Source organism: Asterias rubens, chromosome 19 (genome assembly GCF_902459465.1).
Source record: "Asterias rubens chromosome 19, eAstRub1.3, whole genome shotgun sequence".
Classification (NCBI taxonomy): Eukaryota; Metazoa; Echinodermata; class Asteroidea; order Forcipulatida; family Asteriidae; genus Asterias; species Asterias rubens.
Window position 1 is genome coordinate 9,564,662 of NC_047080.1, and position 108,260 is coordinate 9,672,921.

At 37.7% G+C, this 108,260-nt stretch overlaps 7 protein-coding genes across 9 annotated transcripts; 3 read left to right on the forward strand and 4 right to left on the reverse strand.

The window, feature by feature from the left end:
• Nucleotides 1-2,303: 2,303 nt before the first annotated feature.
• Nucleotides 2,304-4,773, reverse strand: LOC117302929 (cystatin-A-like). Its single transcript, XM_033786918.1, has 4 exons — nucleotides 4,651-4,773; nucleotides 3,920-3,990; nucleotides 3,434-3,535; nucleotides 2,304-2,566 (listed from the first exon to the last, which is right to left on the reverse strand). Exons 1-4 carry the CDS (start codon nucleotides 4,715-4,717, stop codon nucleotides 2,444-2,446), a joined length of 363 nt encoding a protein of 120 aa, XP_033642809.1. The 5' UTR covers nucleotides 4,718-4,773; the 3' UTR covers nucleotides 2,304-2,443.
• A 3,361-nt stretch (nucleotides 4,774-8,134) lies between these two features.
• On the reverse strand, nucleotides 8,135-11,463 carry LOC117302930 (nucleoprotein TPR-like). The gene is made up of 4 exons (XM_033786919.1): nucleotides 11,248-11,463; nucleotides 10,818-10,874; nucleotides 9,617-10,423; nucleotides 8,135-8,532 (listed from the first exon to the last, which is right to left on the reverse strand). Exons 2-4 carry the CDS (start codon nucleotides 10,819-10,821, stop codon nucleotides 8,282-8,284), a joined length of 1,062 nt encoding a protein of 353 aa, XP_033642810.1. The 5' UTR covers nucleotides 10,822-10,874; nucleotides 11,248-11,463; the 3' UTR covers nucleotides 8,135-8,281.
• A 1,493-nt stretch (nucleotides 11,464-12,956) lies between these two features.
• On the reverse strand, nucleotides 12,957-18,638 carry LOC117303243 (abasic site processing protein HMCES-like). The gene is made up of 7 exons (XM_033787392.1): nucleotides 18,427-18,638; nucleotides 17,883-18,116; nucleotides 16,766-16,987; nucleotides 16,078-16,306; nucleotides 15,034-15,180; nucleotides 13,904-14,013; nucleotides 12,957-13,580 (listed from the first exon to the last, which is right to left on the reverse strand). Exons 1-7 carry the CDS (start codon nucleotides 18,444-18,446, stop codon nucleotides 13,310-13,312), a joined length of 1,233 nt encoding a protein of 410 aa, XP_033643283.1. The 5' UTR covers nucleotides 18,447-18,638; the 3' UTR covers nucleotides 12,957-13,309.
• A 1,141-nt stretch (nucleotides 18,639-19,779) lies between these two features.
• On the forward strand, nucleotides 19,780-62,301 carry LOC117303131 (serine/threonine-protein kinase N2-like). Of its 2 annotated transcripts, none has more exons than XM_033787232.1 (19): nucleotides 19,780-20,175; nucleotides 21,972-22,296; nucleotides 40,542-40,871; nucleotides 43,994-44,160; nucleotides 44,441-44,581; nucleotides 45,695-45,920; nucleotides 46,778-46,887; nucleotides 47,439-47,582; nucleotides 48,324-48,399; nucleotides 49,132-49,415; nucleotides 53,373-53,521; nucleotides 55,270-55,431; nucleotides 56,109-56,285; nucleotides 56,962-57,024; nucleotides 57,313-57,532; nucleotides 59,646-59,753; nucleotides 60,211-60,291; nucleotides 60,861-60,920; nucleotides 61,103-62,301. In XM_033787232.1, exons 1-19 carry the CDS (start codon nucleotides 20,146-20,148, stop codon nucleotides 61,247-61,249), a joined length of 3,000 nt encoding a protein of 999 aa, XP_033643123.1. In that variant the 5' UTR covers nucleotides 19,780-20,145; the 3' UTR covers nucleotides 61,250-62,301. The 2 variants fall into 2 exon arrangements, with proteins under 2 accessions (XP_033643123.1, XP_033643124.1); XM_033787233.1 differs by having other exon boundaries at nucleotides 53,403-53,521.
• An 8,363-nt stretch (nucleotides 62,302-70,664) lies between these two features.
• Nucleotides 70,665-74,631, reverse strand: LOC117303256. 2 transcript variants are annotated; one of them, XM_033787412.1, is made up of 5 exons: nucleotides 74,072-74,631; nucleotides 73,521-73,727; nucleotides 73,063-73,284; nucleotides 72,105-72,157; nucleotides 70,665-70,915 (listed from the first exon to the last, which is right to left on the reverse strand). In XM_033787412.1, the coding sequence occupies exons 1-4, from the start codon at nucleotides 74,505-74,507 to the stop codon at nucleotides 72,141-72,143; spliced, it is 882 nt and encodes a 293-aa protein (XP_033643303.1). In that variant the 5' UTR covers nucleotides 74,508-74,631; the 3' UTR covers nucleotides 70,665-70,915; nucleotides 72,105-72,140. The 2 variants fall into 2 exon arrangements, with proteins under 2 accessions (XP_033643303.1, XP_033643301.1); XM_033787410.1 differs by lacking the exon at nucleotides 72,105-72,157.
• Nucleotides 74,632-86,608: 11,977 nt separating this feature from the next.
• Nucleotides 86,609-89,761, forward strand: LOC117303257 (dolichol phosphate-mannose biosynthesis regulatory protein-like). Its single transcript, XM_033787413.1, has 4 exons — nucleotides 86,609-86,711; nucleotides 87,259-87,348; nucleotides 88,362-88,464; nucleotides 89,037-89,761. The coding sequence occupies exons 1-4, from the start codon at nucleotides 86,709-86,711 to the stop codon at nucleotides 89,081-89,083; spliced, it is 243 nt and encodes an 80-aa protein (XP_033643304.1). The 5' UTR covers nucleotides 86,609-86,708; the 3' UTR covers nucleotides 89,084-89,761.
• Nucleotides 89,762-91,809: 2,048 nt separating this feature from the next.
• On the forward strand, nucleotides 91,810-99,580 carry LOC117303352 (phosphatidylinositol 4-phosphate 5-kinase-like protein 1). The gene is made up of 8 exons (XM_033787521.1): nucleotides 91,810-92,031; nucleotides 92,741-92,815; nucleotides 93,499-93,665; nucleotides 94,697-94,859; nucleotides 95,901-95,956; nucleotides 97,321-97,433; nucleotides 97,850-98,012; nucleotides 98,451-99,580. The coding sequence occupies exons 1-8, from the start codon at nucleotides 91,810-91,812 to the stop codon at nucleotides 99,142-99,144; spliced, it is 1,653 nt and encodes a 550-aa protein (XP_033643412.1). The 3' UTR covers nucleotides 99,145-99,580.
• The last annotated feature ends 8,680 nt before the right edge of the window (nucleotides 99,581-108,260 follow it).

Below are 108,260 nucleotides of genomic sequence, written 5' to 3' on the forward strand. Positions count from 1 at the left end.
GATGCTCTTTTCTAATAGTTCAAATATAATTAATTTACATGTTCAACTCTGAAGAAAGCTCTTTCAAGTCTTGTTAAAGAAATTCTGGTCCATTTACACATCAAACATGAACAAGTAACGAAGTGTAACAAGTGAAGTGGAAGTACATGAATAGAGAATCAGAAAGAGGCAGAAAGCACACAGAAAAAAGCAAGGGGTAAACAAAGAATGAACATGAATGATGAAGGACAAAGGGGGTGGGTGGAGGGAAGGGGCTAGTTTGGATAATGTTCTGCACAACGTCACCAATTTATCCGCCCTTAATTAACTCCAATTCCACTGAATTATTATCAACGACTTGCACCATCATGTGCAATTACAGCCATGGTTTAGTTTGCCAATGATTATCATTTAATGTCTGATCTGAGCGAATGAATGATCATTATACAATTGTTGCACGGTGTGACGGGTTCCATGGCGTTTTGTACACTAGAGGGTGAAAATGGAACCCGAGGCGAAGTTGAGGGTGCCATTTTCCCTCGAGGGTGTACAAAACCCATGGACCCCAGTCACAACGTGCAACAATTGTTTTGTTATACCTTTGTATAATTGTTATTCCTCTTCTCGAAGTTCTGTTGTCATCTTCAAACATTATTACGACGGACTATTCATTGTTTAATAAGCAGACGAACGAGAAACAATTCCCTCGAACCCACGGTTGTTTCGTACACAGCGCGAAATCGACCAACGCTGGGAACGATCAAGGTGGTGTACATCGGTGTACATCACTTTTCATGTTACCCGGCCCGTCACGAGCCATGTAACATGCGTTTTTTTTGCGCGTCACATGATTGGTTCTCGACCAATCAAACTTCACAGTTTGTTACCGAGGTATAACAAAGTTGATTGATACACTTCATACACACACGTCATGCACGTACACAACATACATGACAAACTAGTTACAAAATAAAAACAACAAAACACCAGACAACACAAAAAGTAACCTCCTCGGCTTAATATCACTAATGTTCAAGTTTCTTTTATCGTCCTATATAAAAGGATACTTGCACTTGATGCGAACTTTCTTTCCAAGGCGGTCGTTACACGTTATTTCAATCATTTTGCAGTTATTTTCTACAGGTTTCCAGAACACAAAATGACATGCACACGCACTTTTTACACGATCTTGTATGATGAGATGGCCTTTCAGTAACAGAGAGGGCGCTTTGCCAAATGAGAAATGTCAAAGACAACAACAGAGGGGGCAGTTTATCTTGCCCCAGAGCGCCCACTAAATTATAGGCTTAGAGTGCAAAATTCAAACTAGTTAAAAATAAACGAAAAAATACTTAAAAGTCTCACTGCTTTTTACATTAAAGGGGAAATTTTGTATTTACTCTTTAATTGTTATCATATTAATACACCAAGTGAGAATACAGGTCTGTAACAACAATATTACCCAACCCGAGTGTCTTCTTCTTTCAATTTTTGTTGAGGATCGAATTTTTGGCGGGAGACTTTTCAGAAACTTTTACCTTTAGACTGGGGGAGGAGGGGGAGGGGGTGAGTCATTAACGTGGGGGTTATTACGCAATTACTTCTCACTGGCCCATTGCAGACACGCGGAATGCACCCCCACAAGAACGTGCACTTTCCAGTGCGGGGGGGGGGGGGCAATTTCTTCGTGTACATTTTTTACTCTAAAAAATGATGGGAGAAGAGAAAGGCCTAAGCCGTGCGCTGTGCGTTGTGCAAGGAGTCAGTAACAATATAGTGACCTATACAAATAACGCACAATAACAAACACCTATAATTAAGCCACACAGAAACTGCTTCTTGTTTACATGCCTTTCATTGTTCACCTTTTATTTCTAGCAACCACAATAGTTAAACGTTTTGTTAAAGGTTTATAATGCTTTTCTTTGAAACTAGTCCCGTCCGCTAATGACCTGCTTGCTTTTCTATACAGATAATGCCATTGCATTGAACTGAGTTAAAGCTTTCAACCGTTTTTGTTGTCACTTTGCTAACTGTAATGAAGACAATGTGGATAACCAGCTGCTTCGATGAGCGTCAGTGAAAATAATACAATCTGTAATGCTTCTGATACCTTGAACATAAACGCGAATTTCAAGTAGATTTGTGTTTATAGGATTTGAGGCATTGCATGGTGAGGTATCAATATATATTTGGTTTGCGGTAACACCATGTGTGTATCTACTTGCCAGGTAGAGTTGTTCTTAGTAGAGTTGTTCTCAAGCAAGACAGTTCCCTAAGAACAACTCTACCTGGCAAGTAGATACACACATGGTGTTACCGCAAACCAAATATATATAGATTTGTGTTTAAATTATTATTTAGGTGGTGGTGAAGCGTCAGCTACTAGAATTATTCAAAATCAATGAACAAGAGACTGCCATCCACAGCTCCACGTTTGACTCGACTGTCCAAGTGGTTTAGTCTATTGAAAGTAGACAAGTTCGTCGTCAAACTTCATTCCGTCTTTGGCGCTGACGAAACTAACATCTCCACCATTGGACTTGTAGAGACGAAGGTGTAGGTATTCAACACCACCAATGTGAACCTGCAACAGAAATAAAGAAAATACTTCTGTCAAAAACATCCGAATCTAAATGACTGGTTGGCAGAGCATCCTACTGGAAACATTACACCATTTGTTTGCAGTAAACAATGAAGAAACTGCAGCTTTAGACATGGGAGAAAAATACATTGGGACTGACAAAACGCAATTTACGATTTAAGGGAATCGTTTCTCAAAATGTAATACATTATCGATAGCTGCAGTGCTTCTTACCAAGTTCTAATTTATGGTCATTCATGTTTTGAGTAATTATCTCTCTTAACAATCGTTTTGTCCGCAGGCCATAACCACTCTCGCAAAGAGCCATTATGGCGGACAACGCTATTTAGAGCGCGAAAGCTCTAAATATAGGCTCGATTTTGAATGGAGTTCGTTCAAACTTTCACTCAAAAAGAGTGACACGGATTGACTTTCACTCTCAAGAAGGAAGAGCGAAAGTGACACCACTCGGACAATGGAGAGAGTGAAATGTTTACTCTTTTACTTTCAGAGGGTCCGGTACCAAAACCCTCTCTCAGACCGGTGTCAGATGCAATTGTGTCCGCCATGCAATACTGTCCGCTCCGGACACTTTTGCGTATTTAATCGTGTCCGGGGCTATGCAAAAACCGTCCGGTGGACATGGATTGTGCGCGCGTAGGCGAGCGTGCACGCACAGTGAACCTATACGTAATATGCAGCATGAATATTATTTACGTGTTTTATGATTGCACTGGATACCCAACGCAACGGCCGAAGGACATTATTGCATATGCAAAAATGTCCTCCGGATAGTATTGCATAGAGCATGCGACGCCGGTCTGTTTAATGACAATGTTCAGTGATAATTTTACTTTAGTATGCCTTTACCTTGATGAAATAGTTGACTCCGTTGACCAGCTGTGTTCTGTAGGTCGTCGCTTCGTACATCTCGAGTTCTCTGTTGACATCACTCTCCACGTCAGATCTCACCTATATAAAAAAATATATATATATAAAAATAAATAAAAAACTTTTGTTTTAAGAATGAGATGCAGTGAATTATTTTTGAGTAAAAAGAAAACCCTTTATTCATAGCAAAATAGAGTATCTCTGCCTGCTTTTCTCAAAAAATTTGCCGCTCTGGTCCAGTTAGACTTGACTCAAGTCCCAATCCCGTACCATCCCCAGGAAACTATTGTTTTGTGATGCTCTGCACCTCTCACACGAGAAAGGACCTTGAATCAAGTCTATGGTCCAGTCGGATCTTACAGCTGGCATTGGCCAGCGGACCACTGATATTGAGAAGAACGCTGCTTCTTTGTCGTATCTCCATCATTGTCTACCACAGTTTAATTGTGTAATAAATTATTATACCTGGTCAACATAACCCTGAATCTCCGGAGTGGCATCCCTGGGCTCAGTCAAAGATCCAGTTCCATAGATCTCTGAAAGTAAAGTTGTATCAACCACGACAAAAATTAAAGCATGATTATGGCATTTGGGAACTATTGGTAATTACTTAAAATGATTGTTAGCATAAAAACTTACTTGGTATAACGACCCAATTATTGAGAGCCGTTGATAGCATAAAACTTTGTGAGAAACGGCTTCCTTTGAATTAAGTAACGTATAGTTTTTGAGAAAGAGATAATTTCTCACTCAAATTTTAAAAGACATCAGCTGAACCCCTTTATTGGCACCTGAAAGCCCACAAAATGTGCAACAAATGTGGTTACTTTTTTCTTTTCTTTCATTATTCTCTTGCAACTTCGACGACATTTTTTTAACTTATGCATTATGAAGGAGTAAACCAAGTGAAATACTGGTCTCTGACAATACCAAACATGTCCAGATAGAATTGGAACCCTTCGATTGCTTTGATAAGGGACAACCGGTTATAACCACTGGTCATTATCAAAGGTTTAAACACCCCCACGTGACGCGCTCTCCACCAATAGGAATAGCGAAACTGTCTGAGGTATTTATGAATTCTATTACAATAGTATGTATACAAATTATAAACTATTTTGCTAAAAGCTTTACCTGAATACAGAGAAAACTAGCAACTTTTGAAAAGTAAAAAGTAAATTTAAAGTGTTTTATACCTTGTACGGAGACGGCCAAAAACATGGCACCAATGAGTAGGAATACGGATGAAATTCTGCCGGCCATTTTCACAGTTTTGTCAGGCAAGTTGCTGAGTGAGAATGAGAAGTCGTCGATGCTGCTTTCGGTCAAATCGGAATGAATTTTCAAGAGCGATTCATGAGAATTTATAGTTTTTTTAAGGAGACGTCAGCTGTTGGCTTATCAGAAGTTGACTGGGTTGAATTAAAGTTCTTGGTCATGGGTCCGCCAATCAAACAGACTGATTAGATATGGGTCACAAAGTTAAGATTTTGATAAAAATCGTTATTGTATTCTTTATGCCTGTCACTTTTTCTTAAAGGTACTGGACACGCTTTTAAAAAACTTGGTAACGAGCAACGGAGAGCTGTTGATAGTATAGAGCATTGTGCAAGAAAGGACTCACTCTGAAGTAACGTAGTTTTTGAAAAAGAGGTAATTACTCATAATAAGAAAGATTTCTTGGCCTAATTTCATAAAGGTTTCAAGCAAGAAGTAGGCTATACTACTTGACAAACTTTGCTAACCAAAACTTGAGTCGGGCACCAGCGACAGCAATGCAAACTTAATGTTATTTGGGTTGGTATGCCTAACTCGTTTCTGCTAAGCAGTACTATTCTGTGCTGCAAGTTTTGTGTGACAGGCTTTATGAAATTGGGGCCAGGCCTCAAGCCCTTTTCGGGCATCTGACGACACTAGTGCAACAAGGGTGTTTTTCATTAGTTTTCTTGCAACTTCGATGACCAATTGATCCAAAATTTCCACAAGATTTGTTTTTATGCATATGTTGCAATTCACCAAGTGAGAATGGTGTTTGATAAATTACCCAACATCAAAAACTTATCACAGCCTGAAACTATTGTGAATTACACAGATGTTGCGCTCAATAATATTTCGCAATCAAGGTATCTAGACTATCTGAAAGTAAGACAATGGATTAATTAGGGGGCGGGGGGGGGGGGCTTCTAACGTTTAAGCTTTAAGAGAAGCAAGGACACAAGTGTCACGACCGGGATTTGAACCCACACTCCGGTGAATCAGCACCAGAACTTGAATTCGATGCTCTTAACCACTCGGACATGACACTCTAACATAAAAGTGCGCTCGATTAGCTTCCCCGGGTCGACCCCGGTGTGCTCATCCAGGACGAACGTGGGCAGATAATTACGCCAAGTTCGTCCTGGAAAAGTCTTGTTTTTTTTAATCCAGGACGAACGTGTGCAGATAATTACTCACGTTCTTCCTGGAAACAAAATCACTCACCCTTCTCGCGGTGACGTCAGTGCACCTCGGGCCAGCCCCAAGTGAACCGATCCACAAGTGGGGCACCTGGAGATTAACGTTTTAGGAGATTAACGCAAATAAATGTAACAAGGAAAGAGCAGTGTTAATAATCAAAATTTTTTTAATTTCCACCACCTCCAAAAACGAATACTAAAAATACTAAAAATACTAAAAATTCCGATTAGATATGCTTGTAAAACTACTAAATGCAGCGACTTCCACAATATTAAATGTACAATTTCATAATTTTAACCTGCATTGAATAGACTGTTATGTGATAAAAAAAAATTACGTATAAAGATGTATCTCCATCATATCTAAACCCCCTATCACGTGAGCACGCTGTTTTCCCCCACATGCTTGTGTCAATTTACGAAAAATACACGTGGCTTTATTTGCGTGGTTTTCCTTTTACTTTGTGAACTGACAAGGTCGGCCATTTTGTGGAGTCAAAGATTAGACTCCACAACTGCCGTGCCCCCGTTTAAACAAGCAGCAACTAAATGCAATTAAAGATTCTTAAATCCCGATACTTTTAAACAAAGCAAATTTTACAGAAGCAATATTCAAACCAAGTTAGCCAATAAAAACAAAATTTACTTATTAATATTGTAAACAATAAAAACAAAATTTACTTATTAATTATAAACAATTAGATTTGGGTTGAACAAAGATTGATTGCATTGCAGTGGGATTTGCCGGCGTTTTATCGACCGAGCTGTCAAGCCCTAATGTTGGAAGGCACTAAAAACTAACCGCTACAGCGGTTCGGAACTTTTCGTGTGCTCTCGGAACATTCCGGCACGGTTCGCGACGATCCCCCACGCGGCAGGTTTGGGGAGTTGTTACATAAGAGTGGACTAACCACTAGGACCTGGTTGTTAATGATTTCATGTCTACAATATGCAAGTACTGCTTCAGACCTCTTTATTCAAGTACATTTGTAGCAGCAGGTTTGGCGAGTTGTTACATAAGAGTGGACTAACCACTGGGACCTGGTTGTTTATATTGTCATGTCTAAAAGATCAGTACTGCGTCAGACCTCTATATTAAAGTACATTTGTAGCAGCAGGTTTGGGGAGTTGTTACATTAGAGTGGACTAACCACTGGGACCTGTTTGTTAATATTTTCATGTCTAAAAGATGCAAGCATATGCAAAATGACGTCATAAGGTCATTCTCGCTCGGGTATTCTCCGATGGGCCGAACCGCTGTGGAGTTTAGTATTTAGTGCCTTCCCCCAAGGTTGGTGGTCTCACTATTTCGTCAATATCGTTGCATGGTGTCAGGTTTGACATGGTAATTGTCAAAAGACCAGTCTTCTCACTCGGTGTATCTCAACGTACTATGCATAAAATAACGAACCCGTGAAAATGTAAACTCAATTGGTCGTCGAAGTTGCGAGAGAATAATGGAAGAAAAAACACCATTGACGCTTAAGTTGTGTGCTTTCAGATGCTTAAATTCGAAACCTCAGCTGAGGTCTCCAATTCAGTTCAAATAATATTTTAGTGAGAAATTACTTCGTTTTCAAAAACTATGTTGCTTCAGAGGGAGCCGTTTCCCATAACGTTCTATACTATCAACAGCTCTTCATTGCTCGTTATACATAAGTTTTTGTGCTAACCAATGGTGTCCAGAAAACAAGAAGAACGAAGCTTTATGGAGAGACATTCATTGAAATGCCGCCAAACAGCAAGCCTTATCAAAGTCAACTTCGCAAATCGTTGTTTTATAAAAAAAAAAAATAAAAAAATAAAAAACACTCTTGCTGCACAGTGCACAATACTTTCTCTGTATGATTCCGATTGAACATGCAAGTCTTCTACTACTTTTACGAGCTATAAATTCACGAGGCCCAATTTCATAAAGCCTGTAAGCACAAAATCTTGCTAAGCACAGACATAATCCTACTCCGCTGAAACAGTTTACCAGCCAACAATCCATAAAGTTTATACCGTTACCACCGGTGCCCCATCCATTTCTTGCTCAACAAATGAATTTGCTGATGAAGAGCAGAATTTTCTGTTCATAAACTGCTTTATGAAATGAGCCCTGTTCTTTTCCTTTATAAACTCTGCGAATAGTAGAGGTAAACACAATGGTGTTACCACAAACCTATATAAGTTTGGAAGAAAAACAATGAAATTGAACACAATCGGTTGCGTTTATTTTCACAAAAATGAATCGTGGTATTTGAATTGAATTGAAACGATCTAAATTATTATTATTATTTTTTAGAAACAATGAAAATTTTCGGAACAAAACTGGTTGTTGCGTTTAATCATTTTCACAAAAATGAGCCTTGCATGGAATTGGAACTTTTTAAATTTCTTTCTTTGGGGTTAATGAATGCTGCTCAGAAGTACTAGGATGATCATCTTTATAATCATCCTGATCATCTTTCTTACACTCTTCCTGGTTTTCATCTTCATATTCCTCGTCATCATAATCTTGGTCATCGTCTTGAGGGTCCTGATAGTCTTCATAATCCTGCTCACCATCTTCATCCTCCTCATCCTGGATGTCTGAAAAAACATCTTCGTCTATTGGCTGTTGGGAGTACTCGTCTGGTTCTGAGTGGGAAAACATTGATGTAATAATAATAATTTGGGAGGCTATAATCATCCTTACTCGCAGCTAAGAGCTGAATTACGAAGGACGTGTTCGAGAAGCAAGCATGCAAGGGCGCCTGCCAGCCACATCAACCCATTATGACCACGGAGCACAGCCAAGATCGAAAGTGTTTGATTTTTCCCGAGGGAAGAAAACGGGGCGGTCTGGAAAACCCTCGTGGCACAACAGAGAACCAACGTTTAACTTTAACTCAACTCACATATATGTGATTTATAAAAAGAGCCAAATTTCATAGAGCTGCCGTCGATTTCACCAAACTCTTCCGAACTTAGGATTAATCTTATAGGACTTAGGACGGGTTCAGTTCTGTATCAAAATACGTAGGACGCATTGAACCCATCCTAAGTTAGGACGGGTTAATACTCTTCCTAACTCTAGATAGGATTAATCCTATAGCGTTTCGTGAAATCGGCTGCTGCTTTTTTAACGGTAAGCAAATTTTCTGTAAGAACATACCCAAAGTAACAAGGCATTGCTATAGTGTCCACCATGTCTCGAAAAGGCTATAATAATAGAAAGGTTCATTAATATGCAACTTATTATCCACCTGTGACGTCACGCTATTTGTTCCAGCACTCAACTATTTTGCATGTATGGCGCGATATCGTTTCAAAACCATTGATCTTTTGGAGATCAAAGTTTAAATCATTAGATCATTGATCTCTTTTATGATACCAATAGTTAAAACATAGGCCATTGCGATGGCGCGAAATCACATGGAACGAAATAATATTATGGAACAATAGCATGAGTCACAGGTGCAGGTTAGAGTACAGTACACTCGGTAGCCCAAGTTGAGCCATGGGGCTAAATTGAACATGGAAACAAAGTACAGTCAGACTAGGGGAAAACGTTATTTATTTATTTAAAATCCTGGCTAAAAGATTTAAAGAGTGTATAAACACAAACAAGCAAAATTTAGTACTTATAATAATGGAGAGGTGACAATAGGTTGGAGTTGGAGTAAGTAATGTTCCAGTTAATTTCTATATTGGACCAAACGAAAGGACCTTTTAAACATACCTGTTTTTTGACGTTTACTTGGTTGCTCACTGCTGGTCCAAAATGTTGATCTTTTGACTGGTGCAAGGAAGGTTTGGTTACGGTCTCCTGTTACATTGGTTTGATTGTGAACAGAGCTATCTTGATGATGATGATGTGTAACAGTGGATGGTCCTACTGGAACTGGGACAGTAATGATATTCGGACGAGGCTGGGTCACCCTGCCTTTGGTTTGCAGCATCTTTAGAACGGATTGTTGGCGTTTTGGGGCCAGCTGTTTGCCATGGCTGGTTGTTGGTTGGCGTTTTGGGGCCAGCTGTTTGCCATGGCTGGTTGTTGGTTGGCGTTTTGGGGCCAGCTGTTTGCCATGGCTGGTTGTTGGTTGGCGTTTTGGGGCCAGCTGTTTGCCGTGGCTGGTTGTTGGTTGGCGTTTTGGGGCCAGCTGTTTGCCATGGCTGGTTGTTGGTTGGCGTTTTGGGGCCAGCTGTTTGCCGTGGCTGGTTGTTGGTTGGCGTTTTGGGGCCAGCTGTTTGCCATGGCTGGTTGTTGGTTGGCGTTTTGGGGCCAGCTGTTTACCATGACTGGTTGTTGGTTGGCATTTTGGGGCCAGCTGTTTGCCGTGGCTGGTTGTTGGTTGGCGTTTTGGGGCCAGCTGTTTTCCATGACTGGCTGCTGGTTGGCGTTTTGCTTGGCTGGCTGGTGATGGGCGTCTGTTGGCTGGCTGGTTGCCTGGCCGGGCTGCAGTGTGGCGAATGGCTAAACGTTGTGCTGGTCTTATTGTGGGTTGAGTTTGTTTTGTAGGTCGTGCCCGGTTAGGTTTCTTTGGAGCTGTATTTGAAATGCAAATGCACATGAATTTGCTTTTGAAATTTTATTTTCACATTTCATACAAAATTAAATACACAATTTACAAAGTATATAAAAGAAGTAATAATGGGTTTTTATCAGGAATATTGTGAGTATTCTATCCATGAAAGAAAAAGAGGAAAAGAGAAAACCGGGCAAGAACAAAAGAGGACAAGATAATATTCCTATACTTATGACACAGAAAGTGAAAGGAAAAAAGAGGACAATCAACCCCCCCCCAAAAAAAAAAAAAAAAAAAAAAAAACCAAAAAATATACAATAAAAATGTCATCGAAGTTGATTGATGTAATGGATAAAATCATGTTCAGACAATGTTTTTGAATATAATTATTATACATCTGATGGCTAAACGTACCCATTGTCTCCTCAGTTGTAGCAAGACAATCAGCAGTTTTCCTTGCGAGTCTGTAAACTACATAAAATAAAAGCAAACGAACATTATAAACATTTCCTATATATCCTACATGGATGGTCTCGACAGCACTGGGAAACACGGTTGAGCCAAATGTCGCCTACTCTGTTCACAAAACCGGCCCTAAAGATTGGCTCGAAATGAGCTATGATTGATTGGCTCACTTGAGTCAAGACTGGCTCAGTCAGAAATGAGTCACGTGCTCAATTTTGACTGAGCCTGACTTGGCTCAATGAGAGCCATTTTTGAACAGAGAAACCGGTAGTTTTGGCTCAAACTGAGCCGGTTTTTTCCCCCAGTGATAAAGTAACCATGTAATATTATTATTTGTTTATAGGTTAACAAACATCCAAACTTCGCAGTCATAACCTACCTGTTCCTGTGCATGCAGTGCTCCCTCGATTTCCCTTCCTCTATCTCCTTTACTGCATCAAAATGTTGTTCTTAACAATTTTAATGGATGTTAAATTCGCATCTGGGGTAATGGAGTATTTCTATTACGGTGTATTACATGACCCGACGAGTACTATATCTTTGTTAGCCACGACGGTGTAAAATGAGCGCGAAAATTTAACGGCACGACGGTATTTCTCATTTCGGGAAATCCCCTTTGACGTACGCCCTCTTCGGCTACAGATTTCAGAAATTTAAATAGAGTAGACTGGTTGTTTTTCACGTGCTCACAATGTACGTCGAACTTAACTGCGAATCTTCCAAACCATGAAGGTCATGTGAAATAAAGCACTGCTCAAAGGCGATTACGTTGGCCAGGGCCCAATTTCATAGAGCTGCTAAGCACACAAATTTGCTTAGCATGAAATTACTTCCTTGATAAAAAACAGGATTACCAAATAAATTTCCGTTTGTTGCACATTAATTGCTTGTTACTGGTGTTCAGCTGTTTATTGCTTATCCTGAAAATCACGTGGACATTGGTAAATCCTGTTATCGTCAAGGAAGAAATTTTTGTGCTTAGCAGCTCTATGAAATTGGGCCCAGGTGGGCTAAACGGCAGATCTCTCAGCGTGATTCACGAGACTCGAAGTGTGACGTCAGACTGTTTATTTTAGGCCAATTAAATCGCAGCACTCCACAACTGTATTATCATTATGCGAGTTCACTTACACTGTACACTGTATATAAACATAATTGGTACATATCTCAAATACAAAAACACACAAGTTCGTTATTGTCAAAGTTTACTGTTTGTATACATTTTCTTGCCTTTTTATGCGAATAAGAAGACTATTAACGGAACAAACCAAACATCTCATAAGTACATTACAACGAACTTGCCACACATACAATTCTCTAGTTGAAATACAGTACCTTGGATGCGTTGATTACTTATTTGCTGTAAAGTAATGTCATAAAATGTAATGCTCAACTTTTGATCTCAAATATTTTTAATGAAGGTTGAGCCCCTGAAGTTGTATCACTGGAAGTGATTTTTTTTTTTCCTGAAAGAGGGACGGGAAATTGTCCAATTTAATTTTGCAAATACTCATTTTCCAAAATGTCCTCATTTGTATGGTAAAATATAAACTTATGTTGAAATAATGTGAATTACCATTATTTTGATGTTACCCCTTCAGTACAAAATTTGAAGTCTTGACTTTTGAGATTAATTTAAACATTTCATTTCAAATTTGTATAACCTTTATCATGATAATATATCAATGTTTTTAAAACTATATTTACATTTATAAGCAGACATTGCTTTGTTTTTGCCTTTATATTTATTCAAATTATCGTATAAAAAATAACAAATGGCTTAGCAAGAGCTCTGAAAAGGTGCCAGTGCAATGCAAGCAGAAACTACATTTAATAGGTCAGTACTGGCGACTCTCGTTATAATTGTATTCCTGTAAAGTTTAAAATAGTTACATCTTTTTTACATATTATTTACAACAAATTAATTTTAAATGCAGGGTTTACTTTTGGTAATTGTAAAAGAACAGTATCCTCGTGTGGTGTATCACAACATGCATACAATAACAAACCTGTACAAATATGGACTAAATTGGTCATCAAAGTTGCAAGAAAATGATGAATGAAAAAAAAAAAAAAAAAAAAAAAAAAAAAAAAACATAGAACTGTGTGCCTTCAGATGTCTGAGAACAGATTTCTTTCTCAGATTCAAATTTTGGAGGTTAAAAATCACCCCTTACCTCTTAAACTACACTACACGGTACATCAAAAGGGGTAACTTCATACCGTATTTTGTCATCCGAATTGGCTCACCAGTCCTCTTTACAAAATAAGTTTCAAAGTACCAATAGTGTCCACTGTCTTTAAGTTGAGGAGTAGTTACTCAAAAGATACCCCACCTTTACAAGGTGTCCAGTACCTTTAAGGACATTTGCATCTAACTTCACGATCAAGATTTAAAGTGGCGCTGCATCCATTTTCTTTGAAGGTGATTCACAAAACCTTCAAAAGAGTTTGCTTTTCTTGGATGGGGGGCCATCTTGTTCTGTTTCAGCCTCGACTTTCAATTCTGGATTTGCCTTGCTTAACCAAGCCGTCATTGCTGTTTGTTTCCGTGGTGATGACCTTGGTTTTGATAATGGTGACCCTTGTTCAACAGGAGGCGTGGTTTCTTGCCCCGTTTCTTTTTTGACCGACGTCTCTTTTTTGGGAGTGGAACCCTTGCTTAGCCAAGAACTCATCAGTTTACTGCTAGCCGTCTCCTTCACCGGTTTACTGTCAAAGAACAAAGATTCAATAAGTGTCAGTTTTAGATGTGGGAAAACCCCAACTGAGGAAAACCCAGGCAAACCTCGTAGGGCCCCTGAAAACCGTGTTATAGTGGTTGTACTGCTTGACTTGCAATGCCATGGTTGTGGGTTCGAATCCCACCAAGCTTACCGCCAAGGAGTTTAACATTACAATAATGACTTATGCACTGCAGAAAACAAATCACACTTTCACACTCAGTGTTTTTGAAACGCAAATTTGCACACAATTGCTTACAAACTTTCACTGTTAACTTTTTGTTACGTCTTTCTCCTTAACACATGACTTACTCAAGATTGATTGGTATTATGCAATCAGATGCCTTGTATCTCGAGTTGTTGACATTCATTGACACGGGATGAGAGGTCAAGCTAGGCTCTACATTCATGAGCTCCAACGCCTGTGGAAAATGGAAAATAGTTAATAAATAGTATTAAAATGTTCTGTCCCAGTTAACATTTTTATGGCTTCCGACTGGCACCCCTAAACAAACATAAAAAAATAGGGAGACCGCTAACAAAGGGGTAGATAGGTCAGTTGGTAGAGCACTGGCATGGTTCAAACCCTAAATAATTTGTTGCTCCAGTAAATTTTTCCTTGTTCAAAACCCAAATTGTTTAAAAATTTACCCAGTCAGTTTTCCTTTTGGCTTATTACGTTGATATTTAATATTATAAAGTCCAATCCCCTTGACGTGATCCCATGGCTGTCGCTTTCCAGGTTGTATCGTAAACTCGGATGCGATTCCTGGCTACCGGCAGCAAGTGGTTACATGGCTTCTGACTAGCACCCCCTGAACAAAGATATTGAGTAATAAGGAGACCACCAACATAGGGCCGGATAGCTCAGTTGGTAGAGTGATGGTATATTAATCTGGAGGTCATTGGTTCAAATCCTCGCCTGGTAAATTTGTCTTCGTTAAACAGGTTAGGTTTTATGGTACATATCTACAGCTAAATAAGATAGAAACAGACAGTGGGTTCCATTACCAAATGTATACCAGGCCCTCTAAAGACACTTGACACTATTGGTAATTGTCAAAGACCAGTCTTCTCACTCGCTGTATCTCAACATATGCATACAGTAACAAACCTGTGAAAATTTGAGCTCAATCGGTCACCGAAGTTGCGAGATAATAATGGAGAGAAAAAAAACCTTGTCACACAAAGTTGTGTGCTTTCAGATGCTTGATGCCAAGACCTCAAAATTCTTAGTCTGAGGTCTCGAAATCAAATTCGTGTAAAATTACTTCTTTCTCGAAAACTACATTACTTCAGAGGGTGGTTCTCACTATGTTTTATACTGTCAATAGCTCCCCATTACTTGTTACCAAGTAAGATTTTATGCTAATAATTAGTCTGAGTTATTACCAATAGTGTCCACTGCCTTTAAGTCAGACCGTCGTTTGTTTTGGACTCACTTTCTTTATCGGTACAGTGCCGTAATCCAGCCATGACTTTACAGCCTCATCCCCATCCAATATAGCTGGCATCCGGTGATGTAACCAACTCATGGATTCAGACGAAGCTAAGGTGATCACAGTGTAGGAATACAGAGGTTCCCCTCCCTAAGAATATCAAAAACATTATTATTAATTGAGTTGTTGGCGTGTCGTGGCCGAGTGGTATAGTTCACTGGACCCAAGCTCTGGTGTTGTCAGCAGCTGAGTCTGGGTTCGATATACTAGGTCTCGACACCCTCCCTTGAGCAAGGCACTCAACCTAAATTGCTTCGTAAAAAGTGGGGCAGGTAGTGAAATGTTACACTTGACCGATTTGGGAAATCAACCCAAATCAACTGTCACCAGGGGGCACGTTGCCACCTACTCCGGGGGCGGAAACAGGATTACTCCCTTCACAGCCAGTAAGGATGTAGGCAAGGGTATCATCTACTAGGAGCGTGGCTGCTAGAGCAGAATGCACTACCTCCCCAACATTTTACGCAATTTGACGCAATTATGGTATAGTGCCTTGCTCAAGACCACAAGTGTCATAACTAGGTTCGAACCGGTTAATCTTTTTGAACCCAAATGAATATTTTGAGGTAAAGGCCTTGAAATTAACCCACAGCACCCAAAGTAATTGCCGTGGTGCCCTGTAATTTTGCTGTGGTCTCCTCTGCAAGGTTCCAAATACAAATTTACATTTTCTTCAAAGAAGTTCTCCTTACCAGAGGAGAATGGCTATACCCCAATTTCAAGGCCGCTAGTGCCCAATTTCATAGAACTTCTCAGCAGAATTTATTGCTTAACGATTTCCTGCTAGCAAAAATGAGCAGGATACCAATCACAATCAGTACATAAGAAATGGTAATTTTGGCCGGTAAACTTATTTTGCTAAGCATAAATTTGTTGTGCCTAGCTACTTTTTGTGTTTAAGCGGCTCTATGAAATTGGACCCTGGTGGTAATCATCTGTGAATATTTTGAAAACACTTTGAAGGAGATTTACAAAAAGGATACCAACCTGCGGTGGGTACCAACAGTCAAACAGTCCGGCCATCGTAACGAGCCGGTGACCTTTCCACTCTGACCCTTCTGTGACCTCGTCTTCTGGGAGGCAATCAGGTTGTTCTGGTTCTGATTCCGACTGAGAGGTTTTCGAGGCAAGGTTTTCTATCGGCGCGTCTTGGGGGAAGTATATGAAGTAAGGTTGTTTCTTCTTGCCATCTTTTGATGTCAGCCACTCGTAGTACCTAGAGACGGAACCAATAGATTTTTAGAGAAGGTAGGGGCCTATACGTTTGGTTATCACTCTTAACATAATGGTAAAACCAAATTATTGGTTAGAAGCCTACAGCAGCTGTTGATAGTATAAAGCATTTGGAGAAACGTTTCACTAAGTAATGTAAAAATGGTACCAGTTTTTAAACCCCAAAATTTGAAGCAATACCACTTCACCTTTCTCAGATTTTGTGTATTCCTACTGGGGATTATTCTTCCTGTGTGGACATAAAAGTAATGACAGGGATTTGAACCAACCTCTCAATGACTAAACCACTAGAAATTGAACTGTTTGCCACGACACCTTACAAATGAAATGAGTTGTTTTATCATCTAATTTTAATAAGATCTAGCAATTCTTAATAGTTTTTGAACAGTCAATAAACCAATGAAAACACTTAAAAATATGGATTAAAAAACAAAACATTTACCCATCAACCAAGACGACACATCGCTGTCCTTTTTCTGCCAGTCGGCTAAAAGTGCGTTTCTCCATCATTCCTTCTCGTCTGCAATTGTTCATCTTGTAAGCAACACTCATATGGTCACCGTCTTTATGCCAGGACGGGACAAGACCCCATTGCATTGGGGCAAGTTGACGATCATCAGATGCAGCATCGCTGTCAAAATGCTTTGCAGAGACAAGCACAGGCCTGTAGGAAAATAGAGAGACAGAGGGACTCGGCTTAAATGTCATGAACTTTGGTAGTTTAATCACGTTAACACTTGGCAGCCATGTTGATGGACTGGGTCCCTGTCTTTAACTGCAAGGATAAAGACAGGTACCTGCTATTTAGATCCAGTGATTCCATTGGATACAATGATATTGGACACACGTGAACAGTGACATAAGCGTTCCATAGATGCCCAAACAGTACACTCCTGTCACGTCCGCAATAGAATTTGACTGCGTATCTGTATATGAAATGTTGGTCAAAGGTGAAAATACACGCCGGTTTGGAGGTAGGTCTCTGGCGTTATTCACAAGCCTCAAAGTGGACGTGAGATGTTCAGGCTACAATGTTGATGGAAAGGTACATGAGTGAGGGGTTGAACTCTAGAGGGCGCTAGTCCTGTATGTATGCATGTGTGAATGTGACAATACTGTTATACATTGGGGTGTCGTGGCCGAGTGGATAAGAGCACCGAACTCAAGCTCTGGTGTTTCTGATCAGCAGAGTGTTGGTTTCGTGTCCCAGCCGTGACACTTGTGTCCGCAAGCAAGACAATTTACCATTATTGCTGCGTCCTTCAGATGGGACAAGAAACTGTTGGTCTTGTGTGTTGTGTAACACATGTAAATGAACCCTGTGTACTTTTATCATAGCAAGAGAGAGGGTTTGCTCGAGTCTTCCTGGTTTGATTGGCTTTATATTGCGCCACAGCAAATTGTTCACTATCAGTGTATGGAATAGGTCTCTTACTTCAAAGATGTAGCTCCACAATACCTTTCAGTACTATAGGCCTACTGAATGTTGAAGCACCTTTAATTAAACACGATACTACTTTGAAGATGATCAAGTTTTTTTTATTGAGCAGTTCACTTACGAAATACCAGTCGGAGTCAGATTGAACGATGGATAATATTTCCGCCTCAGAATTTGGCCCTCGCTTTGCTGTTGTTTGCCAGTTTGTGTCGTCCCTCGTTGTTTGCCGTTGTTGGTACCTGTATTGCCTCGTTTACCAGATGTGCTGCTTGGATTCTTCCACCTCGGTCGTACTCTTCTACCCTGCCTATTGGTATAGGCACAGGCTCGTCGAGTCTGGTCGGGATCAAGCGTGCTATGACATAAATAACAAGATAATTCACTCATCCACACCAATTTTCCCATTTCTATCATATATCGCAAATCTGCCTCTGCTGAATGGCCAAAGCAAAAGGCATGGTGGGATGGAAAAAATTATAATTACTTAAATTTATTAAATGACAAATTGAAGAACTTAAATAAAGAAATTGATGGTTTCACATCACTAATAATAGTTGCACAAACCCTTGCTAAGCACTAGTTTATAAACATTTCATATCAAACATGTGCGAATTGAACTGAACTTATATTTTATTAAATTATAATAATATAATAATATTTCTCACCAAGCTGTCCTACCGCACATTTTTACAAGTTAGACCGTCAACTTTGAAGTTGGATTTGAGTTCAGCAGATAAATGAAGCATGCGTACTTCAACTGTCTACACCGTCATCATTCAATGCACCAGACAACACTGCTTTATACCAACTAAATTCCGTTTTTGAGGTTCTATAAATACAATAAACACAACTTCACAAAAACGTGCATGGACCTGCCCACAATAACATTGCAATCAGCTATTTATAGAAACTCGTTAGTTTTTACATGGTAACCGTTCCATGTCATTGGTTTACGCAAAAGGAAACAGAGATACCAAGAACTATTTTTTTGTCCGACGTTTTATAAACTCGAGAGGGCGCCATTTCAAAGGACCGTTAAAAATAAACTTTTCTTCAAGTTCCTATCGGTGCATAGGAAAAGCCGTCCCGAGCTCGGGCGGTTTATTGCATGACAAACTTAATAACATTGGGCAAGGAGGTTGATTCAATTTTTCAAAAGAGAGTGCTTTCAAAAGAAATTGATAGAATTTCCTGCCACGTCCATATTCATTTGATGTTTCTACTTTCGTTCTGTTATTATTCCTAAAGTACTTCTACCACAAACAGTTTTGTAACAAATTGTTTTTACAAATCATTGAACTAAATTCACCGGCCTACAACGAGTTAAATAAATTAATAATGACAAGATTGACATAAATATAATAACGCATACCTCATTATATTCGGCTAGCAAAATGAAAAAGTGTATTTTCAGTTATGCAGCTGGTTGCAAAATTAAAATTGTGGAATGGTTATTTATTATCTTGTTCCTATTTTACCGCCTCGAGAAGTGAACTTGAAATTATTACAATCTCTTCACATTTTTCTCTTGGCTTACACATTCTGTACCACCATATCACTGCATTAAAGCAGTCTTTCACATTGTTGTCCGTCAAATAAAAAGGGCAAGAAACTTCTGAACGTCTGCATTTAAAATCAAAGAAATAGTCATTCAAAATAAAAGGCACACGTGGTGATTTAATTTTCACCGGGGCCACTAACCATGGTCCTTTCATCAAAGATTATTCCCCCATTTACTAATTACATTTACAGATTGAGAAAACAAAACTGAATTCCTCTGCATACAGTCATTGCAAATTGTTGTGGTTTTTCTCCCGCCCATGCACGTGTCCATGTAAATAACTCAATTAAAAATCATCATAAAATGCAGCCTCGTTATAATGAACTCGAAAGCTTCCGCCAATTAAAAGATCCCTGTGTAAACTTTGGGGCGTTCCATGAACTACTTCTTACAACGCTCCTGATTGGCCAATCCTAGGCTACAAACACCACGTGATCTTTGGCAGGCTATGCACTCAGCAGTGTGAAAATCTACATCGGGAAGTCGCGTCGAAATTTGACTTATTTTTCTAAGACAAAACATCATTTTCTCACGTTTTTACATCATGCCATAGGATAAGTGTATATCGAACTGTCCGTCCGTTACTTATTTGTTGGAAAAGTGTTCAGGAATTTTGCAGTGAGATTAAATTTCTGTGCCGTTCACTTCACACTGGTTGACTGGTTTATCACTGCTGAATTTATACCCATTGGATTGCATGAAGAAGTTCTACGTATGAATGTGCAGTTGTCTGCAACGAATTCTGCAACAACCTACGCAAGTCTGTTTATGGTGGTGATGCCTGGCCCTGGTGAATTCCAGTTTTGATATTTGAACCAAGAAGATGGCAACAGAATCACCTTCATTTTACCAGGTTTGTGGTTCTGTTTGAAAGAATACTGTATTTGTAAAGGAGTCGGTTCTTTTTGTGCACTTTATTGTGTGAACGTTCATAAATCAACTCGAATCTCAATTCAATTCAATGCCAAGTGGGTTGCTGTGTATTGAGGGAGTGTGTGTCACTGCACTGTCATTTTTACATGTCAAGAGTTGTGCAGTGTAAGAAGACATGGCATTCTATAGTTTATGTGGGGTGTAAAGTTACTAATTTGTGACTTGTGTGATTATTTTATGAAGATGTTAAATTAAAGGGGTAATAATGTGAAGCGCTTTGGGACGCCCTCCGGGTGTAAAAAGTGCTATATAAAAACGGGTTATTATTATTATTATTATTAAAGAGTATAAACTATAAGAAGTTGTTGACATTATTTGTAATTTGTATTTTTTTGTTTTTGTCTTAATTAAATTATTGTTAAGTTTTTAGTTAAAAAGAGAGCAAAATGTAATTTTAATCAATCATCATACAGTAAAATATTCAAATAATATTAATTGGTTATCAACATTGTTGTTTAAATTACTATTTTAAGTTGTATACAAATTTGACACTAACCAATACATGTAACGTGATAAACGTGTCTTATTAATCCCACACATGACATGGTACTCAATTTAATTGGGTCTCAGAACTCATAACTGCAATAACGTATCTTTCTGAATGTTTGTATATATACTCAGCGCCTTGAGTACCTTGTTTGGTAGATATGTGCGCTATCACTTCAATATTATATTATTATTATACAATAATAAATTTATTTATGATATCCCAAGGTTTTGGCATCAAGTCTTTTATACTTGGCAGATAGAACAACTAAAACAATTTATACTTCCACCGGGGAAAACGCACAGAACAAATTACCATGTAAGGGGACTGTTGTCTGATTGAAGGAAATCTTTGTTTTAGAGCAACCAGACGTTCAAACTTCCTGTTGTACTGTGGACCCAGTTCAGGAAGTTGAAGAAAATCAATCCTATTCCTAGGCGCTAATTTCTGCGCTTAAGATGGAATCACATGTATCTGTTCACTTGTTGACGTTAGTGTATGTGGTCAAATATTTGCAGCCTTAGTAATGGATGTACTGGCTGTTGTGGATAATTTGACCTTTGCATAGCCTTTCGGATGCCTGTTGTTTACCACAGTTAATAACATGGGAGGCAATGACATCTACTTCTTGTGTTAAAATGTTTGTTCTTCCTTATTCCTTGATGAGATTCCGAAATGCAGGCAACCAGTAGGCCCTGTTTAACAAATTCGCCATGATCAAGCCTCTAAATCCCCCCTGGCACCCACAGCAATTGCCGTGGTGCCCTATGCTTTTGCTGTGGTGCCCTTTCCAAGGTTCTAAATACAAAGTTACATTTTCCCCATTAGATAGAAGTGCCCTTTCCTTACCAGGGGAAAATTGTTGTGCCCCTTCAAGACCAAAATTCAAGGCCTGCGTATCATGAAAACATTTTTAAAAGCACACCCGACACCCTGAGAAAATGTTTATGAAAATTAAATATACCATTGGGTGACCCGAGCATTGATTTTGAAGGGGGCACGGCAATTTTTGTGTGATTAGAGGCACTTCTCTATGAGGAGAATTAGTTTGTACTGGAACTTTGGCAAAAGGACAGGGCACCATGGCAAAAGGACAGGGCACTAAGTGCTGTGGGTCTTTGAGGCCTGGTGACCAATGAAGAAAGGAAATGTGAACAGAGTCTTAACTACTGATTATTAATTTTTCTTTGTAAGTGATTTTTATTGTAAATCTTGTTTCTTTTTTTAAGGGAGTTGTCGGCGGGGAGGTAGGCATCGGAAGTCTTGCCTCTCACCTCAGCACCCGTTATGGCACCGACCTTGACCTCTCCGACGCCGGCTTCCAGCAAAACCTGGAGTACATCAAAGAGCAGATCAAGAAGGACATACGCAAAGAACTTAAACTCAAAGAAGGAGCGGAAAACATGCGAAAGGTTACGACGGACAAGAAGAGTATTGCAAACATAAACAATATGGTGAAGCAGGCGAATATAAAACTGCACGAATTACGCCAAGAATTGAATGAACTTAACGCTCACATTGTGGTGAATACTGATGAAATAACTGCTGCTTCAGGTAAGTTAATTGATTGATTTTCGTGATTGTTGTTGGAACGTTGTGAATCCTTGATTAGAGGTTCACAAAATTGTTCAAAAGCAAGCCCGGATTTTTGTTGTTGTCGAAAAATGTGCTTGTATCAACACGCAATTTGTGCGTATCTGGTTGCGATTGGCTAGTATTGGCCTGATATGCTAGCTTGATCCTGGGGCGAACACTGATTGATAACTATAGCCAAGGGCCCATTTCCATAGAGCTGTTTACAGCTGATTTTGTGCTTACTACATGTATTTGAGCTTCCATTTCCTAGTGCTGCTTTCAAAAGCAAAATGTTCAGCTACAGTTGGCATGAAAATGTTCTACCAATGAGCAGCGCTGAGAAATTGGCCCCAGGCTGTCATGATGTGCTTAATGCAATCACCTTCAGTTGAAAGTTTTGACAAATTGTCAGCTCAATGCTGCAATGTAATAATCAAGTCAAGAGTGATAAGGTGTTTGTAAATGAATGACTTCCTGTATAGTGAGTCACTAACAGTCTTGTGAGGAGGGGCTTCCTGGTAAAGGAATGGCTAGACGATCTGTTTGTGTGCGACGGCATGAAAGCTTACTTAACTTGCCATGACAACTGCAAACATGGCAGCTACATGACACAGTAACCTCGTTCACGGTGATGATCGTTCTTGCAGCGCCATTTGGTTTCTGCATGCGCTGCTCGCTCATGACCACTGGAATTGGTTAATTACAATGTGTACTTGGGTTTTGCACATTTTGATGAGGCTGATCCACATTGCATGTATATGAGCATGCTAAAGTATGGAACATGTATGCCGCAAAAGATGCACCCAGTTATCAGGCATGCAACTTTTCAGCTGATCCGCTGATGTCCTCTTTCTTTTCAAAACAGTGCTATAGGAAGCTGAAAAACACTGTACAAAAGTTAAGTGTACATGTAGCCGGCCATTTCCTCTTTTTTTGCAAATAATTAGTTGCATGTCTGAGTTTTAGAGCAACTGTTCTCCTTTAGTTCTTCTTTGATTTTGTGACACGTCAAACTGTATGCGGTGAAGGGTGACCAAGTAAAAACACGATTCATTTGAATCGCGCCAAAATACTTGCGTTTTGACACAGGCATCCTGCAACCCCCATAACGTACAAATGTAACAATGTAGGAAAATCTATGAAACTTTTCAATTCATGTCACGTTCACAGGGTCTGATTTGCAATGGGTAAGCTTACGTGTGACCCTCCACTGTTGTGGGTACACTTGCCATACTACGTGTTACATATTAGATTATTGACTGCAAGACAGGTAAATTACATAGTGCCTGAATAAGCTTGCTTGCCAGCGCGCACAGATTAAATACTTTTTAACATGTTTCTACACCTCATATAAATATGGCCGCCGGATTTTTTACTTAAAGCTACCTCCATGCTTAAAGTAAGCCATTCACATCCCAGGGTCAGGTGCCATGTAAATCGAGCAAACTGACTAAAATGCACACAGCCCTGAAGCATTTCCTAGCTTTGTAAACATTGATTGAAATTAGAAAATCAGAAAATGTGTTTACAAATACATATCCTACAGTATACAACATCATAATAGGCTGGATCATAATAATCCTCACACCAGAATGCTAAAAATAACTTTTGTAGTCGCGGGTCACACAAAGTTTGTGTGTAAATTCTGTAAAGTGTCATGACATTTTACTGACACAGGGTTGTACAATACAATACAGTACATGATTGCGCTCGAAACATTTCCACACACCATTGATCCAGACAGCACAGACCATTCTGTTTGCATGCAGATGTGTACAGTGAACGATTTCCCTTGTATAGCAGTGCAAAATGTCTCAGTTACTCAAAAATCATCTTTGCTATTCAAAATTTGCATTCACTCTGCACAAAACTTTCCAGTCAAAATATTTTGCGACGCAAAATTGCTGGATGAAGTTGTTCCCTGAGTGATGTACACTGTACATTTTAAAAACTGAGACATAAACAAGGTGTGGTGAATGGTGATCTGATGTTCTACATGTACTTCATGTGTTATAAAGACAATTTAGATGATGATAGACAATGTAACAAACACATTAAAACCTTATTGATATTTAAGTAAAGTTGTGTGCAAGTACAGGAAAATTTTGCTGTGAACTTGACAGTAAAATGAAGTGATCAACGTTTTCCTTGTATGTATTTCGTCTTGTTTCACAAATGTACTGTACTGTGTTATACTTCACACAGACAACCTTATATCAATATCATTTCAATTTAATGGCGGAACTGACAATACGTACATGTCTGTATACAACACCACTACAAACTATTTTGTTTGATATCCGTAAGCAGCTGGTTCACCAGAGATACCGCTCTCATCTTTCTTTTCATCAGCGACAGTGATCAAGTTCTCGTTTGCTTCGACCAAAATAACCAGATGTCTCTGGATTTGGGTTACACTATTGACCCATGCAGCTCAAATTTCCCGTTGAGTTAATCTTAATACTAAGGCTGATTCTTGTTAGCCATTTGGGTTTCATCATTGCACGAACCTAAAAGTAAAACTGTAGGCTCATATCCTGACACTAAATTTTGCGTGCAGCCGTAGGGTAAATCAACTCTGTGAGCACGTTTAAATTATTTCTTAGAGGGTTAATATTAACCATAAAAAAAACAATTATTTGACGCTAATGCAGTGAAAATTATGCTTAAAGCCATTGGACCCTTTTGGTACAGAAAAAAAAAAAAAGTTCACAGATTTACAAATAACTTACAGGGTTTACAGAAGGTAGTGGTGAAAGACTTCCCTTGAAATATTATTCCATGAAATGCTTTACTTTTTTGAGAAAACAGTAAAACAATATAAATTCTCGTTAGCGAGAATTACGATTTATTTTAAACACATGTCATGACACGGCGAAAAGTGCGGATACACGGGTGGGTTTTCCCGTTATTTTCTCCAGACTCCAATGACCGATTGAGCCTAAATTTTCACAGGTTTGTTATTTGATATAGAAGTTGTGATACACGAAGTGTGGGCCTTGGACAATAGTGTTTACCGAAAGGGTCCAATGGCTTTAAAGGCAAACAACAATAAAAAAACATTGTATTTTGCCCATTTTTGTCTTGAACACATTTGTAATGAAACTCTGGTCGTGAGCTACAATGTATGCATCTGTGTAATACACACAGAGTGTGAAGCTTTTGTGTGCAAGGATAATTCTATTACATTTTTACCTCCTGTTTATTTATTGCTGTTTACTACATCACAACCGTAGCACAGAACCTCAATTAATAGTCAACACAAGCTTTAAACCATGCACAGTGCTTAGTCTTCTTTTGACTCTCAGCCTAAATTTATTGTTGTGAACTTTGCAGTCAAATAACAGCCCATGCACTTCGTAATATGCAATGGCGATTTGTGCCACTCTCTTTGTGTTTTTGAAGCGGTGCGTACAGAATTCAGCCGAACTGGCCTCAAGTGCAAAAGGTCATTACTGTACATGTGTATACAAGTGTTCAGCGCCTGCATGCACTGAAGGACCCGATACCTCCAAGTATACTCATCAATGTCAAAATTTATGGAGCGTTGTATATTGTTATTTAAGAATCATTTGACTACTATCGCCCCCAGGGGATGATGATGAACATGTTATGTGTGTGATGCAAATTGCTAATGCGGAGCACCAAGCAGTCTCGCACAATCACTTCTGACTCCTTTGTTATGGACGGATGCTTATAGTGTACATTTGCTGTGTTAAATTGTTCAGTTGTTATAAATTATCTGTTAAGAGTTAAGTTATAAAAGAACGTATATATTTAACTTTTTACTTAAAAAACAAAAAAACATCCCAATGAACACAAAATTAACTGCGAAAAACTCTGTTTTTGAATGCAAATTTTTGAATTAAAAGGCCCCTCACTATAAATGCATATTAAGTGTACATGTACCAGGCATGATGTTCTTCTCTTCTCTGAATTCTGCTTCTTTTTTTTTCCTCAGAAAAATCAACCAATTTTTTTTAAATAGCCTGCAAATTCTGTGAAAGCCTTCAAAACCGTATGTACATGTACGAGTAGTTCAGCTCGTGTACTTAATAAAATGTTCCTATTTTTTTCAAGGGCTAAATATCATGCCTGATGTACATCTAAAATGTCAGCGAAGGCAGCAGTTGACATTGATTTTTATTTGTCATAAAATGCTCTTTAGAAGGAAAATTATAACTTTGAAAGATGAAGGTCCACAGCTTGAAAACAAACAAAATGGCAGTATTTTTGTGTGCTATGCTCAGTCACGAAGTACCACATGTAAACACAAACACAGAACACTAGCGTTATGTCCTTTTAAGAGCAAACTGTAGCCTATTGGGTGGTGTCTTTAGTAGAGTGAGTGACAAGGCCTTCAAAGTGACTTTAGATTGTGCTGTTTTTATCCATTCTTTCCGAGAATTCTACACACCATTAAAGGGAACGTATGGTTTTTAGACCCGTTCGATTGTGAAACTGTGAAACTGAAAATTTCATTTTAAAACGGGTAGCGTTTTAAATATTTTGCCAGAAAATTCTGAGCGGTTTTGTCCATGCATGAAGAATAATTCGTAGTTGGAATACACAAGCTGAGAAAACATACATGTATTCTGAAAGTAATGTTTTCCAGATATAATTTTTTTTTTTTTGGGGGGGGGGTGGTAATGAAAACTGATATCTTTTTCCATAACCACATTAACTTCACATTGAATGCTTTGAAAGCTGTTGTATTTTTTCTAACCAAGTAAGTTGTTTTACTCTCTTTTATTTAGCCTATGTTTATATAGACAATGTGACCTGTGACATCACATGTTTACAAAAGAGCCACAGAGCCTGGACTTCCTGCAGGCATGATTTGTACACAGCTCAATAGAAGAAAATATAAAATCTTATATTTTATGGAGATTGCACTGTCTAATTCTTATCAACTTTTGATATGATTAAAGGAGGCACATCTCAAAACTTGTCCAGAAATTATGACACAAAATGTCAACTTTCCCATAGGACCAGTGTAGTACAGTGCCTGCCAGAATACTTAAAGAATGTACAAGGTCACACTTATTGTAAACAAGGTTCACGTGGTCTATAGTTGCGATAACGTAACCCTCGTTATTGCCATTAATTTTAAGAGTGATTACCAAATCATAACTCATTCAAGTGAGTTAATGATAAATAGATCCGATCTGAATATTAGCAAATCTCAACCATGCTTTGGAACCTACAGGGATTAAACTCAACATAACATTAACCCTGTATCTGCTTGTTTTGTTTGCACATGTCCCTGTGTTTGCTTGTGTCCTTTAAACTAGTAAGGCGTGGGGTATTACGTGTACATGTAGCCTACATGTTCTGAATGTGTTAAGTTATTATTGTCTGAAAAGATTTATTTAAGCAATAGTGTGATCGGTTTAAAATGCAGTCTGCCTCAACATGTGTGTACTGAATTTGAATACTTAATTGTGCACAATGTACAGACAGGGAAGGATTTCGTATGCCACTTTTTGCATTTAGACTGAACAAATTTTGTGCTAATTTTGAGTAGCAAAATGGAGATTTTTTATATATTTTGCACAGATTTTGCAACAAATATTGATCAAATATTAGAAAATTTGCCAAAGGACGTAATAATTAAAACAGGGTCTTCGGAATGGTTTTTACTTGGTGTTTATCTTGGTTTTAAAGTCCTACCATCCAATGTGGAACATTCTTAGTGTTAACCCTTTTTTTTTTTTTTTTAGTATATTGTTTAAAAAATAAATAATAATAATTATTATGGCATCAGCCAAAATTTGCGGGTTTTAGCACACATTTGGCATACACCTATCAGCCCCATACGCTAGCTTGTGCATGGGAGAACCCTGCACATAATACAGTTTACATGCACTCTGAAGCACTCGTATACAATGCACATTATGAGCTCTGTAAAACCCCTTGAATTTGTAGTTATTTGACTAAGTACTGACTGTCCCCTGAAGTTCTGGGGGGATCAACCTTAAGTTGACTTCAACCCACGTTTACCTGGATCTTGCCTGGATGGAGCCTGGATGGTTTGAAGTTGTACAATTACAACTATCTTAAATCCCTACCCTCGGGGAATCTAAAGCGACTCTTCTTTATTTGCATTGTACCAACTACCCTGGTTATATTATCCCCTCTAAAATGCAATCCGTCTTGAATTTTGTTTTCAACATGTAACAATTGTTCTATGAAAGGCAAAGTAGGCGCCATACCTTTGGTTTGTTCTTACTATTCAATTGTTTTATTCTAGATGTACATTTATAAATGTCGTTACAAATTAATATTAACCTGTGAAAATTTCATTTCAAAAGGTGGTAGCAATTTTTAGATATCACCCAAAATCCGAAGCGGTTACATGTATGTCCACACAGAAAGAATGATCTGTAAATTGGGAAACACAAACTGAGAAACGTATAGACTGACAGTAAAATTTATCGGACAGTAAAATTTCTCAGATTCAAATTTCGAGGGATAAAACTTCTATTCTATAACTTAACATTATTACTTTGAAGTGAAATGATTCTCAATATGCTTTAGACTATCCATAGCTGCTGTACTTTTAACCCAGTAAATTTGTAATGCCATTAATTTTAAGAGTGATTGCCTTCCCCTTAAAGGTACAGTTTGTACAAAATCTGAAGAAAAAAAAAAGTTCTATGATTTTTATGAACAGTCAGTATTACAGGCCTGGAAATAAACCATAACACACAGCAATTGCTGTGGTGCCCTGTGCTTTTGCCGTGGTGCCCCTTGCAACATTCCAATACAAATTTTAATTTTCTTCTTAGAAGTGCCCCTTACCAGAGGAAAATTGCTGTGCCCCTCTGAGCACGAAAATCAAGGTCTGGTATTAAACTCAGCATTTGAGAACATAATATACACTTGTAGTTGTACATTGTACGTCCTTCATCTTAGTGGGCAAGGATATTTTTGCAATAGTTTTGTACACAGTAATTGATACACGTGTAATAAGGAGTTGAGATGACATTTAAGATGTCATGCTTGGTTGAACGTGTCATGTCTGTCTGAACCAATTATCTTGATGTTGTACAAGATAAGGATTAATTGAAGACAACTTGCAGGTGTTCCTAATGATGTCGAATAATTCATGTACTGGGTCATGGTTAATCCATTTTAGTAAAGCAGGCCAAATGTATAGTTTGTTAGCTGCACAGACTTGTCCGGGCATCTTGGTATGCACTGTTGGTATGACATTTTTGACTTTTATGCTTTGTGAAGAACTTGTGAAGAGGTTTGGTTTGTGATGATTTTAGCCAAGACAAAGTCGCAGTAAAATTAGCAAAATTGAATCAAGTACTTTCAAAAACAGTGGATTTATACAGAGCGCAGACTATGGTCTTTGGTATACAGTGTATATTTTTCTTGGATTTTAACACTATGAAGGGAATCAAAACGAGTGAAACTGTTTAAAACTAGTTGGTTTAATGGTAAGACTTGGTTTTAATAATTTTCCTGGGACCGAGGCGAAGTCCTGATGAAATTATCAAAATTTAATCAAGTGCTTTCAAAAGCGGGACCTGTGAATCTGTGTTTAGCACAGACTACGGTTGTGTTGGTATTGTACATAGAAATGTGTGTGTAGACCACAAGTCTGTGGCTTGGTTCTTGACAGTTTTACTGAGACCGAGGCAAAGTTGCAATGAAATTATCAAAATTTAACATTTTAAAATGTTAAAAGCAGGACATAATTTGTGCAGTGTACAATGTAGCACAGACTGAGATCCTGGTTCAAATGGAGGTCTAAAAGTACATTGGTCCCTATGTGTGTACTGTGTTCATACTATGTATTTGTGCCTGTGTAACATGTGCTATGTCATTCAAAATACTTATCCTTTTGTGTACTCTAATATTTTGCACTGCAAACAATGTCAATTCAATTGAGTTCAAATCAATTTTTTATTGCATGTCAAGGACTTGTTGGTGATGGAAAATATTTTATGTGACGTTTGGATTTGTGTAGTGATTCTGATGTGGTCGAGTATTGATTCAGTTTTTACTGAGAGTAAGTCTACGTTAATGTATGGACTGTATGCACTGGATTCAGGAATCTCATTAAAAACACAGGCCTGATAGATTCTTTAGGGAAGCAATGAAGGCGATTGCCTACATGCCCCCCCCCCCCCGGTCATTGCCTTGTTGCCCTTGAAATACTCACAGTACAATTTGCTCATAAATGTACATAGGGTGCCCTTAACCAAAGAGAAAATGTCTTGGTGCCCTTGCCCTTTCAAAAATGAAGCAAACAGACCTGGAAACAGTTTTGCTTTTGTACTGTTTATTGAGGCTAAGGGGCCATTCGTAATAATCAATGTTAAAAAAAAATTATATTTTTTTGAAATTGTGGGTGGGTAGGTGGGTCAAAACTTTTTTTCTTCTTTTTTTTTTTACATGATAAAGGCTGCTCGATCTGCTCTATGTTGGAGTCCTTTGAACTGACAAATCTGCATCATTTGAGGCATTACTTTGTTCTGTAGTGCATAGAGTATATTGTGATGTGAATCAATATTTAAAAATCAAAATTTGGGGTGGGTGGGTGTCCTGGGTGGATCAAAACATTTTAGATTTTTTTTTAACATTGACTATTTTGAATGGCCCCTAAATTATGTATATTATGTGCCATACTGTTTTGATGTACATGTACTTTGCTCATCAAAGATAACATAAATTTCAGGAGATTCAGCCAGGACATCAATTACACTGAGTTCTTTGTACAGCTGAGTCCAGTGCAATGTGTGAAGGTTAATTTCATCTAGTGTGGTTTGGTTCACTATAAATTTTTGTGCGATATCGTAATGTTTTCTAAGGTACATGTCAGATCCACTGTCTAGTTCTTTTTGTTGAAACACAATGTCAAAGATGCATTTAAATGCATTAGGAATAAATATGAACAATGCAATCGCCTTGGAAACAGAGTGGCAGTAATGCACGGTTTTTGCAATTAAACCGATCTGTATGATAGTAAATATCAATGCATTACAATGTCACGCAATGTAATGAAATCAACGATCCAAGTAATTTTTTTAAAGGAAATGAAAAATATGTTTACATGCACTAAATCTCTCATAAATTTATGAGATGATTGTATACTAATGTTTACATTCTGAAAATAATAATAACAAATAATAATAATTGTGGCTTCTTATATAGGGCACATGTCCGTCACTCAGTGACGCTCCTGGCGCTGTAACATTCAGTATTTTCTGGAAGATGTGGGACTACGTTTGAAATATGACACCTAATTCTGATAGCATCATGTAATGCTTTACAAGATGCTGTGGCGCAATTTGCTGCTGATCGGACCAGGAACACCAGGGCGGAGCCCTTCTCTTTTCGATAAGTGCACTGGGTTCTCTTACATGCGTTACAAAACACATGGGACCAATGGCTTAACGTCCCATCCGAAGGACGAAGCAATCGTGAAGTGTCTTGCTTAAGGACACAAGTGTCACGGCTGGGGATTCGAACCCACACTCTGCTGATCAGAAACACCAGAGTTTGAATTCGGTGCTCTTAACCACTCGGCCACGACACTTCCACACTTCTAATGTACATTAGGTATCAATATCAGGCCTTGGATTTCTTGCTTGAAGGGGCACGGAAATTTTCCTCTGGTAGTAAGGGACACTTCTAAGAGAGGAAAATGTAAGTTTGTATTGGAACTTTGAAAAGGGCACCACAGTAAAAACATTGGGCACCACGGCAAATGCTTTTGGTGCTGTTGGTGATTTCGAGCCCTGCAGTATTCAGTGTACACAACTTTGTTTGTGTCGTTAACTGAAAATCAGAGGATTTATGTTCTTGAAGGTTTCTGTTTAAAACTGTTTTGACAGTCTTCCAGTTTTGTGTTTATTTGAAGAAGTGGGCAGTAAAAGTTTTAAATGTTTAGTGTAGGCGTTGCGCAGTGTGTGTAGGTGTCTGCTTTCAAGCATAGCAGTAACACACAATTCGTTTTCTCTGCTGTGTTATGGATTTATCTAGGCATACATGTTGGAAATTTTAATTTTGCTGAATCCTTTTTTTCGTTAAAATTGACTTCCCCTTCAGGAATCTGGTTTTAAAGTGGTTCATGGTGTGAGAGATGAGAAACTATTTTAACGTTAAAGGTTTTTGTTAAAAAGTCTGAGCAATTATTTTTTAACATGGAAGGTTTTGTTTACAAGTCGTGGAAATTGTTTTGCTTTCTCGTTCTCGTAAAAGACAAACATTAAAGCTTCTGTGCAAACCTTTAATGAGGATATTTTCATTTCATTGAAGATCTTCTTTGTAAGTCAAACAATAGTTTTTAAATGGAAGTTTTGTTTAAAGGCTGTGGACACTATTGGTAATTACTCAAAATAATTATTAGCATAAAACCTTTCTTGGTAACGAGTAATGGGGAGAGGTTGATAGTATAAAACATTGTGAGAAAGGGCTCCCTCTGAAGTGACGTAGTTTTCGAGAAAGAAGTAATTTTCCACGAATTTGATTTCGAGACCTCAAGTTTAGAATTTGAGGTCTCGAAATCAAGCATCAGAAAGCACACAACTTCGTGTGACAAGGGTGTTTTTTTCTTTCATTAATATCTCGCAACTTCGACGACCGATTGAGCTCAAATTTTCACAGGTTTGTTATTTTATGCATATGTTGAGATACACCAACTGTGAAGACTAGTCTCTGACAATTACCAATAGTGTCCACTGGCTTTAAGTAGTGGAAATTGTCTTGCTCTCTTGTTCTCGTAAAAGGTACAGTAATAAAGCTACTGAACAAACCTCTTGAAGGGTATTTTCAGAACAAAAAGATCTTCAAAACATTCAAGAGAGAGGGGGGAGGGAGTCATGAGAAAAGTGAGTGGTATTGTCAAAGACAACAGGATATGAATGGGTCTTTTGATATGATAGTGGTTTGTGCAGAGGACAGTGTGCGTCATCTCGCCTCATCTGATCCTCGCAACGGATGTTACCGCGAAATCTTGAATTAAAGTTTCCTTCACAGACATGAATGCATCCTCACTGTATTGCATCTAAAATAGCCATTTTTTGAGATTGTGCGTTACTGAATGGGGTTAGGTTTCATGTACATTGGCAGTGTGCCGACTGACCATACTCAAGTGAAGGTAGATAACCGCGAAGTAGAGCTATTTGCATGAAGAAGGTACCTCTGGGACCATGTTGTGTTGAGCAAACTACTGAAATCAGGTCAAATCTCTTTTCGCATATTTTTTACTAAATTTCAATGTGTATCAATCAATTGTACATACTGTGTGCACCAAAAATACATTTAAATACATTTTGTACAGGTCCAAAAAAAAAATGCATTTTGAAAGTGCAAAACAATTCATCAAAATTTAGAAATTTTGATAATTTATCAATTTAATTTTTAGCAAGTTCATAATGCCCAATTGAGCCCTGAAATTAACCAGGGAGCACAGCTACTGCCATGGTGCCCTGTGCTTTTGCTGTTGTGCCCTGTTGTGCATTCTGCAGTGCAAACCATTTTATCAAAATTATGTAGACATTTTGATTATTTCTCAATTTTACATTTAGCATGATTTTAGCAAATTTGTAATTGCTAACTTGTACATTTTGTCATTGAATAAGAGCTTTATAGCAAAATCACCAATTTCCCTTCAGGATTCAATACAAATGTGCAGAGACGAGATAAATGAAGGAATCGAATCAATCCCACCCACTCTCAGTCTCACCTTACCCGGGAAGGTCACAGGTCATTATTAAGGAAGGTCAGAGGTCATAAGTGAACAAGTTAAAATCATAAGGAAGTTTGTGTATTAATACTTGGTGATGGTAGGAAACCGCCAGCGGGTGGACAAAAAAAAAACGCAACATGAAACCTCCCTAGCCTGGACTAACGCTAATTTAATTTACTCTGAAGGTGTATACTTTAAGTGTTTGGCGAGTGAATATTCTCACAGTTGGGTTGTTTTATTCTTGTGGCCAGGTTATGTTGGCATTATTATTATGATTATAATATTGCATTGGATGCTGTGATGCTTCAGGCATTCTGCATTCATAGATGTCATGTACATTTGTCCAGAATTTTGCCTTGAATTTGTCTCTCAAGTGGGTAAATCGATATCCTCCTCAGAACAAATCTGAGAGGAAATTGAGAACTTTTGTTTGAATATTTTAAAGGTGTAATGAGGTAGGAGGCAATAACAGGGTTCAGGAATTTCATCTTTAAAGGGCAAGGCCAATTTTATTTTGCATCTTAGGGCACAAGTTTCTATTGGAAAATCTAATGTCTATGGGAATATTTTAAAGGGGCACCAAGGCCAAGACCAGGGCAACGAAGGCCGCTGCCCTCGAGGCCTCTGGGTAATTCCAGGCATGAGGGTTCTCCCTAGGTGTTTAAAACTGGGGGCATTTCTGGACCCAAATTTTGGGGATATTTGGCTGAAGCACGCTGAGTTGAAACAAGGTTTTCGGAATGTTTTCTACTCAGTGTTTATCTTGGTTTTAAAAGTCCCACTGTGCAATCTAGAGCATGGCTTTGGTTTTCTCTTGATATTATTTTTTGGCATCAGCATTTTGGGATGTTTGGCTGAAGCACGCTGAATTGAAACAATGTCATCATTATGTTTTATACTCTGTGTTTAAAAATCTTGGTTTAAAAGTCCTAACTGTGCAATCTACAGCAATGGTTTTACTCTTGATGTTATTTCGTTGCACATTGGCGTGCAATTTGCGTGTATCGCCACGCAATTTGCAAGTATCGGCATGCAAATTGGAGCGTATGGGCTCAATACACTGCATTACCTTGTGCATGTGGAGAGCCCGGCAATAACGGTAATTGTCATGGCTTGGTGAAGTTCAAAGATTGAGAATGTAAATAATTGATCTGACGAATGTCACTTTGCATTATCAACAGATTTCTGTAATGTACAATAAGCTTGGGCGATATCGATTTATTTTATTCACGATATATCGCCGACAATATATCGCGATATTCGATATAATCGCGATTAATGAAATTTGACATCATCAGTCTTCAAACTCCCAGTGAAAGTTGTAGAAGAGACAGTCATAGCATAAGAGAGGTGTTCTAATGACCTATTCTTCTGGTTTTACTCCAAACCTATGGGGTGCAAGATGTCTCAGCTAGCAAATACATCGCGATATTTAATCGATATCGATATTTCGATTAAAACCAAATCCATCCGATATCGAAATCGTGTCCAAATTAATATCGCGATATTCGATAATATCGCGATATCACCCAAGCTTAATGTACAATGTAACTGGAAGATATTATGGTACTCAGTCAACTGTGGTAAGCGATGCTCAGTGCAGTTCATGTCATTATTAATGCGTTTTTTTTCAAAGTAGATTTTAAAACTGCGCTACTTCCTTGTCCACTTCCCCGAGGAAACCACAAAAATATTGCAGACATTTTCTTGGGTGTGACTTTCACTCCATGCTGGCACAGACCTACGTGTATGCATCCAACAGTACAAAGAATATCAAAACAATCAAGGTTGTAGCCAGATTATTTTGTAAAAGGGTGTCCAAGTATGCTGGAATTTTGTTTCAAAATTGTTTGCTTACTGTACAAAATAAACAGGGTGTCCAAAAGACACCCAGATAACCCTCTGGCGATTGTAAGACTGAATTCTCTAAACATGATCTAAACTAGTTTGTTTTTTGGTTATCAGACAGATGATGGCAGAAAATGATTTGCTGTTTATCGTAAATTTGCTGACAACAAACATCTCTAATAGCTTTAAGAAATTATGTCCCTTTTGTCAACACATGTAATAATAATAATAATAATAATAATAATAATAATAATAATAATATCGAAGTCTTATATAGCACACGTATCTACCAAACAAGGTACTCAAGGCGCTGAGTATATACAAACTTTCAGAAAGATAGGTTATTGCAGTGATGAATTCTGAGACCCAATTATTTAGCACCTTATAAGGGTTTACAAGGTGCTAAGGCGCATTAAGCAGCCACAACCAGGAACACCGGGGCGAACTCCTTCTCTTTTCGATAAAGTGCACTGGGTTCTTTTACATGCGTTACACAACACATGGGACCAACGGCTTTACGTCCCATCCGAAGGCCTACATGGATACATGTATTATTATAGTATTTACACTTGTTATGTATGTTACTGTATCATGCCTTGAAATAATCCACTCACACACCCACAGCAATTCCTGTGGTGCCCTCTGACAAAGTGTACAGTGTAGAAGCGCCCCTTTACCAGAGGAAAATTGCTGTGCCCCTTCGAAAGATGGATGAAATTCAAGGCCTAATATACATTCAAGTCGATGTACAGCCTGTCCTACTGTAGAATAGTGTCAGGGTGTGTGCATGTAATTGGGGCAAATAACCTAATCCATTCAAATTTTCACTATCATTAATAGAGTTTGTTTGACTTCATGAGAGATGATTCATTACTACAATAGGACAAGGGGGCAAAGGTCACAGTCACTAGTTCAGCCCACAGTTTGACTAGTGCAGTTTCTGGATGGCCCGTAAGCCTGTTGGCATGTACAACGTTTGAATTGAAGCAGTGTTTACAATACTGTAGTGAATGATGCTTGTAAGTTTGTTATTCTCTGAAACCTGCATACTCATGTAGGGCCCTACATGGTGTGTACGTTTGTACTGTACGTACGGTCATGGAGGAATGAACGGTCATGGAGGAAGGAACGATACAAGTACACAGGCCCTTGACTGATGAAGTATGCAATATTGCATAAATAAAATAACCCACAGACATCAGTGTTAGTCATGATGTTGGTCGTTTGTTTTGATGTTATTATGTATTGATGTGTCATTTATAATACACGTTCTTCAGTTCAAACTAGTTGCTTGCAGGCCTTTAATTTCTGTCTTGTTTGAAGTGGCACAGCAATATTCCTCTGGTAAAGGGCACTTAATTTCTATTGGAACTCTGCAACGAGCACTGCAGCAAAAGTACAGGGCACCACGGCAATTGCTGTGGGTGCCAGGGCTATTTTGGAGGCCTGTGGTCTTGCGCAAATGTACATGTATACACTGGATATATGATTGCACTAGGGCTATATGCAATTATTTTACGTAATGTGTATGTTAAATGCTGTTTTCTGTATATGTAATAATCAATGGTCAGTGCCTTGCATCCCAAGTCCCATTGAATAGCACCAAAAACTACACAGTGAAGGGGGGGGGGGGAGGGGAATCTAGGGTTGTATGGCATTGGCACTGCAGCCACTGACTGTAGACAAACCAAACAAAAAGACCATTCCATGTGATTGTACTTTTCCTTGCAGTGAGTTCTTTTATTGAATACGCCCCTAGGGCTGAGTAGTCCTTGCTGTGCCAGGGACTAAAATGGAATCCGTTGGACTGAAGTATCTTTATGGACTGTCTCCCTAACTATGGTCTCATGATACAAGTAGCTTTACTGGTCTGATCATGGAAGAAGGGAGATTATATCACTTAATCCTTAGTGGTCTGCTGGTCAAATGCCAGTTGATACAGTACACAAGGACTGTCCAACTAGTTTGGCTGGCTGGCTACTTGATTGCTTGCCACTGCAACATGCAAACCACGATTGTTCATATTGAATTGAAAACACATTCACATACATGTACCATAGTCCAATGCATGCTTAATTATACATGTTAAAAGGAAATCCCTCAAAATGGGCCAGTGAAAAAGCTGGCACATCAGTGAAAATGACATGTACCATGCTAACTGGTCCTGCTGGCTATTCATTTATAAAGTTAAGAAGAAACCCTGCTAGATAAATCAAAGTTACATGTAGGTTGAGATTGAAGGTCATGTAATTTATAAGGGTTGAGTTTGAGTTAGGACTAGTCTTATCTCAAGTTAGGACCAGTTACTCCTCCTAACTTAAGACTATCCAGGCAATTTGTATATATCTCCTAGGACTAGTCCTAAGTCCTAACTCTTTGTGAAATCGACCCCTGGGCCCAATTTCATAAAGCCTGTATAAAAGAAGCACAGCAAGTTTGCTAAGCACAGAATAGTATTGTTTAGCAGATACAGGTTATCAGCCCTAATTACAAGTTTGAAATTGTTGTGCCTGGTGCCCGACTCAATTTTTGCTCAGCAAAGAGGTTTGTCAAGCAAGAAATTGAAATTGTCAGCTTGAAATTGGGCCTTGTTTTCCTACTGCTGGATGAGCAGAATACGTATTCAATTCAATAGTACGTTTATTCCATACTCTTGTTGAGAAAAGAACAATTGTGAGAATTAAACAGTACATATAGAAATTTAACAAATCTAAAGTGCATTAAATTACATGCATACAAAAACAATATAATCTAAAAGCAAATAATAAAATTATAACTAGGAATTAACTATGTACAAGACAGGAGCGAGAGCATGAGGCTGTTAGAGTAAGCCGTGGCAGTAAGCCGTGGTGTTAGAGGATTGGCATCCCACCGTGTGTCATTGCGCAGAAAGTTTTTAGGGAATGCCTATGGACCATGTAACTGTGTACGTCTGAAGTGAAAGAAACCATGGGTTTTACTTGCTTCACTACATGTAGCTTCTTCATGTACTTGGCAGTGATTTAGTTGTGTGTGGGCGTACTGTTTTACATTTTATAAATCATCTTTGTTTCACATACATCAGAGAAGCCATCGGGTTACCAAACTGAAACTTTCTTGGTCATCAGTTTTCATTTTCCAATGTGACTCTGAGACTGAGAGGGCAGTAGTATACAACTTATGACTCATCTTTGAGACTGTGCAGAGGTCTTAATATAGTAATAACACTGGAGGTTTTATTATTAACATTAGAGTGAAACTACTGTTTGTCCTTAAAAAAGGTTAAATGTTGCCTATATATAGGGGACAGTTAGTCCTACTGTCCTGAAGACTTGATTCGCTATATGTAACCAGCATTTAAGTCCATTTAATTTATTATGGTTATAAAGCCAAGGACTCTCAGACCCTCAGACAAGCAAACTTAATCACTGTATATACTATGCATGCATACGTAGCCAAGTGGTGAGAAGACAAGGAAGGAAGTTTCAGTTTTAGAAATTGGCTGGCGAGATATTACCATTTGACACCAATTACATGCAATATGATAGTAAATGCTTTACATACGGTATGTCCGTGCCAAAATTGATGCATTGCAACTAAAAAGTTTGCAGAGGTCTTTTTTGTAGCTATACCAACTCCTTTTGTACAGAAGGATTTTATGAAGTACTAGTATTAAAGCCACTGGACCCTTTCGGTACAGGAAAAAAAAAAAAAAGTTCACAGATTTACAAATAACTTACAGGGAGTACAGAAGGTAGTGGTGAAATACTTCTCTTGAAATATTAGTCCATGAAATGCTTTACTTTTTGAGAAAACAGTAAAACAATATCAATTCTCGTTAACGAGAATTACGGATTTATTTTAAACACATGTCATGACACGGCGAAATGCGCGGATACAAGGGTGGGTTTTCCCGTTATTTTCTCCCGACTCTGATGACCGATTAAGCCCAAATTTTCACAGGTTTGTTATTTGATATAGAAGTTGTGATACACGAAGTGTGGGCCTTGGACAATACTGTTTACCGAAAGGGTCCAATGGCTTTAAGGGTGTTTTATTGATACTTGAAGGTATACCCTCAAGTCCATGATGTGGCATTAAGCTGTGCTATCTCATCTTTAAGTTGCACCCCCTTTAAGGTGATGATCCTCTGGCCGCTTTCCAGGTTATATCGTAATTTTGGTGTGATCCCTGGCCACACGACAGCTAACGTTTATCTTTTTTCGATTGGGCACTTTCAAACAAAAATATTAAGTAAAATACTATAGGGAGAGAGCGCTGGTACATTTATCCGGAGGTCGTTGGTTCACGTCCTGCTCTAATAAACTTTCTTCAGTCGAGCCCAAAATCATTTAGCAATTTACACAGTCAGTTTTCCTTGTGGTTTATTGTATCATGTAAGTTCAGTTACATCACTTCTGCAACTGTTTTACCAGGCGTGCAACTTTTCCTCGGATCAGCTGATTTCTTCTATTTTTATTTTCAGTTTTACCATTCAAAACTGAAAAAATACTATACACAATCACTGAATTGTTTTCATTTCCTCTTTTTTGGTGAAGTAACAGTTCCATCTTCCCACGAGGCTTAATCTACTGCAGGTTGAAAGCTTTATCAAGCTAAGGAAGTCTCCAAACTATTTAATTCATCTTTCTAACCATGAATCTCAATCCTCTATTCCTATCTACAGGTGATGCAAGCCCCCTGTCCCCAGTCAAATCAGACGGCTCTACGTCGGACGACACCGGGGCCCTACGCACCGGTCCCGCTCCAAACAGTCGCGTCCTCGCTCTAGAGAAGCAGCTAGCGATCGAAATGAAGGTGAAGCAAGGCGCGGAGAACATGATTCAGATGTACACGTCGGGGACGAAGGATCGGAAGTTACTGGCCGAGGCTCAGCAGATGTTGCAAGACAGTAAAGTGAAGATTGAAGTCATTAAGATGGAGGTCATTAAAGTACAGCAGATGGCCGGGAATAGTCAGTTCGGCGACTCGTCAAATGCTGATGGCGCAGATCTAGGTAAGATAGGTTACTAACAATGTTCCGTCTGAACTTGACAATCACCCGAACTATGGTTGGGCCAATCGCCCCAAATGTTGATGGCGCAGATCTCTGTGAGATATGTTAAGGTTGTTTACACTTAGGAAGAAACTACAAATAAATAGTAAACTTGCGGGTTCATCAACTCAAGTTTACTATTTATTTAGAGTTCTTGTTTACACTGTTCTGCCCCTACTTTACAAACTGCCCGAAAGTTGGGACAAGTGTTATTACAGTTGGGGTGCCCAAACTTTTGTAGTAAAATTTTTGCTCCCGAAATTAATTGTTTTTCTTCTAAAATCATCTATCGGAAAAACTTCTATAATTTTTAAATATAAATCAGATTCCAAGTCAGATTTCAGTTGAACTTCTACTGTATACATAGGGCCTACAGAATGTCAAGCCATCAGTCCTGATACTGCCCCTACTGATTGCGGCAATGCCCTCCAAGAACCCAATGTTTGCTGTGCCCTTTTCTCATCATTGCCGCCGTGCCCTTCCTCCTGAATTTTGTTTATATTCAACGCTGTTTAAGATCGAAAATAAGCCAAAAAGTCCCGATGTCTGTTTAAATTTCACGCAACGAAATATAACCCAATTGTGTGGGATTTTTAGCGTCTCCACGAAAAACTACACAATGTGCCTGACCAATAGTAGGATTCCGTATGAACAACAATATTATTTTATTGTGGAGTGTTAGACTTGTTCTTAATTTGTTTAATTTTATTGAGTTATATGATTGCTTTCTTTTTCAGTGGGTTAGTTAGTGCATGATCTTTGGGTATACATGTATGAAGCAATCGTCGATTGAAATGGAAAAATTTAAAGAACTGTTTTTGACTGGCAACTCAGAATATTTTTTTCTTCTTCAAATTGCCGTCGTGCCCTTCACAGCGTTTTATGGTTGCTGTGATGCCCTTTGAAATTTTTGAAAATTGCCTTGGTGCCCTGAATTTAGCAAAATTACACTAAATTTACATTGTTGTGACTGGTGCCCAACTCAATCTTTGCTTAGCAAAGAAATTTGTCTGCAAATTTACTGCTTAACAGCTTTATGAAATGTGCCCTGATCAATGAGTTTCTTTGATTAAACCATGGTTGACTTCATATCATTAAGCTGTATTGAAGTGCACTGCGCTCAAAACATTTGAATCAGCATTGAATTGAAATTCACACCTCATTACTCATGAATCTTTTCTCAGTAACAAACGCCCATTGTGTGCACATCCATGTAGGCACTCTGAGGATTGGAATTGACCCCCTAGGCTAGTGATTAATAGTCAAGTGGTGGTTTGGTAATCTTACACACCTTGACAAACCCTTCAGGGATTACCTTCAAAATTGTAGACTTTCAAATCAGACTTATTAATAATAATAATCATATCGAAGTCTTGTAATTATAGCGCACGTATCTACCAAACAAGGTACTCAAGGCGCTGAGTATATACAAACTTTCAGAAAGATAGGTTATTGCAGTGATGAATTCTGAGACCCAATTATTTAGCACCTTATAAGGGTTTACAAGGTGCTACGGCGCATTAAGCAACCACAACCAGGAACACCGGGGCGAACCCCTTCTCTTTTCGATAAGTGCACTGGGTTCTTTTACATGCGTTACACAACACATGGGACCAACGGCTTTACGTCCCATCCGAAAGACGAAGCAATGGTTAAGTGTCTTTTACATGTAATTGATGTTCACCTTTCAGTTTCACTGTTTTATTTTTCATTTGCATAAATCCTGCCATAAAATCATATAGGTAATATTTTAGTTTTTAAATTACTCGTCTTTAAAAGTTTGACTTCTCTTATTCAATTTATTTTACAAAGTCCCCTGTCATTTTAGGTAAATTTACATAAAATACCTCTTTTCTTTGAGCAAATTATTGCAAGCTGTTTTGACAATTAATCAAAACATGCCCTCGTAAAAAGTAGGAAAATCAACCACTCCCCTCCAAGAAACAAGTCAATATTTTCATTTGGCCTTTATGTTGATTGTTTATGAGTCACATATTATACAAACAACAGTAGCAAGGGTTTGCCCTACCATGGCCCTACCCATTGGCTATTTTGCTTGTGTGTACAAACTAAACCTCATGTGGTGAAAACAATGCATGTGTTGTTGGCTTTTCGCTGCCACTCTCTGTGGTTTGGCTGACTGGCTTCTCTAACACCACATGTTAAACGCATTAGCTGGTTGAGACACCATTAATTTACAGTCTATGCAGCAAGGAGTAGATTCTTTTCTACAGCCAGGACTGGTTATTGCTGTAAAACTTATTGCCTACTCAATGCTGTGTTATTATTACTCTCGAAACAAACTACAGTTTGGCTCAGTTTGGTCACATCCACATGTATGTGCTGTGCAGAAAAGTCAATGTCAACTACCTGTATATTAATTGCTTGTTGAGTGACTTTTGTGTTTGTGTGTGTTTGGCTGTTGGTTATAATTTGACCATCACTGACTGAAAGGTCATTTGATCTTGAGCTGTGATTTTTGTCGGACAAAGAACATTTTTAAGCCATCATGATTTTTTGTCTTGTGGGTGAGTACCAAGTAATGACACTGTATTATACATTGATTCTTGATACTTAACCCCCAAATTATTTTCAAATTTAGCCAGTCAGTGTCCTGTGCGGTTTTTACTTGAACATTGGTCATTGTGCTTTCTGCTTGTTCATTTTGGGCCATGCTGAAGAGTAAAATTAGACTGACCATAACTTGCATCAATGTGTGCTTCTTGCTTTCATGGCTCGACTTATGCCAGCAGGATAAATATACTTCATGTTTAGTTCCATTAATTTAGTGCCAGAATTATTTGCTAAGCATAAAAACGAGTGGGACACCAGTACCAACAATGTAAACCATGGAGTTTAAGTTTTAAAATGAAGTGTTGGCTGGTAACCTGTTTTTGCGGAGCACGATTTTCCTGTGTTTAGCAAGTTTTTTTAAATTGGGCCCAGGGTACCACATCAATTGCTGTGGGTTATTTCAAGGCCTGCTGTACACTGTAGCTGTTTTTGTTCAGCTGATATATTTTCAGTGAGTGTTGGCAAAAAAATAAACATCAAATACTTCTTTTTTGTCTGTGTGTTTACAGGTTACCGCAGAGCGTCTGCGGCTGATCTACATCTAAGCCCTCTAGAGTTCAGGATTGAGGAGTTAAGACACCATTTTAAGATTGAACTCGCCGTCGTGGAAGGGTTTAAGAATGTCACCAAAATGCTTAATGAAAGTAGATCATCCGATAGGAAAAGTTTAGCAGAGGTAAGCTTTATTTAATGTTTGAGAAATAGACGTTCCATCTGCCGAACGGTAAAGAAGAAAATTCAAGCATGGAAGTTTTTAAATTAATGTACAGACCCATTGAAATATTCAAATATGTTACTTCTCTATACTGTAGCGGTGGACTGACATTGTCACATTTGATTTCTTGTGTAGATAAATATGCGCATAAATGATAACTTTCATTTAGCCTACCGCTGATTGGAGAAGATGCTCAGTTTTACCGTTATCTTACATCTGTGTTTTTGGTTTGTGTGTGAAGGCTGAGAAAGGAATGGTGGAGTCTAACCATAAGTTGGATATTCTGAGACTAGCCCTGGAGAAGAGAATAACCGAGTTGACTCCTGATCACATCGACAAGATGCAGCAAATCAGAGATGAACTCGCTAGTGGAAAGTCATTGGTAAGTATAGGCCTTGAGCCTTGCTCTTAAGGGAACACACCAGTTTTTCTCTAGAAAGGGGCACACCAATTTTTCTCTAGAAAGGGGCACACCAATTTTTCTCTAGAAAGGGGCACACCAATTTTTCTCTAGAAAGGGGCACACTAATTTTTCTCTAGAAAGGGGCACACCAATTTTTCTCTAGAAAGGGGCACACCAATGTTTCTCTAGAAAGGGGCACACCAATTTTTCTCTAGAAAGGGGCACACCAATTTTTCTCTAGAAAGTGGCACACCAATGTTTCTCTAGAAAGGGGCACACCAATTTTTCTCTAGAAAGGGGCACACCAATGTTTCTCTAGAAAGGGGCACACCAATGTTTCTCTAGAAAGGGGCACACCAATGTTTCTCTAGAAAGGGGCACACCAATGTTTCTCTAGAAAGGGGCACACCAATTTTTCTCTAGAAAGGGGCACACCAATGTTTCTCTAGAAAGGGGCACACCAATTTTCTCTAGTAAGGGGCACCCCTGTAGGGAAAATGTAAATTTTACAGAAGTGCAGCTTATTTTTTTGAGCTCGAAACTAACTTAGGATTTCTCGCCTTCTTCTATTTTTTATTTTTTTATTTTTTATTATAAGAATCAAGAACAGAGACACACTCCTCAAAATTTTTGAAGAGGGGAGGTTAAGATTTCTAATTGTGGAAGATGAACTGAAAGTTTATTGAAGAGGAATGAGGCATGCAAGGGTGTACGGCAGCCCCTACTTGCAGTTGAGAAGCTGAATTGTGTTTGAGAAGCTGATAAGTGTTTGACCTGCTGGCATGCAAGGGTGCCTACAGCAGCCAGTCACATCCCACGGAGCACGGCCAGAGATCAATGGTTTATTTTTTTCTGGAATGAGGACAACGAACGGGCCGGGAGAAAAATTCCTTTTCATAAGTTGTTTAAGGTTACAACTTGGTAAACTGTTAAACAAAATGAACTAAATGTGACAAGTTTTCATTTTTCAATGTTACATCTTTAGTCTGAAAAGCGAGCGACTGTTTAGGCTGATTTTGGCGCCATATATAAATACTTTAAAAAAAATATTATTATCATGAAATCATAATCTCATGTTTGGTTTCCTCCCAGTCCTACGGAACCCTCCCCAAGCCTGCCGCTCTAACAGGTCGACTGGAGGTACGTCTAATGGGCTGCCAAGACCTGATAGAATCCATCCCAAACCGAGCAAAGTCCAACTCAATAACAGGAGGAGCGTTCAGTCCGGGGGAGAGTAGAGGACTTCTCAAGGGCAAGACGTCATTTCATGGTCGAACGGGCAGCCGGTCCTCCAGTACGAGACGGGATGAACTATCTAGTAAGTTGCCAACTCAGACCATCGGATTTTGACTTTGAAGTAACTTGTATCCTGAAAACATTTGCCAACCCTACTCGGACCCTCGGTTTTGACTTTAAAGGATTTGGGTACCTTTTCAAAATGTCCATAGATTTACATTAAACTTACAGGGTTTGAAGATAATGATAGTAGAATGCTTCCCTTCAAATATTACTTACTGAGGTGCTGAAGCTTCCCTTCAAATCTTACTTACTGAGGTGCTGTAGTTTTTGAGAAATGAGTAAAACAAACAATGTCATGAAAAAACGTTTGTAATGCTTAATATAATTCTTGTCTCATGAGACAAAAATTATTTTCATGGCATTGTTTTACTCATTTCCCCAAAACTACAGCACCTCAGCACGTAATATTTTCAGGGAAGCTTTCTACTATCATTATCTTCAAACTGTGTAAGTTTAGTGTAAATCTGTGGACATTGTGTTTTTTGTCCTACAAAAGTTACATACACCCTTTAAAGTAATTTGTATCCCAAAAACATTTGCCAACCATCTGGGCCCAATTTCATAGAGCTGCTTAAGCACAAACATTTAAAGCTAAGCAAAACAAAAGTATGTTAAATTAAAAAAAGGTTACCGGCCAAAATACCATGTCACATATACAATTTGTGACTAGTATCCTGCTCATTGTTGCTCAGCTGGGATTTCTTAAGCAGTATTTTCTGAATTGTGCCCAAATCTGTATCTTTAGCTTGATGTTCAGATATGGTATTTCAGAAATGTTAGTTCAAATCCCGATACAGTAAATATTTCTTTCTTCAACCCCAAAATCATTCTTTAACTTGTGATATTTTAATTTTAATTTCTCTTTTGTTTCCTAAGATGACATTGGTGCCATTTTGAAGTTAGACAATGTTTCAGTAGCGCAGACGTCCTTTAAACCCATCAGTAACCAGTGTTGGAATCAGAGATTTAGTGTGGAATTAGATAAGGTAGGTTTGTAACTTTTGCATTGTATCTGGAGAATATCTCAATTAGCAGTGTCTTGCTTGGTGTTGTTGTTGTGTAAAAGCCACTGAGGGAGCACCTTTGGTTTTTTATAATTCCTGCTTCATGGTTTTTCCAAGTTTTTCTGTGGTTTCCAGTTTTTGGGTGGGGCTTTAGATAGAGAGTGTAAGTCCATTCAAGGATTATTCGGGGTCTTATTTTTATTTGAGTTTTTAAATTTGTATACCTGCCTCCTTTTTTTTCCTTTTTTTTTCCAGGTTTCTTTATGGGTGTTGTTTTTGCTAGGATTTTAAAAAAATTGTTTGGTTTTTCTGTTTTTTTTCTGTTGTATGATTTTATAACCCTTTTGTGTGCAATCTCGATTTTAATCATTGGCAGGGGTCTGGTTGTACACATCTTTTAAAAGATGAGAGTTTTTATACTAATGCATAAACCTTGACAGCCCCTGTACTTGTATTCCTTGTGTAAATGTCTAAAGATTTAGAATAAACAAATAAATAAAAATAATGTTTACTGTTGAATTTTCTCCTGATAGTCTCGAGAGCTGGAAATCTCTATACTCTACAAAGACTGGAGGTCGTTATGTGCCGTGAAGTTCTTAAGACTGGAAGATTTCCTCGATAACCAGAGACATGGACTCTGTCTTAACCTAGAACCTGCAGGGATGCTCTTTGCCGAGGTATGTTTTGACATCCTTTGATTTAATTTCATTTATACGTGGGTGAGATTCTTCTGCCTTTTAGTGGACATCTGACTTTCTGTTTTTTTTGCAAAAAAAGAGTTGATGGCCTAGCAGAGTCTTTCTCCGAGGCAAAAACAAACACAAATTACGTTTTTTTAATATTAAATTCAGACTTTTGTAACTTTTAAGGTTTATTTTACTCTTCAAAATTTGTGTGCATTATTACATGTCGGCTATTGAAGGAGCTTGTGGGTGACCTAAAATTTTGGTTTACTCGTCCAGTCAGAGAATGACAACATATTTAAGCGAAACCCCTGTTCATGTTTGTTCACCTCCCGTGATGATCAAATTATAGACTTTATATATATCCATGATTCATGAGAATTCTGGTGGAGAACACAATGGAGAGACGACAAAGAAAGTTTCAGTTTTAGATGTGGAAGGGAAAATCCCAGAGTTATTCCAGGGAAAACCCACACAATCGGGTAGGCACTGAAAACCAGATCCAAATAATGGCCCAATGGTATTTGAACAGGGGTCACTGAGGTCGAAGGCGAGGAGAGTTACTACGCCAACTTGACCGCTTCATGAAAACAAGAAACAAGTCATTTCAGTTGACATCTAATAACTTATTGTTCTTTTAAATGTAATTCACAGATTTTGTTTAAATAAAAGCTTGTTTATTTGATAAGTGCCTGTTGTTTAATTGAAGTGGCGTTTCCTCTGTATCTTTTGTAGATTACATTCTTTAATCCCAGCATTGAGAGGAGAACGAAACTTCAACGTCAAAGAAAGATATTCCCCAAATACAAAGGTAGGACAGTGCACTCACAAGTCTGGCTTGGTTGTATCTACTGTAATGCACTTACTTTGACATGGATTTATTCATCTTCTGTTTGGCGTGTCATGGCCTAGCGGTTAAGAGCACCGGATTCAAGCGCTGGTGTTTGATCAGCAGAGTGTGGGTTCGAGTCCCGGTCATGACACTTGTGTCCTTGAGCAAGACACTTATCCATGATTGCTTTGTAAAGTGGGGGAGGTACATGTAGTGCTTTCTGTTCTACCAGCCAGGCTTCTGATGGATGATACCCAAGTCTACATCCGTATGACTGTAAAGGGGGTAAACCATGTTTTAGCCCCAGGAGTAGGTGGCGATAGTTATGAGTTTTCTTGACTTGACACTGATAACCAGTGGTCCAGTGTAAAATTCAAGCCCTCAATTGTGATGGTCAACCAAATTTACAGATTGAAAGAAATTAAAACAAGGGACATGATAGAGTGATAAATACAGACAGAGGAAAATGTACATCTCTATAAATCTTTTACCTGTGGGCAGAGATGGTTCTTGTTTTTGATTTAGCTTAGTGCACTACAAGTTTGGCAGCAGAGGCTTAGACTCCCCAGGAGGCTGAGATGGTTTTAGGAATGTATTAAGGCCCAGTGACCAGGGGTCATAATGTTGGGAACACTTTGAGAGGCCCTTCGGGTGTATAAAGCACTATTTTAAAAACTGATTATTATTAATGTTATTACTTTTTCTCTTCAGGCAAAAACTTCCTCCGAGCCAACCAGATGAACATCAACGTCGCCACCTGGGGCCGTCTAATGAAACGAGCCATCCCTCCAAACTGTACCTCACCCTCCACCCTCAGCCCCCCTGGGATAGGCTCCTCGTTACCCCCGCCGGTCAGAGAAAGACCGGCTATTCCAATGCAGAGGCTGAGCTTCGACGGCGAACTCCCCGAGATCAACCAGAATATGGAGACGTCGCCCAAGAAGACGAACGGCGATCAAGGGGAGAAGAGGAGGGTACCTGAGAATGAGTTAGAGGTAAGGTTCACTTCAATAACTAATAGGTAATAAAAAGCAGGACAGTTCTTTTTAGAATTGAGAAGTCTCCCTTATTCTGAAAATCTACTCTGCGGTAGTAGAATATAAAGCAAGACAAGTTGTCAAAAGAACATAATCTACCTAGATAGTGTTGTATGAGGGGCCGTTTATGACTAAACGAGCAAACCCATATATATAAGAGCAAAACCATATATATAAGAGCAAAACTATATATAAAGGAGCAAACCATATATATATAGGAGCAAATCCATATATATAGGAGCAAACCCATATATATTAGAGCAAACACATATATATAGGAGCAAACCCATATATATAAGAGCAAACCCATATATATAGGAGCAAAACCATATATATAAGAGCAAACCCATATATATAAGAGCAAACCCATATATATAAGAGCAAACCCATATGTAAAGGAGCAAACCCGTTTGTATAGGAGCAAAACGGGTTTGCTCTTATATATATGGTTTTGCTCCTATATATATGGGTTTACTCTTATATATATGGGTTTGCTCCTATATATATGTGTTTGCTCTAATATATATGGGTTTGCTCCTATATATATGGATTTGCTCCTATATATATATGGTTTGCTCCTTTATATATATGGTTTTGCTCTTATATATATGGTTTTGCTCTTATATATATGGGTTTGCTCATTTAGTCATAAACGGCCCCTCATAGTGTTGCCACAAACTTAATATATATTAATAGATGTTAGTTTTGCATTAAGGATATGTATACTTAGCACTTAGTCCTTTCCCGAGTTCTGAGAAAATAATCCACATTCAAGTCACTCGGGTGGGATTCAAATCCATGACCTTTGCATTGCTGGAATAGATGTCTTGCCACTAGACCACTGAGCTAGCCCAGTGGCTAGAGGCAGTTCGAATCCTATGTGTTAGCTGCGGTTTTATAGAACGGTTTAGTAGAATTAAATTTTAAACTTACACCGTGTATTAAGCACCGTATTCTCAGTACTTTATCGAGTTATATGGGGGAAAAAATACAGGGTAAACCCTGGTCTGTCTCACACTCATGGAGTCATTACACCATGTGTTTTCATTTTGTCATTTATGTGTTTTCATGTTGTCGTTAACATGCTTGTCTACGTGTTATTGTTTTTACAATATGACCAGCTTTAGGGCAGACATTTGTCTGTCTTACTCTCTGGCAGTCACTTCTGAAACTTGTTTTCAGCTTTGAAATGTCTGTGTTAAAATTTGTTTGTGTTTACCGTATTGTGAGTATGATAACTGTTTATAGTTGTTGTTTCTCTTCAATTGCATATCTGTGTTTCCTTCACATTGCTATCTCTCTGTCTTCTGTTCCTGGCATGTATCTCATCTTAAAGCTTTTTTCTGGCATCCCATTATCTTTTTGTTTGAATAATCAGGCATTTCAGTGCTTGAATTTCGGGTGAAAATCCACAAGACCCCAGAACTAACTCAGAATCTTTACTAGGCCATGAGTTTATTTACAAGACTAGAATTTTATTGAGAAGAGACTAGAATCAAAATGAGAACACGGTTTTTATCATATACATGTATACTAGTGCTGGGCGAATAGTGAAATTTTGGTATTCGGTTACCGCTGGCCAACTATCCGAAATTAACCGGATATTTGAATAGATTTTTTCGCCGCTAGAGGGCGCTATGAAAAAAAAAAAAAAAAAAATAGTTTTGGGGGGCCGCTAGAGGGCGCTGTTCGTTGGGGAATGAGATCTTATGGGCGGATTGATACTAGTTTTAGACAGTGTGACTCGGTTCATTCATAAAAATAACCGGATCTAATTTAAAGATGGCGATTCGCTAATTCTTTTGATCGTGATTGACTCTACGTGGAGGAAAACTTTTGTAATCTTTGAACAAATTACGTCAGAAATGTCATTGTTTTAACTCTTCACGGAGGTGAGCTTAGTTAAATACACTATGCTGTTTTATGCTGTCGTAATAGAAGTTTTTTAAGGATTCAGACAAAACATTCCTATCAGTTGTCGCCCGACGTCCGAGGATATTCGGATATTAAAGAATATCCGGTTACTTGGTTGTACTTACAGGACTATCCGGTTTATAAATAGGTATTCGCGCCCATTGCGGATATCCGGTTAAGAAAAAAAAGGCATTCGCGGTTACGGATAGGAAAACCTATTCGCCATTAACCGGATATTCAAATTATTCGCCCAGGCCTAATGTATACATGTAGAAGGTTTGCGGTAACACCATGTAATGATAATCTCTGAACGAGTTGGGGTGGTTCTGAAAAGAACTGTTGGTTTCAACTCGACGTATCATCTGAACTGTTTTATTTGAACAAAAGACTAAGAGAAGATTTATCTCTTTTGTTTTGTGGGTGATACTCAGCAGGCTTGAAAGATATTGTGAGACTCAAACTGACTGGCTAGTCCTAAGTTAGGACAAGTAACTCGTCCTAGATCCAGACTAGTCTTAACTCTTTGTGAAATCCACCCCTGGCCTGACATTGAAATCTCGGGCCAGTGGTCCAGTGTCAAATTCAAGCCCTGCATTGCTATTCAGTCATATTTATGTCTAAAAAAGTAAAAGTCATTGCAGGATATCGACTTGTACTGACCTTGAGATAAGGAAAAATACAGACGCATTTCCTGTAGTCAGTCAGTTCTACCACAGTCTTCTCATTTTTATTGCACGAATTTCCTCAATTCACTCACAGTGTTCCCATTCAGATGGTATGGGATACGACAGGTGTATTTAGTCAAATAATGAATTGATTGGTGATAGATTGAAGTCAAAGATGTGTTTTGGGTTGGGGTGTTTCTTTTTGGATATACTGTTATGGGTGAGTGTTCTGTTATGGGTGAGTTTGTTGTTAAAAATATTTGGTTTACTTTGCTCGACCTTACTTCATAATCTGAGTGTGTTAATGACCATGGTCATGGCTTCAGTTTGGCACTGGACCACTGGCCAGAGGCCAGTGATTTCAGGGATGGGCCAGTACACTCAAGACATGTCAAGTCTGGTGGTTTTGTTTTGTTTCTTTTTTCAATGCAACATCTTTACCTTAAAACATTGATGATCAAATGTTGACGTTTGAGTCCTACAAATATCTTTCGATCGTGCTGAGTATCCCCCATAAGGCAAAAGATATCAATCTCCTGTTAGTGTTTTGTTCAAACCAAACAGTTAAAGGCAGTGGACACTATTGGTAATTACTCAAAATAATTATTAGCATAAAACATTACTTGGTAAAGAGTAATGGGGAGAGGTTGGTAGTATAAAACATTGTGAGAAATGGCCCCCTCTGAAGTGGAGTAGTTTTCGAGAAAGAAGTAATTTTCCACAAATTTGATTTTGAGACCTCAAGTTTAGAATTTGAGGTCCCGAAATCAAGCATCTGAAAGCACACAACTTTGTGTGACAAGGGTGTTTTTTTCTTTCATAGTTATCTCACAACTCCGACGACCGATTGAGCTCAAAGTTTCACAGGTTTGTTATTTTATGCAGATGATGATATACAGCAAGTGAGAAGACTGGTCTTGACAATTACCGATAGTGTCCACTGGCTTTAAGATGACAAAACTATGTTCTCATTTGGATTCTAGTTTCTTCTGATGTTGATTCGGGTCTTGTAAATATGATCACGATACTGTAAAGATTCTGAGCTACAATTCCTGCAGTCTTGGCGTTTTTCCCTCAAAATTTGAGTCTGGGTGGAGTTGCTAAAATGCATTTTTTTTTTTTTTACACAAATCTACTTTCCGGTAGACATACACGATGTACAGGAAAGTTTCTTGGAAACAGACAAGTTTCTTGTTGGTTGGTTAAAGGTTGATACGATTCAAATGGTTCTTCAATTTCTATCAAAAGGAAGCTTATAATAACTGTCAATGCTCTCTGCTTTTCCTTTAAAATCAATGCTCTATTCTATTCCTTCAACTATTATTTCCATTAATAGGATGCGTTATCTGCATTTGATTTTCTGAAGAGTCCAAGTTCCGGCTCGGCACCTCCAACGCCAGACCTCCCCGAGTCCAGACCAATAGTACCCTCACCATCTACATCCAGACCTCAACCTAGCAATGCTGTAGCTCAGCATGAGATCAGGTAAGTAAATAAATATCAGAGGTAGCTCTTACACCCGATTCAGACAGGTACGCCAGCGTCCCGCCGAACCAAATAGATTAGGAGCGACTTTACGTTGACCCAAATAAATATTGGTTTCAGACAGGAGATCTTAACATAACATTAAGGTTTGGCTCATGATAAGATCGACGTCTGAAACCATGGCTCACTAGAGTCGTTCCGATTGACTGAAACGGGGGATCTTTCGATCTTTAGCGGATCCAGTCGCTCCTAACTGTTTCAGATGTCAAAATTTTCATTAACTTAGTTCAGAAGTTCAGAATTTGTTTTTGACACGACTCTAGAGCGCCTATCTGAAACGGGTGTCGGAGAGTGTCAAGTTGTCTGTAGTCCTTTTCACACTACCCCGAGGAATCATAACGGCTGGCCTTTTCACATTGATCATTTTACCCGCGGTCTTCCCCCAATTCTGCCCCGGCAAATGGGCATACCCGGGGAATAGCTACCGCTGCTCCGGAGTAGTGGTAAGTGGTAAAACCCTTAGGTATTCTTGAAATGTGCAACTGGAACCCATTGGAATAGGTACACAGTGTGAAAGTTCCATGGGTTAACCGTGGGGTAAAAAAACTCCCTCTGCCTCACCAGACCTATATTCCCTGGGCCCAATTTTATAGAGCTGCTAAGCACAAAAAGTTGCTTAGCACGGAATTTCTTCCTTGATAAAAACAGGATTGCCAACCAAATTTCCATTCGTTGCATAATTTCTTGTTACTGGTTTTAAGTTGTTGTTTGCTTATCTTGAAACTCACATGGAAATTTGGTTGGTAATCCTGTTTTTATCAAGGAAGAAGTTCCGTGCTAAGCAAATTTTTGTGCTTAGCAGCTCTATGAAATTGGGCCCTGGGGGATAAGAGATACAGTGTGAAAGGGACTTTTCGTTGTGGTTCTGGGTTTTTTGGGGTTTTTTTTCCGTCTAGTTTCTTTGTTGCCCCATGATGCTATTTTTTACTTTGGCCTGGTGACAAATTTTTGCCAGAAAATCTTGCCAGATTTTAAATTTGTATTACATGTTACATGTACCAGAGATTCTGCAATTATGTTTGATGTCTCTTAAAGTCACCTGGAAATAGAATTTGTTTTCTTTCAAACATAAGAGTATATGCTTACGAACAATAAAACAATTTTTTTAAGTAATTTTGTTTGTCACGATTTATATGTTTAAAAAATATATAAAGTTGTTTGGGGGGCTGACTCCGCCTACCCCTTTTGTGACGTCAATCGAGGCAGACTTTGCCTGCAATGCGTATAGTAAACACACGTGCAAAGTACATGAACGTCCAAGTCGTGAGTTGGTACATTTCAAAAAGTGTTTTTCTGCGTTCAGCAGCAATACACCCAGTCGGCATTGCCGGAGTTTTGAAACGTACAAACTCACGATTTGGTCCGTACATGTACTTTGCAATTGTGTTTACTCTACGCATTACAGGCAAAGTCTGCCTTGATTGACGTCACGAACAGCGCCCTCTCGGGTCAGGGTCTACTCTTAAATTTGTAAATAACATAAGAACTGATTTTTTAAAACCTTAGCTAACTGTTTATTCACATTCCACTCATCAAAACACATATATTAGTGACAAAAGCTTTATTTTGAAAAAATACCACTTCCAGGTGACTTTAATGCTAATGAACTGTATATTTGAAGGTTTAAGGAGAGTGTAAGAATGTTTTAATTGAATGCTTTTAAATATAATTATCTTCTCTCTCTTTAGTTCCAGTAGTTTTGTCAGTATGGACAACTTCCGCTGTATCAGCGTTCTTGGGCGAGGACACTTTGGCAAGGTGCTTCTTGCCGAGTATAAGAACACGGGTGAATTATTTGCTATCAAAGCCCTCAAGAAAGGGGACATAATTGCCAGGGAGGAAGTAGAGAGGTGAGATAAAACTAATAATAATAATAATAATTTAATATTAAGTTTATATAAAGCGCTTTTTCACTCCCTAAGCGCTTCAAATTATTACCCCTGGTCACTGGACCTTAAATCATTCCTTAAACCATCTCAGCTCCCTGTGGATTAAACAGCCTTGTGCTACAACTATGCACTACTCGGCTAAATCTATCACAAGAACGATCTCTGCCCTCACAGATACCCATTTACCCCTGGGTGGAGAGAAGCAATTATAGTTAAGTGTCTCGTCAGGGACACAAGTGTCATGACCAGGATTCGAACTCACCCTCTGCTGAACAGAATCAGCAGAGCTTGAAAACAGTGCTCTTATCCGCTTAGCCACGACACCCCAGAGATGATCAGAATACAATTTTATAGTTTACACAACTGTTTCTGCAACTGTTTATATTCAACATGGAGCGAGTTTTATTGTTCAGAATATAACTTGGGAAGACCACCAACTGAGATCAAATTTTCACAGTTTTGTTATTTTATACATATGTTGAGATACACCAAGTGAGAAGACTGGTCTTTTGACAATTACCAATAGTGTCCAGTGTCTTTAAACAATCGAACGGTTCCAACAATCCATGGTATACTTTGCCTTAAAAACTGTTAAACTAAACTTATGTTTTACCAGGAGTTTCTTTTTCTTTTTTCAGCTTGATGTGTGAAAAGCGTATCTTTGAGACAGCAAACAGTATGAGACATCCCTTCCTAGTCAACTTGTTTGCTTGCTTCCAGACTGAGGCCCATGTCTGTTTTGTAATGGAGTACGCTATCGGCGGTGATCTCATGATGCATATACACACAGATGTCTTCTCAGAGTCTAGGACTGTGTAAGTTCTTGGGGGACACTTTGGTCCCGTGGTTAGACTGCAGGACTTGCAATTGCAAGGTTGTGGGTTTGAGTCCTACCAAGCTAACCGTGGTCCAGTGGTTAGACTGCAGGATTTGCAATCATGGGTTCAAATCTTACCAAGCTAACCTCTGATTTCACAATTACTAGAATCACTAGAATGTGTTCTGGGTACTGAATCACAATTTCTTGATTTGTGCAATTCATAATCATAGACGTTAAACCAATGTTTGTATGAAGGAGGTTGGCAGGAAGATCATCTAACAAACAAGGCCAGATGGCCACTTCAATGTCAGGGCTACACTTTACCCAAATCAACTGCCAACAGTGGCACGTTGCCACTAACTCCTGTTGGCTGAAACAGGGTACCCATTCACAGTCAGGAAAGACGTAGGCATGGGTATCATCCACTAGGAACCTGGTTAATAGTACAAAAATGCACAACCTTCACAACTTTTTATGAAGCAATTATGACTAAGTGCCTTGCTCAAAGGAAGATGATTGTGATAGGAACCTACACTCTTCTGCTGGTAACATCAGAGCTTAGGTCTGGTGAACTAGACCGCTTGGCTACAATGAAAATTGAGTACAATTTTAAATGTATGTATTCATGGTATTTTATGTTTAATTGTGGTTATCTCGGTTTCTACATACAGGTTCTATGCAGCGTGTGTCGTACTTGGCTTGCAGTATCTGCACGAAAACAACATTGTGTACAGGTAGGTGTCTTGATTAATTGACTGATCATATTCCACTTATCCTTTGTTTAAAAAAGAATGACCTTTTACATTCCAGGGCTTTTGTGGCAGGCAAGATACTGCACTGGTCATATGTGAGATTTTGCCCTCTGTGTCAGATTTTCACACAAATTCCAGAGTAACAAAAGTAAACAATGAAAAAGTTTTGAGATGTGCCCCCGCTTATCAAAAGTATTAAAATATCAGACCATGCATACTCCATAAACTATTTTTTAGAAATAAATTGTAATTATTATTTTTGATCAACAGAGATTTGAAGCTTGACAATCTTCTTCTGGATCAAGAGGGCTTCCTGAAGATTGCTGATTTCGGTCTCTGTAAAGAAGGCATGGGTTTCGGGGACCGCACCAGCACCTTCTGTGGTACACCGGAGTTCCTGGCACCCGAGGTCTTGACCGAGCCATCGTATACCAGGGCGGTAGACTGGTGGGGACTCGGCGTTCTTATATTTGAAATGCTCGTAGGAGAGGTGAGTGCACTCTTTAGTGTGATCGGGGAATCAAATGATATTTTGACTGGGCACTATTGGTAATTACTCAAAATAGTTATTAGCATGAAAACTTACTTGGTAATAAGCAATGAAGAGTTGTTAATAGTATAACACATTGTGAGAAACGGCTCCCTCTTGTATAAAGTAGTTTTCGAGAAAGAAGTAATTTTCCAATTAGATTTTGAGGTCCCAAAACCAAGCATCTGAAAGCACACAACTTCGTGTGACAAGGGTGTTTTTTCCTCCATTATTATCTCGAACTTCGACGACCAATTGAGCTCAAATGTTCACAGGTTTGTTATTTTATGCATATATCGAAATACACCAAGTGAGAAGACTGGTCATTGTACATTCATTCACACATGCTGGATCTTCTCTTTGGAACAAACTCCCTGAATATATTTGTTATATTTCCGATGCACACAATTTCAAAGTTACTTTGATAGCTCACCCTTTCAAGATGTGTTTCTTCAATTCATAATTTGTTTGCATTCCATTGTTATTTATTGTATGTCTTCCCTAACTGTTCTTTTGCTTTCTTTTCACTGGGTACATTATGTACTACATGTATGCTATAACTATTGTATGTCTTCCCTAGTTGTTATTTTGCTTTCTTTTTACTGGGTATATTAAGTATTATGTAACACCCAAGCAGATCCTTGCCATTTGATTGGAGGATTGTCCGTCACGTGATAGCAAATAAAAGTACCATTGCACGCTGAGTAAAAACATCACTGCGTGCGCGTGTCTTTGGTAACGCAGCAGGTGTTACTGCAAGAAGGCATAGTAAAATTACTAGCATTCAGCTTCTACAGTTGAAATTGTTTGTTTTGAAAGTTGTATCTTTCAATCAAAATGATAAAGATCTACTTGGATGTTATATAAAACAAATAATGAATGTTTTTCATTCGTGCAATGGTGCGAATATGTTCATTCGTTGAAAGCTGGAATGTTCTATTCAACTCAGCTCCGCCTCGTTGAATAGAACATTCCATCTTTCAACTCATGAACATATTCGCACCATTGCACTCATAAACATTCATTATGTGTATACTATGCTATAATGACTGTATGTCTTCCCCAATTGTTCTTTTACTTTCTTTTCACTGGGTATATTATGTGCTACATGTATGCTATAACTATTGTATGTCTTCCCAAGTTGTTATTTTGCTTTCTTTTCACTGGATATATTATGGACAAGTACTTTTTTTTGTTTACATTGTCTTTTGCCTTGAACATCTCTTAACATAGGTTTGGCGCATTACAAATGCCTATTACTACTATGATTGTTATTATTTACAGGCCTTGCTCTTAAGTTTGTTGTTAAGTAGCCAACTGAGCTAATATACTCTGGGTTAAACTTGACCACAGGAAGTTTTAGTAGCCCTGATTTAAAATATATATTGTCATCAAGGTATCTTTCTGATGCGTATAGTAGCAATCACAACCAGTTTAGGCAAATAAAGTTACACTCAAAAATTAAAGGCAGTGGACACTGTTGGTAATTACCGTAAATAATTATAGGCATAAAACCTGTCTTGGTGACGAGTAATGGGGAGAGGTTGATGGTATAAAACATTGTGAGAAACGGCTCCCTCTGGAGTGCCATAGTTTTCGAGAAAGAAGTAATTTTCCACGAATTTGATTTCGAGACCTCAGATTTAGAACTTCAGGTCTCGAAATCAAGCATCTAAACGCACACAACTTCGTGTGACAAGGGTTATTTTTCTTCCATTATTATCTCGCAACTTAGAAGACCGATTGAGCTCAAACTTTCACAGGTTTGTTACTTTATGCATTATGTTGAGATACACCAACTGTGAAGGCTAGTCTTTGACAGTTACCAATAGTGCCCACTGCCTTTAACTCAAAGATGTATTATTTACATCTGAATGGAAGAAATACGAGTATTTTAGACAAGTAGGTTGCACAGTTCTTAGTAGCCCACAGGGCAAGTTGAGAGGTGCTTGTAGCAGTTTTTAGTAGACAAGGTTTTGGGCTAGTGTTAAGGGCAAGCCCGGATTTATATGATCACCGGCCAAGTGAACACAAACAAGTGTCTGATTATTTCTATGATTTATTTTGTCCCTAGTCTCCATTCCCTGGTGACGATGAAGAGGAAGTATTTGATAGCATCGTCAACGACGAAGTCCGCTATCCAAGATTCTTATCCACAGAAGCTATTGCTATCATGAGAAGGGTAAGTAAACAACTACCAAATATAAATGGATAGCAAATGTAACATTTAACTGACAAAATAACTAGATTTGATCACTAAGAACTCATTATGGGTTGTCCACTTTAATTTCTGCTATGGTTGGAATGTTTCTAACGTCTAAACTTAAGATATTGACTAAATAGGGTGACCGCCAAAATAGGGGATTGATGTAGCTCAGTTGGTAGAGCGCTGGCATGTTAATACAGAGGCTGTTATTGGGTTTTCAGTCCCCGCCTGACTGCGTGGGTTTTCCCTGGAATATTTCTTGGGGATTTGCCTTCCACATCTAAAACTGGTACTTCTTTCCTTGTCTACTCTTTATTTGGGTTCTTGGCTAGTAACAGTGATTAAGTTTGCTTTTACGAGAGTCTTTGACCAGAATAATTTAAATGAATTGAAATGAAATGAATATTCACGGATTAATTTTATCTTTGTGTAGTTATTGAGACGTAATCCAGAGAGGAGACTTGGTTCAAGTAGGAGGGACGCTGAGGACGTCAAGAAACAAGCCTTCTTCAGAGTAAGTACAACTTCTTATAATACTCTCTCTCCGTTGTCCATTATGGCATCGGCCGTCCTGTGGTGTCCGAGAAATAAACTCCCTCCAAGCTTCCCTGTCCAGTGCGGCTGTCGTTGCCTCTTTCTTTTAAGTGCACCTAGCTGTCAGCTTTTGTCTGCCAACACCACCAGCAACACTTTCTTCCATGCTCTGCTTCTCAAGATTTCCCCCGTCTCTCCTTGCAATATGCCAAAAATACTCAAGCTTCATCATCTTAAGCTTGATGCAAACTAAGAGTGTCGAGTTTTTAATGGAATTTTTCATGTAAGAGCAATTGTAGTTTTTGAGGTATTTTTTATTGTACTGATTGTGTATTTAAGTTTGTTTATTTATTGTAGTGTATTCGAGGACGATAATGTTTTTTTATGATGTGAGACCACCACTTCAAATTCCTGTGACTGTTTTTAATTTCAATTCACTTTATTATCCATGATGGGAAATTCATTGGCTATTAAACCATTCTAATCTAATCTATGGACTTACTACTGGTTTGGTCTAATCGAGCATTATTTTGTGATTTTATTTTTCAGAATGTGCAATGGGAAGAATTGTTAATGAGGAAAACCACACCACCGTTTGTACCTAACATAGTAAGTTATTTATGGATTACATTTTTTTTTGTTTTTTTGTGTTTTTGTTATATCATTAATTATTATTTATTATTAAATAAAAAGTTTTTCCATCTATCTGTCTGTGACACTACTACTCTATAGTATCATTGATGCACATTTGTTCACACAAGGAATTTGTATTTTTGTTTTCCCCCAAACAGAACCATCCAGAAGACGTGAGTAACTTTGACGAGGAGTTCACCCAGGAGCGTCCAGTGCTGACCCCACCCACCCGAGACCCTCGAGCAATAACCGATCAAGAACAGGACTTATTCAAAGACTTCAATTACACCGCTGATTGGTGTTGAGGAAGAGTGTCCTCTAGTGGTAGTGTTTGAATATTGAAGGCTGTCCTCTATTGGCGAGATCAGGCCAACTTGTGGTTGTAATGAGGTGCTGCCCTCTATTGGCGTGATCAGGCCAACTTGTTGTGAGATGCTAAACATTGATGGTGAAATAGATGCGCAGATAAACTGACTCCAAAGGCTGCCCTCAATCACCGCATTTGTGCCAGGCAGCATTTATGTACTTCTAGATACGCAAACTTCCAAAGACAAGTTGCAGCAGATGGCACAAGGTTGGATCAAGAATAACTCATGATGCGATGAATTTCGGAAGTCTTCAGTTCCTGAGAGGTTTCAAAGTCCCAAGACCACCAACCAATTGGAATATTATTGCGATTTAACCGATGAAGTCAAATCTACATCAAGGGGTCAACAATGAAGTTATGCCTTGTGTTTTTGCAGCAATTCTAGTTACTCTGTATTGCTGAAAAGGACCGTGGGCAAGCTGTTTTCTAAATCGAGACTAGCCTACAGTTGTTCGTCGTGCACCTGGCCGGTTAAAGGACAAAACGAAAAGTTACCGGAGAAAGGGCGTAAGCAATTGATGTGCAAAGCTGCGTTTCAAGAAAACCAAGTGTGAAAGTTTGATTGTTTTTTTTGCCATTCATAAGTCATTATAGACGATGTGACCTATGTTTACATTCAAACTGCCCTCTGTTGAAAAAACACTGTACACGTCGTGTTTCGCCGAGCAAAAAGATGCAAAGTCATGGTAAGATTGCGCGTACTTTCTAGCTCAAAGGTTTTGCCCGGCAGTATGTGCGTGATTCATGTTGGAGTAACGTCAGAGGTCACATCGTCTATAGAGCCCCTTTCACACGAGCGCTGCAAACGCGGGACCCTGGTTAAGGGCCGCAGCCATCTGTCACCTTTACCGCGTGCGATTTTTTAGCGAGCATTCACACGACACGCACACACACATGTAAACATACGTCCCTCGTTTAGGTAGGCCTACTGCATGGACAAAAGTCTACAAGCAAGAGGTTTGAGTTAAAACAAAAACCTTACATTTAAAAGGAATAAAATAAATAAATTTCATTGAAATCAATTAAGTCACATAAAATGTCGAACTTTTTAAAAACATTTGCGATAACGTAACTGTCATCCCGGCGGCCGGCGGGAAGGGGGTTCCGTTTTCGAAGCTAAAAAAAGAAAAACACATTCCACGATTCAAATAGCTTTTTGGACGTTAAAAATGCTACATTGTTGAAAGGAAAAGGTTTTTAGATATGAAATTATTGATGAGACATACCAAATAATGAATTAAAACATCGAAAAGCTTAGCCAAATGACGTGTTCTGTTTCCGATTGAACGATGTTTTTGCTTCGAGGTTGGGGCTGGTCTTGAATTGCAGCGATCCAGCAACGTCGAGTCATGTTCGAGTCGAAGAAAAACACAAAATTCCACGATTCAAATAGATTTTTGGACGTTAAAAACGTTACATTGTTGAATGAAAATGTTTTTTAGATATGGAATTATTGATGAGACATAACAAATGGTGAATTAAAACATCGAAAAGCTTTGCCAAATGACGTATTCTGCTTTCGATTGAACGATGTTTTTGCTTCAAGGTTTGGGCTGGTCTAGCATCCGGCCACAAAACCCACCAGCCAAGATCGTAGTCCAGCGTTGAGCAGATATACATGTACATGTATGTACATGTACATGTATATGCATGCTATAGTTCGCCCATTTCTTCCTCCATAGTTCTTCACGTGTCAACGCAGCGGTCCCTCGTTACGATCGCAGGCATTCGGTTCAGACGATGGCTCCCCGTGATTATAACATCGATGCGATTTTTTGGAGGAGGTCTCGATCTGTGTTATGAACAACACGGGACCCAGGTAATTTCGTAACATAGATAGCATTCACACGATGTGGATTTGCGATTTCCTAACATCGATGTTATGAAATCGCACGGGACCCTCGTTTGCAGCGCTCGTGTGAATGGGCCTTATGATGGTTAGATTCTACATGGTTGTGAGAAAATCTCTCTGGGGTTATGGTATCAACAAAAATGTGATATTAATGCCAGATTCTTTTTTTGGAGGAGCCATTTGATTGCCTACGGCTTTTTATGCTGCCCAAAAGATGGGCAAAGAGCCTTAGCTCTTCTTCCAGGAACATGATGAGACGACCCTCAGATGTTAAATCTTACTGGTGAATGATGCTTTGCTAACAAACTTGCATTCCCTGGAAACAGCTGTAGCTGGTAGTCTGTGCTGGACCGGTTCCCCTAATCTTAATGGATCAATAATCCCAAACATACGCCTGATAAGGTTTAAATATAACTGATCGATGAAAACAGTTTTAATTTGAAGAAGTTTTTTTTTTTTTTTTCAGGAAATGTCCCAAGTTATCCAGACTTCTTCCTGATATGTAAATTGAGTGGTATACATATTTTATTCCGTGGGCATTAGTTTCTCTCTAGTGATAGGTCCTACTGGTGAAGTTATTTACTTAAGTATAGTTTATATAGCAAGGTCAAAGGTCAAGGAATGTCAAAGGTTAACTCATGTCAAGGTCAAGGAATATCAAAGGTTACTTCAAATAATTTTTGGAATGTGACAAGAAGTTTGCCCCTTTTTGGCCTACATGTTCCAATAACTATGTTGTCACTTATTAGAAAGTGAAATCAAATGCTAACAGTATAACAACATTATTTGGTTTTACCTTTTCAGGCACGTATGCTTCGTTTTTGAAAGGGCAAGGGCACCAAGGCATTTTCTCCTTGGTAAAGGGCACCCTAATGCCTCTAGAAAATTGTAAGTTTCTACTGGAGCATTTCAAGGGCACGAAGTCAATCACCAGGGGGTATGGAGGCAATCGACTCCGTTTCCTCTTTTAAAGGCAGTGGACACTATTGGTAATTACTCAAAATAATTATAAGCATAAAACCTTTCTTGGTGGTGAGTAATGGGGAGAGGTTCATGGTACAAAACATTGTGAGAATCGGCTCCCTCTGAAGTGCCATAGATTTCGAGACAGAAGTAATTTTCCACGAATTTGATCACGAGACCTCAGATTTAGAACTTGAGGTCTCAAAATCAACCATCTAAACTTCGTGTGATTGGGTTATTTTTCTTTCATTATTACCTCGCAACTTTGATAAACGATTGAGCTCAAATTTTCACAGGTTTGTTATTTTATGCAATATATGTTTAGATATGTTTAGTGAGAAGGCTAGTCTTTGACAATTATCAATAGTGTCCGTTGCCTTTAAGTATCAGGACTGCCTTTGTATCGATGTGTGAGGGTAAAAACAAATATTCTTTATCCTCGATGCCAATTTAGCATCTGTTAAAGAGTATACTGCACTTAAACAAAGTCAGTTAGCAAGGTAAACCTACAATGTTCTCAAGTTTATGTTGTAACCATAAAGTTTCTCTGGTCACCGTGCGTGGTCCAGTGGTTAGACTGCTGGACTTGCAATCACAAGGTTGTGGGTTTGAATCCTACCAAGCTAACCGTGGTCCAGTGGTTAGACTGCAGGACTTGCAATCACAAGGTTGTGGGTTCTAATCCTGTACTAAGCTAACCGCTGATTTTACACTGACTAGTTGTCGGCTAGCTACTGAGTCACAGTTTCTTGATTTGTGTAATTCAGAATCATAGACGTCAAAGCAATGTTTGTGTGAAAGAGATTGGCTGCAAGTCTGCTTTGCGTGAAGTATACAACATGAGGCTTTATCATAAGTGACTTTATTTTTTAAAACCATGGATGACCTAATTTTGTTACAAAGATGTCCAATGGTGTCGCCAGAAACTGAATGTTGGTAAACATTTTCAACAATTTCAATGGAAATAGTTTTGTATTTGACCTGTAACTTGACCTTTTCCCAGCAATAGTGATGACATCATGTTCTATAAATAGCTATTTGTAAATTAACATTAGATGAAGTAAACTAATCCCTTTGTGTACATAGTACAGGTGACGACTTTATAATTAATTGTATTCAGATGTGCTGATATTTAATGATTTCTCACTTTTATGTTGTGTCAGATCATAATGGTGCGATTTTAAACATCATTCAAATGGTGTGTATTCAATTTGTATTGTTTTTGAGAAGTGGTTGAAAATGCCAAAAAATGAAGCATCACCCGACGACGATGTAACGACGATGTAACGTGTTTGTTTATGGCTGCATTGGGTGTTTTTCCGTTCTTGCTGCTTGTGCTTTTCAATAATACGAAACACATTTTTAAGAAACGCCATTTTTGCATCATTTTCACCATGTATGTGTTTTTTGTAAATGGCAGAGTCATGCTGATTTAATGACCCTATTTTCAAAAAAGGGACAAGCTAAATTTGTTAATATTTACTTAAAAAAGGGACTTTTACAAGTATTTAATGTCCGAATTTGTATCCACCACATCCTTAGCTTTTTCGTCGGAAACAAAAACCACTTGTAAGAGTAAAAAAATACATGACACTTATATTTTTAATGGAATGGTGTTGTAATTTGTAAAGAATGTGTTTTTTATATGCAAAACTGGTGTGTGAATAACTGTGTCTTTACCATAGAAATAGAACCCGCAGAACGCTGAGCTCGACCGCCCTCTGTGTCAACTGTGGACGCTGCGTATCGATACCAGGCGATACGTGTGTATGGCAAAATGATCATAATGTGACTGGCATGTATGGCAAACGGTAACGCACATAGACCCTTGATTTGATGCATGCAACAGTCTCGTATACTAATTTTGCCATACACGCGTACAAACAATGGCTTATGCGCGTCCATAAAAACGGTCTCACAACGAAATCACACGCACAGTGATGCACTCGGCGTACTCCGGGTTCTATTTCTATGGTCTTTACAAATGTAATAGCGCCCTCATTGGCTGTTACTTTGTCCGCACAATAAGTCTGGTACCTTAGTTCACAATCCTTGTTTTAATCAATGTGTGACACGGGGCACTCTTCCAAACTACATGAAAAAAAACATTAAAGAAATTACTATAATCCTTATCCTTAATCATCATCAGTGAATGTTTAACATAAATTGTGTTTGTTTAAACAACTAGATTAAAATAATTACTCCATTCCCTAAGTCTAAGTTTTTAGCCAGGACGTGGTAAAAAGGTTACCAAATTTGCTGGAAATTTAAACACCGAGTGTCCAAATTGTTCGCTTACTATATATTTACATGGCAGATAGAACGGGGTGTCCAAATTTAAAACAGAGTGTCCAAAAGACACCCTGACACCCCTCTGGTTAACACTATGGGCCATGACAATTACCTTCAGGTACCTTGTTATTCTTTGAGAGTATTTCAGCATTTCCATTAATTTGAAAGGAAGGAAAAATAGCCTGGTCCCTTTCTTGGCATGTATATTTAAATTGCTAATGTCACTAGTTTGTGCGGGTTACCAGGCACAGGTGACTACAGCATGATAAAGGCCTATACTCAAGCTTAAGCTATTGGACCCCTATAGTTGTTAATGGACTCCAAAACTAGCTATTGAACCCTAATGATTGTTCATTGACTCAATCACTAGCTATGGGACTTATACAACTGATAATGGACCCCCAAACTAGCTATTTAACCCATACAACTCTTAATGGACCCAGGCACTAGTAGCTATTGGACCTGTACAACTGTTAGTAGACTCGAGCACTAGCTAACAGACCCATAAAACTGTAAGTGTTAATGGACCCACAACTAGCTGTTGGACACATACATGTATGCCTGTTAATAGACCCATGGAGTCTCTTCCTCCATGATAGACCCAAGCAATAGCTATCACACCCATACAACCGTAATTAGATCCAAGCTAAGCCATTGGACCCCTACAACTGATAATGGACCCCCAGATTACGGTTTAATGCCCCCAAACCACACTGTTTAAAACCCACTATGGAACCACTGCAGATTTATTGTCAACTTCGCCTTCCTTTATCAATACAACACTACAGTAGTCTAGACAACCCCTTAATGGCCCCTACACTGGCATGTGTGTGCCATCAAATTGTTCATACATGTATTCCAAGAGTTTTATTAATTATGTGGTTCCTTTAAGTTTAAATTATAAGACTGGTTTTATATCCCTGTTTGTAAAGATCTCCATGAATTAAAGAGAAAACCCATGTTGAATTTTAAAATGTATCCCTGCATATGGAGTGGAGTTCATTTTTACCCTCGTCCTCTCAAAAATTATAATTTATTCTTGTAAAAATCCCTGTGATTTATTTGGTTTGGTTATTAGGAAAATACACTGAGGTTGTTAGAACATAAGGGTGCAACTGTTTACCCAGTCAACACAAAGTATGTATTTTGAAAAGCAGTGGACACTAGTTGTACGATAATTACTCAAAATAATTGTTAGCATAAAACTTACTTGGTAACCAGCGATGGAGAGATGATGGTTTGAAACTTAGTGAGAAACGGCTTCCTCTGAAGTAGTATTTGAAAAAGAGGTAATTCTCACTCAAATACTAAGACTCAAATATTAAATGGGTACTAGTGCTATAAGCACATTACCTGTTAAGCAACTCTATGAAATTGGGCCCATAAAACAAACTATGTCTTCTGGGCCTAATGTCATAAGCTGCTTAAGAGCCAATTTTATGCTTACTGATGCTTATATTGTGTCAAAGGTCAAAATGTCAACTTCCTCCCATCAAGTAAGAAATAACATTTCAACAAATTTATTTCAATGATAACATCATTTCTCTTTTAATGTGCATTTCTCAATGTACGAGACAAACAACATGTATTTAACATAAGGCAGAATTTAAATAAGTATTAACAAAATGGAAGATCAAATGCTCAGAATATGCTAGTAATAGTCTACATGTACAAACACTATAATAAACATACACATCAGCAGAAGTTTTAATTTAATTATCAAAGTTTGCAGAACTGTTGAAAATTCAGTTGTTTAAATTGCTTACAGAGAGCGGCTTATTCAACCCTTTTTTTATTGATGTTAGTTTTGCATCAGGGATAAAGAATATCATTTGTTGTTGCCCTTACATCGTGTATTGAGCACTTTATACTCGGGTTATTTGCCTGCATATCTTTTCCGGAGAACTCAAAAAGTACCAAGTATATAGTACTAACACATTGGTGTAAGGGTCGCAACAAATTACATTGATTATAACCTACTTATATACTGCTGCTGATTTCTATGATTATTTAACTCTACACAACACCACAAAAATGCCAAAAAACCAGCACAACCCCAATAATACAAAACCACCAGAAAGTTGGAAAAGGTTTCATTTAAAACATTTCTATTGACAAACATCATGTCCTTAATCCAAAGCAAAAAAGATTCATGTGGAAATATACACGCATACTGATTCCTTTAAGCTTAAATTTTTTTTATCCACCACATGCAGACCTCAAAATAACCCACGAAACCCAAGCCTATTCGGCATTGCAGCTGCGCATGTCTGTTACTGCTGACGACGGATTTTGTCTATCTCGCGTGACCTTTGGACAATACCCGCGGGTATTGTCCAAAGGTCACGGTATGCGTTGTCAGCAGTAACGCGCAGCTGCAATTCCGGATAGTCTTATTGCTGTGGTACCCTCTGCAAAGTTCCAACACAAGTTTACATTTTCCTTATAGATGAGCCCCTTACCAGAAGGAAACCTTACCAGAAGGAAACCTTACCAGAAGGAAACCTTACCAGAAGGAAACCTTACCAGAAGGAAACCTTACCAGAAGGAAACCTTACCAGAAGGAAACCTTACCAGAAGGAAACCTTACCAGAAGGAAACCTTACCGGAAGGAAACCTTACCGGAAGGAAACCTTACCGGAAGGAAACCTTACCGGAAGGAAACCTTACCAGAAGGAAACCTTACCAGAAGGAAACCTTACCAGAAGGAAACCTTACCAGAAGGAAACCTTACCAGAAGGAAATTGTTCCTATGAGAGCAGATTTCAAGGCCTGCACATGCAACAAGTACATTATTCTCTCATCCTAATTTCATGTGGAAATTTACGAATAAATTAAATAAATAATGAAAGTTTAAAACAAAATGTAAACAATTAACAGAGAAGACAAATTGCAGCTTAGTGATATCCTGAGATTAAAATTAACAAGAAAGTTTTTCGTTTGTTTTTTTCTTCTTCGTTTTTAAGGATTTCAAGTTGGCTAAAAAAAAAACTAGGTTCATCTTGAAAAGTGTACACTATGGACAGCCATATTACTTATAACAATTATTTGAAGACATTGTACGTAAAACATTTACCGCACATGTATTAAAAAAAAAATCCAGTTAAGATTATATTTTATTAATTAGAAAACAATTTATAATTTCACTTTCAGACTTTGTCAAAAACTTTACCAATCATTTTACTCAAAAGATGTCAATTCCAAAAAATTACAAGAAAGACTGTTATGGTAGATTCTGGTTCTAGGTCAAAGGACAATTATTATTTTTAAAATTGATACATATTTGATACACATTCTTCTTCTTCGCTTCTCTTACACAATTAATTGTTTTACAATTACACACAATAACAATAGCACTCAATACCTCTATGACCAAAATTGGTAAATCATAGTATTCATCAATTATAAACGAGTTTTAGACTTCCACATTCTTAATTATATTTATCAGTATTTTAAAATTTGTTTAAAGACATTTAAATATTGACAAAACATTGATATGCAATTATTTTTGGTCATTCCTTCAATTGCACATACTCAGTACTGTGAGTGTTATATTATTAATATTCTTCACTCCCGGTCAAGAAACACTCCTATCAATAAAATATCAGAATTTATATTACCCTAAACCAAATTTTATACAAAATGTATCTTCACATAATATAATGTATGTATGGAAGTACACAGGATCATTGACAAAACAGTTGTGAATGAAACGATTGACCCCTTGTATAAAGCAAAACGCTATAGGAATACTGAGGGTATCACCCGGTAAATAGTTCATCAGAAGCAAGGCAAGGCCATTTTCATTTTGCAAGGGGCAATTGCTGACTGAAGGGGGCACCAAGGCCAAGACCAACTGAGGTCATGGCCTCCACGAAACTCCAGCCAGGCCTGCCGAAGTAACTATAAAATAAAACGGTAAACTTGCAGGTAAAACTATGTGTACAATTTACAATGGGTACAATTTACAATGTTTCGTTTCTTTCTGAAAAAGAATTCTGCAATTTGTTGCACGATGGACTTACTATTGAAAATCAGTTACTTAATAGGTATACAACAGTAGCTTGAATATTTTAATTTTGTTTCTGCTAATACACACTCGGTCCATATTTCTCCTAGTCTGTCAACAATTTCTGAATAGCTTGTGAATAGACCTTATGCACATGATGTCATTTCAGTAGGGCGCCCTCACCTAGAGGTCAAAAGGAGGTTGTTCATTGGCCAATACTGTGCGGCGCGCGTACAAATCCGTGCGTCTCGATTGTTTCGTCACCGTTTTTCCTCTAAGATGGCGGCTGGATGACGTCAATGCATAAGGTCTACGGGTAGAACTCTGTTCGCGTTTAAAGACTTGGACATGGGCTTGATTCACTTCTCAATTCATGTACTCCTGGTTTTCTTGAATGCTTCATAAAGGACGCCAGATCCCGCTGGGTAGTACAGGAGAAGACTCTCAAACTGGGACTGCTGTGAAGCCATCCGACTGCCCAGATGGAACTAAAACAGAGTTAGAAAGAACAAAAATCGAAATTTAATAGGAGTATGGTAATGGCAGAAATCCTTTTTAATACAGGTGTATAAATATTTTGTTTTCAACTGTTAAGACCAACCCATCCACACCAAAGTAGTGCCTCGTGCTCAAATTAACCGGGTATTTAAGATCGTCAGACTGTAGATTGTGTCTCCAACATTTGTAGTTTTCAATGGCTTTTCCTGGCTTGAACAAACGTCTTTGCAGTTTAATTAGAAACTAAGAGATTAACAAGAGGAAATCAGCTGATCCGAGGAAAGGTTGCATGCCTGTAAAATTCTGAGTAGCCCCTTGAAGCATAGTGTTAGCCACAGGGGTGTGTCTGGGTGTCTTTCATATTTAATTACGTATTGTAGACAAAAAATTTGGACACGCTTTTAAAAATTCCTGGCTAAAAACTTGACTTAAAGTCTGCAATTGGAAGAATTTTGGGTGAACATAACATGCCTCAGTCTCCTTCACCAAACACTGTACAACAGTATTGACATGCAAGACGCAAAATGTCAACAAAAAGTATAAAACCAACCACCATAGAGTTTATTACACATGTACATTGTCGACTACATGTCTGTATCTTTTAAAGTTCTATAGTGGTGTGATGCTGAGAAAAATCATGCTATGATGTGATGTATATGTAGATAATTTACAAGCAGAAGATATGGAAGATAGTTTTGGGGGTGATGAACTTAAAGAAAACCAAGTTTCCTTTGACACCAGAGAAGTTATAGATCAAGATGCACAGGGCCTATTTCATAGAGCTGCTTAGCACACAAAGTAGCTAAGTGCAAAACAAAAAATTCTCGGCATAATAACAGCTGAAATACCATGTCACAAGCACAATTTGTGACTGGTATCCAGCTCATTTCTGCTTAGCAGAAAAATGTGCAGCAATATTTTCTGCTCTACAAGCAGTTCTATGATAGAGCTGCTTAAGCACACAAACAGCTAAGCGTAACAAAATAACACTTACCAGAAAAATATTACCAGCTAAAAATACCACGTCACAAGTACAATTTGTGACTGGTATCCTGCTCATTTCTGCTTAGCAATATTTTTTGCTTAAGCAGCTCTATGAAATTTGGCCCTGGTTGAACACACACATGAAGTTACAACAGTAGGTAGTGCAGAATAGTTTGTTTGTATGTTGCAACTTACATCACAGTCAGTATGATCTGAATACATCTTTTGCTCCTAATACACAATGCCTACTGTAAACAAAACAAATCTACACATGAGATCCTTGACACCATGCTTCAACTGTTGGTGTGCGTTTAGTTAAGAGTAAGTATTGGGGTGTTTGTTAGTAGGGTTTAATTGTCGAGCGGTTTAACAAATCAAATTCAAGTTCCCATAGTTTAGTCATAGGGGTGTGGGTTCAAATCCCGCTCATGACACTTGTGTCCTTGAGCAAGACACTATTGCTTCTCTAAACCTAGGAGTATAAGTGGGTAGAGCATAAAGAAACCTTTTCTCTATGGGTAGAGGTTGATATTGTGTATGAAAAGGCCCTTGGAACGAGACGGTAGCCTGGGGCTCTATACTCCCAGGGAGCTGAGAAAGATTACAAGAATGTTATGACCCATAGACCAGGGCACTAATGTAAGGCGCATTGATAGTGTCAATCAATCAATCAATCAATCAGTCAATCAATCAATCAATCAATGGATCAATCGAGGGTTTGTTTCTGGACAGTACATGGTACTACTGTTTTCTAGGTTGTAGCTTGTTTTTTGTGGGGTGTTTTTTCCTTCTTTTTTGTGCTTGTTCATGGTTCTATTCTTTTAAACTAAATCCATACCATTCTGACAAACATATAATAGGTCAACTTAAAAGGCTAGCAAATAAATCAATATTAGATTATATAGACCATGTTGTAGCCATGGTTAGTGGGCAGTTGGTGGGGTTGGTGGGGTTGGTGGGGTTGGTGGGCCTGCCCAGAACTAAAATAATTTGCCCAGCACTCTGAGCAAAATACACTGTGCTGCTTACATGTAGCAAAGATTTACCCATATTGCACCTTAGTAATGATGGCCCTTGGTGGAGTAAATTGGATTAAGAGCCCACCTCTAAAATTAGTCTTGCTACAGCACTGGTTGTGGATGTTAAAAATTACCTCCTGCGGATCCTCCACCCTTAAGAACAATGTCTTCATCTTCGTCGTCAATATCCACGTCAACGTTTTCGAGTCGATGATGCGTGGCTGGCTCGGATTTAAACCCGTTAGATGCAAATTTAGCTCCGTCTGTTATGAGACTGGGCAACTCCATCCAGAAGCCTTTATTCGGGATGGCTTCGTTCACGGGCTTGTTCTGAACGAAGACTAAAAAGAGAGCACCTAAATAAAAAAAAGAATAATTAAAGAAATGTGGATTCAGAAAAGAGTCATCACTTGTTGGGGCTAAAGGTTTAACTTTAAGCCAGGATTTTGTTTAAAGGATGTCAACATTTGCTGAAAATTGACAACCGATCTAGCCAGCCGGACCACTTTGAGTGATTCTGATTGGTCCTCGGATCTTTTTACTACATGTTGTGTAGCATGGCCATACTGAGAACGAACCAGTTTATAATTACCTCCAGCAAAGTAAAGAACGACAAGCAAGCTGAAAATGATGCAGAGGATACTTCCAAAGCTCAGTCCGTCACCTACTAAACACGCATGGGGAGAATGAAGCCTGAATAACACAGCATCATCCTCTGCATGTTCAAGGGTAACAGAGTTAGCGGCAGAGGGTGAGCACTTCAGGTCTACCTCCGTGGTGAATGGATGAAAAATATCCTCTGAAAGAAAAATTCATACAGTACAGTTAGTTTAAAAAAAGAAAATGTGTAGGCCCAAAACCAAATGGTTAATTTTTTTATCAGTAAAAATTAGGATATTTGATATAAACTTGTGTAGGATGGATGGAGTTCCAGAATTACAAGCCGTCAGGAGGAGGGTTACGCCGTCGGGAGGTCGGAGGAGGGTTACATTATCGCAACTACCATCGTAGTTAGGAGGGTTAGGAATAGGATTATCGTAACTTAATTACGTACAAGCATCCATGACAACACAAAACTAAGTACTACCTTTTTTATATAGTTTATAATATAAACACACACCGTCACGTTACTGACAAACATACCATTTGTATATTTCAAAATAAGTTGCTGTGTAACTGAATCGTAATGAAACACCACAGAAAAATGCTTGGCAATGCCGAAGTACGTCGTCGTCGACGTAGAACCATCAGTAGTTTTCCGGCATCCTGCAACACCTTCACACGACCCTTGTTCGCTTCCAGAGACAGGTTTTAAGGTGTAGGGGACACATGGATCATAAGAATATGTCTCAGAGTGGTCGGTTCTTCCTGCGATGTTTGGGAAAAATGGTTCGTTTGGTTTTCCAGATAGTGCTGTAAGGTCATAGCGCCCGCTACCGTCCGACATGGTGCAACTACAATGAGTTTTTTCATTTTGTATGCATTCGACTACAGCACCAACCGCTTGACCAATTATGCCGATAGAGAATAAACTACAACCAACCAAAAATAAAGAATAGATTCTTTTACAAGATGCCATGGTCACATAAGTGTTCGTCGACTCTAGTCAATCTACAAAGTGTTGAAAAGCTGTTTATTCTACGGACGTCCGTGTAAAACTTGTCACATCATCCAATGAATAAATAAGAGTTCTAGGACGCAGCCATTTTTAATCGGGTATTAATTTGTTCAACAATTTTAGAAATATTTATTCAGCAATACACAACACAAACCTTTCAAATTTTATTTAAAAATATTAAATCAAAATTATTAAAGGTTCTATAGACAATAATTGGCCCTTGTAAAATTAGTAATTTTTTGTATTGGGGTTTATTTTAATATATGTTGATGCACATATAAAAGACTGAGTAAGTTGACAAACGTAAGGCCTGCTTTTGCATTTCAACCCCCTGATATAAATGAACAGTGCGCACGACAGCGAACGGAAGCTAGCACAGTATTGGGCCCGAAATAGCCAGCCGCGTATTCCCGGAAAAACCAGCCGCGTATTCGGGAAATAGAACACATACAGTACAGGGAGGTGACAAGATTTCGCATTTTGCTCGATTCAAAACTGTAATCCGTTATTTTAATCGAACGAATTTTGCAGTACAAGCAATACAACACAATTTTTTAATAGATAATATTTTTATTTATTAACTATAAATTATTTTGAGGCAAAACATTATATTTAACCAATTGAAAAATAAATGAAAAAATGGGCCGCAAACAATCGAGCCAAATCCGAGTCAGTTTGTTTGCATTACGTCTGTTTTGTACAAAATCATAGATTGAAAAGAATTTGTACCCTTCGTTATGATATAAAATTAATTTTTTAGACCAGAATCTTAAAGACTGATACCATAGGCACTCAAAATAACGAAGCGTCAAAAATTGGTTCACTAATTAGTTGTTAATTAACCACAGTAATGTATGCGATTTTCAATGAAAATGCGCACAACGGTTGACTTAAAAACTATTTGAAAAGAATTTGTACCCTTCGTTAAAATATAAAATTAATTTTTAAGACCAGAATCTTGAAGACTGATTCCATAGGCACTCAAAATAACAAAGCATGAAAAATTGGTCCACTAATTAGTTGTTAATTAACCACAGTAATGTATGCTATTTTCAATGAAAATGCGCACAACGGTTGACTTAAAAACTATTTGAAAAGAATTTGTACCCTTCGTTAAGATATAAAATTAATTTTTAAGACCAGAATCTTAAAGACTGATACCATAGGCACTCAAAATAACGAAGCGTCAAAAATTGGTCCACTAATTAATTGTTAATTAACCACAGTAATATATGCTATTTTCAATGAAAATGCGCACAATATAATGCATAGTGGTTGACTTAAAAACTATTTGAAAAGAATTTGTACCCTTCGTTAAGATATAAAATTAATTTTTAAGACCAGAATCTTAAAGACTGATACCATAGGCACTCAAAATAACGAAGCGTCAAAAATTGGTCCACTAATTAATTGTTAATTAACCACAGTAATATATGCTATTTTCAATGAAAATGCGCACAATATAATGCATAGTGGTTGACTTTAAAACTATTTGAAAAGAATTTGTACCCTTCGTTAAGATGTACAATTAATTTTTAAGACCAGAATCTTAAAGACTGATACCATAGGCACTCAAAATAACGAAGCGTCAAAAATTGGTCCACTAATTAGTTGTGAATTAACCACAGGAATATATGCTATTTTCAATGAAAATGCGCACAATATAATGCATAGCGGTTGACTTTAAAACTATTTGAAAAGAATTTGTACCCTTCGTTAAGATATAAAATTTATTTTTAAGACCAGAATCTTAAAGACTGATACCATAGGCACTCAAAATAACGAAGCGTTAAAAATTGGTCCACTAATTAGTTGTTAATTAACCACAGGAATATATGCTACTTTCAATGAAAATGCGCACAATGGTTGACTTTAAAACTATTTGAAAAGAATTTGTACCCTTCATTATGATATAAATTTAATTTTTTAACCAGAATCTTTAAGACTGATACCAAAGGCACTCAAAATAACGAAGCGTGAAAAATTGGTCCACTAATTAATTGTTAATTAACCACAGTAATAATATGCTATTTTCAATGAAAATGCGCACAACGGTTGACTTAAAAACTATTTGAAAAGAATTTGTACCCTTCGTTATGATATAAAATAATTTTTTTAACCAGAATCTTTAAGACGGATACCAAAGGCACTCAAAATAACGAAGCGTCAAAAATTGGTCCACTAATTAGTTGTTAATTAACCACAGGAATATATGCTACTTTCAATGAAAATGCGCACAACGGTTGACTTAAAAACTATTTGAAAAGAATTTGTACCCTTCGTTAAGATATAAAATTAATGTTTAAGACCAGAATCTTAAAGACTGATACCATAGGCACTCAAAATAACGAAGCGTCAAAAATTGGTCCACTAATTAGTTGTGAATTAACCACAGGAATATATGCTATTTTCAATGAAAATGCGCACAATAATAATGCATAGCGGTTGACTTTAAAACTATTTGAAAAGAATTTGTACCCTTCGTTAAGATATAAAATTTATTTTTAAGACCAGAATCTTAAAGACTGATACCATAGGCACTCAAAATACCGAAGCGTCAAAAATTGGTCCACTAATTAGTTGTTTAACCACAGGAATATATGCTACTTTCAATGAAAATGCGCACAACGGTTGACTTAAAAACTATTTGAAAAGAATTTGTACCCTTCATTATGATATAAATTTAATTTTTTTAACCAGAATCTTTAAGACTGATACCAAAGGCACTCAAAATAACGAAGCGTGAAAAATTGGTCCACTAATTAATTGTTAATTAACCACAGTAATATATGCTATTTTCAATGAAAATGCGCACAACGGTTGACTTAAAAACTATTTGAAAAGAATTTGTACCCTTCGTTATGATATAAAATAATTTTTTTAACCAGAATCTTTAAGACGGATACCAAAGGCACTCAAAATAACGAAGCGTCAAAAATTGGTCCACTAATTAGTTGTTAATTAACCACAGGATATGCTACTTTCAATGAAAATGCGCACAACGGTTGACTTAAAAACTATTTGAAAAGAATTTGTACGCTTCGTTAAGATATAAAATTAATTTTTAAGACCAGAATCTTAAAGACTGATACCATAGGCACTCAAAATAACGAAGCGTCAAAAATTGGTCCACTAATTAGTTGTGAATTAACCACAGGAATATATGCTATTTTCAATGAAAATGCGCACAATATAATGCATAGCGGTTGACTTTAAAACTATTTGAAAAGAATTTGTACCCTTCGTTAAGATATAAAATTTATTTTAAAGACCAGAATCTTAAAGACTGATACCATAGGCACTCAAAATAACGAAGCGTCAAAAATTGGTCCACTAATTAGTTGTTAATTAACCACAGGAATATATGCTACTTTCAATGAAAATGCGCACAATGGTTGACTTTAAAACTATTTGAAAAGAATTTGTACCCTTCGTTATGATATAAAATTAATTTTAAAGACCAGAATCTTAAAGACTGATACCATAGGCACTCAAAATAACGAAGCGTCAAAAATTGGTCCACTAATTAGTTGTTAATTAACCACAGTAATATATGCTATTTTCAATGAAAATGCGCACAACGGTTGACTTAAAAACTATTTGAAAAGAATTTGTACACTTCGTTATGATATAAAATTAATTTTTAAGACCAGAATCTTAAAGACTGATACCATAGGCACTCAAAATAACGAAGCGTGAAAAATTGGTCCACTAATTGATTGTTAATTAACCACACTAGCATATGCTATTTTCAATGAAAATGCGCACAACGGTTGACTTTAAAACTATTTGAAAAGAATTTGTACCCTTCGTTATGATAAAAAATTAATTTTTAAGACCAGAATCTTGAATACTGATACCATAGGCACTCAAAATAACGAAGCGTGAAAAATTGGTGCACTAATTAGTTGTTAATTAATCACAGTAATATTTGCTATTTTCAGTAAAAATGCGCATAGCGGTTGACTTTAAAACTATTTCAAAAGAATTTGTACCCTTCGTTATGAAAACAAATTCATTTTTTAGACCAGAATCTTGAAGACTGATACCATAGGCACTTAAAATAGCGAAGCGTGAAAAATTTGTTCACTAATTAGTTGTTAATTAACCTAAGTAATGTATGCTATTTTATTCAATGAAAATGCGCACAATTCAATGCATAGCGGTTGACTTTAAAACTATTTGAAAAGAATTTGTACCCTTCGTTATGATAAAAAATTAATTTTTAAGACCAGAATCTTGAAGACTGATACCATAGGCACTTCAAATAACGAACCTTGAACAATTTGTTCACTAACTAGTTGTTATGATGTCCCATAGAGGACTATGGTGTTCCATAGAGGACAGCCTCCGTTGGAGTTGTGAGTTGGGACGTCGGAGTTGTGGGTTGTCCGTCGGAGTTGTGAGTTGGGCCGTCGGAGTTTTGGGTTGTCCGTCGGAGTTGTGAGTTGGGCCATTTGAGTTATGGATTGTCCGTCGGAGTTGTGAGTTGGGCCGTCGGAGTTGTGAGTTGGGCCGTCGGAGTTGCGGGTTTTCTGTCGGAGTTGTGAGTTGTCCGTCGTAGTTGTGAGTTGTCTGTCGGAGTTGTGGTAAAGTTTAAGTGTAAGGGGTCCCGAAAAACCTACGCACACGCGTGCCTTCGTCTCAATTGTCACAACACACATAGCCTGGATGATGGTTTGCCCGTATTCCTCAACAAAATGAATTTTTACATATTTTTAACACCAGGAACTTTAGGTACAACGATTTTTATTCAGACCGTTTCATTCCGATTGGTTAAACTGCGGTCAATCAGGAGAGAATGTGCAACTTAATGAGTATTCATGACTGTTAATTTCGTGCACACACTACGAAAGTGTTAGCTGTCACTTTGTGTACAGAAGTACATAATATTAAAGCACCAGACTGCTGTGACATTCAAATTATTGAAATTTACGTCATACTACATGAAAATGAAAAGGCTGATCCAGCCAATCACTATATATTTTTTTAACTTTTAATCGTTGAAATATTTTTTGATAAAGTAAAAGCCAACAACTCTCTATAATCCTTGGAAAATTGCAATGTTACATATTTTGGCCTTCAAATGGTCTTAAAATCTGGCAATGCATCTGTAAATTGCTATATTATTAGGTTCCCGGGTGATACATAAGGAGTAGTTTTTGTTTTTGTTTGACAAACAACCCATCAAGGATTAATATCAATAAAACTAACTCAAGGCATCGTCAGATTTATGATAATAATTTTATTAGTTGTAAGCACAGCTTTCATACACACAGATCACAGCTCGGGTATCAGGAAAACTTGCACAGTTCCGTTGGCTTAATTCATTCATGCGTTCGTATTGTCGTTTACAACAAACATAATATAGGTTTTCTCGGTCAATTTTCATGCGTTCGAATTAAAGCTAAAAAGAAACCCTAGTTTGAGAGGATTAGGAGGAAATGCGTGAATTTGAACGCATGTTAATGATTTTGAATGATTTTTTGCTGAAATTGGCCGGGAAAACCTATATTTAAACATGAGAGTATAATTATGTTTCTGAACAATAAAATAATGTTTTTGAGTAATTGTTTTTAACGATTTTTTTATGTAAAAAAAAAAACTTTGCTTCGATCGAACGTCGAACACACGTCCGTCGTGAGTTTGTACGTTTCAAAAAAGTGTTTTTCTTGCATTTTTTTCCGGCAATGTCGACCAGGTGTATTGCTGCTGGATGCAGCAAAACAACTAAAGATGGGGTCAGTTTGCAAAGTGGTCCGGTCCGACGACCTTTCCAGCGCTGTGCAGCAAACACTTCGAGCCGTCCGCTCCGAGAATCCGCAATACACTACACATTTTGACATGAAGAGAAAAGTTCTTTTCTAAAACATGACGCCATCTCAACAATTTGTCCAGCTAGTGGAGAAGTCGAAGAAGTTGGCACTGCATGCGATTCATCGCGCCTCGATTGACGTCACGAACAGCGCCCTCTCGTGTCGGGCTTATTTTCAAATTTGTAAATAACATGGAAACTAGTTTTAAAACCTTAGTTAATTTTGTATTCATATTCCACTCATCAAAACACATAATTTATTTTAGTGACAAAAGCTTTATTTTGACAATATTAATACCACTTCCAGGTGACTTTTGTGCCTACCCTTTACAAAGGTACAAATCAGAGACATTAATCGAGCAGGTGAAGGATATTTTTTGATATCCTTCCATTGTCTTTAGCTATGTCATTATTGAGCACATCACAACTTCTGGAAGGTGGTAGCAGCAATCACATTTCATCATTGTTCGAGAGGTCTTAACACACGCTTGACGATGGCGTGCTGACCTGCCCTGTATGTTCAAATTCTACACTTTGCTGTTCGTGGTTTTCCCGGTCAATTTCGGGAAAAGAGCAGCCAATTTAACCACCAGCCTATTCTTTTTCGCACAAAATCGAATGCTTCTGAAAAGGGTCATTCGATTTCATTTTAAGACTAGTCAAATGTACTTTTACGTCATTCAATTTAACAAAATAATCATTCCATTTAACAATTTATCGAAGCTGCATTCAAATTCGCATGATTTTTTGGGGGCAGTCAATTTTGGAATTTGTGCATTCTTAAAAACGCTTGGTTAACTTGTGTTTCCTTACTTATGTTAAAGGCATGCTGTTCATTATTTTTGCACTCTTGAACATAGTTATGCCAAGATGTCTGGCACGCCAACAGATTGATGGTTGGCGAAAATTTACCCCCCAAAAACATAAAAAATAAATGTAGGTTTTCTCGGTCAAATTCGGCAAATGAGCAGCCAATTTAATTTTCATGCGTTCGAATTAAAGCTATTTTGCCTCTCCGGTTTTTACTGCGTTTCAAATTCAGAATTCGGTCATTCAATTTCGTTTTGAGGCATTCAAGTTCCTAGCACATTCATTCTTTTTCATGACACACAATCATCATTCAATTTAGCAAAGCTGGTTCGACTAGAGATTTTGCTGATTTGATCATTTTCAATTTCGTAAAGAGGCAATCAATTTCGCGGCAAATCAGCAAATCTCTAGTCGAACCAGCTTTGCTAAATTGTGCGTCATAAGAAAAGAATGGGTGTGCTATGAATTTGAATGCCTCAAAACGATATTGGATGACCTACTTCTGAATTTGAAACGCAGTAAAAACCGGAGAGGCAAAGTAGCTTTAATTCGAACGCCTGAAAATTAAATTGGCTGCTCATTTTCCGAAATTGACCGAGAAAACCTATATTCTAATCAGGCCCGCATCCTACCTGCAGTTATTAAAGAATATTGTTACAATGCACGAAGAACATTTCGAATAGGGGCGTAGATAAATAATTATAGGTTTTCTCGGTCAATAGCGGCAAATTAGCAGCCAATTTAACCACCAAGCTATTCTATTTCGCGCGAAATCGAATACTACTGAAAAGGATAACTCGATTTCGTTTTATGATTGGTCAAAATGTAATGTTGCGTCATTCGATTTAACAAAAATAATGATTCAATATCAAAGCAGCATTCAAATTCGCAGACGCTTCTTGAGGCGTGTGTGCCACGAAAAAGAATGTAAAATACTCTAAATTGAACAGAGTGCTAAAGGAATTTGAATCAGCTCAAAACGAAATTGGATTGCCGAATTCCGAATTTGAAACGCAGTAACAACTGAGGAGACAAAACAGCTTCAACTCGAACGCACGAAAATAAAATGGCTGCTTATTTTCTGAATTCGACCGAGAAAACCTATATGACAACATAGTGCGAACAAAACATCGGCCTAATTTCCCAATAAAAGCATAAAACACAAATCCATTTCATGTAGGCCTAAGGTAAGCAAAAACGACATCTCATTGCCTTCTCGGTGAGGAATCGAGTCAGCAAGGTACAATAATCACAATCGGAACTCAATCACGGAGCCTCAATCACATGTGAAAATTGCCAAACAAGAACCCGCAAGTAGGCCTACGCCAGCAATTATTGGCCATTACAGTTTAGTAAAACAAATAAAAGTCAGACGGCCAACTCACAACTACGACGGCCAACCCACAACTACGACGGCCAACTCACAACTCCGACGGACAACTCACGACTCCGACGGCCAACTCACAACTCCGACGGACAACCCACAACTCTGACGGCCCAACTAACAATTCCGACGGACAACCCACAACTCCGACGGCCCAACGCACAACAGTACTCCGAAGGCCCAACTCATAACTCCGACGGCCCAACTCACAACTCCAACGGAGGCTGTCCTCTATGGAACACCATAGTCCTCTATGGGACATCATAACAACTAGTTAGTGAACAAATTGTTCAAGGTTCGTTATTTGAAGTGCCTATGGTATCAGTCTTCAAGATTCTGGTCTTAAAAATTAATTTTTTATCATAACGAAGGGTACAAATTCTTTTCAAATAGTTTTAAAGTCAACCGCTATGCATTATATTGTGCGCATTTTCATTGAAAATAGCATATATTCCTGTGGTTAATTCACAACTAATTAGTGGACCAATTTTTGACGCTTCGTTATTTTGAGTGCCTATGGTATCAGTCTTTAAGATTCTGGTCTTAAAAATTAATTTTATATCTTAACGAAGCGTACAAATTCTTTTTAAATAGTTTTTAAGTCAACCGTTGTGCGCATTTTCATTGAAAGTAGCATAATTTATATTCCTGTGGTTAATTAACAACTAATTAGTGGACCAATTTTTGACGCTTCGTTATTTTGAGTGCCTTTGGTATCCGTCTTAAAGATTCTGGTTAAAAAAAATTATTTTATATCATAACGAAGGGTACAAATTCTTTTCAAATAGTTTTTAAGTCAACCGTTGTGCGCATTTTCATTGAAAATAGCATATATTACTGTGGTTAATTAACAACTAATTAGTGGACCAATTTTTGACGCTTCGTTATTTTGAGTGCCTATGGTATCAGTCTTTAAGATTCTGGTCTTTAAAATTAATTTTATATCATAACGAAGGGTACAAATTCTTTTCAAATAGTTTTAAAGTCAACCATTGTGCGCATTTTCATTGAAAGTAGCATATATTCCTGTGGTTAATTAACAACTAATTAGTGGACCAATTTTTGACGCTTCGTTATTTTGAGTGCCTATGGTATCAGTCTTTAAGATTCTGGTCTTTAAAATAAATTTTATATCTTAACGAAGGGTACAAATTCTTTTCAAATAGTTTTAAAGTCAACCGCTATGCATTATATTGTGCGCATTTTCATTGAAAATAGCATATATTCCTGTGGTTAATTCACAACTAATTAGTGGACCAATTTTTGACGCTTCGTTATTTTGAGTGCCTATGGTATCAGTCTTTAAGATTCTGGTCTTAAAAATTAATTTTATATCTTAACGAAGCGTACAAATTCTTTTCAAATAGTTTTTAAGTCAACCGTTGTGCGCATTTTCATTGAAAGTAGCATATCCTGTGGTTAATTAACAACTAATTAGTGGACCAATTTTTGACGCTTCGTTATTTTGAGTGCCTTTGGTATCCGTCTTAAAGATTCTGGTTAAAAAAAATTATTTTATATCATAACGAAGGGTACAAATTCTTTTCAAATAGTTTTTAAGTCAACCGTTGTGCGCATTTTCATTGAAAATAGCATATATTACTGTGGTTAATTAACAATTAATTAGTGGACCAATTTTTCACGCTTCGTTATTTTGAGTGCCTTTGGTATCAGTCTTAAAGATTCTGGTTAAAAAAATTAAATTTATATCATAATGAAGGGTACAAATTCTTTTCAAATAGTTTTTAAGTCAACCGTTGTGCGCATTTTCATTGAAAGTAGCATATATTCCTGTGGTTAAACAACTAATTAGTGGACCAATTTTTGACGCTTCGGTATTTTGAGTGCCTATGGTATCAGTCTTTAAGATTCTGGTCTTAAAAATAAATTTTATATCTTAACGAAGGGTACAAATTCTTTTCAAATAGTTTTAAAGTCAACCGCTATGCATTATTATTGTGCGCATTTTCATTGAAAATAGCATATATTCCTGTGGTTAATTCACAACTAATTAGTGGACCAATTTTTGACGCTTCGTTATTTTGAGTGCCTATGGTATCAGTCTTTAAGATTCTGGTCTTAAACATTAATTTTATATCTTAACGAAGGGTACAAATTCTTTTCAAATAGTTTTTAAGTCAACCGTTGTGCGCATTTTCATTGAAAGTAGCATATATTCCTGTGGTTAATTAACAACTAATTAGTGGACCAATTTTTGACGCTTCGTTATTTTGAGTGCCTTTGGTATCCGTCTTAAAGATTCTGGTTAAAAAAAATTATTTTATATCATAACGAAGGGTACAAATTCTTTTCAAATAGTTTTTAAGTCAACCGTTGTGCGCATTTTCATTGAAAATAGCATATTATTACTGTGGTTAATTAACAATTAATTAGTGGACCAATTTTTCACGCTTCGTTATTTTGAGTGCCTTTGGTATCAGTCTTAAAGATTCTGGTTAAAAAAATTAAATTTATATCATAATGAAGGGTACAAATTCTTTTCAAATAGTTTTAAAGTCAACCATTGTGCGCATTTTCATTGAAAGTAGCATATATTCCTGTGGTTAATTAACAACTAATTAGTGGACCAATTTTTAACGCTTCGTTATTTTGAGTGCCTATGGTATCAGTCTTTAAGATTCTGGTCTTAAAAATAAATTTTATATCTTAACGAAGGGTACAAATTCTTTTCAAATAGTTTTAAAGTCAACCGCTATGCATTATATTGTGCGCATTTTCATTGAAAATAGCATATATTCCTGTGGTTAATTCACAACTAATTAGTGGACCAATTTTTGACGCTTCGTTATTTTGAGTGCCTATGGTATCAGTCTTTAAGATTCTGGTCTTAAAAATTAATTGTATATCTTAACGAAGGGTACAAATTCTTTTCAAATAGTTTTAAAGTCAACCACTATGCATTATATTGTGCGCATTTTCATTGAAAATAGCATATATTACTGTGGTTAATTAACAATTAATTAGTGGACCAATTTTTGACGCTTCGTTATTTTGAGTGCCTATGGTATCAGTCTTTAAGATTCTGGTCTTAAAAATTAATTTTATATCTTAACGAAGGGTACAAATTCTTTTCAAATAGTTTTTAAGTCAACCACTATGCATTATATTGTGCGCATTTTCATTGAAAATAGCATATATTACTGTGGTTAATTAACAATTAATTAGTGGACCAATTTTTGACGCTTCGTTATTTTGAGTGCCTATGGTATCAGTCTTTAAGATTCTGGTCTTAAAATTAATTTTATATCTTAACGAAGGGTACAAATTCTTTTCAAATAGTTTTTAAGTCAACCGTTGTGCGCATTTTCATTGAAAATAGCATACATTACTGTGGTTAATTAACAACTAATTAGTGGACCAATTTTTCATGCTTTGTTATTTTGAGTGCCTATGGAATCAGTCTTCAAGATTCTGGTCTTAAAAATTAATTTTATATTTTAACGAAGGGTACAAATTCTTTTCAAATAGTTTTTAAGTCAACCGTTGTGCGCATTTTCATTGAAAATAGCATACATTACTGTGGTTAATTAACAACTAATTAGTGAACCAATTTTTGACGCTTCGTTATTTTGAGTGCCTATGGTATCAGTCTTTAAGATTCTGGTCTAAAAAATTAATTTTATATCATAACGAAGGGTACAAATTCTTTTCAATCTATGATTTTGTACAAAACAGACGTAATGCAAACAAACTGACTCGGATTTGGCTCGATTGTTTGCGGCCCATTTTTTCATTTATTTTTCAATTGGTTAAATATAATGTTTTGCCTCAAAATAATTTATAGTTAATAAATAAAAATATTATCTATTAAAAAATTGTGTTGTATTGCTTGTACTGCAAAATTCGTTCGATTAAAATAACGGATTACAGTTTTGAATCGAGCAAAATGCGAAATCTTGTCACCTCCCTGTACTGTATGTGTTCTATTTCCCGAATACGCGGCTGGTTTTTCCGGGAATACGCGGCTGGCTATTTCGGGCCCAATACTGTGCTAGCTTCCGTTCGGTCGCACGACTACGTACACCTACCTGCTGCGGGTACAAGGCTGACCCATTTTGTCACACACTCACAGATTGTGTACTGTGTGTCCTGTCCTTACTCTATGGTGTGAGGTGTCGAAACGGATTTTAAAATGGTAAGTTTATTTCTATTCCTGTACAAACAATGTTTAAAATTGTATGCTGTAATTAATGTAAGAGTTTTGTTTCAGTGTTAAATTATCTGGAGGTGACTGTATGTGCAATGTGCAGGTTTAATTTGATCATGAAAATAAAAACTGGCATTCTCCATTAATTTTGGTTGCAAGATTTTTTTTTTCGGGATTGTGGGGCGGGGGGGGGGGGGGTGATGTTACACACAGGCATTAAAAACAACTTTTAAAATTAAAAACTGCAGAATTTTATATCTCCTTTTTTATTCTTGGAAAATGTCCATATCCTGCCACCACTTGATCACTAAACTAATGTTTACCAAATAAATATAATATATCTCATTTGAGCAAATTACACTTACAGATTAATTTTAAATTTGACATTTTTTATGATTAACTCACTGTTTCTTACCAGACTTACTGCCGTCTGCCGTCGGGTGGAGGGTTACGTTATCGCAACTATATTCAGTCATGACATCAGTAAACGACACGCAAATGTTTTTTTAAACAATATTTTCTTGTTTTGTTTTAGGCGACCAGTCTGGACCAAACTTTAGGAATGGGTCTGGTGACCTTAGCTGGTGTTATATTTACATACTATACAGTTTGGGTGATATTAATGGTAAGGACGAACTTTGTTTCAAGTCTTTGGGGGACTTTTGTGACGCTACGTGGCAGCAGACTTACCAGGTAAATCCGTTATTCTTGCTTATGTGCGAGCGTTCTCAGAATTACATCAACGATGGACATTTACCTGGTAAGTCTGTCACAACCCAGTGTTCCAAAGTCTCACATTGTTAATAATTTTAAAAGAATAAGAAGATGCACCATTTTTTCAAACTTTGTTTAGAGAAATACCTTTTCCCCTTCCCTGATATAAGATGCTTTGGGTTTTAACAAAGAACTTTGACTGGAGTGGGACTTGAATCATCAGCCTATAGATATAGATTAAAGGAACACGTTGCCTTGGATCGGTCGAGTTGGTCATTGAAAAGCGTTCTGCAACAGTTTGTTATACAATCGGCATGGTTGGAAAGATGCTGAAAAAGTAGAATACAATGATCTACACAAATATGCCTCGAAATTGCGTGGTTTTCTTTTTACCTCGTCGACTAACACGGTCGGCCATTTATGGGAGTCAAATTTTTGTTAGTTCGCGACGTATAATGAAAACCGTGCAATTTTTAGTGATACTTGTGTGGATAATTATATTCTACTTTTAAAACATCTTTCTAACCATATGCATTTCATAACAAACGGTTTCAAACGCTTTTTATAGACCAACTCGTCCGATCCAAGGCAACATGTTCCAACGTGCCAGCATGCACTCTAACAACTGAGCTATCCATCCCTATGTTGGTGGTCTCCTATGTAAGGGGGTGTCAGTCAGAAGCCATACAACCGTTAGCTGCTATGTAGCCAGGGATCGCACCAAAGTTTACAATGCATTCTGGGATTCAGCATCCAGGGGATCACCTTAAGGAATGTGACTTTTTAGTATTAAATATCAAGTAACAAGCCACAAAGGAAAACTGGTCATCGGTATATTACTTGATATCTGATAAGCTTGTTAAATGTTACATAAGGGTTAATTTATTTTGTACTTTAACGAGTTCTGTTTTGTTCATTTTATAGCCATTTGCAGATAATGATAACATGATTCAACAATTCTTCCTGCCCAGAATCTATGCAATTATAATTCCTTTCATCGCTGGATTAGCTTTATTGACATTCCTAGGTGAGCATGCATTATTTAACAATGTCTTTTTTTCTTCCAAGGGGAAGTGGTTGATTTGGATAAACAAAACTGTTCAGTTTTGTGCAATCTTTATGGGTTCATTAAATTGCTTATTTGAATGTTTTTGGAGCTCCTGGTAAATGGGGTTTATTGATCAAAAGTGGTCTTCAAGTTATTTGTTTGGCAAATATAAACATTAATTTACTAAGTAAAACACTCCTTTGGTTATTTTGATTTTATTTGTTTTTAAATGATATGCATTTTTTGTTTAATTACCTTTCGATCATTATGGATATAAAATTGCAATTATTTACCTTATAGTACTGAGCAGAAATTTTTTATATAATTTTTCATAGCGGTATTATGAACGTTTCTACGATGAGCCACTTATGGTGATAAAATCAAGTTCTAATAGCTAGAAATTTTGTGCTTTCCAGAGTTCTGTGAAAAAAATCACTGGCATATGACTCGGGTGGGATTCAAACCCACGACCTTTGCAACTCCTGAGCAGTGTCTTACTAACCAATTAAGGTAAATAGTTATGATACTTGTTTTCTTATTTTTGTCCGCAGGAGTTTTTATTACCATCGTCATGGTAAAAAAGAAGAAAACCAAGTGATCTACACTACTCAACAAACTGCTCACTCATACAATAAATTGTTGTCAATCTGTTCCTCTTTTTTATACTTTGCTTTAAAATATTATGAAGTTCTTTGTTTTGTTCAACATCATTATCAGAGAGTGCCATTCTCTATTTAGCTTAATAATTGTAGCATAAAATCATTAACTCTAAAGTTGTATGTTTAAGATGTTATTTGTTTTAAAAAAACTCCAAAGATTTTAGACATTTTGTTGTTGGACAGCAATTAACTTTATTCGACATACAGCAACCAACTGGAGACTTTTGAACACTAGGTGGCAGCAGACTTGCCAGGTAATTACCATTGTTAATGTAGTTCTGAGAATGCGCACATTACCAAGAACAATGGATTAACCCGGTAAGCATGCTGCCACCCAGCGTCCTAAAAGTTCCACCGCAATCAACGACTGAGTGAACATTATTGATTAACTTTAGGTTAAACAAGGGGCTCCAGTCAAAAAGATAAATGTTATGCTTGGTTTTTAGCAACCAAACACCTTTGGGAGTTATTAATATTATATTTTGCCAAACTTGATATAATTTTCAGAATGCTTTCATTGTTTTAAATCTTTTCATCATTGCTATCAAATACATTTTTTTTCCCCACAATTTTTAGTTATTTGCTACTGATGTAATACCATTGATGTAGAGCTTGTATTATTGTACCATATTATTATGAATAAATGAATTTGTAAATTTTTATTTAGGAATGTTGTTTATATACTGAACTTTTTTGTTTTGTTGTCACAGTGTGAGGTTGGGGAGATAATTTTAAAAAGTGTCTTTTTCAAAGATTTGTTGAACTGTTAATTCGATAGCATTTTGGGTTGTAGGCTATATATTTTATAACTAGTGGCCATCCTAACACTTCTCCTGCCACCCCCCCCTCACTGAAAGTGAGTTATATGTTTCCATTGCAACTTTTTATATTGAAAGTTCTCAACTTGTAAAGCCTAGGTTCAGGGTAGCACAATTAATTCCAAACCAATCAGAAGTTCTGGGGGTCAGCGGGTCAACTGACATTAACAAATATTTGCGAATTACAATGTAAATTCTACCTCCATGGTTTAATCGACGGTTCATCACTTTCAAAAGAAACATCTGGGCCCAGTTCATAGAAAAAAATTCTGCTAAGCAAAACTTAGCAGGATACCAGTCACAAATTATACATGTGACATAGCAGTTTGGCTGGTAACCTTATTATGGTAAGCATAATTTTGTTGTGCTTGGCAACTTTTTGAGTTCAGCATGCAGCTCTATGCATGAAATTGGGCCCTGGATATTAAAAACGATCCAGATTTGTAGACTCGCCCAGTCCCTCAGCAGAGTCGGCCTCCAACAAGTCGATGTGGCGCCCTCTATTAGCTACTAATAAGAACAAATGGGGACGGTTCCATTAGCTTAAAAGGGTGGATCAGATTGCCACTGACAGGGGCCCCTGAAAGGGACGCACGGAGAGGGACAATTTTAGGATCATGCGAAATTGCTCTTATTAATAATCCCAAAAAGCTTATTCATCATGTTTAATTAATCATGTCTCTTTGTAACACTGTGGTTTTTTAAAACAAGATTTTGAACGCTCACAAAAAGACCTTCCCCCCTTGACAAAATAGGACAGTCCACGTAACCACGGTATCGCCATACAAAAATGGCTTCTTCCGGTCAGCTGTACAAGGAAATGTAAACAACAAACTTGATTGCCAAGATTGCACGATATTTAAAGGTATTTACTGTAGGACTTAGTTACCTATTTGTTTCCAAATTAACAAATATTTTAAGGAAGCTAGTGTATCTGGAACTACACGTTTTCCCAGTCAAAACGATTAAAACTTACGATTTGAATTTGATGATTGATTGAATGATTTGGCTTCGGCGCTCTATCTTTGCTTTGAGTTTGACCTACCTCCATCCATGGATGGATCGAATCCTACCGGGGTGGGCGGGGCCCGGGGCACTATGTGGATTTGGTTTTTCAGTCCTTGCTTGACTGCGTGGGTTTTTACCCAGAGATTAATTCTCTGGGTAAAACTGAAATTTCTTCAGTGTCTTCTCACCTTGTCTAGATGCTGAAAAGACTTTGACAAGTATTATCATATACGAGATAGATAGCCCCATAAATCGGTCCAATCCACTCCGTATCCTTGGCCCCAGCACCACTGATATCAAAACCTTTCGCTTCCTTGAAAAACCATCTGCAATGTTCTGCATCATGAAACTTACCGATCTAATGCTTCAGAAGTTGCAGATAGCACTGGTAACTACACGACACTTGGAATCGTTCAAATAGGTATCAAAGATTTCGAGTAAAAATCAAGTGAATTTTGAGTGTGAATTTTCTCAACTACCACTCTTTTACTGCTAATGCGCGATGCCGATTGTCCCCGACCGTGCGCAGATTTTTTTCTCAGGACAAACGTGTAGAATTATCTGCACACGTTCGCCCTGGGAAGAAAAAATACCCAATTAATAGATAGATAGTCTGTAGAACATGATGTAGATGTAGATGTAGTTAGTAGTAGTAGGCCTACGACCGAAGATGTAAAAAAAAAAAAATTGTAAAGGAGTACAGCGTCTCAGTAAAAGAGTAGAGTTTAGTAACAAGTAGAGTTTAGTATAAAAAAAGGAGTTTGGAGGTTGTTTCAATATTCAAAATGTAGCTCTTATTTTAACGTTTACTAAAACTATTCTGACTGGCCCCTAACAGCATGGTTTGTGATTATCCAAAACAGAAAACATGGCAACAGTTTCGGACTCCGGCTGCCCAGCCATCCCACTCAAAGGATTTTGCTACCCTGATTGGTAAAGCCCATCACCAATGGACTCGACGAGGAATCATAGAAATCAACGAGAATCATAAGCTTTTTGAATTATCCCGCTGTATACAGATGGGTATACGAGAGTGTTATGACCCACGACAAATTAATCAGGTAAAGATAGTCCACATCTACTCCTAGAACTTTTTCGGTTTCGTCCGACTATCGTCTCCCGTAACCTCATAGGTTTATATCTCTCACGCGTTAAACGATGATGGTTCAATCATTGTTCAATGAATTTTGGAATCAAAAATCTCTCTTCATTTTTATTTTAATCTCGCAAAAACATATGGACATGCGTCTGGGAACCAGACGTCTGATTCCTAGACGCGTGTCCATATGTTTTGTACACAAAGCAGGGATCGAGTGTTTTTTTAAATTCTAGGACGGACGAACGTGTGCGAAAATTCTCCACGTTTGTCCTGGGGAAAAAATAATATGCGCACGCTCGTCACGTGCGTGACTTCGCGATGCGTTCGGGAGAGTTCGGGGATAATCAGCATTTGTAGTGTGTTGTTAAAACGTAGTATTTGGGGACTGAATTACGGTAAGAATTTATAACTTTTAACATTTTTTGAGATTGCGGAGTGGGTTCTCTGGTCGCCCCCTCGGACATTGAGATATCATGATTGAACCATCATCGTTTGACGTGTGAGAGATATCTTCTCAGATTTATATTTTTTGACATACAAATTATATCTTTCACTTTATAGTGAAATGATTCTCATAAGGCTATACACTATCGAAAGCTGTATTTGTAACCAGGTGAAGTTTTGATTACCATCCATTAATTAACAACCATTTGTTGTGTTTATCTTCAAAGGGAGATGTTCATCTTCAAGATGAAGACTACCAAGAGGAAGTAATTATAACTCTTGTCGAGAATGATCTCAAAAAGGTATTAAATTAAAAGTCAAGTAGAATTTGAAAATTTGAATAAAGCACAAAGCAATGGGGGAGGGGGGGGAATATTGACAAGCAGTGCATGAAAGGACGCGCTACTGGTCGCGCTGAAAGAGGAATGACCGAAAACCAGACTGGTTCGACAACATTCACTTAAAAGAATATTAACTTTGGTTTAATCCTTACACTGTTGTGTGTACAAGCACTGTACACTCTGTACTTTTTTGGTCTGTGAAAAATCACAGCCATATTACTTGGTTGCGCTCGAACCCATGACATTTGCAATTTAAGAGCAGTGTCTTACCAACTAGACCATCCTAGAGGAACAGAACTCTGGGAAAGTACTGAGTAAATAGTGCTAACCAACATCAGTGGAAGGGTAAAACCAAAATATTAATATTTTCTATCATCCCCAAAAGAAGTAGCAGAAGGGAGTTCATTTTTCAAACCACCACGGGACGGCCGACCCCTAATGGACTAGAGAGAGAATTTGAAACAAAATAGACCTTGAAGCTTTGACTTACGGCCCCAGGAGCAGGTGGCAACATACTCCCTTCTGACACTTGAAGTTTAGCCCTCACTTTGAAGTGGCGATCTTCGTAAAAAATTATAATAATTTTTTTTTTTACAGAATTGGTTTGAATAATATCTGATTTTTAAAATTTTATTTCTTCCCAGCTTTTTGAGTTCAGAAGCTATGCTCCTAAAGTATTTGCCGCAATACGTACCTTGATAGGAGTTACAGAGTCGGATTTTTTGGAGTCACTTTCCCCCTCATCAGGGTTCCCCAAACTCTTCATGGAATTTATCACCTCTTCGAGAAGTGGAATGACCTTCTTTCTGTGGTGAGTTTACAGAAAACTTAAGGACTTTTAAAGCCAAGGACTCTCAGAAAAGAGAACTTAATCACTGTACTAGCCAAGACCTGGATGGAGAGAAGTAGTACTAAAGAGAAGACAAGGAAGGAAGGTTAAGTTTTAGATGTGGGAGGAAAACCCCAGAGAATTTGTCCAGGGCAAAACCCATGCAGTAAGGTAGGGACTGAAAACCCAATCCACAAAACCTGGGTCCAAGAGGTGAAACTGAAGGCGAGGAAAGGTACTGTAGAGTTGTTGTACCGCCCTCTATTGACTGTAGTTGTTAAGTCTATTAGTTGCAATCCAAGATGTCTGACCAATAATAAACGTATCATCATGAACCAGTCCAATTAAACATGTCTAAGTGTCTCAGTGGTTAAAGCCTAAACACCACAGGTACCACTACGACGACTCAACCTCCCAACGTACATCTCTCTTGATTCCCTTATTGCTTTACGTTTCAAGCTGTTGTTTTGTTGTTTAAACGTGACATTTGAAGTGTGATCCTAAGAACAAAAGAATTCCATGGACTGATGTTAAATTTGCATCGGGGGATAAAGATACTTTTTTTGGTTTCTACCCATATACCCACCGATGTGTGTTAGCACTGTAAACTCGATACTTACCCGAGTTCTGTGAACAAATAAACAGTGGCATATTACTCGGGTGGGATTCAAACCCATGGCATTTGCAATTCTAGAGCAGTGTCTACTAACTTAGACCACTGAGAAATCCCGGTAGATAGAGGCAGTTCGAATCCCATGTTTTAGCAGCAGGTACTGCAAACGATATAATAGATGTTGAATTTGCATCAAGGATAGGATTTTGAAGTATATAGGATTTTAAGCTGTGGTGGTGTTTGTTTGTTTGTTTGTTTGTTTGTTTGTTTGTTTGTTTGTTTGTTTGTTTGTTTGTTTCTTTGTTTCTTTGTTTCTTTGTTTCTTTGTTTCTTTGTTTCTTTGTTTCTTTGTTTCTTTGTATACTGTACATTGATTCATTGAACATTGTTTATCTTACAGCAATAATAAAGCCTTTATCTTGAAAACTGAGAAATACACGGATGTCTGTTTCCTGAGGAAGGATTTCCTGCAACGTCTTGTGAAGCATTTTGTGAACTACCCTCATTCGTTACTAGTGAAGATCGTAGGCTGCTACTTCATCAAACTCAATGGAAGTAAAGGGGTAAGTTACTGTCTCTTTGTAACAGTGAAAAGATGTGGCGCTGGAATCATTTGGGAACAGTTTGGAAGGAAACTTGAAATTGTTAGTTTACTCTTAAAGACAGTGGACCCTATTGGTAATTGTCAAAGACTAGTCTTCACAGTTGGTGTATCTCAACATATGCATAAAATAACAAACCTGTGAAAATTTGGGCTCAATCAGTCGTAGAAGTTGCGAGATTATTGGAAAGAAAAAAACATCCTTATCGCACCATGGTTACACAAAGTTGTGTGCTTTCAGATGCTTGATTTTGAGACCTCAAATTCTAAATCTGAGGTCTCAAAATCAAATTCGTGGAAGATTACTTCTTTCTTGAAAACTATGTCACTATAGGGAGCCGTTTCTCACAATATTTTAGTATATCAACCTCTCCCCATTACTCGTTACCAAGTGAGGTGTTATGCTAATCATCATTTTGAGTAGTTACCAATAGTGTCCACTGCATTTAATGTAAGGTCAGGCCTTTGAAATGATCCACAGCACCTAGGGCAATTGCTGTGGTGCCCCGTGGTTGTGCTGTGGAGCCCTCTGCAAGGTTCCAATACAAACTTACAATTTCCTCATAGAAATGCCGCTTAAAAGGGAAATTACTGTGCTCCTTCAAGAGGGAAGTCCCAAGGCCTGTAAAAATAAACAGATTTACATTGTACCAAAAGATGATGACAGGGGGCCAATTAGATGGGCATCTGTTTAAATCCCGTCAGCAAAATAACAAACATATAAAGATTGCTTGGCCACATAGTTTTCAGAATTGGAAAGAGGACTCTTGAGGGTGCTATTGTAACCTCCTCTTGTAAAATGGAGAAAACAAGTAATATGTCCATAAGTCATCAATTTATTACTAAAATACAGGGTCCAAGAAAGGGTTAAACCGTAGTCTCGCGTAGAGATATCCACAGCATGGAAGCCCAATTTCCTTCCTCCATATCAAAACACAACTTTGTATGAAAGCATGAATTACAAAAGGGTTAATCTAATAAAATAAAAACTCTTTTTTTAAAGATCTATTTCACAGTTATGCAGAGTGTTTTCTACCCTGATGACCGTATCACGGAAAGGTAATGTTCAATGTTCAAAATGAAATCCAGGATGGTTTTTCTTTATTAGTTTCAATAAACCAATTCAAGCTCCACTTGGGGAACATTTTAGGAAATAGATCTGAACCAAATAGCAAATGTCAGCTTTGCATAAAATTTCACTTAGTTTAATCACTTTATACCGAGTAAAAAAAAAACTTGTTTCCTTTCAAAGGCTGCCTCCTTTTTTTCTTTTTTCTTTTTGTTCTATGCATTTTTTTATTTATTTGTTATTAATGAAAAAGAGGGATATATTTTAAACGATCTCATCTAAAACAATCTGAATGTCTTGTCTGAATGTCTTGTCCAACATGTTTCATTTATGTATTGTGTGTTTGAGCAGTAGAAAAAAACAACTGTGGATTTTGACATTTTCAAAGGAATGGCAGCCATCTTTAAATTAAAAAATGCAAAATAAAAAGCCCCTCCTCCTTCCTTTTTCTGAGAAACCCAGGTCAAACATGTTATTTTTTATTTATTTAGCCTTAAATTGTTGTAGTTAATAAGTCCAGTTGTCTAAGTTTTAGCCAAAGTCTTTTTATGTGAAGGAAGCCCTATATTTACCATGTTTTCCAACTGAAACATATCTTTATATGTCTAATATTTCTTCTTTAAAGGAACATTACAGAACAGGTTAAGAGCATCGAATTCAAGTTCTGGTGCTAATTCACCGGAGTGTGGGTTCGAATCCCGGTCGTGACACTTGTGTCCTTGAGCAAGATACTTTACTATAATTGCTTCTCTTCACCAAGGGGTATAAATGGGTACCTGCGAGGGTAGAGGTTGATATTGTGAATGACAAGCTTTCGGAGCGCCACGGCAGCTCGGAGCTGTATACTCCCTAATGGGAGCTGAGAAAGATTAAAGGGATGTTTATTGGCCCAATGACCAGGGGACTAATGTAAAGCGGATTGATACGGTTTATTGTGAAATGCGCTATATAAGAATTTGTTATTATTATTATTATTAACTGGTTTTTGCTAACAAAATAGTTGCTGGCAGTGTAAGCACTTTGTGTAATCCACCATATACATAAACTGACAAACCTGTCGAAGTTTGAGATCGATCGGCCATCTGGGTCACACGAGAGAATAGTGAAAAACCGATTATACATTTTGCATTGCATCAATGCCAAAATAAAAATGAATATAACGCTCACTGAGCGATAAACTTCAAACGCGAAGTTAGATTATTTCTTTCTCATCAAATATGACATTTCAGTCAGAAATATTTCAAGCGATGTTTTAAACTATCATCATCATTAGAGCGTGTAAGTTTTATGTAAATCTGTGATCTGCACAATTTTTGTTTCTTACCAATTCTGTAACGTTCCTTTAACTCATCAGATATGACTTGAAGGGATGTTCTGCTAGTCGCTACGTCAAACCATTAAAGGAAGAAAGCCATAAAGTTATTGTGCTTAAAGACAATAACTTTGAGGGAAAGACAATTCAAATAGGTATGTCAAAATATCCTCTTCCAATAAAACAATTAACCCTTTGCGGCACTCTATGGTTGTTGTCAACCCACCTGCAAACCCGGTCAGCCATTTTGTGGAGTTAAAATTTTGACTCCACAAAATGGCCGACCGTGATAGTTCACGGCGCCAAAGGAAAACTGTGCAACTTTGAGTGATACTGGTGTGGATCATTATATTCTACTTTTAAAATATCTATCTAACCATTTGCATTTCATAACAAACGATTTCAAATGCATTTTAAAGACCAACTCGTCCGATCCAAGGCAATGTGTTCCTTTAAGTGTAGCCTGCACCTTGATGTTGCCATCCGTCCTTATGTTGTTAAAAATGCAATATTTCATATAAATCAAAACAAAGAAATTGTTAAATAGCAATTGGTTTTCCATTTATTTCAGGAGCCCAGAAATGTTGGTTTATTAAGCAGGTTGAGATCGATACAAAGTTTCTTGAGAATCAGGGCGTGATGGATTATAGTCTCATACTCGGTGTTCAAATCCTGCATGCTGATGAAAAGATAATGACGGACAACCTTGCTGACGTTGTAGTCAGGGCCAGAAGGTAATAATAACAATAATAAAATAGGATAGTAATGGTAATAATAATAAATAAGGCACAAGAAAGCATTAGGATTTGAGCTGTGTTTTGAATTGTTCTATTCTCTGTGGAGAGTGGAAGAGAGTTTTAAAGTTGGGGGCAGCACTGGAGAAAGTCCTTGATCAAATGATTTTGTGCGTATGGATCAAGAGATGTGATGATGAACAGAGTGGTCGGGCAGATACAGTGATGAGGTCAGACAGGTAGCTGTGGAAAGACGCAGCGATAATGGTTAAAGTGTCTTGCTAAGGACACAAGTGTCATGACTGGGACTCAAACCCACACTCTGAAACTTTTGAGATTGCATGGAAACATAGACTAGGCTCGGATTATCAATGAGGAAAGTTCAGAAACAACAAGACGTGAATTACGTTTAATATTTTTATATTTTTCCTTCCCCAGATCCGTCAAACTCTTACCAGAGAGTCCAAACAGTTTGTGTCCGAACTGCAAGCGGAGACTTCCCTCGTGGAATCAGAGATCTACCGTCAAAATCCACCCGGGCTTGAAGACTCCTTCAAAATCGTCAAGCCCCCAAGATATTAATGAAACAGAATCAAGAATTCAACAGCACTTGGATTATGCTGCTGATGATGAATTAAGTACTACTGGCGAAGCGGGACGACACCAACTCGACGAAAGAGAACTCCTACCTGTAGATATGGACACACCTGATAGTACTAAAGATGATGTCGGACTAGGTGAGACTAGTGGACAGGTTTTGCCTGGAATGGTTACCATGAGCAATAGCCAAGGGAACCAGCTAAACAGCCAAGGGAACCAGCTAAATGAACCTCCAGAGTTGAGAGAATCCAACTCTAGTTTTTGTGAATGTGCGAATCTTCTTAAAATGGACGAAGTTTTGAACTGCAATCAACGTTTACTTCCAAACACTGCAAATCCGTTACATATCATTGATGGACAGAATCACCGGTATTTCGTTGGAATTATTGACGTTTTTACTCGGTTTACATTTCGGAAAAAGATGGAGCATCTGTACAAATGTATGCGCTACCCAACTCAATCGTTCTCTACGGTTAGACCGGAGCAATACGCCAAAAGATTCAGAGAGTTTTGTTCCGCAAAATCTGAATGAAATTATTTTAAACGGTAAAAGGATTTTGAAGATATTGCTAAAATTTGGAGTGGTAATGTCTTTGCATGCAGGAAGATTAATCCATTCACGCAGAAACGTTTCTCAGATTGAAACGTACATGAATCCCGCTCTCTAAAACCATATTCCTTTGAAAGGAAATTGTTTGAGCAAAATGTTTGACATTATCAACAGCCGCAGTGCTTCTTACCAGGTAAATTTGTTAGGGTCATGAATTTTTGGAGTAATTCCCAAAAGTTATGAACCCTCCATTTAAGTTGAAAATAATACCACACATAGAACAACAAATCTACATTGTAAACATTATTTGATTCAGTTACTCTCAATCATGTTATCTGTAATCAGCTTATTTGATTCAGTAACTCTCAATCATGTTATCTGTAATCAGCTTATTTGATTCAGTAAGGCCGTGTACGAAACGACGACTTCGGCTACAGCTACGTCTAGATCAGTGCGTCTACCAGTGTTGAAGAATAGGCAGACGCGCGCGATCTAGCCGTAGCTGTAGCCGAAGTCGCCGTTTCGGACACGGCCTAACTCTCAATCATGTTATCTGTAATCGGCTTATTTGATTCAGTAACTCTCAATCATGTTATCTGTAATCGGCTTATTTGATTCAGTAACTCTCAATCATGTTATCTGTAATCAGCTTATTTGATTCAGTAACTCTCAATCATGTTATCTGTAATCAGCTTTATCATCTACTATTGAACACATCATGTTAGGCCTACCCTATGGAGATTTCTATCATAGGATTTGGACTGCCTCCATCCACCTAGCAGTCTCAGTGGTCTAGTTGATATGACACTGCTCTAGAATTGCAAATGTTGTGGGTTCGAGTCCCACCCGAGTAATATGCCTGTGTTTTTTTTTCCACAGAACTCAAGTGAGTACTGAGTAATACAGTGCTGACACATCGATGTATATGGGTTAAAACAAATTTAAAAAAAATATTTAAAAAAATAATAAGATTTCTATCGTTTAATTGCAATATTGTTTATATTGATCAATATATTTTTAAAGAAAACTTAAAAAGGAATCGTCTGTAATTTATGTCTGTATAAACCAATGACTTGGTTGTTGCTCTGTGATTTGAGCTATGCCTCCATTATTTGTAGAGAATGGAAATTGTTTAATTTTTGAACTGCGATATAGGCTGTATTTTTTATTACAGAACAATAAGCTTGGCTGCAAAGATTTCTAGCAGTTCTGCCTTAAATTCTATTGGAACAATTCGGTTTGTAGGTTTGTGTTACATGTATAATCGTAACAATGCAAACTATTCTTGATTACTGTGTGCGAGTATAAAATGGTTTGTGAGTATGAAGTGTTTCTGAATCTCAAACGTCTGATTCCAGTTAGGCATTGTAACAATATTTTGTATTGACCCCTTGGAAGCACAACACAAAATTTTAGGTCACCGTGTTCCTGTGGTTAGACTGCAGGACTTGCAATCGCAAGGTTGTGGGTTCTCATCCTATCAAGCTGATCTTTTATTTCACAATGACTAGAACAGGTATTGTCGTCTACTTACTGAATCACAACTTCTTGATTTGTGCAATTCATAATCATAGATTTTTTTTCAATGTTTGTATGAGAGAAATTGGCTGTTGCCAGCTTGGTGCTTATATCCCCTTGCAGGACCTGCAATCACAATGTTGTGGGTTTGAATCCTACCAAGCTAACCACTGATTATATCCCCTTGGAGTTTGCCAAGTTCCCTTGAATGGAAGATTACGCTTCTACCATTAACCGCCATTTTGGGGGTCAAATTCCTTTGACTTCCCAAAATGTCCGACAGGATAGTTGCTGTGAGTTTGCTGCACTTTGTGCAATTGCCAATCAACACATTTGAAGAAAAATGTTTGTTTACGGTTATGCACTGTGCAATACTGTAAACTTGATTGAGTTTCATTAAAATAGTGAATGAACTTTTGAAATTATTATAATTCCTGAACTATGTTATTATTTACTGCTTTATTTGTAATTCTTTTCCTGATAATTCATAATTTATGTGTAATTGTTTTCTATTGCTGCAATTTTTTTTTTTAAATGACAAAATGTTTACATGTATTCTAACCCCAAAGAAAATGGTAATAAATCTATATTTTGTAATGCATTGAATGATTTGAAGTTTATTATTTGGCATACAACTTTAAGGGGTTTTGGTACTTTTTGTAAGACACAAAACACAATCATCTTTATTCACAGTAGGGGTTCATGTCGTGGCAAAAAAAAAAATTGATCTACAAAAGGTTCCAACACCCTTTAAATTAAATTTCTGACGGATTTTTTAAGTTGGATGTCCAGCAGATTTACAATATCTCCCGGAGGGAATCCATGCTCAGCTCATTGTTGCGTCCCTGGTAATCTCGCTGGGCCCAATTTCATAAAGTTGCTAAGCACAAACATTTGCTTAGCATGAAATTTTGATAAAAAAACAGGTGTACCAACCAATTTTCTATGTGATTTTCAGGATTTGAGCAAACAACAGCTGAACACCAGTCACATACAATATGCAACAAATATAAATTTGGTCCCTGTCTTTAACAAGGAAGAAATGTCATGCTAAGCAAACTGTGGTGCTAAGCAGCTCAATGAAATTTGGCCCAGGACTAGGTAGCCCCTTGGAAGTGACATTTTACTGTGATTCTTATCAGTTGTTATCACTATATCAGCAACATTCACTCTGGAACCATTTTGTCCTGACCCACAAGCCGACTGGTGGTGATAAATAACCAAATTGCTGAAGAACAGAGAGAAAGTCCTGCTTATCTGTTTCGTATATCATTCGTTTTCTCAAGATATATTTGCTCGATTTTTAAATTCAAATTGCCTGTACAAAACACTGTTTTCATACTTCATAAAAGTATAAACAAAAACCTATATTCCGTTTATAGTGTTTACAATTGTTTGCTTAAATTGTCATTAACTATTAAAAATTCCAGTAAAAGCATATGTGGCACCGTAGCTACACAAAGTATGTATTGGATTGGGATCTACGTGACCCGGGTTCAATTCCCGCGTGTGTCTCTTTTTCTTTTTGCTTGGACGCAGTGAGTGAATAATATAAGTAGTATACAAATCATCTCCAATCACCAACGGGCACTGTGGCGACACAGTGCACTGGATAGTTCAATTGCGTGCTATCCAGAGCTGGTACACCGGTTCGAATCCCGCCCGTACCAAGAGGGACATGACTTTTACTGCTTGCACCAGTAATGGATTGGGGTCCGTCATGTCTATCCCCAAATTAGGTGTGGATGAAGATATTCCGTGTGGGAGAGTAAAGGAGGGACCGGGACTGCAAGTCCCTTAAGGGTTCTAATGGGTGATCACCACGCTGGTTTCGATCAGACTTTGAGTCCCCTGAATGCCTGGTCGTCACTCTGACTAACTCTTTGGACAAATTTACTTTAACTTCATTTAAGTTTAACAACTATATAGGCCTACCAACACTATTTATAACCAATTTGAGCCACAAACTGAAAACAAAGTTCACAAGGCCTTGCAGACCTTTTCAAGCGAAACTATTGATAAGTTCAAAAGACTATTATTGATAAGTTCACAAGGCTTATATAGCCTTATGACTTTTTCGGCAAAATTTGAAAAGTTCACAAGGCTTATATAGCCTTATGACTTTTTCGGCAAAATTTGAAAAGTTCACAAGGCTATATATAGCCTTGTGACTTTTTCGGCAAATTTGAAATGTTCACAAGGCTATAGCCTTATGACCTTTTCGGCAAATTTGAAAAGTTCACAAGGCTTATATAGCCTTATGACTTTTTCGGCAAAATTTGAAAAGTTCCCTTATGACTTTTTAGGCAAAATTTGAAAAGTTCACAAGGCCTTATGACTTTTTCGGCAAAATTTGAGAAGTTCACAAGGCTTATATAGCCTTATGACTTTTTCGGCAAAATTTGAAAAGTTCACAAGGCCTTATGACTTTTTCGGCAAAATTTGAAAAGATCACAAGGCTATATATAGCCTTGTGACTTTTTCGGCAAAATTTGAAATGTTCACAAGGCTATATAGCCTTATGACTTTTTCGGCAAAATTTGAAAAGTTCACAAGGCTTATATAGCCTTATGACTTTTTCGGCAAAATTTGAAAAGTTCCCTTATGACTTTTTAGGCAAAATTTGAAAAGTTCACAAGGCCTTATGACTTTTTCGGCAAAATTTGAAAAGTTCACAAGGCTTTAGCCTTGTGACTTTTTCGGCAAAATTTAAAAAGTTCACAAGGCCTTATGACTTTTTCGGCAAAATTTGAAATGTTCACAAGGCTATAGCCTTATGACTTTTTCGGCAAAATTTGAAAAGTTATGACTTTTTCGGCAAAATTTGAAAAGTTCACAAGGCTTATATAGCCTTGTGACTTTTTCGGCAAAATTTGAAAAGTTCACGAGGCTTATATAGCCTTGTGACTTTTTAGGCAAAATTTGAAAAGTTCACAAGGCCTTATGACTTTTTCGGCAAAATTTGAAAAGTTCACAAGGCTATAGCCTTATGACCTTTTCGGCAAATTTGAAAAGTTCACAAGGCTTATAATAGCCTTATGACTTTTTCGGCAAAATTTGAAAAGTTCACAAGGCTATAGCCTTATGACTTTTTCGGCAAAATTTGAAAAGTTCCCTTATGACTTTTTCGGCAAAATTTGAAATGTTCACAAGGCTATAGCCTTATGACTTTTTCGGCAAAATTTGAAAAGTTCACAAGGCTATAGCCTTGTGACTTTTTCGGCAAAATTTGAAAAGTTCCCTTATGACTTTTTCGGCAAAATTTGAAATGTTCACAAGGCTATAGCCTTATGACTTTTTCGGCAAAATTTGAAAAGTTCACAAGGCTTTAGCCTTGTGACTTTTTCGGCAAATTTGAAAAGTTCACAAGGCTATAGCCTTATGACTTTTTCGGCAAAATTTGAGAAGTTCACAAGGCTATATATAGCCTTGTGACTTTTTCGGCAAATTTGAAAAGTTCACAAGGCTTATATAGCCTTATGACTTTTTCGGCAAAATTTGAAAAGTTCACAAGGCTATAGCCTTGTGACTTTTTCGGCAAATTTGAAAAGTTCACAAGGCTATATAGCCTTATGACTTTTTCGGCAAAATTTGAAAAGTTCACAAGGCTATAGCCTTGTGACTTTTTCGGCAAATTTGAAAAGTTCCCTTATGACTTTTTCGGCAAAATTTGAAATGTTATGACTTTTTAGGCAAAATTTGAAAAGTTCACAAGGCTTATATAGCCTTATGACTTTTTCGGCAAAATTTGAAAAGTTCACAAGGCTATAGCCTTGTGACTTTTTTGGCATATTTGAAAAGTTCACAAGGCTATATATAGCCTTATGACTTTTTAGGCAAAATTTGAAAAGTTCACAAGGCTTATAGCCTTGTGACTTTTTCGGCAAATTTGAAAAGTTCACAAGGCTTATATAGCCTTTCGACTTTTTCGGCAAAATTTGAAAAGTTCCCTTATGACTTTTTAGGCAAAATTTGAAAAGTTCACAAGGCTTATAGCCTTGTGACTTTTTCGGCAAAATTTGAAAAGTTCAGAAGGCTTATAGCCTTGTGACTTTTTAGGCAAATTTGAAAAGTTCACAAGGCTATAGCCTTGTGACTTTTTCGGCAAAAAGTTCAGAAGGCTTATAGCCTTATGACCTTTTCGGCAAATTTGAAAAGTTCACAAGGCTTATAATAGCCTTATGACTTTTTCGGCAAAATTTGAAAAGTTCACAAGGCTATAGCCTTATGACTTTTTCGGCAAAATTTGAAAAGTTCCCTTATGACTTTTTCGGCAAAATTTGAAATGTTCACAAGGCTATAGCCTTATGACTTTTTCGGCAAAATTTGAAAAGTTCACAAGGCTATAGCCTTGTGACTTTTTCGGCAAAATTTGAAAAGTTCCCTTATGACTTTTTCGGCAAAATTTGAAATGTTCACAAGGCTATAGCCTTGTGCCTTTTTCGGCAAAATTTGAAAAGTTCACAAGGCTATAGCCTTATGACTTTTTCGGCAAAATTTGAAAAGTTCACAAGGCTTTAGCCTTGTGACTTTTTCGGCAAATTTGAAAAGTTCACAAGGCTATAGCCTTATGACTTTTTCGGCAAAATTTGAGAAGTTCACAAGGCTATATATAGCCTTGTGACTTTTTCGGCAAATTTGAAAAGTTCACAAGGCTTATATAGCCTTATGACTTTTTCGGCAAAATTTGAAAAGTTCACAAGGCTATATAGCCTTATGACTTTTTCGGCAAAATTTGAAAAGTTCACAAGGCTATAGCCTTATGACTTTTTCGGCAAAATTTGAAAAGTTCACAAGGCTATAGCCTTGTGACTTTTTCGGCAAATTTGAAAAGTTCACAAGGCTTATATAGCCTTTCGACTTTTTCGGCAAAATTTGAAAAGTTCCCTTATGACTTTTTCGGCAAAATTTGAAATGTTATGACTTTTTAGGCAAAATTTGAAAAGTTCACAAGGCTATAGCCTTGTGACTTTTTTGGCATATTTGAAAAGTTCACAAGGCTATATATAGCCTTATGACTTTTTAGGCAAAATTTGAAAAGTTCACAAGGCTTATAGCCTTGTGACTTTTTCGGCAAATTTGAAAAGTTCACAAGGCTTATATAGCCTTTCGACTTTTTCGGCAAAATTTGAAAAGTTCCCTTATGACTTTTTAGGCAAAATTTGAAAAGTTCACAAGGCTTATAGCCTTGTGACTTTTTCGGCAAAATTTGAAAAGTTCAGAAGGCTTATAGCCTTGTGACTTTTTAGGCAAATTTGAAAAGTTCACAAGGCTATAGCCTTGTGACTTTTTCGGCAAAAAGTTCAGAAGGCTTATAGCCTTATGACTTTTTCGGCAAATTTGAAAAGTTCACAAGGCTTATATAGCCTTATGACTTTTTCGGCAAAATTTGAAAAGTTCCCAAGCTTATAGCCTTATGACTTTTTCGGCAAAATTTGAAAAGCCTTGTGCCGAAAAAGTCACAAGGCTATAGGCCTATATATTGCATTATGAACTTTTCAAATTTTGCCGAAAAAGTCACAAGGCCTTGTGAACTTTTCAAATTTTGCCGAAAAAGTCATAAGGATATAATAGCCTTGTGAACTTTTCAAATTTTGACGAAAAAGTCACCTTGTGAACTTTTCAATTTTTTTGTTTAAGTCACAAGGCTATATATAGACCAGCATTTCTATCCACTTTGAGCAAATAAATGTAACATCTTAAGGGGTGAGTCCAGCATTTTCCCAAAATGAAAAATAAATCACAAGGAGTAAAAAACAGCAATTTCCCCCCAAATTGGAGCCAAAAACTTGTATATTACAACAACTAATGTTGGACTTACCCCCCGCAGTGTATATTAAAAGCGGTAAAAAAATAAAGCAAATTTGTGCAAAGAGTTAGTCAGAGTGACGACCAGGCGTTCAGGGGACTCAGAGTCTGATCGAAACCAGCGTGGTGATCACCCATTAGAACCCTTAAGGGACTTGCAGTCCCGGTCCCTCCTTTACTCTCCCACACGGAATATCTTCATCCACACCTAATTTGGGGATAGACATGACGGACCCCAATCCATTACTGGTGCAAGCAGTAAAAGTCATGTCCCTCTTGGTACGGGCGGGATTCGAACCGGTGTACCAGCTCTGGATAGCACGCAATTGAACTATCCAGTGCACTGTGTCGCCACAGTGCCCGTTGGTGATTGGAGATGATTTGTATACTACTTATATTATTCACTCACTGCGTCCAAGCAAAAAGAAAAAGAGACACACGCGGGAATTGAACCCGGGTCACGTAGACCCCAATCCAATACATACTTTGTTTAGCTACGGTGCCACATGCTGCTAAAGAAGATTAATAGTACTTAAAGTAAATTAAGCAAACAGTTTTAAACACGCCACCATAGACGGAATATTACAGGTTCTTATTTTAAAGGAACACGCTGCCTTGGATCGGACGAGTTGGTCTATAAAAAACGCGTGTAACCGTTTTTTATAAAATGCGTATAGTTGGAAAGATGTTTTAAAAGTAGAATACAATGATCCACACAAGTTTGCCTCGAAAATCGCGTGGTTTTCAATTCAATAATATTTACTGTGCGAACTAACACGGTCGGCCATTTATGGGAGTCAAAAACATGACTCCCATAAATGGCCAACCGTGTTAGACTACGAGGTAAAAGGACAATCGTGCAATTTCGAGTCATGTTTGTGTGGATCATTGTATTCTACTTTCACAAGATCTTTCCATGATCTTTCTACCCATATGCATTTGATAACAAACGGTTACATACGCTTTTCAAAGACCAACTCGACCGATCCAAGGCAACGTGTTCCTTTAAGACAGTGTTTGCGTAAGGGCAATTTTGTTATCATAAAAATTAAGCAAATATATATTGAGAAAACGAATAAGATTATAAGAAACGGGAAGTCTGTCTCTCTGCTCTTCAGCATTTCGGTAATTAACACCATCAGTAGGCTTGTGGGTTGGGGTTGGGGGGGGGGGTGGACAAAACAAATGTATGTTTACAAAACTGTCTTTATGTTGTCATGTGCCTCAGCACGTTTATTGGATCTATAAACTCAAGCCAAACATTAATACAAAAAAGGATGTGTTTTAGAATTTACGGTAAATATCAGACAATGCAATGAATTTTAAAAGTAAACCATTTTGAGTGGAAAGCTATATATATTACATGTACATATAGTAAATACATAAAACAGCTCACTTTTTTACAGGTACATTCTTACAGACTTGCATTGCAGAAAGATGACTTTTGAGGGTGAACAAAAACCCCTCATGAGTCTAGATGTGTTCAAAATTTGGTTCTTTTATAAAGTATAAAAAATGTACATCCAATAATGTCAAAATTTTAGAATGAAGTGCATAATTTCTGCAATGATGTCTTTAAAACTGGCCATAAAAACTAAGTACTTTTTAAAAGTTTCTATGTGGTAAATCACTGATTGTATGCCGCTACCTGTCCCAATTTTGGTCATAAATGTAGCTAAGAAAGATCATCTACAAATGAAAATATAATAATTATGATGATATTCATCATGAACATGATGAACGGAAAACAGTCAACATTTTGTTTGGTCAAA

Coding starts and splice junctions, on each gene's coding strand:
- LOC117303243 (XM_033787392.1), bottom strand. CDS start 18,446: ATGTGCGGTAGGACAGCTTG. Junction 15,181..16,077: donor ACTGTTGGTACCCACCGCAG/GTTGGTATCCTT, acceptor TGATATTCTTAG/GGAGGGGAACCTCTGTATTC. Junction 13,581..13,903: donor ATAATACCAATCAATCTTGA/GTAAGTCATGTG, acceptor GTTCTTTGACAG/TAAACCGGTGAAGGAGACGG.
- LOC117302930 (XM_033786919.1), bottom strand. Junction 8,533..9,616: donor AAGTAAACGTCAAAAAACAG/GTATGTTTAAAA, acceptor TTTCCCACTCAG/AACCAGACGAGTACTCCCAA.
- LOC117303131 (XM_033787232.1), top strand. CDS start 20,146: ATGGCAACAGAATCACCTTCATTTTACCAG. Junction 47,583..48,323: donor CAGGGATGCTCTTTGCCGAG/GTATGTTTTGAC, acceptor TATCTTTTGTAG/ATTACATTCTTTAATCCCAG. Junction 55,432..56,108: donor GCCAGGGAGGAAGTAGAGAG/GTGAGATAAAAC, acceptor TTCTTTTTTCAG/CTTGATGTGTGAAAAGCGTA.
- LOC117302929 (XM_033786918.1), bottom strand. CDS start 4,717: ATGGCCGGCAGAATTTCATCCGTATTCCTACTCATTGGTGCCATGTTT. Junction 3,991..4,650: donor TTTGGCCGTCTCCGTACAAG/GTATAAAACACT, acceptor CTTTACTTTCAG/AGATCTATGGAACTGGATCT. Junction 2,567..3,433: donor GAGTCAACTATTTCATCAAG/GTAAAGGCATAC, acceptor TTTCTGTTGCAG/GTTCACATTGGTGGTGTTGA.
- LOC117303256 (XM_033787410.1), bottom strand. CDS start 74,507: ATGGCATCTTGTAAAAGAATCTATTCTTTATTTTTGGTTGGTTGTAGT. Junction 73,728..74,071: donor TATTTTGAAATATACAAATG/GTATGTTTGTCA, acceptor TTTTTCTTTCAG/AGGATATTTTTCATCCATTC. Junction 73,285..73,520: donor CGTTCTTTACTTTGCTGGAG/GTAATTATAAAC, acceptor TTTTTTATTTAG/GTGCTCTCTTTTTAGTCTTC.
- LOC117303352 (XM_033787521.1), top strand. CDS start 91,810: ATGGTTTGTGATTATCCAAAACAGAAAACATGGCAACAGTTTCGGACT. Junction 94,860..95,900: donor AACTCAATGGAAGTAAAGGG/GTAAGTTACTGT, acceptor CTTTTTTTAAAG/ATCTATTTCACAGTTATGCA. Junction 95,957..97,320: donor GATGACCGTATCACGGAAAG/GTAATGTTCAAT, acceptor TTAACTCATCAG/ATATGACTTGAAGGGATGTT.
- LOC117303257 (XM_033787413.1), top strand. Junction 87,349..88,361: donor CAGTTTGGGTGATATTAATG/GTAAGGACGAAC, acceptor TTCATTTTATAG/CCATTTGCAGATAATGATAA. Junction 88,465..89,036: donor AGCTTTATTGACATTCCTAG/GTGAGCATGCAT, acceptor TTTTGTCCGCAG/GAGTTTTTATTACCATCGTC.